The sequence below is a fragment of the Phyllopteryx taeniolatus genome, chromosome 15, assembly GCF_024500385.1.
Source record: "Phyllopteryx taeniolatus isolate TA_2022b chromosome 15, UOR_Ptae_1.2, whole genome shotgun sequence".
Lineage (NCBI taxonomy): Eukaryota > Metazoa > Chordata > Actinopteri > Syngnathiformes > Syngnathidae > Phyllopteryx > Phyllopteryx taeniolatus.
The window spans coordinates 13,892,421-14,035,239 of record NC_084516.1 but is presented as its reverse complement, the minus strand read 5'-3'; the positions used below and the strand labels follow the sequence as shown (position 1 = coordinate 14,035,239).

Genomic DNA, 142,819 nt, shown 5'->3' with positions numbered 1-142,819 from the left:
TCTTGTGGGATGGAAGACTTAACTTATATATTCGCCCTTCAAGTTCTTCCAAAGTTGTCGGTTTGGTAGAATAGACTTGCTCCTTTAATCATGGAACATACACAAAAAAAATGAGAAAAATATTACAACATGAATAAATTATAAATATTTTAAAATAGGGAGTTATTTTTCAATCACCCTGTACATTAGACGTAGTCACGTTTTGTGCTTGCGTTTGTCCTGTTTACAGGTTGTCGAGAGCAAATGTTATTGCTGTGTGTTTTTATACAGTACTGAGTGCATTTTTGTCTTATGAAAATATATTTATTTTTGGGTGGTGCTGGAACGGATTAATTGCATTTCCATTTATGCTACTTTTTATATATTTAATATTTTAAAGAAAACATACAGTACCTTAGATTTCAAAGATTTGTATTAAATACCTAAGTATTATACTAAGAACATGATTTTAATAATTAACTTTGTTGTTGTTGTCGTTCTTCATAAGAATAGAATGTGAGCAAATGGGCTCTGTGCCGCATTCTTTTCGACGCTGTGGCAAACAACCCTTTATACTTGCCAGAGCGCGGTATAAATCAAAGCTGAGCATATTTCATCTCATTGTACATTGAAACAGCGTGTCCATTTGTAATTTTCAGTCTCCCTTTCACAGTTGTGTTTGCCCTCTTCGAACGTGTTTGCCATGCACCTGCCGTGATACGGCAACGTCGTGAGCTCTTTATTACAACGTTAGTCGTCAAAGGTTCAAGTGGTTAGAAGAAAGGAGCGCGTACTTTCGCACCGGACATCAATGCGAGTTATTGTCATAGCTTCAGAAATAGCCTTCGATAATAGCGCCCCTCCCCAGGGGACATGGTCGGCTCGAGGAGGATTCTTTGACACGTTTATCCGTCCAGCTGCAGGCTAGCCGCGGTTAGCTTAGCAGCACAGCTGGGCTCATCTGGACGTCGACGGGGAAGCTAGCGGCTCTCGGCGGCGGTTTCCTCCTCCGGAGCCCATGGACGAGCTGGTGAGGAGTTTGCCCTCCCCGACTCTCCCGGGGATCCAGCTGCCGCGTCTGGACACCCACAAGGGCTGGCTGTTCAAATGGACCAACTACTTGAAGGGGTACCAGAGGCGGTGGTTCGTCCTCAGCAACGGCCTGCTGTCCTATTACAGGTACGTGGAACGACACGGGAGGGGGGCTGCGTGAAGGTCACTATTTCACCCTGGACTGATTTTGCAAGACCTCTTTCTTTTTCATGAACTATACATCGGTTTTGTTTACAAGAAATATTAATGCAACCAAACACACGCTAAAATGTATGTCATTTGGATATTGAGCCCCATTATTTATGTGCTGATTTATGTCATTAAACGTAAAATACGTATTATGTTTTTAACTCTTAAGTTTGAAACCCTTCAAATGTTCCTGTAAATCTGCTACATCTATGATAAAAAAATGTGATTTAAGTTTCAATATTCACGAATAATTTCATTCACCAACCTTAGTTTTAATACTGAAAGCCTCATATCTCGTTCAGGGTACCCTGGGGGACTGGCACCGGGTATGGTGGGGCGGGTGCTGACACATTTTGGTCTGGTCCACATCCGGTCCTGCCCTTTTCTGTCCTCTCTTATCTGGTTCTCTTGGTTAGTTATTGCATGTCCACCGGGTGTGTCCCCGCATCCCCAATCTACAAATAACTGTTACAACAGTTATTTATATATTTGAACACAAGTAACGTTACAACTTGTAATGTTACTTATGTTCAAATAGCTAGACCACAGGTGTCAAACACAAGGCCCGGGGGCAAGATCTGACCCACCACATCATTTTAAAAAGCACATTTTGTGCATCAATGTCCATGATTCTTGCTAAAATCTCTGCCAACATTTCAAATTGTCAAATGTAATAAATAATAACATTTGAAATATTGCAAATATTTTGGTACCAAACACTTTCATACAGTAAAATATATGATAATTGAACAAATTATTATCCTTGAATTCTGATTTCCAAACTAGTTATCAATCTTTTGTTTGACGAGGCAATTAAACATTTACATGGTTTCACAGTAATAACAGCCCTCTGAAGAAAACCACTACAATGTGGCCCGCAAAAAAAATTAGTTTGACACCCTTCATCTAGACTGTCTCACTATTGTTCTGCTGTGGTTTTCACCCCTACTCCCCTTGTCCACTCTGTCCCTCTTTCTGTCCTGCTGTATTTTCAATAAACAAAATCATAAAAAAATAAGCAGAGGGAGTATTTCAAAACTCCCTGTTGCACAGCAAAACGGTTCCAGCACAAAGACGTACAGATGCACCATTCTGCAAGGCCTTGTGGCTGAACAGGACAGGTTTAAAATAAATAAATAAAAGATCAATAAATTCATCCTGATCATTGAACACATCTGACCTGCAACTACAGGAAACATTTAGTTGAGGATATTGCTGCCAAAGGAGGGTCAACCAGTTTTTAAATCCAAGGGTTCACTTTTTCCTCCCTGTCCCCGTGAATGTTTACCTCTTATGCTCTATAAAAATATGAAAAGACAATTGTTTTTGTGGTATATGTTTAAGCAGACTGTTTTTCTATTTCTGCGATTTAGCTGAAGATCAGACTACATTGTATGATAAATTTATTAAGAAATTTCAGAAATTCCATACTTTTTCCTCCCACGATGTCGTAGCTGACTATGGACAAGTGGTGGGGTACACCCTGGACTGGTCGCCAGCCAATCGCAGAGCACATTGAGACAAAGAACCATTCTCAGTCAAATTCACACACATGCACAATTTTGAGTCTTCAATGAACCTAACATGCATGTTTTTGAAATGTGGGAGGAAGGAGGAGTACCCGGACAAAACCATGTCAACTGTTATTGAATGTATAATCAAGTATTTTAGATAAAGAAGCTATATACCAATTATATCATCACCATCATCATTAAAAACACGTGAAAAAAACACAATCAAGTTAACAATTATATATATCATCATAAAAAACATACGAAAGACACTCAAGTTAACTCTTATTTGTGTTGCCACTCTCCAGAACGCAGGCAGAGATGGGACACACCTGCCGAGGCACCATTCCCTTGGCGGCCGCTCAGATTGAGCAGGGCGACGCATGCAACTTGCTGATAACCAACGGAGGTCGGAGTTACCACCTGAAGGCCACTTCTGAAGGGGAGTGTCAGCATTGGTTGTCGACACTGCAGCAGGCCAAAGTCAATTCCAACGCTCTCATTCATCACTCTGGTAAGGCTTAAGGCCTTTTCACACTGCACTTGGTTTTCTTGGTGTTCGTCGCGGGGCAACGGGCAAGGATGACAGTACCCCGGTGCAAGCTTGCCCATATTTGCAAGTGCTTGCGTAGCAGCCAACCAGGAAGTAACAGGGAGGCTTTTCCGGATCACCAGGCTATTGGATCACCTTCCAACCTCACATTCTTTAATTTGCCTCGCGGCGAGCGCCCACCGGTCGCATCACACCGCAACGCCACATGGCGTTCCATCCTCGCAGCGCACTGCACGTCAACAGCGCACTGCACGTCGTTAAGTGCAATGTGAAAATGCCTTTACAGTCTACATTATGTTTACGTAAATGTGTTGACAGTCTTGTTTACTGTGTATGAATTAGAGTAGTGTATTGGCCCTCCATCATCTGGACCACCCACCTTATGCAAAATATATCGATACTATATTGCTATATTGTTTGACCATCGTCATCGCGATGTGTGCGCAGTAGTCACCCTGTGATGTTAGTGTACAGTATTAATATACAGTGAATCAACTATAATATTAGAAAGTGACCAGCAGAGGAACTTGTTTGTACAGGCTAATAAGATTAGCAGTTACAGTAAATTATAATGCTTCAAACAACACATGGAGTTGCCCAGAGTGTTGTATACTAATCTCCTTGTATGATAACAATGAATGAGGACACGGGAAACAATGTACACTGACACATTTTCAGAAGTATGCAGATAACTGAAGGTTTACTTGGTTGTTTAATTTCACACTTGATCATTGGGCAGGCACTTCAGAGACTGAATGGTTATCTATACAGTCGTTGCGATTGGATGGCAACCAGGCCAGCCTGTCTCTTTTCCAAAGTCAGTTGGGCACACCCCCAACCCTAGTGAGAATTAACAGTGTAGAAGATGGATGGATTTTAACGCCCAAGCTTTTAGATTTAACGTTATGACATTAAAAATAGATAATTACATGGATTACAAAGGTGAGTACAAGTTAAAGCAACCCACATTTTGACAGGCTCAAAGGCAGCATCATACAGAAAACAAAAAGTTAAATTCAATTTATTTAGATTTAGAAAAGTATTCAGTAAAGCGCGGATCTCCACCAAGGTTGAACTGTTAACAAATGTGGAAAAAAAAAAATCACAGGACTATTTTCTGTTTGTTTACAGACAACACTGTGGCAAGCGGCAGATTCCGCAATCATCTGCGTGCGTTCTGACAGGAATGAGGCAGTAGATGGCAATGAATGGCTCGTATTTATTGAATATTTTCCAATTTAAGTAACTCCTGGTACAGCAGCAAATATTGATGTTACAATGCAACAAGGTTATTATAGTAAACGAAAACGAACAAAATAGCTAAAACTAAAATTGAAAAAAAAGTTTGTAAACCAAATAAAATAAAAACGAGTGTTTTAAAAAAACGTTAACTAACTAAAATGATATTTTACGTTTGTAAAAATAACTAAAACTAACTATAATTATAACAAAAATGTCCTTCGTTTTCATCTTTGTCGATTAATTTCATACATGAGCTTTTGATTTTAAATACGTTGTACATTGTGATGCATCTGATCTAACCTTAGAAGCAGTATTATGCACTCCACTTGATGCACTTAAAATTTTGTGGACTGTATTTGATTTGTGGATGGTTGTTCATGTATCCGTTATAAGTTAATAATATTTTTAAAATGTACTTGTTGTGATCTTTTTTTAATTTCACACTTGACAAATAATGAATAAAAAAATAAGACTGAAAATAATAAAAATTAAACTAGAACAAAGCATTTTTGAAAAAATAAAAACTAATAAAAATGAACAAACCTGCTCACAAAACAAATTATAACTAACTGAATTTGAAAAATTAAAGTCCAAATGCAATAAACACAAACTATAATGGAAAATCCAAAACTATTATAACCCTGCAGTACAATATAGCATATCTCAACATGATGGACCATCATGTTCATTCTGGGGCGGATGGAGCGCTTTCATCATGACTCAAGTGGCAGAAAAAAATCTTCCAAAAAAACGGGGCATCTTATATTTATTTTAGTTAGCAGACTATAGAAAGATATTCTAAAAAGTTTTCGGACTGATTTTAGCCACAATGTGAACACATAACCTGACCTGCAGGCATTCTGTTTCTGTGTGTTGTTTGCTGGACACAAGAGGGTTGTGTTGTTTGCTGGACACAAGAGGGTAGTGTTGTTCAGGAGGGATCAGTCCAGGGCATTCTGAAGTGATGTGGTGGAGCAATGCAAACATCATCATGTCATCCTTCACACCACCTACACTATCATTCGTTTCCTGATGGGATGTTTGACCCTGACATGTAATGTAGTGTCATAAGATGAATTTAATGCACGTCTATACTATCGTATGAGTGCCACAATGACGTACACACTCCCGCCTCCTCTCCCCCTCCCCGGTGTGCTCCACTGACGACAGCAAGAATGAATGAATGACCTTGCTTTAGGCTCCACCTCCCCTTCTCGAAGCAGGAGAGGTAAAAAAAAAATGAGAAAGAGAGAGAGCGCAGAAAGATTTTCATTCAAAATATTATTCCGCACACATGCTGGCAATAGGGCAGGATAAGTGCAGACTTCCCAATGAATGTCACCTTGTAAGTAACCAGTTAATTGCTTACTGCTCAGAAAAGATTAAGGCTTTAAAATAGAAGTTGTGGCATCTGTGTGTGTTTACGTGCATTTGGAATTGCTGCTTTCTGTTTGCGCTCATGGAGATTTGTATACAGTAGTTAGCGAACATCAGAAATTTATTCAGAGCCAGTTTTTGTGCCTATGATTGAATTACTCATTGTTTCTTATGTTGATGAAATTTTCAATGTGAATATTTTACTTCAACGTTGCAGTATTGCTCGATTCAGGGTTATTAAATGCAACTACATAAAGAAACTGTCCCATTTGTCCTGGTTTAATGATCATTAAAAATGTTTACACCTACATTAGGTATCGTAATGCTTACACTTACTCTGGCCATGCTAGCATTTTAGCATCAATCATGTTCTGTTGGTGTCCTGAATGGCATTGCACTTCATATGTGACACGAATAGAATAGAATAAAATAAAGGTTAATTTGTCCCTTTGTATGGAATTTCAACATTTAAAGCAGCTCAGTGGATTGTAGCAGAGAATGCAGCCCTATGGGGGCACAAGTCAGTGCAAACTGTAGGCCCGTCCCAAACCCGGATAAATGCAGAGGGTTGCGTCAGGAAGGGCATCCGGTTTAAAACTTGGCCAAACAAATATGAGCGTTCATCCAAAGAATTCCATACCGGATCGGTCGTGGCCCGGGTTAACAACGTCCGCCACCGGTACCATCAACCTGCATGGTGCCGGTGGAAATTCAGCTACTCTGGGTCGAAGACGAAGAAGAAGAAGAGGTGCAAAGCGGGTTCTTTGGCAGAAAGAGAAGAGGAAAGCACAGAGCCTAGAACTGAATGTGGGGACTTTGAATGTTGGGACTATGACAGGAAAATCTCGGGAGTTGGTTGACACAATGATTAGGAGAAAGGTTGATATATTGTGTGTCCAGGAGACCAGGTGGAAATGCAGTAAGGCTAGAAGTTTAGGGCCAGGGTTTGAATTATTTTACCATGGTGTGGATGGGAAGAGAAATGGAGTTGGGGTTATTTTAAAAGAAGAGTTGGCTAAGAATGTCTTGGAGGGGAAAACAGTATCAGATCAAGTGATGAGGCTGAAACTTGAAATTTAGGGTGTTATGTATAATGTGATGAGGGGCTATGCCCCACAGGTAGGCTGTGACCTAGAGGTGAAAGCGAAATGGAAGAAGCTAGACGAAGTAGTTCTGAGCATCCCAGACAGAGAGAGAGTCGTGATTGGTGCAGATTGTAATGGACATGTTGGTGAAGGAAACAGGGGTGAAGAAGAAGTGATGGGTAAGTACGGAATCCAGGAAAGGAACTTGGAGGGACAGATGGTGGTAGACTTTGCAAAAAGGATGGAAATGGCTGTAGTGAACACTTTTTTCCAGAAGAGGCACGAACATAGGGTGACCTGCAAGAGCGGAGGTAGAAGCATGCACGTGGATTACATCTTGTGCAGATGATGTAATCTGAAGGAGGTTACCAACTGTAAGGTAGTGGTAGGGGAGAGTGTGGCTAGACAGCATAGGATGGTGGTGTGTAAGATGACTCTGGTGGTGGGGAGGAAAATTAGGAAGACAAAGGCAGAGAAGAGAACCATGTGGTGGAAGCTGAGACAGGACGAGTGTTGTGCAGCTTTTCGGGAAGAGGTGAGACAGGCTCTCGGTGGACGGGAAGAGCTTCCAGAAGACTGGACCACTGCAGCCAAGGTGATCAGAGAAGCAGGCAGGAGAGTACTTGGTGTATCTTCTGGCAGGAAAGGAGAGAAGGAGACTTGGTGGTGGAACCTCACAGTACAGGAAATCATACAAGGAAAACGGTTAGCTAAGAAGAAGTGGGACAGTGAGAGGACCGAGGAGAGGTGAAATGAATAAATTGAGATGCGACATAGGGCAGAGGTAGAGGTGGCAAAGCCAAACAAGAGGCATATGATGACATGTATGCCAGGTTGGACACTAAAGAAGGAGAAAATGGTCTATACAGGTTGGCCAGGATAGAGATGGGAAGGATGTGCAGCAGGTTAGGGTGATTAAGGATAGAGATGGAAATATGTTGACTGGTGCCAGTAGTGTCTAGATAGATGGAAAGAATACTTTGAGGAGTTGATGAATGAGGAAAATGAGAGAGAAGGGAGAGTAGAAGAGGCAAGTGTGGTGGACCAGCAAGTGGCAATGATTAGTAAGGGGGAAGTTAGAAAGGCATTAAAGAGGATGAAAAATGGAAAGGCAGTGGGTCCTGATGGCATTCCTGTGGAGGTATGGAAGCATCTAGGAGAGGTGGCTGTGGAGTTTTTGACCAGCTTGTTCAATAGAATTGTAGCGGGTGAGAAGATGCCTGAGGAATGGAGGAAAAGTGTGCTGGCGCCCATTTTTAAGAACAAGGGTGATGTGCAGAGCTGTGGGAACTATAGAGGAATAAAGTTGATGAGCCACACAATAAAGTTATGGGAAAGAGTAGTGGAGGCTAGACAGAAGTGAGTATTTGTGAGTAACAGTATGTTTTCATGCCTAGAAAGAGTACCACAGGTGCAATATTTGCCTTGAGGATGTTGATGGAAAAGTACAGAGAAGGTCAGAAGGAGCTACATTGTGTCTTTGTAGATCTAGAGAAAGCCTATGACATAGTACCCATAGAGGAACTGTGGTACTGCATGCGGAAGTCTGGAGTGGCAGAGAAGTATGTTAGAATAATACAGGACATGTACGAGGGCAGCAGAACAGTGGTGAGGTGTGCTGTAGGTGTGACACATGAATTTAAGGTGGAGGTGGGACTGGATCAGGGATCAGCCCTGAGCCCCTACTTGTTTGCAGTCGTGATGGATAGGCTGACAGATGAGGTTAGACTGGAATCCCCGTGGACCATGATGTTTGCAGATGACATTGTTATCTGCAGTGAAAGCAGGGAGCAGGTGGAGGAACAGTTAGAAAGATGGAGGCATGAACTGGAAAGCAGAGGAATGAAGATTAGCTGAAGTAAGACAATATATGTGCATGAATGAGAGGGGTGGTGGAGGAAGAGTGAGGCTACAGGGAGAATAGATAGCAAGGGTGGAGGACTTTAAATACTTGGGGTCAACAGTCCAGAGCAATTGTGAGTGTGGTCAGGAAGTCAAGAAACGGGTCCAAGCAGGATGGAACGGGTGGAGAAAGGTGTCAGGTGTGTTATGTGACAGAAGAGATGAAGGTCAAAGTTTATAAAGCAGTGGTGAGGCCAGCCATGATGTACGGATTAGAGACAGTGACCCTGAAGAGACAGCAGGAAGCAGAGCTGGAGGTGACAGAAATGAAGATGTTGAGGTTCGCTCTCAGAGTGACCAGGTTGGATGAAATTAGAAATGAGCTCATCAGAGGGACAGCCAAGGTTCGATGTTTTGGAGGCAAAGTTAGAGAGGGCAGACTTCGATGGTTTGAACACATCCAGAGGAGAAAGAGTGACTATATTGGTAGAAGGATGATGAGTATGGATCTGCCAGGCAAGAGAGCTAGAGGAATACCAAAGAGAAGGTTGATGGATGTCGTGAGGGAAGACATGAGGGCAGTTGGATTGCAGGAGGGCAGTTGGATTGCAGGAGATTACATGGAAAAGGATGACGCGTTGTGGCGACCCCTAAAGGGACAAGCCGAAAGGAAAAGAAAAATAGCAGTAGCAGAAGAATAATATAAAAAACAAAATGGTATGTAAGCATGTACATATTTACTACTAAGGGCAACAAGAATAAGCAGCGGTGTGACCACTTTATATGAACAAATGAATTTTATTCACTGTTGTGAATGGATAGAATTTGGGGGGGGGGGGGGGGGGGGGATTTGACAAACTCAATTTTGTAATTTGTAAACCCGAAATAAATCTTAATTACTACTCTGAAAAAGATTGTGCATCTTTAGTGAATAGTTATATATATCAAAGCCCTGTTCACATAAAAATATGTACAGGTGTACACAATAAATTTGAATCTTGTCAAAAAGTTAATTTCAGTTGTTCAGTTCCAAAAGTGAAACTCATTCAGTACGGTATATTATAGATACATTCACTATGCCCAGAATGACATTTTTCATGACTCTATTTTTTATAATTGATGGTTGTAGCGTACGGCTAAGGAAACCCTCAAATTCACCGTCTCAAGACTTTAGATTACATTAGAAACATTCAAAATGACATTAAAAAAATTGTCCGAATTTCATTTAACTGTCTATTATCTGTTATATTCATCAGTTTAAATATGAAATATTCAGAAAATGTAAATGAACCTTTTGACCATTTTCTAATTTATTTAGATAAACTTTTATCTAAAAATATTTTTTTAACCCTAAGGTGCATAGCTCCACAATAGCACCACACCGCTATGCACCAGAGGGTTAATAAGGTTTTGCCTTAAACCATTAAAAATTTGCTTTATTTGTGTTTTGGGGGGGAAAAAAAAAAAAAAAAAAAAATGTACGACTAAGGTTTTCATGAAAGAGTGAAGATATGGTAACTGCGCTGTGGTTATGCTCCAGCAAACTTTCAGCTTGTTACAGAGTCCAACTTTGATTCTGTCCTCCTACGCTTGTCGAAAGTGATGCTCCATCTATCAACTGTGGGTGTACTTGCACTCGTGAGTCATCAATGACGCCCAGAAGCATTTCCAACTCTCCAAAGTACTTAAAACTCCAAATCTTATGTATTTCAACTCCTGCTGTGCTGTGGTGTGTGATGGAAGTACAGTATAGCATAAGGTACTCTACAATATAAATCACAAGCAATATGAGATTATTTCCTTCCTGCTCTATATGGGTCATAAAACTATTTTTTTCAACCTCTCCCTTGTAACATTTCCAGTCCTATTTTTTTTGTTCATGTGCTTTGCCCTGATTCAAACCTTTTTAAAATAATAATAATAATAATAGTTTGTCTCAGACTGGGTCACCAATGACAGGATCCAGACTAAAAGTCCAGCCCACATGCCCTGCTTTTAAAATCCCTGTGAGTGATGGAGAGTCTCAGGGAAAGAAAAGGTGGAGGCAAATTGGACTGCGTCATCTCCCCCCACTTCTAAAAATAGCCAAGCCTTCTGACTGCACAGGCTTATGTTTCCAGGGCAACCGTGTTCATTCACAGCTTCCCTCTCTTATAAAAGGATGGAACGTCTGGGATGTGCTGTGAAGTGTTTTCGTCCACATGCCCATGTCCCATGAGCCTCATCTCAAGCAAAACGAGATAGAATAGAGGAACCGTCAAGGTTTCAATTAAATAGAAACTGTTCAGTCCAGTCAAACTGCTGCCATCATCAAACCTTTATTAACTTTGTCTTGTTAACATTTAAAAAAAATTCAGAAGTCAAAAGCTGAAAACAATGTTTCTCTTTCAGTGCTGTCTTAATAGCGGCGCGGTGGGTGACTGGTTAGAGCGTCTGCCTCACAGTTCTGAGGTCCGGGGTTCAATCGCCGGGCCCTCCTGTGTGGAGTTTGCATGTTCTCCCCGTGCCTGCGCGGGTTTTCTCCGGGCACTCCGGTTTCCTCCCACATCCCAAAAACATGCATGGTAGGTTCATTGATGACTCTAAATTGCCCGTAGGTGTGAATGTGAGTGCGAATGGTTGTTTGTTTGTATGTGCCTTGCGATAGGCTGGCAACCAGTTCAGGGTGTACCCCGCCTCCTGCCCGAAGATAGCTGGGATGGGCTCCAGCACTCCCGCGACCCTAGTGAGGAGAAGCGACTCAGAAAATGGATGGATGGATGGATGCTGTCTTAACTTGAATGCTAAATGAACATAGTGTAAATCCGTTCATCTTGGATCGTGCTTGTTGGCGTTGCATCTCAGCTCAATTTGGGCAGGATACACCTTGGACTGGTCGCCAGCCAATAGCAGGGCATATTCAGACAAACAACCTGTCACACTCACATTCACAACTAAGGATAATTACAGGTTTCAATGAAGCTAACATGCATATTTTTAGAATGTGTGAGGAAGACCCACGCAAGCAGGGGGAGAACATGCAGAGGCCTGAGCCGAGATTCGAACTTGGACGTCTCGACTGTGAGGTCGATATGCTAACCACTTCTTCACCTTGCAGCTGTTTCTGATGCGCGCATGTATTTTTTATAACATGAACTAACTGCCATACAAGTTAAAACATAAGCACTAATAAAATGTAAAATAAATAAATGTAAGTACCCTAGCTCAGTGATTCCCAACCAGCCTGCTGTAGCACACACCAAATTATTATTTAATTACAAATACCGTATTTTCACGACCATAAGGCGTATTAAAAGGTGCAGTCTCAGTTACGAGGTCTATTTCTGTATTTAACACATACATAAGGCGCACCGTATTATTGGGCGCAGGCATGGTAAAACATACACTAGCTTAAAACATACGGTAGCATGCATGCACGCTAAAACAATGTTTTTAAAAAGGCAGCGGGAGCAAAACTGAGTTCGGTTGTACTTTATTGAAGTATTTAACAATGTACTAATGTTATATTTTGATCAATCCTCATCCACAAATCCATCAAAGTCCTCATCTTCTGTATCCGAAATGAACAGCTGTTCCTCCGCGTAACTGATAGCTTGCACTTTAAACTGTGCTTCATAAGCGTGTCTCTTCTCGGTGCCATTTTCGGGGGTCCTTAGCCAAACCGATGTTTTGCACAATGCACACCCCGGCGCTATATACCTACTGGGGGCGTGGCTTTAGCGTCCTCCTTCACGCGCCCTTCCCCCTTTACGTACGCATGCTGTCCTCATTCACGTCCGCGTTTCCTCTGTATAAGCAGCGTGTCGGCAAGAAATGCTCCCAGTCAGTCAAGCGGTGAAAAAAAAAAGTTTAAAAAAAAAAAAAAAAAAAAGTCAAGCGGAGCGCTCATTACACAACAACATTTATAGATGTTGGAACTCGGCGCAGCACATTATAAGGCGCCCCGTCCATTTTGGAGAAAATGTAAGACTTGTAAGTGCGCCTTATGGTCGTGAAAATACGTTATATTTTTGTTTATGTATTTATGCCAGCAACGTATAGTGAGAGTCAGAACAATTGAATATTCTTCCATTAAATGGAAAAAAGTCCAATGAACCTTAGTATCCACCTGTTACCATTCATACAACAGAATAAGTCATGGCTTCCTGTGAGTATAACAGCTTTGTGTCCAGTTAACCAGGCCCAGATTTCACACTGAGTCAAGTTTGTGGGTAAATTGGGACAAGATCATCATCATTCCTTATTTTTCAGTCTGTGGTCTCACCTTTCAACCACTTTGCAGAAAAAGTAAAATTATTCAGAACATCCTGTATGGACTCACGAAAATAATTTTGTTTGGGTTCGAATCTCGGCTCAGGGCTTCTTGTGTGGAATTTGTTTGTCCTCCCACATCCCCAAAACATGCATGTTTGGTTCATTGAAGACTTTAAATAGTCCATAGGGGTGAGTTATGTGAGTGTGAAAGCTTGTTTGTTTATATGTTCCCTGTGACTGGCTGGTGACCTGCCTGGAGTATACGCACCTCTCTCCCTTAAATCAGTTGGGATTGGCTCCAGCTCACAGGGCAAACTAATGATGACAAGTCCTGTAGAAATGGAATGAATGAATGGATGGATGTGTTGTTTTTTGTTGTCCATGAGCAGATGACTCAGGAGATGAAGAAAGTCCGGGCCCGCATGATACTCGAGTCTTAAACCAAGGCGCGTTGAAGACATTGGCCAGCAAGCTGGATGATCTGAGCACCTGTAACGAGCTGATCGGAAAGCATGGCGCCGCCCTCCAGCGCTCCCTTAGCGAATTCGAAGATCTCCGCGGGTGCGTCAATGGCACGGATAAAGTGAAGACCATAAATGAGCGAGCTGCCCTCTTCCGCATCACCTCCAATGCTATGATCAATGTGAGCATGAGCTGTGGCTGCCCTCATTAACTGCGTCTCTGTCTCTCCGAGCTGGGGGCGTGCGTCGTCTTGAGTTCTGTGTTGTGTTCACACTTCAGGCTTGTCGTGACTTCCTGGATGTAGCACAGTCTCAAAACCGAAGGTGGCAGAAAGCCCTGCAGCATGAGCAAGAGCAGCGTAACTATCTGGAGACCACCATTGAGCAGCTAGCCAAACAGCACAACAGCCTGGAGACAGCCTGGAGGGAAAAGCCCACTTCGTACACAGGTGAGACGCACTACTGTCTACTCGTAATGCAAAATGTGAAAGGCACTGCATTTGTGCATGTGTGATGATTGTTTTTCAGACTGCTACATGATGGTTCTTCACTCTTTTGTTCATTACTATAGACTCACTGATACCAACTTCTTTACATCTGGTTAAGCAAATGAGATCCTGGAAGAGCCGTTTTGAAATGCTCACCTTTACTCACGAGAATGTAACTTCGTCGATCTTTGCCAAGCCCGAACAGTCCTCAACATTTTTACTAGGATTGGGAGGATACAGTATTAAAACCAAAAATGGCAATACTTGAAGATATTTGAAAAGACCGTGCCATGCCCCTTCCAACTCTCAGAGTTTGTGCCTCCAATCCAGATATAGCCATAGAAGCTCACAGTGTTACCAGACTTAATATAATTATTCATATTATTATGTTAAGTTGATTAAAAACAAACAAAAACAGCCTAGATTAAAGATGAATTTCTTCAGCTAGCCTCCTCCAACAGCATGTTATGTGACTACTTTTTCTGGTGATGGTCATCTGAATGGAGTGAGCAAAACTCTGACTAACGCTAATGCTAGTTCTGTTCAACTATGCAAAACCGACAGGAGGAGAGCAAGAAACATGGCATGTACGACCTATAAACCTGAAAACGCAAACCCTCCAATCTCATTTACAGTAGGTGAGCAATATGGGAGCATTTCAGCTAGCCAGTTCAAAACGGAGATGGAAATCGTGTGGTCAGACCAAGACCAAGACTATTTGCCGTACGTGCTTAAAAAAAATTCTCAAAAGTCACGTCGAACATGTTAATGCACCTTCAAAGAAACCTTTTCAAGAATAGTTTGAAGTGAAGCATGGAAGAAAGGTCTCTTCTGACACGTATTTATTATATTAATAAACTATATATATTATGGATATAACAAATATAATATTGTGATGAAAAAATATATATAAATATGATATTATTAGAAATATATACACATTATATATTCATTTATAAACCATTATTTAATGTATTAGGCTCCAGCACGCCTGCGACCCTTGTGAGGAGAAGCGGCTCAGAAAATGGATGGATGGATGGATATTTAATGTATTATTTTAAAAAGTCAAATCGTTTCTCGAAGTGTGGGTCAGAAATCAAAATATGAATTGAATCTAAATTTCAGTGTATCCTTCCCACACTACTAAACATATTCACCTGACTCGACTGATTGAAAAATTAAAAATGACCTGCCAACATTGCAATATTTTTCTACACAGGTCCTATTATTTGCAGTCCTGCCCGTTAGAAAGTGGGTGCCAACCGCCATACGCCAGGCTATTTTTCCTGTATTATAGACCTGCACTGCAGGTCACTGATGGTGTAGTGGCACACCCGCCTGACTTCAGTTCAAGCTGCGTGGGTTCAATACCCACTAAGTGACGTGTGAATGTGAGTGTGATAGCTTGTCTGTCTCTATAAATGTCCTCTGTGATTAACTGGCGACCGGTCCATAGCGTACACCGCCTCTCGTTTGAATTCAGATGGGATACACTCCAGTTCTCTGCAGCCCTCAACAGGATAAGCTGTATAAAAATGCTCCTATGCAACAGCCTGTTACCACAAAAAAAGTCAATTTGTCAAGATAAATGCACTTTAATTATTAGAAAACTGACATACACTACTCACAAAAGTTGATTGTGATTCTGATTCTAAATCAACCAATACATTTCCAAGGACATCCACTTACGGTCGTCTCCGTCTCCTGATGTCAAATTTAGCATGATGAAGAGGACTGTTTAAATACAAATTCTAGCTGAACCAGGAAACGTGTTAGTGTTTTAGTTTTTGTGAGTAGTTCTGTGTTGCGAGATGGAAAAGGCCATTATTTCTCCCCCTCTTACCGTGAAATTCCCCATTTTTTGGCAAAGTATAGCATTTTCAACGTCAGTGCTTTTTTTCAGTTTTTCCAGTGTGTTGTGGAGGTTTGCACAAGTAGAAAAATAGTCCACTTCCTACATAATCAAGTGCCTAAGGGTTCATTTGATTTCTGACTAAATTCCCTGTCGCTCCTGTTGATATGCAGTTTTTTTTAACATGAGACAAATGGCTTGTTGTTTGTGTTTGTCCTGTATTTCACTGTAGGTGTGCAGAGAGCTCGCGAGGTGGACGAGAGTGATGAGAATGATGAATTCTTCGATGCCATGGAGGACGCGCCTTCATTCATAACCGTGAATGCGGAGACCACGCACAGGTGAGACTTTGCGTCTACACTAAATTGTTCGGTCTGTCTTTCAGTCTTCCAAAATCAGACAATTCTTTTTCTCAGGCGCTCAGGGAGTAGTCAGAGTATGAGTGGTGGAGTCCCCAGTGACTGGACCCTTAACGAGAATGTAGGTCCCTTTACAGGCCTCCTCCTTTTGTGAGACAAGATCTAGACAACTAAATTACAGCCTCTCGTTACGACGTCTTTCAGGACACCTCAGAATCAAATCACATGCAGCTACGGAGAACAAGACGCAGCCGTATTCCAGACAAACCCAATTATTCCCTCAACCTGTGGAGCATCATGAAGAACTGTATTGGGAAAGACCTGTCCAAGATACCCATGCCTGTAAACACATCACATACATTTCTTAACTACAAATATAATTCAGTTCAACTCGATCACATTCCTTCTGTGTGCTCGATTGATGTCAGGTCAACTTTAACGAGCCGCTGTCGATGCTGCAGCGTCTGACCGAGGATGTGGAGTACAGCGAGCTCCTTGACCGGGCGGCTCGCTGCGACTCCTCCTTGGAGCAGATGTGCCTGGTGGCCGCCTTCTCCGTCTCCTCCTACTCCACCACCGTCCATCGCACATCCAAGCCCTTCAATCCTCTACTGGGGGAGACCTATGAGTTGGACCGCCTGCAGGAATACGGCTACCGGTCCATATGTGAGCAGGTGAGTTAAAGTCCCAAAAGTAGCCACACTCTTTAACCACACTCACAGGATTAATAAAGTGCATGGCGATTGAAAAGTGACTCCTTATTTCAAAATACTTGCAGGAGAGTGATTTTAAAGTGTTATTTCTGCAATAATACCTGGGGGATTTATATCTTGGCGATTGGTATGGCAATGATTACTTCTTCTGGATACTTGTTTTTACAGAAATTGTGTTTTTCCTCAGATTTCGTCTTTTTGCCATATATCATGGTTATGATGAGCTATAGTGACACTTTTATCACAACTGTTCTGTCATCATCTTCAGTTTCGTAGGTTGGATCTCGATAAGTATCATCTAGGTTGCCTCAAAGAGGAACGTTTAGTGCGATAGTGTAAAAATCCAAACATCAAATCTATCAATCTTTCATGAAATATGATAACTAACATTAACTTATACTAACAGGCCGATGCACTGGCACCCAAGCTAAAGCACTACTTGCTTTCCGGGTCTTCTATCAATCACCAAACCTCACTTTCTGTTTTCTGTTTTTGCGGGAGGTAAAGCCTTGTTTCATGGGTGGGGCCAACATGGAAATGGGAGTTGACCCTGTGTTGCACTAATGTATTTGCAAAAGTTACTGAGTGCAATAAGAGACTGGACTATGTCAAGTTGGAACTAAGCCTTGATATATACCAGTATTCATCTGAAAGATTCATTTTCTCTATTCATGATTTCTGTGCGTAACTTAAAAATGCTTAATATTAAATTAGCCCACTCTAATTCTCATTATCTGAGGGAAGAAAATCCAGATTAAAATCTCATATATTAAAGAACAAATGGTAAAAATATGAGAAAAAAAGTTCAATAAATAAATAATTTGAAAGTGTTTTAAAATAGGGAGTTGCTTTTCAATCACCCTGTGTATCTATGGTGTAAACTCAGGTGAGTCATCACCCACCAGCTGCTGCCCACCACGTCACCTCACAGCGAGGATGGACCCTGTGGCAACACATCACTATTGACAGCAAATTCCGTGGGAAGTACATCTCTGTCATGCCACAAGGTAAAAAGTATAAGCGGCATGTGTTTTAATTCCTTCTGCCACAAAGTTTTGATATGATGCTGCAGGTTTCTACATCAACAAAGAGAGCTAAAAACAAAATTTGGGACCATATGAAATGTTAAATGGGGAAAAAAAAAGAGAATGAAAACTGAATTTCCCTCAAAACAAATACAGTAGGAGGAAAATAATTAGAAAAAGTAAATCATAAAATAAATTGAGAAATTAAATGTACTTTTATTGCATGTTTTATTATTTATACATGTATTGCTATTATTTTAGATTGTTATTGTTATTTATTCTTATTCATTACTACTTTATCAACAATATTTGCAAAAATAATAACACTTTTAATAAATACATCAAATCTAAATACAGTACAAAGTTGTAAAAAAACAATATTTATTAGATTATAATTAAATCATTTTATTAAATTATTTCAATGTGCAACTTATTCAAATGATAATTCAATTAAACAATGAAAAGTAGTATACTACACAAATCTAAGATACATTTTCTATGTACTAAAGAGCAGTGATAGAATTGCAAATATATTCATTCCTGATAGTTACAGTTGTGTCCAGTTGTTTCCTAATCAATTATTAATTATTTTAGTTGCCTGTGCAGTTTATTGGCCAATAAATTGGAATTAGTAAAACATTTTTAAAGGGAAAGAGACTAATTTGGTTTTCCTGGTCAGTGGTTCAAGTGATTGGAGCCCCACCATTTTTATTTATTTTTATTTTTTTTAAATTTCCCCCCTGGTCAGTGGTTCAAGTGATTGGAGCCCCACCATTTTATTATTATTATTTTTTCGTTAAAAAAAACTGCAGCATTTTTTTTATGGTGATATCTGCACGTGCTTCCATTCAAAATAGGAAAGATTCACTTGCAGTTCCACTCAAGCGGGAACCATTACTTGTGGAGCAAAGTGACCTCAACGGTGCATAATATTATCGTGGGGAAACTCTGGATTGATCAGGTTGGGTTTTTGTCATTTTGTTCATTTCTAGCATATTCAAAGAATTATTCATTAAGAATAAGAGACTTGTCTGCTTTGAATATTTGAAATGTAAAGATTTCATGCCAATGTCTCATACTTTCTTGTTTCTAGTCCGGGGACATTGACATTGTAAACACCACCACCAAGGATACCTGCCATCTCAAGTTCTCACCCTACAGCTACTTCTCCAGAGATGTCCCGCGCAAAGTATGACAGCCTGTCTTCCAGTATGAGTCACAAACTTAAGCAGCGCTGTAACTGTGAGTGATTTCTTTTCCAGGTGACGGGTATGGTTGAGGACAGGGAGGGCATGGCGCATTATATCCTATCAGGAACGTGGGATGAAAAGATGGAGAGTGCCAAAATAGTGGATAGCAGTCAAGGAAGTGGAGGCTCAGAAGGCAAACAAAAGACAGTTTATCAGACTCTTCAGCCAAAACTGTTGTGGAAGAAATACCCTCTCCCGTACGCTCTTTCAAACTCATTTCCACCTCCTCTTAAATGACCGAATGTGCCATTTATCACATCATCTTTCCTTTCGCTACCCTAGGGACAATGCAGAAAACATGCATTATTTCTCTACCTTGGCTTTGACTCTGAATGAGCCAGAAGAAGGGGTAGCGCCCACCGACAGCCGCATGCGTCCAGACCAGCGGCTCATGGAGGCGGGCCTGTGGGATGAAGCAAACATCCAGAAGCAGCGTCTGGAAGAGTCTCAGAGGCTGGAGAGGAAGAGGAGGGAGGTCCAAACCATGCAGGCCCTTGAGGATGGTGAGTCCATTAAACATACTGTACAGTGGTGCCTTGAGATATGAGTTTCATTCGTTCTATGACCACGCTTGTAAGTCAAAATACTCATATCTCAAATCCTCTTTCTCCATTAACATGCATGGAAATGCCATTAATCCGTTCCAGCTCCCCCCCCCCCCCCACCCAAAAAAAGTTTTTCAATCAAAATAACACTCTACAGTATTTTACTTTATTAAACATAAAGAAATTACATACAATGAGAAGAATCGAACAGTTTGTGCATCATAACTAATTCATTGCAGCTCCTTCTGGTGTGTGCAACTTGGCCACCAGGGGGGCAGTATAATACAGTCAGGCAGGAAAAAAATAGCAGAACATAAAGAGTATATGCCTGTAAATAATTTTATATTGGCTGTCTGCATGTGTTGCTGCACCAGAGTAATATTAGTTGTTTTTTCACAGAGGATAAAGAATATTACATGCCTGTGAGTGCTTATCCTCATAATGGTCATTGGTGTGCTGGAGCCAATCCCAGCTGACTTTTGGCAAGAGGCGGGATTGACCCTTGGCTGGATGCTAGCCAATCGCAGATTATACAAGACATTGTACTGAAATTTAACAGTCTAATTAACAGTCTTTTGATATATAATGTGGACTAAAGTTTGGGGACAGAAGGCCATATGGAGTGGGTCTCTGTTTTGCTGCTGGAACAGCTTTCACTCTTCTCTGAAGACTTACTGCCATGATTTTGTTCTCACAATCTGTTCAAGTGGCAGCCTCGTGGTTAGCACGTCTGCCTCACAGTTCGGAGGTTTGGTGTCCTAGCCTTCCGGTGTGGAGTTTGGATGTTCTCCCTGTGCTTATGTGGGTTTTCTTCGGGTATTCTGGCTTCCTCCTACATTCCAATAACATGCCTGTTGTTAGGGCTGCCACACATTGAGCGATGCGGCTGAACACAATGGAAAATCAGCCATTGCAATTCATCTCACGTATGATGAATCACATTGTGCAATCTAAATTAATCAAATTGTGTATATACTCCTCCCAGAATGCACAAAATTAACTTCTTAGCAATTTTGCCCATTTGGGAGACACAATCCAGGGTGCACCCACTTAATGGATTATTTTAGCTGGATTAACAAATACAATCTATCTGCCGGTGTTATAACGCTTTAAGAAACGGATATTTGAACACAAACGGCAGCCCAACACATGTAGACAGACAATATAACAATACTTACAGGCATATATATATCCTCTGAAACAAAACGACTAACATTACTGCAGTTTACTGAGACACAGCAGTTGTGGAACTCTTATTTAGTTTCTTAATGAGTTTTCTATTGCCCCTGGTAGCAAAGTCGCCCACACTAGGAGCCACAACAAATTAATTATGATGCACAAACTGTTTAATTCTTTGCATTCTATTTAATTATGTTTTCTTAAAGTAAAATATTATAGAGTGCTATTTTCCACAGCAATTAAAATATCCATCCATCCATTTTCTGAGCCGCTTATTCTCACTAGGGTCGCGGGAGTGCTGGAGCCTATCGCAACCGTCTTCGGGCAGGAGGTGGGGTACACCCTGAACTGGTTCTCAGCCAATCGCAGGGCACACATAAACAAAGACCCATTCACACCTATGGGAAATTTAGAGTCTTCAATCAACCTACCACGCATGTTTTTGGGATGTGGGAGGAAACCGGAGTGCCCGGAAAAAACCCACGCAGGCACGGGGAGAACATGCAAACTCCACACAGGCAGGGCCCGGGATTGAACCCCGGTCCTCAGAACTGTGAGGCAGACGCTCTAACCAGTCGTCAACCGTGCCGCCAGCAATTAAAATATGATGATTATTATTTTGTTATTAAAAACAATTTTACATACACATTCTAACTATATTCTGTCTGTATTTAGTACATGTCAGCAAGTGCTAACACTGTTATTTTATCTGCTTAGCATTAGCACATTAGTAATGTTTTTTTTAACATGTTTGCACAAGAAAGAAGCACATATTTTTGTTGGAGTTCTATTCTGACAAAATAGTCTGGTTGGACATTTACCAATCTGGGTTTAAGGCCGTATAATCCAATAATATCAGTTAGCTATGAAACATGGTGTTTGTGCGTGTGTGTGTGTGTGTGTGTGTGCGCGCACAGGTCAAGATGTGGAGGTGTACCAGCCTCTTTGGTTTGAGAAGAGAATGGACGAAACAACAAGAGAAAGCAACTACATCTACAGGGTAGGCTACTGGGAGGCCAAAGAGAGGCAGGACTGGAGCATGTGCCCCGAAATCTTCTAGAACAAACTGAACCAGCGGCTGTTACTTATCCATCATGGACTCCTCTCTGCGGTCTGATCGTTTCTAAGATAAAACATACTCGTCGTTCAGTCTGCGCAGAATACGTCATTACTCTCGAACCTGGAACGACACGGTTCTTGATGCTTCTTCTGACAAAAGACACCACCTGGATCACAACACCCTGCTTCACTTACATTCTTGCATCTGGAGCTACCTGGATGGGAAGAAGCTGCTTTACAAGTTGGTAAACAATAATAGCTATTAGTAGTAGTATACTTTAATGATTTTTTTTTTTTCATTTTAAACGTGAATGAACTAGTAAAGTGAGGTCTTCACTGTTCCTGGAGAACCATCATCATCATTACATCAGATGTGTACAATTTGACTTTTAAATACAGTAGTAGATTAAGTGCAAGGGTCTGAATTATATTGAGAGTTTGTGATGGATTTTTTGCTTTAATTAAAGTTCCACTGAAGTACACAGTGGACTGAGTGTAGAAAATTGGAGTTAGATGACAAACTTGTGGGCCTTGTTGGACCTGTTACAAGTGGGAGTTATAGGAGTGGTTTCTGTGGTTTGAGATGTCTGCAATAAGTAAACTGCACTCATACCTGAAAAAAAGAAAATCTCAGGCAGATACGCAAAACGTGCACAAAAGTCATCTACTTTATTCTGAATGCCAATTTATTAAATGAAAAAAGAAATACATCTTATCTTAAGGATGAGAAAAAGATGAGGGTAAAAAAGTAGCACAAGTACTGAAAGAGTGCTGCTCCGCTCTAGTGTGTGGACAGTAATAAAAAAAATACTGTCAGTAATCTGTTTGTTACGGTGGGCTGGAAGTGCAAAACAATACAACAAATTGTGAAACACTTTTACATTTCAAAAAACAAATTAACAAAAGCCGAAACACTTTTATATTTCAGAAAACTGCGCCATAGTTGTATCGGCGGCGGTGCTCAGTGTGTGCAGGCCTTAACCACCATAATCCTAACCTTAACTCATCCTAAACTGCTTTAACCCCAACCCTAGTCCTAAACCTAACCATAATAAACTTCTTTGTTTTTTCAAAAAAATTTATTTGGAATAGACGTCTCGTTACATTTGCGTAGCCTCCCCTTCCCGCGATGCAGGAGCCAATCATGTTGAAGCGGGGCGGGTCTTGCCGAGAAAGGGTTTCCTCTTAGAGATTTCTAAGAATGTCTGTGAAATGGGATGTTCCCTTTCCAGTTTGTCTCAATTGTAATTTGTTTCGTCTTTTGTAAAAGTGTTTCTGCTTTTGTTAATGTGTTTTCTGAAATCTCAACGTGTTTCGTTTTTTTTAAATTTGTTTTCTTAAATGTAAAAGTGTTTCAAAATTTGTTATATTGTTTTGCACTTCCAGGCCACCGTAGTTTATTGTACAAATGTTTAAGTCGCTGGTTGACTTGCCTGTACAGTATATATAGAGAAAAATACAGTAGAAGTAGAATTACATCTTTCAAAATTACTGTAAAGGGTCTACATACTTACTAAGGTGACTGTATAAGTTTATGTAAACAAAATATAACTATCATGAGATGTTGGGTCGGATTATTCATTTGACTTTATAGGCTATGTGTTGTTCAGAAAAAGCACAACAGTGACGTTTACCTGCAAGTTACCTAAATACCAAGCCTCTGACACACTACATGTACAGTATTTTAGCTATGTATGGTTTTGAAGCGCCCGTTTTAAAAAGTGGTGTGGAGCTCTTTCACCTAACTGTGAGTGGACTCTTACTGGAACATGATGTGAACTCACCATTTGTGCCGGACGACCTTGAAAATGTTAACTTTTTTTTTTCTAGCTCAAATAAAAACACAAAGCTGTCGCTGTGGTGCTGTTTGCTGTCACCCCGGCATTATCTACTGTCAATGTTAAATAGTTATTAAAAGGGAACATTTGTTGACAAGCTGCATGGCCAGTCCCCAAAATGAGGATGCAGGGAACCCACTACCGACCCCCTTCCCCCAGCTAACGAATTTCTTCTGGCTCTGGTGCCTCAAACGTAAAGATGTGTAGGCATAAGAAAGATGCTATACTTGGTGCTTTTGTTTCTTGATGGGCAGCACTCTTGCAGCAGCCGCGGAAGTGTCTGAGCTGGTGGACTGCCTACAACGGGGTCCTATACAACTGGACAGTTGGTTGGGGGGAGGTGAGCTGAGCGAAGGGCGTTGGCAAAATGGCCCAGAGGAGTTGAGAAGCAATGCGGAGCTAGATGGGTTTGGATATGGAAACATTCTTTCTGTATATATGTTACGCGAAAACGGACACTAAAGTTGCTTGGTTACTTAGAACTTTGCTTGTGGCGAACAGGAGTGACGTCATGCACGCTGTGATCGCAACATCGATGATTAATTGAAGACTCCAGACCTCTTACATCCATAACCGCTTAACTATTAGATATGTATTATGTCTTTGTTTTATGGTTTGTTTTGTATTGTTTTTTGTGACAGTGGTCTTGGAAAACTAATTTCCTACATGATAGTGTCAAACTGGTGTCCCGGTGGCCAGAGTCGGCCCACCACATCATTTTACGTGGCCCGGGAAACCAAATCATGTGCATCCACTTCGTGTTTCATGCTAAAATACCAAAATTGCAAATTGTCTTCACTTTTAAAAATATTGAGATATTGCAAGCATTTTGTTTGTTCCCGATCCTCTTTGTAAAATAAATAATACTGTAGTCGAACAGTTTTTACTGGCTTCTGATTTCAAAAGTAGTTATCCATCAATTTGTGTATATGTAATAATGTGAGGTGATCATACATTGATATGGGTTCACAGCCATAATGGCCCTCCAAGAGAAACCATATCTATGATGTGCCCCGTGACAAAAATGAGTTTGACACCCATGTTCTACATATATCCGGTCTTACAATAAATGCTACCATAAGTAGTGGTGTTTGATTGACAGTTGACTGGGGACATAGGCACCGTGTTTGGGAGCTGTAATGACACCCTTGTTCCAATTTTTTTCATTATTGCACAGAGGTGGCGGAATGGGGGGGCCACTGGGGGCATGCCCCACCCTATGTTCACCCTATGTGTGTGCTGTGCCCCTTTTCAGGAATGACAAATTTAAATCCCCCCCCCAAACCTATTATTGTTTACAAACATAAAAAGTTCTCTGGAGTGAATGAATGGTTGCTTGTTCACGTTCCCTGTGATTGACTGGCGACCAGTCCAAGGTGTACCCCTCCTCTTGTCCAAAGTAAGATGGGATTTGCTCCAGCCTCGAATTTTCTTTAACTGACACTTTTCAAGTTAACGAGAAACATTAATATTCAAAAAATTGCAGTACACTGGTGCGGAGGGCTCAATACTTTGGGTTTGCCCTTGGCCTCCAATTTCGTAAACGCCACTGGCTCCAAAAGGGTGCGCTGGCCCTTTAAGAAAAAAAAAACTAAACAAAAACAAATACGCAATGCCGTTGACGTTTGTGAGTCCGCCTTGACGCGGTCAGGCTGGTGTTGTCCATGTGCCACTCACTCACTGTACCCTTGGGGCGCTCGTCGAAGGACAAAGTAACAAGCGGCGAATCTTGTCTGGTTTTGGGAAAACGCGACTGCAATGTAGCGGACGTCACGAACCCGGAAGTGAAACGCAAGACTGGCGCTGCCTGTTTTTGACAGAATGCAAGCTAGCCGCGAGCTAACGTTGGCATAAAAATACGAGCGAGGGGAGCTCGACTCTTTATAAAGGTCAAATAAGGTAAGCGTTTGGGTTTTCCTGTGAACAAACTACTGTTCTCCTTTTTATACGTATTACTGTTTTAACCCCGGCGTATGAAGCTGCGTTAATTTGAAGTGAAGCGAAACATGATGGAATGAAAAGTGTTCGGCGTTAGCTAACACATAAAAGCCAGCAAGTGTTTGCTAACAAGCTATTTTAAAAATATCATTCTGGAAGACGTCCACAAGCTGTGATGGAAATAATACGGAGCTCCCATTCATATCGATTCATATGTGATTGTTGATGTTTCTACTTTGGGAGTTTATATGTTCATTCCTTCCATTATGTCACCTCCGCTCTCTTCCTTTCCGGTGTGTCGTATGGAGACTGTCGTCAGGTCGGGAAACAATTTATAAATCTTAGTGCAACATTTCTCGCCTTCTGGTTCTCTTCTGAGCTTTTGGGGGTATTTTCCCTGTATCTTTACCCAGGGAGGGTGTTACGCATTCGGCTACGTCATCAAAATAGAAGCACGTGGGCAGAGGCAGAAGAGGCCAGTTGTAGTACGAGTCTGCTTCAATATTTGGGACAAAAGGTTCCCAGGTGTCTTAACATATCTGTGACATACTTTTATCTCCAAGAATTATAGCACACTTAAGAACTGATGGAAGGTGCCATTTTCTAGCTATGTTACTAAAATGTTCAAAATACCTGTATATTGAAATAGACAATATCATTGGATAGAGGAGTGATACACAAATAAAATGATCCCTAGTTTGTAAGAATTGGATAAGGATTATGAATTGCAAGTCGGCCCAAATTTTCTTGACCAGAAGTAAAAAATCTTTGGGAAATTTGTGACCGAAACGTGACTCTTTGGTAGAAAAATGCCCGTATGTTAGTCTTATTAGCTGAAAATTATGTTTAAACAGGCCATTTTCAGATTTTTCAATGGCGCCCGCTCGAGCCATCTAATTTTCCGGGTCATACAGAGAGCAAGCACATCGTCAGAACTTAGTTAAACTTCACAGAAAACAGTAATAATAATAATAATAGTTAGTTTAGCATGTTTAGTACAGGGCGGCACGGTGGACGTCTAGTTAGAGCGTCTGCCTGACAGGGTTCAATCCCCGGCCCGCCTATGTGGAGTTTGCATGTTCTCCCCGTGCCTGCGTGGGTTTTCTCCGGGCACTCCGGTTTCCTCCCACATCCCAAAAACATGCATGGTAGGTTAATTGATGACTCTACATTTGCCCGTAGGTGTGTATGTGAGTGCGAATGGTTGTTTATTTGTATGTGTCCTGCGATTGGCTGTCAACCAGTTCAGGGTGTACCCCGCCGCCTGCCTGATGATAGCTGGGATAGGCTCCAGAGCACGCCCGCGACCCTAGTGAGAAGCGGCTCAGAAAATGGATGGATGGATGGATGGATGTTTAGTACATACTAAAGCTCGTTAAATCCAAACTGTCTGTGCAATCATTTCTTTTTTGCTAATAATGCTAACCAAATAATTTTTGAAGTAATCATGGACCAGGGTGACAAAAACATGCAATGAAGTGATCAAAATAATAGTTTTACATTCCATTGTCCACACCGGCTATACAGCAAATTTGATCTCGAGGTTTTTTTTGCTGACATCACACCAAGACATGGCGGCATATCGATTTTGGCGATGTAAATGGGAAGTTCTGAGAGCAATTAGTTATTTATTTAATTGCTCCAAAATTGACTAATATTATTGGAAATGACTGCCAGTTTCATTTTCTTGAGCAAAAATAAAAAATAAAAAAATACATAGAGAACTTGTTAGTGATATAAGGGCCATCTGGATGCTATCGGTCCTTTAAGCCCTACGATGGTCCCCAGGCATCCTGCATCTTCTGGTCGTGAGCCCAGGTAGCACAAGAAGATCCAGACAATTCAGGAGAAGATAGAACTCTTGGATATGCTTTGAAAGTTAGTTACACGGCAGTTGGATTGCGAAGGCTTTATTTCCATTCCCTCTCAACCAGTGACCTGCGGTGAGGTTCATGATTGGTGAGGCACTGACTACGTCACATGACGTCTGAAGCGCTATGAAGCTCAACTCAACACTGTCACATGCTGGTTGTGGCACCGTACATACCAGACTCCACTGTGCACTTTTAGTGGCTTTTCTGGTTGATAAGAAAGACTAAGTGTCACACACTTTTATTAAATATTAGATATTCTGTTAAACATCAGTAAGTGCAGTACATGTGTGATAAAACGTATATTATGGGCGATGTAATGAGGAAACACCAATGTGTCTTGTGAAGCCACGGACCAATCACAGCCTGGCTTATTGGATGTGTGCGTGGTCTCTTTTTTTATTTTTTATTTTTTTTATTTTTTATTTTTTGTCCTGGTCGGCTGTTAAGTCAAGCTGAATGGAAAATCTGTATCCCTTTTATGCCGAAACAGTTTTACTGTGTCACAGTGGAGTTTTTAAGGTTCCTTTTTGGTGTTATAATTGAGATTTATTGAGACTCAGACTTGATCAGTCGAACAGAACAAAGTTTCTAAAAGGGAGAAAGAAACAAAGACACAAGACAAAGCACGAATTGTAAACAGGATGAGTGAAGTAAATCATTACATTATTTACAACAATGAAACGATAAATATGAGTGTTGCATGGGGCTGTAGTGCTACATCCTGCGTGGGAAGGAAATGACAAGATAGAACAGGACAAGATAGAACAGGACAAGGACAGGAGAAGAGAAGAAGCATGCAGGACAAGGGTCGTGAACCCGGCTGTACAACTGAAGTGTGGTGGCATTAATTATGTAAATTATAAAACTGTACAAGACGAGAGTATAATTGAGGGAATAAACAAGCGATTTGCATATTCCTGAGTTATTTGTTGCATTAAGTGCGTGACCCCACACCCAGTGAAAGATTCCTAGGGGTGTGTGCCTGCGGATACATGCAAGTGAATTGATACCGTTTTACATGCACAAAGACTGACAGAAGTGTCCTGTAATTGCTGTGGCCTCACCGCGGCGGCTGAGGACCCTACCCAATCAGCTATTTTAATGATGCATGCAATTTTTGGGTGTCTTCAAATGCATTTATATTATGTTTAAGAAGTGTTTTTTGATCATTTTGAATGTGTTTAAAGCATGTGGGAGGGTTAAAATAAAGCAGTTGTCTATTTTGTAAATATTCACCTATTGGATATTGGGTCTGGAATATATCCCCTGCGATAAACGGGGGTTCACTGTATAAGCAATTAAAAGTAAATTTTCCGTAACAGCGAGGACAATGGTCCCATCATGATCCACGCCGATGGCTTCTCCAAGTACCAGGCGAGCGTGCAACCGGGAGGCAGGAGGAGACCTCCCACAGAGATGCTCCATCTGCTCTCTGCGGTTATTGTTTGGCTAGTGACGGGGACCACCATCTCCAGCCTCAACAAATGGATCTTTGCCGTGTACAACTTCAGGTACCCCCTGCTGTTGTCCGCTCTGCACATGCTGACGGCCATCGTGGTGGACTACGGCTTGATCAAACTGCGGGTGATCCGCCACGCGGGGGTGCTGGAGCAGGACTTGACCCCCGGGGCCAAATGTAAAGTTTTCCTGCTGAGTCTTACGTTTTGTGCCAGCATCGCCTTCGGCAACATGGGTCTGAACTACGTGCAGTTGTCCTTCGCGCAAATGATCTACACCACCACCCCGCTCTTCACTCTGGCCATCTCCACGCTGATCCTGGGCAAGCAGCATCACATCCTCAAGTACACAGCCATGATGCCCATCTGCCTGGGGGCCTCCTTCAGCATCATGGGCGAGGTCCAGTATGACCAGACCGGCTGCTTGTTTGTCATCGCAGCCACCATGTTCAGGGGTGTCAAGTCCATCCAACAGAGTAAGTTACTCTTGATCTTTTTTCTGTCTCAAGCTATTCCATTCAAGAAAGCTAACTGACTTAGCCAGGGATGGATGGGCCAAGTATGGCCTGTGGGTGGCACGACCCACTCCGTTCTGTAATCTGGCCCACCAAGCATTTATAGTATCGAGAGTGCGGTAATATTTGTTGCATTAATTTAGAATTTTTTTCCCCCCCTAAAATTGGTTAGTTTTTTTCTCATTATTAAATTCATTTGCCAATATCTAATTGATTGATTTCGTGTAATAAAATGAGTAATAATAATAATACAATATTGTTATTAGAATAAATTGTATGAATAAAATATAAAAATCATACTATAATTAAGCATTTTTGTAAGTCAGTATTTCAAGACCCGGTCTAAATCAAGCAATTGTATTTTTTTTATATATAAAATACAATATTAGTCATGGAATGATGAAGTACTGAAAAGATTTTAAAATGTTTCTAGAGTTAAGTTGGGTAGGGTTTTAAACCCCAATTCCAATGAAGTTGGGACATTGTGTTAAACATAAATAAAAACAGAATACAATGATTTGCAAATCATGTTCAACCTATATTTAATTGAATACACTACAAAGACAGGATATTTAATGTTCAAACTGATGAACTTTATTGTTTTTAGCAAATAATTATTAACTTAGAATTTTATGGCTGCAACACGTTCCAAAAAATCTGGGACAGGCTCATGTTTACCACTCTGTTGCATCACCTTTTCTTTAAACAACATTCAATAGACGTCGGCGTTTCTGGGTGTTGTTGATAAATGGCTTTAGCTTTGCATAGTAGAGTTTCAAGTTGCACTTAGGGATGCAGCGCCGAACTGTATTTACTGACATTGGTTTTCTGAAGTGTTCCTGAGCCCATGTGGTGATATCCTTTACACATCCTTTACACTCTACTATGCAAAGCAAAAGCCATTTATCAACAACACCCAGGAACGCCGCCGGCTTCTCTGGGCCGGAGCTCCAGGCTCCCCTTGAGTAGGGTTCTCTTTCTTCAACAGGAGTGTAGTCTCTGAGTAGTCCTTGTAACATGGTTGGTTTTATATATGCCACAGCTAAAAAAAAGTGGACGGCGGGCCGCAAGTGGGCCTCCGGCTGTAGTATGGACACGGCCTGATTTAAAGCATACAGTAATTACACGATTGTCATAGTTTCTTGTTTATACTAGGACCAGGAGAATTGAAAACTAGAAAGACAAGCAAAGTTCAGTTTTTACTGAGCAAGATAAACCATTCTTTCCCCTCAGGCATTCTCCTTCAAGAGGAGAAGATCAACTCTGTGTTCCTGCTCTACCTGATGTCCATTCCCAGCTTCTGCATCCTGGCCGTGGCGGCCTTGGCACTGGAGAATTGGGCCCTACTGGAGTCGCCGCTGCACTACGACCAGCGCCTGTGGGTCTTCATCCTGCTCAGCTGCCTGGGCTCGGTCCTGTACAACCTGGCCAGCAGCTGCGTCATCACGCTCACGTCGGCCGTCACCCTCCACATTCTGGGCAACCTGAGCGTGGTAGGCAACCTCCTGCTGTCCCAGCTGCTCTTCGGCAGCGAGTTGTCCGCCCTGAGCTGCGCCGGTGCCGTGCTCACGCTGTCGGGCATGCTCATCTATCAGAACTCCGAATTCATCGTCAGTTACATGGACACGCGCAGAGCCAAAATGAAGGATTCACAAGGTAAGGACAAAATGGATGTCGCTGAAATGAGATGTCGTTGGCAAAGAACAGAGCGGGACAATGAGGACCCGACAGACTGAAATGCAGGTAGTTCTGCTTAATTAGTCAAGAGCAGCTGACTTTTTACGGTGATCCTCACTGATGATGACGATGTGCCAGAGTACAGGAATCCCCCACATTTCAGAGGTAATACGGACTGAGCCCTACCAAGTAATTAAGTTCGTAATACCTTATTAATAGTTTTAAACTGGCGCGGTCCCGGTCACATTTTCTTGCATCCCAGTCACAGTACATTGATTTTGAGTATTGCCTGATATTGAGTCTTATCCAATACCTCGCCATACATATATACGAGCGCATTCGCTTTCTTTAGTAAATGATACATTTACATGGTTATTTAGAAGTATGAGTTAAATGTATGACTCAGTGCAGCTGCTTGTCATGAAGTATTTGACACTTGTAGCATTTCTATTTGAAAGGAAATCGTTAAAAATGTCACATTTCTTAACCTGTAGCTCTTAAACCCCGACAATGCAAGATCTTTCGGCTTGCCCTGACTGTAGGCCGTGTAGGCAAAATATTTCTGCATCTCACTCTGTGCCTCTTCTTCTTTAACAAGCTGGAGGACGAACGTGAAAACGTGACCTTTCAAACATGAGTTTTACGGACAAAAGCAAAGCGCCGCCCACTACAGAGCACTGTGGCTGCAGGGCAGAGGCACAGCCACCTACATAAACCCAGCGCTGTAAAAAATAAATAAATAAATAAAAGGCCGCTATTTTTCATCCGATACTGATGAGCTGGAAATTACATAATCGCCCCCAATCTCCGATCACGTGATCGGCTCAGGTCAACTGTAGTTAAAACCATAATTATATCACAAATTACAATCCAAAAACTGTTCAATGTCACACATGCTGTAGATGACTTTCCTTTCCACTAACAACCCCAGGCTAAGACATATCACTTCAGCGTACTTCATTGAGACTGATTTTTATGTAGACAGGGCTTTGGTTTGGCTTGTAGCAGCTTAGAGCACAAAAACTGCAAACGATGAGTGAGTTTTACAATTACTAACTGATGATAGATTTCACACAAAAAATACAAAAATAAAAGTGAATATTTGGGGGATTACTGTGCTCATACATCTTCAATGTGCCAAGCTTACTGTGGAGTCCAGAAGAGGTGGTCTTTTTTTTTTTTTTTTTTTTTTTAAACTATATATTGATTGTCCAATGACCAATCCTCCTACCGACTCCTCTGTTTGAATATCACTCTGACAAGGCCTCCACCCGCATGTGTTGTGTTTATGCAAGTAAGCACACTTACACCGTTTGGATACCTGGTGAAGATTGCACAATGACACCACCTAAACTCTCCTGCGAACCAGACTTTGACGTTTAAAGCAGGGGGGCTTTAGCGCTGTTTAGGGTGGTACTGTTACACGACTCCCTGGTTCCTAATTTTAATTAGGGACGAGGATTTTGGCATCTTTTTTCCCCAGTTAGATTTATTATGCCGCAGAAAGTGGTGAGTGAATCCCCACTGAAAGCACCTAATTAATCATAAGAATAATACAGAGCAGCCTACATTTTCAGTCTCCATAGAATACTTCCCCTCTTTTTTCACTGCTATCATTATTAGGACCACACACTCCCTAAAGTAGTGTTTCCCAAGATGAGTGAAATTGCATCATTTCCCATGGGTTCCCATGGTTGGGAATCACTGCCCTAAAGAGTGTCGCTCAAAAAGAGAGGAGATGGAGATGGAGCTGCCCTGCAAGCTGCCATGTTCAATCCTAACCAATGTTTCTTTGACTAGGGAGGACATTTTGTTTCATTATTGTGACACATCTTCCAAACTAGACTTCTGCTGGACAGTAACATTGCCTCTTAAAATATGTTTTACTTATATTTCATTTAATGACATTTTGCCTCCTCACTCCTATTTATTTTTGAATGTCCATAGCAGTCACTGACTTTGAAATGTTGTCTTGCACAAGCGTCAGTGTTCCTGTTGTCGGACGGAATGCTAAATGCTGCTGCGTGTGTGTAATATATATATGCCAAATGTTTACTTGTGTTTAAGCATTTTTCATTGCACTGCGGCGTCAAACTGGTTCCACACCAGAACCGCCAAAGCCATCCATCCTATTTTATTTTATTTGCTCTACTAGTAATTGACAAAATGAGACTGTCTGAAAAGTTATGTTTACAGGTGCATCTCAATAAATTAGGATACGGTGAAATTTTTTTTATTTTAGTAGTTCAAAGGGTGTTGCAGGATTAAAACCTATTTTAAAAATATATTTTTATATGAGCTACTGAAAAGTAGAGTGAAGTAATTCTATTTTTGTCATTTTGCAGGAGAGTGCTTTAAAGTTTCATCAAACGTTCAAATCAAGCTTTATTTATAGAACACTTTTCATACAATGATATGCATCTCAAAGTGCTTCACATAATTAAAATCAATCCCCTCCCACCACTTATCCACACATACATGCACACACACAGTTAAAAAAGTGAGCAAATAATAATGTAATGACCTATGGCTGGGCACAGAGACATCAAGTGGGAAACGTCATCTCAGGGAGCCGTCTGAACCGAGAACAGACAGCAGATCGCGGCCACGGTACCGGCATGGAGCCCTGGTGTAGTGGTGTAGGGAAAGCCACAAATGGCGACTGATGACCCATGTGGCAGGACCATGGACATGATTAATTACAGCTCCCACTGCAGAAGGCTCCCTCTGAGGAAACACTGAAAGACACTAAAAATAATCATAAACATGCATTTAAACAAAAACAAACACACAGCTGCATAAAACTCAGCTTTCAGTAAAAGTTTAAGACTATAGAAAATAGTAATGAAACATTGAAACTAAAATAGTTAACTATTAAAATAGTTAACACTACTGGGGTAAGTTATAAAGTTAGAAGTTTCTCACTTAGGGCCTCAGGGCCGATGACTAAAACTTCAGTTTTGTCCTGGTTAAGCTGGAGAAAGTTCTCTGGCGTCCAGGATTTGATGTCTAAAATACAGTTTAAAAGAGTATCCATTGGACTGGTGTCATCAGGAGACACTGAGATGTATAGCTGTGTATCATCAGCGTAGCTGTGCAAGTTCACGCCATGCCTCCTGATGACTCTGTCAAGATTTAGACCAGTATTCATCTGAATGATATGCCATTTCTGCACTTAACTTTAAAATGACAGAAATGGAGTTCACCCACTCTAGTTCTCAGTGCTATCCATATACCAGATTTTCACTGATTGCCGGTGAGCCGCGGTTCGCTGTATAGAAATAATGTAGGAATTGGACTTCTGAGTAGTATTTTCCTTTGTGTTTATTGAATCAATACTGTGAGTTTCACTTTTTGAAAAGAACTACTGAAATGAACTTTTTGACCATATTCTAATTTATTGAGAGGCATGTGTATATTTAAGATGCCTCATACATCCCCAGACTGTTTAACTACATTTATTTTCCTCGATGGTTTGAACTTTTAAAAAAAAAAAAAAAAAAAGAGGTTTCGGGATTCTTTTTTTTTTTTTTTTATCAATCCACTGGTTCAACACTTGAATACCTCAAGTAGCTTTTCAACTCTGGCGTGAAAACGTCTTCAAGGAAACAAAAGACAACGTTACAAGCATGTGTTTTCAACTTTGTGGTTAACAATATAGTGCACTGATGAGGTTCCGAGCTGCTGGTTGTATGTACTCTGTATTTTATTATTATTTACATTATGTATTTTTATTGTCCCGAACAGCACAGTCGACTGGTTCAAGAATGCATCAGGCCTTATTGAGACATTCTGTAGAAGAGTGGTTTGCCATTTAGTTTGGATGCCTCCATAAATGTTTTTGTTTGGGGGCAAATGTGTTGGGAGAACTCATGCAAACACAATCTGCTGTTTGTTCATTAGGAATAAAGGACTGCTACAATAACCGACATTATACAGCTTCTTGTCACACTTGTTTCTTTCAAAATTCCCCCCCCTGTCTTCATTTGTGTGGGTAAGCCCTTAAACAATGTTCACCATTGTTTAAGACTTCCCGGATAAATACATTTTAGTTAGCCCTGTAACAAGTCTAATCCAGATTATTTTGTTTTAACTGATTTTAAAACTGCAATGACATAATTTTAAACAGACTTAAAAAAAAAAGATTGGACCAGTAACATTGTAATGTTCCCAAAGTGGAACACATTGGACTTTTAAACCAAAACATCCTAGAATAATATGCATCAAAAGTCAAAACAAAACTGCACATGCATGTAATGTCAGCGCTGTGTTCTGCATTTTATTTTTCCTGATGTCACCTTAAAAGGTTTGAGTGATGGCAAATAAGTCTCATGATAACCAAAGAGCCAGACTTTTTGGTGACATGAGAAAGTGCTAAATATGAGTAATGTATTGAATGAATAAGACGCTAACTTAATTGCTCATAGATCATTCCTTCTCCAATGGGTGTCGCCAAAGGGTGAGTAATTTTATTTTATTTTACTCTGGCTTTGTTCTGTTTTTATGACCATGTTGAGCACTAACAGATCTCAGTTTAATCTATTTTTAGGCCAGTAACAAGTTTCATCCAGATTTTATTTTAGCCAATTGTAAATCTGTTCAATACGCCAGGATAATATAGACTTAAGTTATTTCCCCAAAATACTGTACATAAAAGCAAAACAACACAGTGTGTGGTAAAATGTGGTGTTCAACCAAAATCGTGTGTGTGCTTTTTTCTTTTTTCTGATTTCACCACTAAAGGTCAGAAGAAAGTTTGATAATAACCAGAAATTGAATTTAACTGTGACAAAAGTGTCTGGCTGCTTCACTATGCGCAATGTAACACAACGCCATCTTGGGGTGAGTAGTTTTACTTTGAGTTTGAGTTGGTGTTTATTGCAGTGGTTATACTTGTATGACAGTTAAGAATATTAACGTTACCTACATTACCTGTTCAGTTAAAAAAAAATGTTTATCATGTCGACAGTTTAAGCCTGGAACACTTCAGTTTACATTACATTGATTAGAGTGTGTACACCCTCTTATACAGTAACTGGGGGTGTGGCTGTGTTCCGAATTAACCAATCACATTCAAGCACACACCTGCCACCATTTAAAGTGCATCTGATTAACCCCAAGTAAAGTTCAGCTGTTCTTGGAACTGTTCAGAGTGAAATAAAGTTGTCACAGTAGTAATAGTCACAAGTGTACACTCATTATATAGAAACAACCAACAAACACAAGAGTGACAGTGAGGTGAAATTAAGAAATGTAATCTAATCCATCCATCCATTTTCTGAGCCACTTCTCCTCACTAGGGTCGCGGGCGTGCTGGAGCCTCCAGCTGTCATCGGGCAGGAGGCGGGGTACACCCTGAACTGGTTGCCAGCCAATCGCAGGGCACATAGAAACAAACAACCATTCGCACTCACAGTCATGCCTACGGGCAATTTAGAGTCTCCAATTAATGCATGTTTTTGGGATGTGGGAGGAAACCGGAGTGCCCGGAGAAAACCCACGCAGTCACGGGGAGAACATGCAAACTCCACACAGGCGGGGACGGGGATTGAACCCCACACCTCAGAACTGTGAGGCTGACGCTCTAACCTCTAATTTAAGCAAAACCCCCAAAAATATATGTTCCATGTTGGTATGTGGTAAGTAATAAATATAATCAAATTCTGCTAAGTGGCAGGTATATTATTGACAGTGATATAATTATACAATGATGAATTACAGTACACCCAATATGCATAATATTGTAGATTAAGTAATATTTGAAAAATGATTACAAATTGAGTATAAATACTGATACAAAAATAAACAGTACACAGTACGTACATATATTAGCTGGTTGTTCCCCTAAAGTTGGTTAATTAAAATGGATTCATGTTTTAATTAATTAATTTCGCTTTAAATAACTGGTGAATGAATTTATTGCGGTGGCGACTGATTAGAGCGTCTGCCTCACAGTTCTGAGGACCGGGGTTCAATCCCCGGCCCCGCCTGTGTGAAGTTTGCATGTTCTCGCCGTACCTGCGTGGGTTTTCTCCGGGCACTCCGGTTTCCTCCCACATCCCCAAAAACATGCATGGTAGGTTGATTGAAGACTCTAAATTGCCCGTAGGTGTGAATGCGAGTGCGAATGGTTGTTTGTTTATGTGTGCCCTGCGATTGGCTGGCAACCAGTTCGGGGTGTACCCCGCCTCCTGCCCGATGATAGCTGGGATAGGCTCCAGCACGCCCGCGACCCTAGTGAGGAGAAGCGGTTCAGAAAATGGATGGATGGATGAATTTATTGCCCATTCCTATTCTATCTGTCCTCCCTCCTAGAAAGACTTTCTTATTCTGTCACCATTTGTGATTGACAAAGTTTGAACTGTTTTCACAGGCAGCCTTCAGAGGAAGATGACAGACAGATGCCACTGATGTGCTTCTCTTTCCTTCTTCCCTCCTTGGGTGGTCCACATAAGCAGAAGCCTTGCAGGAATCAGAAGGAAGCAGCGAATGAAAGCCCTCCAAAGACGACCTCAAGAGAACAGGTTAGAGCCTCCCGCATGGAGCTTACATGCTCGAATGTCATTATTCTCGCACTCATTACTTTATTAGGGCTTTCCCCGGACTCCCTTATCAGATTCCTGCACTCGCTCTGCTCCATTACTATATTTGTACGTGTTTTCCAAACACTGGGCCAGTCGCTGCAGTGACGCCGAGAGCCACTTCGGCATGTTTCCTCTCAGTTTACATTCTTCGCACTAACACAAGCTGAAGGCACGCAGGATGCCGGGAATGTCCCACTTGTATCCCCATGCCACGTCTTTTGTCCATTGAAACACTCTAATCTGGCCTCAAGTGATGGAGCAGACACCTCAACATGAACGCGGACCGACTGCGAGCATGACCAGCGAGCAACTTTCTGCTATCGACGATGAGGACGTTCTCAACAAAATGGTGAGAGAACGCGTGTATTTTTTAGCACAGGCCATAACATTAGGCACACCTGCACGTACTAATCGCGTCCAAATGCAAGAGCTCTACCAAAAATTCTGCCTTTACAAAATAATAATTCTTACATCCTAGTTTGAAATTGTGTACAACTGTACTCCATCATACTTGTGATGTTTTTAATATCTTGCCCCTCATATGTAACTTAGCCATGAAAATATTAGTAACACCTATCAGAATGATGCAGTAGTTATACATCACTGTGACCACAATAAACATAATTGTTAAATTAATACCGCTCACATCAAAATTGTAGTTTGAAAAAAAATAATTATTATACAAGAGTTGCACATAATGAAGTGTCATTAACTGCTAGGCGATTGTATACAGCTCATTTCATATACAAACGAAATATATGTATAAACTATATGTACACACATATACTGTACATACATAGTATATACATATATTTACCTGTATTTTGTTTTATACAACCCAATTTATATCCAAAGAAAATTTGAATTAACAGATGACAAGTGTGATAAAATGAAGGAATATATTTTTTTGTACTAAGATAAAAAGATTAAAAGAAAATGTGTTATAACGAGTGCATTGAGTTACGAGCATGGTCACGGAATGAATTAGTCATAAGTCAAGGCATCACTGTGTCCACATACACTATATATAATGTGTGCGCTATGTTCCTGCACCCCATACAAAAGTAACATCTCTTTTTTTTTTTTAAAAAAGCCAATTATTAAAATGTATATGCAAAAATATGGAACTCACATTTTGAAAATTTGAAACCAAATTTACGACAGCCCAACTTAATGTAATAGAAATTGTGTTTTTAGCTGGACAATGCTGTAGACTTTGAAGAGCGGCGTCTCATCCGCGCCGCGTTGAGGGACCTACTGAAGAAAAAGCGAGGTGAGCTCAACTCTGGGAGATGGATACATAATAATAAACATGTCGCAATGTCTAATACGGCTCATCTTCCTCATCAGACAAGCGGGAGCAGGAGCGAGGGTCTCGGCAGCAGGACTTGAGGCAGCAGGGCCTCAGCAAAGGAGGCGCACCAGGCGGGGGATTTGTGGGCACAGCGAGGGCACCCATGAACCAGCAGCTGACAACCAACAGTGAGTCATCTCTACGAAGATGATCTCTTAGTATTATTCGTTGCATAAGTTTTCTAATATTCATTTGATTCTCTGATGTTTTGGTTAGGTCGACCAGCCTCCTCCGTGACAGCAGGCGGGTGAGTCACATGTTGCAAAGGCAATATCAATTCTCACATATAAAAAAAACTTTTAACAAAGAAAAAGACCATTTTAAGCTACGCTATTGTTAGGGGGTGGCATTTGTATCAACTTTACAAATTATTTTTCCCTCCAACTTATACAGTACATATGCCAACTTATTTTTCTGAAGCAATATAAAAGGTGTATCATCAGGTGGGAATTTATTTATTCCAATTTGAATAAATACAGTAGTGCCAGTTTTTTTCACAAGATGTCTTGGTGATGACTAATAGAAAATATGTTGGTCCCATTTTTTTTTCCATACAAAAACAAGGGGATCATTTGGGGAACGGTATCTATTACAGCAGAGGCGACTATTTGAGGAAATACTGGAGTCAAATTTAATCGAAAGTGATTAATTGTGGAACAATCTGAGAGTTAAGTCTATTAGAGAGGCCACTGTTTGAGGAACTAAATCATTTATTTCATATAAAAAAAACAATATTCCATTCATGTAAAATACTGTATGTTAACCACATTGAGAAAATGTTACTGTCCACAAGTGATACTTTAAACTCCACCTTTGTGTGTCCAGGAGTCCTCGGTTTACGATTACATTCATGCGGTGGCAACATAATTTAAGATTTGTACGTCTAAGACTGAACGTGCAGTAATCTACTACTACATTAGCGTAGGTTAGTGATAGTTTCATGAAGTACAGTAAATATTTGTATGAAAAACACTTGTGGGGCATAAATATAACAGTCCAATGAAAAACGTACTCCCGTAACGGAGCATGCGCGTGACCATATATTCTTTCACCATGGTAAAGCGAGGAGCCTCTATATTAGCGTAGTTATTAGATGCGGACTCTGCTGTCTGTACTTCTCCTCCTCAGTAAGACGGGTACTGCTCAAGCCGCCCAGAAGTGTCCCCCCTCTGCAGCACCCAATGCTAAAAACGTCAAACAGATGCTTCTGGATTGGTGCAAGGCAAAAACGGAGCCATATGAGGTCATAATCTCCCCATTCTCCTCTGTTGTGACTTACTGCTCTGCTCGGCTCTGTCTTTTCTCATCAAAACTGTCTCTGCTATTTTAGGGGGTGGATGTCCGCAACTTCTCCTCCAGTTGGAAGGACGGCATAGCCTTCTGTGCCTTGGTACACCGCTTCTTCCCTGACGCCTTCGAATATTCCATCCTGAACCCTCACAAGCCCCGGGACAACTTCCGGCTGGCTTTCAGCACGGCAGAGTAAGTAAGCTCTCCTTCCTCGTGTCACCTTGTTGTCCCTTGCTGAGACTGACTTTAGGACTCTGGCCTCTATGCTTCTCCGTTTGCAGGAGGCTGGCCGGCTGCCCCCCTCTGCTGGACCCTGAAGACTTGGTCCGGATGAAAGAGCCCGACTGGAAGTGCGTTTACACGTACATCCAGGAGTTCTACCGCTGTCTGGTGGAAAAGGGCCTGGTCAAAACAAAAAAGCGTGTTTAGGGTCTGTCTATCATGGGACAGCATTAAGTATAGTGAAGTAGACACACTAAGTGCTTTTTTCATTTCAACACAACATATTCATACTGCTTGGTTATTGTTTGCCATCAAGAAACGGAAGGCATAGCTTTTGAACATCGTCATTACTGGACACTTCATTAGGTACAACCACACAGTCTAAATGTGAGATGAGAATTGCAAAGTTTACCTATACACAGATAATAAAGTACACTTTAGAGTGACATTGTCAGTCAAGTTCCGTGACGATGACACGTTGTAGCCAGATTTTCTAGGTAAAGCGGGGTATGCGTATACCGATAATCCGGCCTCATTTGTGCAGTTCCCCCTTTCCCAATAGAAGTCAGCAAAGACCCAATTATCGGATGTCTCTAAAATATTATCTTGAGCAATTATCCTGTGGTGTAGGGTCTGTTAAGTGTGGAGTTTTGAAGCTGCCACTGTGGTTCTTTGTATTGTGATGGATTTTTATTGAAAATTTCAGTCGGACAGAACAAAGTTTATTACCGGTAATAAAGACGAGGAAAGTAGATCATTATATGCCTAGTACAATGACACAGGTTCGAGTGTTGTATGAGGCAGTAGTGCTACACCCTGCGAAGGAAGGACAACGTCGCATAGTTAGGAGTTATTTATCGCAACGAGTGAGTGGCCCCACATCAAGCGAATAAGTCCCAGGGGTGCGTGTCTGCGGACACATGCAAGTGAATTGACACCGTCTCGCATGCACAATAACCTTCAAAAGTGACCTGTAATTGCTACGCCTGCACCGCCGCCTAGAGCCTCATGCTGTAGACATGCTTATTTTCCTTGCCAAAAAAAAAAAGAAAAATGTTGAATAAAACTAGGTAACCTAGCGAGTGCAATAAACTATGTATGATTTTGTTTACATTTTTAGGGACAAAGGTTACTATACTTTTGTCTGTTAATTTTTTTCAGTGACAGTTTTGTTGTTACATATCAAATTCAAATGGGAATAGTTTCGTTAATTTATTCATGTTTTACTGTTGAGCATTTAAAATATTTTATTAATATGCATTAAGGGTTGTGTTTTTAGAGGAGGTTGATAGATGTAGTGAGGGAAGACATGAGGGCAGCTGGTGTTAGAGAGGAGGATGCAGGAGATAGGCTTAACGTATTTTCACGACCATAAGGCGCACTTAAAAGTCTTAAAATGTTCTACAAAATGGACGCGACGCCTGATAATGCGCTGCTAGTATGTGCTAGTAGGTATATAGCGCCGGTATGTGCATTTTGCAAAACAACATCGGTTTGGCTAAGGACCCCCCCCAAAATTGCACCTACGAAGAGACAAGCTTACAAAGCACAGTTTAAACTACAAGCTATCAGTTACACGGAGGAACATTGGAATCGAGCAGCCGCGAGAGAATTCAAGATCAACGAATCAATGTTTTGCAAGTGGAGGAAGCAGGAAAACGAGCTTCGCCAAATAAAGAGGACAAAGCGGCGGGCGAGTTACGCCAGCATATGTGAATGGATTGGGGATGCCTGGGCTAAGGTATCTGCTTTGACTGTTGTCCGAGCTTTCGCATTTTTTAGCAGCCCCCCGGCAACGAGACTGACTCCGACAATGACGAGAGGTAACCCGGCATGTTTGATGGAGAACTTGCCTAGCTGTTCATTTCGGATACAGAAGATGAGGACTTTTGATGAATTTGTGGATGAGAATTGATCAAAAAATAATGTGCGTACAAATTGTTAAATACTTCAATAAAGTACAATCGAACTCAGTTTTGCTCCCGCTGCCTTTCTACCGTATGTTTTACCATGCCTGCGCCCAATAATACGGTGCGCCTAATGTATGTGTTAAATACAGAAATCGATCCCGTAGCGGTGACTGCGCCTTTTAATACGCTGCACCTTATGGTCGTGAAAATACGGTTACATGGAAAAGGATGACACGCTGTGGCGACCCCTAATGGGACAAAGAATTAGAAGGGTTGTGTTTTTAGTCACTTACTCCAAGTTTCGAATAATGTCATTATCATTTGCTTTTTCTTTTTATTGAAGAGGGGGGGGGGGGGGGGGGGGAATCATTGGTTGAAATCAGAAAACGGATTTTGGGGGGGAAATATCTGGGATTTTATTGTATTCCCCAGCCCAGCTTTTGCGGTTTCTTGAAGAGGAAACTCGCAATTGACAGTGGAGATATAATTATGTAGAAAGCTCAAAATAATTTTTATTTGAGGAGCAGTTTTGCTCATCATTTCTTCATTTGAGGAGCAACTTTCTAATTTTGAGGAGCATTTTTTTTTTTTAAGGTTAATCACACAGGGACCCGAAGTAAGGGTTTTATTAAACAATAAAAATGCAACATTATAACATGAGAAATTAATGTAGGACTGCAGCTATTGCATATTTCTCTTCATTTCTGTTTGGGTACAACCCCCATTTTACCCATTGTTTCTCTCTGACCACAGTTGCCACGTTGCCAATGTTGCCACTTGCAAATCAGATGGTAGTATCCTGGCCATACGCCATACAGTGACTACACAGAGCAAAACTTTTTATCACCCTGTATGTAAGTAACGTCAGTGTTGGGAAAGGTCATTTTCTACGCCAACTAGTTCAAAGTTCAGTTCACCGTTCCAAAAATAGGCCATTTCATAATTCTGAACTAAATTCACCGTTCCAAAAATGAACTAGTTTATAGTTATTTTTTTCCTCAATATGTAGCTGATGGGCTATTATCCTCAAAATACTGCCATTTCATTTGCCCCCATGTTGCAACCCATTCAGTCCACACTAGTAGCCAGTTGCAGCTTCCACCCTAAAATCTGAAAAACATGAGGAAAGACTTGTTGCTTCAATTCTTTTAAATGAGGAATTAAAACAGAAACAGGGCTTTTGTCCTTTATGAGCAAAGAAAAACACATAATGCAGTATGATAGGAATGATTGTGAAAGGACTGATAACTTTGCATTCCTTGCAGCTCTGGCTCACTATAATAAAATATTCTTGTATTACAAAACTAAATTCAATTTTATGGTTCAATGTGTTTTATGAGGCACAAAATGCTAATTTAGATTTGCAAATAGCGATGCGAGACCGCTTAATTCGAGCCTTGATGTGCGTGGTGTGCTCTGTCGAGTACACAATTCCTTACCTTTCCTCCTGTGATAGGCTTGTGTTGTGAGTATGAGAGAGGTGAGAGGCGAGGAGGATGCTGGAGAGGTCAAAGGTGGTCGAGAAGATGCTGGGGGAAGTGAATGAAGCAGATGAGGTAGAGAATACAGGATCCGTTTCAGGCCTCTCTACTTTTTCAAAGGAGACGAAGTGGCCGCAGGTGGTAACGGAGCAGTCGACGTCGAGGGCCCAGGATCCGGTACGGGATCCGGTATCGGCCTCTCGACCATCTTGAAGAACCGTTCGAGGTTCGACTGAAAGGAGACCCTCTTTTCCTCCTCCCAAATCTCCTTGTAACACCGCAGGTGGTCCGTGACCCCCTTGAAGATCCTGGCGTACCTGGCCGCGTCGGGGTCCTCGGCCTCAAACTTCGCCAAGCCTTCCTCGATCAGCAAGAAACCAGCCGCTAAGCTCTTGCATGTGAACCTCTTGGGCTCTGGGGTTGTTGCGTCCTGCTCCACAGCCTGTCTCGCTTCCTCCTCCTCCTCCTCCTCCTCCACCTTGGTGTTTACCGGCGGCTTCCAGAACAAACTCTCACCCAACACTTGTTGGGCACAGCACTTGTTCACCCCCTCCTTGATGATCTCCGCCAAGGCAGTGGGGAAATCTTTCCCTGCTTCATTCGCGCTACTGACGGCTTCACCTTCCACTCTAAGGTTATGCAAATTAGCGCGAGCTTTAAATCGCATAAACCAACCTCTGCTGGCCACAAACGACTTCCCCTCACTGCCTTCTCCTTTTTCACTTTTCAACGTCTCGAAGAGGCGCTTCGCCTCCTGTTGGATCAACACGAGGCTGACGGGGAGACGCCGCCGGTGCTGCTCCTCCAGCCAAAGCACCAGAAGTCTCTCCATCTCCATCATTAGCCCGCTGTTCTGCTTGCTTATTATGGTGGATTTCATATGCGGAGATGCCTTCACATGCTCCAGGATGCGATCTTGATCCTTAATGATAGTCGCCACAGTGGAGCGGCTTAAGTCGAGCACGCGGCCGATGTTCGTCGGCGTTTCTCCCCGTTTCGATCGCTTCACGATGTCTAACTTCACCTCCATGGTAATGGATTTCCTTTTTTTCGAAGCTCGGCCGTTGGAAGAGTCCGCTTTGCCCTTGGGCGCCATAACGAAGGCTAGAAAGTCACTAAAGCAAAAGAAAACAAGTATGTGTAAGCACGGCAAACCAAAATGGCGTACGGCGGAAAGCGAGTATGCCGTAAGTTGTTCCTGGGTCACGACGCGACGTCGTATTCCGAGTCCGCTCTTACGACACCGGCGTAACTTGTACGAACACGCCGTAACCTGCGCAAAGTCATGATTACAGTAAATATATGTATGAAAAGTTGACGCTTTAGTAAAGTCTTACTTAAATACTTCTCGTCGTAACTATAAGGGTTGGGTCGAGTGTCACGAACCATGTATGTATTTGTGCACTACGCAAAGTTAGTTGGAACTTTCCTACGACGCCGACGAAACCTTTCTACGTATCCATGGTAGTCTCGAACCCCAACCTACGCTAACACAGTCGTAACGTTATAATTACACTAAATAACTGTGTGAATAATACGATAAAACAATAAAATGAAAAACTCTCAAAAGAAAATAATTCCTTACCTTTAATCATTTCTGTGATTGGTTCGGACGGCGTACTGTATTCTTGCGTCGAGTTCTGTTACTGCAGCACGATGCAACTTTTTGTACGTAGCGCAATGTAGTAGTAGTGTATAGTAAAGTCATAATTGCAGTAAATATTTGTAGGAGAAACACGTCTAGGCCACAAATATAAAGTAACAGTACGAAATACAGCGACAAAAGAAATGAAAAACAATTGCTTGTCCTTACTCCTGCGGTTGGCGTGTATGGCACACTGGAAAGCGGATCGTGCGCAACGCAAACTTATTCGGTGTTACGAGCACACGACACCGACGTAACTTTTTGTACGTAAAACATCGTAGTCTTTATCACTAACCTACGCTGACGCCGTATTAAAGTCAAGTGGTAAATATCCATCCATCCATTTTCTGAGCAGCTTCTCCTCACTAGGGTCGCGGGCGTGCTGGAGCCTATCCCAGCTGTCATCGGGCAGGAGGCGGGGTACACCCTGAACTGGTTGCCAGCCAATCGCAGGGCACATAGAAACAAACAACCATTCGCACTCACAGTCATGCCTACGGGCAATTTAGAGTCTCCAATGAATGCATGTTTTTGGGATGTGGGAGGAAACCGAAGTGCCCGGAGAAACCCCACGCAGGCACGGGGAGAACATGCAAACTCCACACAGGCGGGGCCGGGGATTGAACCCCCCCAATGGAAAACAGTTACAAAAAAATAAAAATTAATAAATCAATAAGTAAGAAAGAAAACCTTAATTCCTTACGTGGTTGTTTTTCACAGTGCTGTGACGATTAACGTATTGTTATTACGCCGCGACGCAAAGTAGTTCACTGGGCGACGTTCGTATTTAGGACGCTGACGTCACTCGTTGGATTTAGTGTAGATTAGAACTGGAACCTGGAAAGCGTCCCACCGTACTGAGCGCTCTTTCTCACATTTTGACTCTTACAGTCACCTCAGACGATGCTATATGACCATTGTTGAAATAATAATACATAGATTGTGTATGTAGCGAATGAAGTGTCCAGCTGTGTCGCTAAGGTACAAGTAACTGCATCTGTTTTACAATGTGAATACAAAGATGTATTTTATTACAAGCATATTATATATTTCAATTCATTGCAACAACATATTTCCATTGGTGCCACATGAATATTAATAGCTATTTGCACACAATGATAATTATAAAAAAAATAATAATTCTAACGCTTTCCCTGAAAATACCCTTAAAATTGTCTATGATTATGGCAGACGTCATTGTGAAACCTAATTACAAGCTGCAGTTGTGTCAGTGAGCTCAAAGTTGCAGCAGGCCACAATTGCGTCATTGAAATCCAGTACTTGAGCTCAATTACAGTACAAAGACTACTATTAAAGGAGACATAAGGCATTTTCCCCAACCATTTAAAAGTCATCAGGGGTCCTTATTAAAGCACTCTGACTTTGTTTCACCAAAATTCAAAAAGGATAAAGAATTACACCACATGTAATACCTACTTGTCAACCTCAGGTTGAAATCAGTCCATTTCGGTGGGTGGTTCTGTCTCATGCAAGTCCTGTGCAGTGTTGGCAACGAAGTGACTTTTCCATCCCCTCTAAAGAGGACAGAAAAGTGGCTAGTAGCAACTTCTTGTGGTGTTATTAGAGACTTTTGCAGATTCCCTCCAGAGCAGGAGATGTTCACACTCCGCATGCAGACTGCAAAGGAGTTGAGCCTGTGTAGAGCCGCCTCGGGCTAATTTAACCCTTTCATTGTGACGTAACTGGCAACATTCCGAACGGCTCTCTCACGGCAACATTTTGGGAAATAGACACACGGACCCGACTAATGTATTTACATACAAGTTTCTTTTAAAAGTAAAATTCAAGTCCCCTCCAACATATTATTTTGATTCTAGTTTGCAGTGGTGTACATTGTACGATATCGAAATGTTTTATAGTCGACCCTTCCTATGAAGCATAGCATGGTAACCAAAACATAATAAACACACTATGTTGAATCAAAACTGGGCTGACTACTTTTGCAATGTAATCCAAATATATATATATATATATATATATATATATATATATATATATAATCGTCACTCCACTTAAATGTCTAATAGCAGCATGTTGCAGTGAGTTAAAACTATTAAATGGCAACCCTGCTGGGTGATTATAATTACTCATGTTACACTGTGTGTAGCCATTAAATGATGAATTAATTGACTTGATGCTGGTTGTTGTTTTTTTTTTTTTTTTTAGAATATTTCTTTTTAAGACTTTTACTTATGCACTGAACAAAAACAGAGCTATTTAATTGTTTTTATTGTTTTTAGAACTTAATATAATGATGACAACCTTGACTGTTGCTGCATGGGCTAACCATAACAAGCATAAAGTGGCATTCTAATATATGTACAGTATATATTTTTTGTTTTACATGAATTTGTTTTTAATCAGGGTGGCACAGTGACCATCTGGTTAGAGCGTCTGCCTCACAGTTCTGCGGACCGGGGTTCAATCCCGGCCCCGCCTGTGTGGAGTTTGCATGTTCTGCCCGTGCCTGCGTGGGTTTTCTCCGGGCACTCCGGTTTCCTCCCACATCCCGAAAACATGCATGGTAGGTTAATTGAAGACTCTAAATTGCCCCTAGGTGTGAATGTGAGTGTGATTGGCTGGCAACCAGTTCAGGGTCTACCCCGCCTCTCGCCCGAAGATAGCTGGGATAGGCTCCAGCACGCCCGCGACCCTTGTGAGGATAAGCGGCTCAGATAATGGCTGGATGGATGTTTTTAAATCAGTATTGTTATTATCATAATCATTTATTACTTATAGTATTTCTTTTTATGATTTAACCTTTTCTGCTATAAGGGCTAATCATAACAAGCACAAAGAGCTGTTCAAATATTTTATTTTATTTCATTTTATTTTACTCAGTTTTTTTTCTTTACTTCAGTTCATTTTTAGATCTCACCTTTTGTTAATATGGGCCAACCATAACAAGCACAAAGTAGCATTCAAATATTTCATGTATTTTTTGTTATTACATTGATGAAATTATGTTTTTGTGATGATACATTTTTGTACAATGTGTCTTTTATGATATTATTTTCCCCCTCCTGTGGTCTAATAACAAGCACAGAGAGCTGTCATTTTGTTATTATTTTTTTGTTAATTTCATTAAATATTTTTTGAAGACATGGGTATTACTAATTAGTATTCTGAATTAATCTGTTTTTAGGATTTTTTCTTTTGTCAATGGATGATGATGATGATTACTACTAGTGAGGATAAGCGTTACGGAAAATGAAATGAAATAAATATATCCTTTCTTTTACACAAAGGATAAAGGTCCTCTGAAAATAATACCACTTCCACTTTTGTGTTACAAGTTCAAACTCAGTGATGATGTGGAATACATTTTGCTCCCATAATTGTTTTACATGCAGCAACACTATAAATAAAAGTTGCGAATTTGCGAGATTATAAATGAAATGATTTCGTGTGGGATATGTTTCATCAAGCCGAGGCTCCCTCTAGTGGTCATATATGTCTATGGCGCTGATGACAACTCTTCTTCGGTGGTTTGACCCCTTGCGTTTCTTCGCCACCTTTGTGATGGAGTCAAAGTGCGCCACCTGTTGACTGCAGTAATAATTGGGGGATGACTATTTTGCAAAGTACATGATGCATGTATGTATGCTTCTGTCTTTAGCTAAGTTGTTGGTTAGTTTTGATGACATTTTTAAGATTCAGAGACTCTTTGAGGTACAGTACATACATATTTATTTTTGTAACAGCTGCTACCAAACCGTCTTGTATGAGTTGGTAATGGGTAAGCGTCCAAAAAAAGCTTTTTTCCCCACTGTCTACTACTCCTTTTGGGCATAGTTGAAGTTGTAAATTGCAGTCGGGGAGAAGTTGGGGGCATGGGTAGAGCAAACCATTTTGGAGAGAAGAGAGGGGTGGCTTGTCTTGTTATTTTTTAAAGATGGCGTTTCATCCAAATAGTGCATGGTTTTACACTTTTCTAGCTTGTTTGAAAATGTAGTACAGTTTTAAAAAAGTAAGAAAAAAAACAATTCAAATGTCAGGGTTGCTGGGATTCAATTTCGGGGTGCTGGATTTCCCCCCCCAAATGGGCCTTAACTTGTGTGCACTGGATTTCGTGTATCTTTCGCTAGTGAGCTAGTTCTGTTTGTGTAATGAGAGGTTTTCTCCCGTTTGGTGAGTTGTTTCTGTTTTTTAATTTTAATTTTAATTTTATTTGACCTGCACATCGAGTGGGAAGTATTAAGGGGAAACTGCCATTTCCTTTCAACCGTTTTCTTATTTTAGGAAGTTAGGATTCGTGAATGTATTTTGCTTATGTTTTTTTTTTTTCCAAATGGGCATAGTCGCAAACGTTTAACGCCAAAAAAAAAAAGCTTAACGTCGCTTAATGTCCGAAAACTGCGTTCAACCGTCACCAAAAATGCGTGTGGAAATCTCTATTTATACAAACTCCAACCTCTGAAAATAAATATTAGGGATTAGAAAGAAAGAAAAAAAGATTGATGTTGCTTAATCCTAGATATGAAGATTAGATATACCAGTGCGCTGCAGGTCGATTTTGCCATTACAGGCAATGCATAGACATTGAAATTAAATTGTAATTTGCATTTCATGAGTTTTTTTTTTTTTTTAAGCTTTTCGTCTTCTGCAAAGCGTGTTGGTCCAAAATCCCAAAACATATTTTTACCAGTGTAAGGTTACTCCCAATTCCCTTGTCCTCATTGTAGGCGTTACAAAAAAAATCAAAATACATGTATATTAAAATAGATAGAGGGTTGATACATGAAAACAATGAGCCCAAGTTTGTATGAATCAGATATGGACTAAGGCACAGGTGTCAAATTGGTGGCCCGGGGGCCTGATTCGGCCCGCCACATCATTTTATATGGCCTGCGAAATTAAATCATGTGCATCCACTTCGTGTTTCATGCTAAAATATCTAAATTGCAAATTGTCTTCACTTTTAAAAATATTGAGCTATTGCAAGCATTTTGTTTCTTACCGATCCTCTTTGTAAAATAAATAATATTGTAGTCGAACAATACAGTTTTTACTGGCTTCTGATTTCACAAGTAGTTATCAATCAATTTGTGTATATGTAATAATATGAGGCGATCATACATTCATTTGGGTTCACAGCCATAACGGCCCAAAAAGAAAAACCATAACTACGATGTGGCCCGTGACAAAAATTAGTTTGACACACCTGGATTAAGGATTTTATGTCACAAATTGGCCCAAATATTCTTGGCCAGAAATCAATGTGAATCATTAGAAAAAGTATGACTGAAACCTTGACACTTTAGTAGAATAATGCCTGGATGTTTCTTATTAGTTGAGATGAAAATGTGATCTTTAAAGGTCCCATATTTTGTCTATTTAGACCTCGAGAGTGAAAAGTATCAATTTAATAAATAAAAAAAAACACCATGGTTTTGTCATGCGAGTGTCCAGAAAAGGCCCCTCTGACAGCTACTTCTGTTTGACCCAGTTTTGTATCCGCTTTGTCCATATTTGACTAAGACCGCCCCCTTTCCTCTGATTGGTTGCCTTCTTATAGAAGACCCATTTGTGAGAGCACACGTGTTTATGTTGACAGCTCTGGCTCGGGAGCGGAGATCTTTGTTAGTCACATAGATAAGCTTGAGAAATTTGAATGACCTGATTTCAGGCCTTTTGGCAGAAAAAACATATGAAGCTCAGGAATATGTGGATGATTTAATTCATATTTCACATGTTTACTGAGGCACCATATAGCCAATATTACATCCCAGATACTTGGAAAAAGTTGGTTTGGTACAATACAGGACCTTGAAACAGACTGGCTTGAATCAAGGGACGTATAAAAATGGGCGTGCACCACCTGGATCATAAAGACAGCAGAACTTCAATTTAAATAGTTAATCTTTTGTTTTCGACATTCCTTGACGAGGGAAAGCCTCGTCAAGGAATGTCGAATGTTGAATTTTTAACACAAGATGTCACCACAGAGCCACCAAAAATAACAATCGCTGATGTCTACGCTTTGTTCTGTTTGCATATATGTTATTTGTATAAATAAATGATATACTGCACATGTATTTAAATTTTGCCCGAAGACATCAGCCATAAAGAAAAAATCTTGGCAGGCTCGACTTCAAATAATCGTCTTCAAACCTAGTTATGCTAATTAACATAGCATACACAGGAAGTCAGCTATCCCGTGTTCCACGTTGGTCACATGACGTTCTGCAAAAAGTGGATTGCTCTGATAATTATAATTAAATAAATTACTAATACAATTTGAAACGGGAATTAATCATTTTCTTGGTTAAAATTTGTTTTTATTTTGTTTGTATTCATTTTCTAATTAGATAATTGGTTAAATGATTTATTGAAAATACAATAAATCAATTTTATAATTAAATATTTAATTATCAAACCATTTTTTTAATACACATTAACTATTTCTTTTTACCTCATCTACAAATGACCTTTTGTCCATTTTAAAAATCCACTGTACTGTAGCCCTTGAGCACAAAAGGTTTTCTCACCCCCAGTCTATTTGGATGTCATTTAGCTTCCAACTGTGACATGGATGGGACACATGCATAGCCTATCACTGAGCCTTCAGAAAATACCTTTCTGTTTGCGGAGTGAAAATCAAATGTAAATTTGATATATACCGGTATATAGTTTATATTCATATAGACTGTTATATTTAAATAAAATTGTATTAAATAAAGATGAATTGCATATTAAAGGAATATTTACTTTTTAAATACATGTCAATTAGTATGAATAAAATCTTAGTGAGGTCCAGTCACGGCTGCACAAAATATGCCTTGAATGCCTGAATGCTGTTTTGATATTTAAGTAAACTGCTTCCTGGTACGCTTTTGGATGCCAAATTGCATATAAATGAAAATCAGATGTTATTCAAAATATATTCATATTTGCTGCAATTTAAAGTGTGATTAAATGTGAAGGCAGTGCATCAAGTAGTTGTAACACATTGAAACTAGTGCATTTCAGGTGCTTCTCTTTCAATATTGTATTCTGATTCTGACATATTTTCATATAAGCACTCACGTTAGCGCCTCCAATTCCAAGGAGGAAGTAAATAACATGTCATGTTTCTATCCGTTTTCATGGTGAATCGACATATTGATGATGTCTTTCTGTTGTGGCCATGCACGATCTTAGCTCAAGTTGAGCATATTCAGACTTGCTTGAACTAATTAAGAGCAGCTGTGCTGGCCCTAAGTGATCCCAGTTTTCGAGTTCAGGGGAAGTCAGAACAAAGATTTAGATTAAGCGCACGTTGAACCTGCCGGCTGGAATACAGGGACGCTTTGTTTTACCTGTGTGAATAATTGTTGTATTGCATTGTTTGTATCTGTATTTACCCCTCCCCCCCTTGTGTGCAAGTGGTAATAAACCGTTTTTTATGTTATCACAGATAACTGCATGGACCCATTTTATGGTGCGCCTACCAGACCCAAGGCTGAGGTGTAACAGTCATCGACTGAAGTCTGAAAACAAAAGCACAGCTCCAGCAAGCAGGAAGTGCACTTTTGGATTTTTGGGACGTCCAACAATTCCTCCACTCGTGACTGAGGCAGACAGACTGGGACTTTACTGGGCACAGTCTAAAACGCTTAACATAAAAAAAGCTCACTTAATGTCCGAACACTGTGATCGTTCATCACACAAACCTGTGTGTACCTCTCTACTCATGCCCACTTCAGCCAGTGAAAATATCCAAACAAAGTTGTTCTCATTTTTATTTTTGAAAGTTACAGTTTCATTTCAGTCATCTGCACGAGAACATTCATGGCTTTCATGCAAAAAGATTCTGAGTTCACGCGGGCCGAAGTAGAAGCTATTCTGCTTGATGTGGAGAAGTATAAAGACTGCATATCACATGAACCACCCGTGGAGCCTACGGGGGGTGATGTGTTCCTGTATCAGAGTTTGCAGGGAGGCAGATGCACTATGGACTTAAAATTTGATCAAAAGATGTGGAAACAGAAAGGGTCAAATCTTCACAACATTAAAAAATATGGCGGTAGGGTGCTGAAGCGATACTACCACATTAGGACAACTCAGTGTGACAAGGGATCAGCAGAGTTTAGAAAGAATGTATACTGTCTTGTGCCACAAGTTGATTGTAAATCGGCGACAGCTTTGTATCTGATTCACTACCTGGGAAATGAGAGTGTGGATGTGCTAAAGAAACATGGCAGTTCAAAACCTGAGAGAGTCTTCATTTCTTCCAAAAAAGAGGTATTTGCAAAGATCCTTCACGAGGACGATAGGCAGGCTCCAACTAAGGAGGAGCACATGCCTGTGAATTTCCCACATCATCTCAAACAGGTTCAAAATGCCACGTATGCTACCAGAAGTGCACAAGGAATATCTCATGATGAAATGTACAGTATCCATGAACTGGCATACCAGCTTCCGGGCTTTGTCTGGTATATTTCTACTTTTCCAGACCTTCTGGTTTTTGCAGGGATGCCAGAAATGATGGATTTAGCTCAGGACAACTTAGAGGAAGCAGTTGAATTCAAATACCCTCAAATGTTGGGCTATGAAACAACATTTCAGATGGGTGACTTCTATGTTTCAGTGCTTACTGTGAGAAACACATCCCTTGTGGATGATCCTGTGTTTCCTGTTGGTTTTATGCTGCATGAACGTGAATTGATGCAACATCATGAAATGTTTCTTCATGACATTCTGGGGAAACTTCGAATGGGTGAAGAAAAATTCCACAGTGTGCCCATCGCTGTTGGCCGAGAAAAGGGAATTGTCGAGGCCTTGAAGACGAGGTTCCCTAACATTAGCCTTGTTTTGTGCAGGAACCGTGTCTTGCATGACATTGAATACTGGGTGAAAAAGAACGGCTGCACAAGGGATGACATAGAGGTACTAAAAGATCAAATTGAGGAACTAATTAATTTGCGTAACAGAGATGAGTTTGAAGCACATTACAGCAAATTTGCAGCCATGTGGCCAAAGGAATTTATCAAATATTTCAACCAGCACTTGAGGGAAGACCTATCCAACATAGCTTTCTTTGGCACGGAACAATTTGATGCATTCAAACATAACGGTCCAACCAACAACATCAGTGAAAGTATGCATAAAATGCTTAAATCACAAGATGAATGGAAGGAACTTCCGGTTGATGCCATGGTTCTGTCTTTCTACTACATGCAGTCATTCTTTTTATCTGAGTTTCAAAGGGCTAGATATGGGTTGGGCAGTTACAACCTGAAGCGGGGGGTCCCTGTGCCTTTGACGGATATCGACATACCCTCATTTGTTCCTTTGGAGGACATTGTTGGGAAAGTCAAGGACCATCTGAGAGATGAACAGAGCAGAGAACACAAAAACACAAAGCTATCGATGTTTCAGACCTCATTAGCGAACACAGTAGTCAAGATGGGGTTGGTGAGCCTGACTTCGTCTGCGGGCGTGTTTGTGGTTAAAAGCCCTTGGAATGAGACTGTCCACGTAGTTCAGAACAACCCCGACGGGGCCGAATGCTGCTGCCCCAGCACAGGCAAGTGTTGCCATATCCTGGCTGTTGAAATGGCAACCGGGATGAGTCTTCATATAAAAAGGCCATACAATCTGTCACAAATGCGCAAAAGGGATCGAGGCAGAGCAAAAACACAGACGAAAGGTCAAGCGGAGCTGGACCTGTAAAATTAACTTTCTTGCCATGCAAACATTCTGTCTGGGTCCTCCAGTCATTCGGGGTTCCGTTCTTGAATGTTGATTGTTGGCTGATATCAAATTGCAAACAAAGATCATGAGAAATGAGTGCTGTTCCCTTTCACCAAGAAGTGGTTTGTCGTATAGTTATCATTACGGTATTTATTGTTGCACTTCTTGCTTTCAAATTGCTAATGTACATTCTCCATTGCGTTGACAAATAAAATATCTCTTTCTACCAGTTTGATTTGATGGCTGTTTTGATCTTGTGCCTAAGGCATAGACCAAAAGGACCACAAGAATGTCTGCCCTCTGCCCCCACATTATCCTGTTGTAATAGGCCCACACCCTGGGTTCAAAATCTTAACTTTTTAAAATGTGAACATCTATTGGCCATTAATGGCTGACTTAGTGAACCATTGAACCACCATCCGTTCAATCGTAAATGAGTATTTTCCATCTAAAATCTACTCACCTTTGCAGTCGGATGGTGCCAACTTTCACTGCTTCAGCTGGCCAGAGCTTAAAACATGATGACTTCACTCACGGGTATCACTTGACAATGTCAAGGGGATAATTACTTCTTGACCATGACCAAGGCAAGTAGGCTTGCCAAAAAAATTCACGTTGAAATGACCCCTACAGGGCTAACATGACATTTGGCTAAACACCTTGGTTCCAAAATTATAGCTACAAGGTGAAATTCAAAACCTCAATCCCATAAACTACTTAAGTATAACCGTGATTATTTACCTTCCAAGTCTTCCTTTCCAGCAGATAGCCAACGACCTTCCTCTGACCTTGTTAACAGCGACAAGCCGTCTTTTCCGCCAGCCATCTTAGCAGTGCCTGTGGTGAAGCTGATGCGGTTCAAAATAATAAAAGTGGAGATATTGTATAGCACCACTAATTTCCACCATTTCCAGACATCCCTCCCCATAAAAACTCAATTCAGGATGGTAGGCCACCCCTGTGCCCGCAAAAACGGAATTGTAAGATTCAAATATGTTCATGTTTGTCTCTCATGTGCCGCACCATACCATGTTGTCACCTTCCTCTGATCTTAAATTGACAGCTAACAACTGTCTTTCCACCTGCCAATTTAGCAGGATGTTGGGCAACGCTGACCTGCTTCCAATTCATATAACTAGTGGTGGGGAACAATGTCCACCAGTGGGGAAAAAAAAAAACAAAAAAAAAACTAATATGTGCCTATTGAAAGCAAAAACCTTAATTCAATGAGCATCTTTAATTAAGTGACACTAAACTTTTTTACGACGTGTTTTACGTGTCCCCTCTCCTTGGAGTGAACATTCAAAGCTTTTGTCGTCTCGAAAGATCCTTTTATGCTGCCGTGTAGTCACGGCATCTGTCGCGAGAGTGTGCAGCAGTGGTGGGAGGAGAAAGGAGACCAGTCATGTCGGGTCTGTAGGCTTGTCACAAGCCTCAGTGGAGACAGAGGCCATCTGCAGATTGAACAAGAAGAACGTGAACCTCTCCTTTTCGGACCACCAGGAGCTTGTGTGTCTCATCTGCAGAGATACAAAATCCACGGCGGCAACAAATTCCGTCCCCTCGATGAAGCTGCTTGAGATTGCAGAGAGAAACTCTAAGAAGGGCTCCAGGACTTGGCGGAACACCTGGAAGGTTATAAATGTACTAGAGATGAAAGCAATTTTGAGGAGTTTCGTCACTTTCTGCAGGTTGAGGAGGAGGCCACCTTGTCTGCTGGGAGGAAGGAAGAGCAGAAGAAGGGTTGGATGAAGAAGAAGAGGATTGAGGCTCTCAACATGGACATTGCTGCTCTCTCAGACTTGATCACACGCACAGAGGAGCAGCTGACATCTGACCATGTTTCCCACCTGGTTGCAATGACCAGAATCCAAATGTCAAACCCAAGGCGGCCCCGGGAGCTGCTAGATGAAGCCAAACATGGGCAACCTCACCGTGTGGAAATGTAATGAAGGAGAAGGTCTCGTACTGTCCTGTGATTCTTGACCCAGTGATTCAGTATCTCTGAAGATCTGACCAGTTTAAGTTCAAAAGTACAGTAAGTCACCTACATCCAGCGAATCCAGAGAGGTTTCAATCCAGGATCGCTGTGCTTGCTTCTGCTTTGGCCTCAGGAAGTACATTTTAGTAGCACTTTATATTATGATGGTTTACCTTTACTGGGCGCTGTACTTATTACAGCCTCCAGACATACATGACATACATAGGTGGACGGGTAAAGCTACGCAGCTAGAAGAGGCGCGAGAGGCGTGGTACACCCTGAACTGGGCGCCAGCCAATCGCAGGGCACATATAGACAAACAACTATTGGCACTCACATTTACACCTACGGGCAATTTAGAGTCTTCAATCAACCTACCACGCATGTTTCTGGGATGTGGGAGGAAACCGCAGTACCCGGAGAAAACTCACGCAGGCACGGGGAGAACATGCAGACTCCACACAGGCGAGGGCGGGATTTGAACCCGGGTCCTCAAAACTGTGAGGCAGATGTGCTAACCAGTTGTAGTCTGCCATTCAATAAAGAAAATGCATGTGTTGCAAAATGTGATCAGACAATAATATCTTTAGATTTGGTGAAGCGGTTATTTTTAATTTCCTGATTTGAACCCGGGCCCTCAGAACTGTGAGGCAGACATCCTAACCAGTCACGCACCGTGCGGCCACAGATATAAATAATCGGTAAAACATTTCATAACCAGCATTTTTAGTGATTATTATTATTATTATTATTGTTGCGGTGATGTTTTTTTTTTTAAATGTGTTCTTATGTATTTATTTATTTAAATATTTTATTTGGAGAATACTGACATCTATTTATTTTTTTGAAGTAGATGATCTCAACTATGCATGTCATGCATGCGTCACTGATGGGAGAGCGAGAGAGAGAGAGAGAGAGAGAGAGAGAGAGGGACATAGCGGGGTTGACGTGCAGGATGCTGTGTCCAACTGCATGTTGCAACATTAGGTCGGATCAGCTCCAATCCTCCTCCTCCTCCCCCTCCCCCTCCTCCTCCTCCTCATCAGTCAACATGTACGAAGTCACGTGACCACCTCCTGTCCCGACAGCCCGGTGGCCCGCGTACCACCAACACCGCCTCTCTCTCCGATCCGGTTCTCCATCCACCCTTAAGGAATTTATGAGCTGCACTCAGCGCTTCACCTTGCGGCAGAACGCATGAAAGGTAGGACAAATATCAACATCACGGTCTCGTGAGAGCCAATTCGGAGCTGTATTTAATATTCTGCCTTTGTAGGAATAACAATACTGTGGTGGTGGTGAATTCAAGGCTATTTGGATGCCAATTTGCATATCATGAATAATTTAAACGATGCTCGGGTAAACAAGTGGTGGTTGGTGGTGATGGTTGTAGGGTGGTGGTGGGTACCTTTTAACCTGTCTGAGCTCAACTTCATTGCAATTCTGCACGTGTCCTCCGTTGCCATTCAAAAGGAGGTCAGGCGCTAATTAATATTGCTCAGGAACAGGACAGAGGTCCAAACTTAGTTCCTCAGACCCCATTTGCAGACTCGTGATGGCATCATCAGTGGATGTCTGGGGATCGGTCGGTCAGTGGCGTCTCACGGAAAATTTAAAGAAGAATTGGACACGACATGACAGTACGAGGCGGCACCGTAGATGACTGGTTCGCCAAATCTGCCTCACAGTTCTGCAGACCGGGGTTCAATCCCCGGCTCCGCCTGTGTGGAGTTTGCATGTTCTCCCCGTGCCTTCGTGGGTTTTCTCCGGGTACTCCTGTTTCCTCCCACATCCCAAAAACATGCACGGTAGGTCGATTGAATACTCTAAATTGCCCGTAGGTGCGAATGGCTGTTGGATAGATAGCTGGGATAGACTCCAGCACGTACGCGACCCCAGTGATTATAAACTGTACAGAAAATGGATGGCTGGATGGATGACACTACGTTAGGCCTATTGGTTAGCACGTGTGCCTCACAATGGTGAGGTTCTTGGTTTGAATCTCGGCTCTGGCCTTTCTCTGTAGACTTTGCATGTTCTCCCCGTGCTTGCATGGGTTTTGTCCGGGTACTCTGGATTCCTACCACATTCCCCAAAAATGTCCATAGGGAATGTGAGTTCAAAAAAAATGGATATGGTGAAAAAGTTTGATATTTTTTGTCAGTTGTTTCAGAAAGTGAAACGGTTGTTTTATATAGATTCATTACACATAGAGTGCAATAGAGACATGCTTATGGCTTACATTCATTCATTTTCCGTACTGCTTCTCCTCACTAGGGTCATGGGCGTGCTGGAGCCTAGCCCAGCTATCTTCGGTTAAGAGGCGGGGTACACTCTAAACTGGTCGCCAGCCAATCACAGGGCACGTATAAATAAACAACCATTTGCACTCACATTCACAACTACGGGCAATTTAGAGTCCTCAATTAACCTACCTTACATGTTTTTGAGCTGTGGGAGGAAACCGGAGTACCCGGAAAAACCCCACGCAGGCACGGGGAGAACATGCCGACTCCACACAGGCGAGGGCGGGATTTGAACCTTGTCGAACTTGTCCTCAATACTATTTCTCCTCTTTTGCACAATTAAAACGAAAAAGACCCATCTTGATGTTTCCCAGTGTTTATTGTATGCTATTTTTTGCAGGCTAATGGATCACACACAGCAGAAACCACCCATTGCACTTCCTCGTGGTCCCAACGTGCAACCTGGACGCTGTGCACTAACCACAGCAGGTCCATGTCCACTTCAAGGACCCCCTGTCATTGGATCATGTGGGACTGCGCAGGACAACCAGCCTGCACTCAAACCTCCCGCAGCGAGAGACCAAATGCAAATCAAGTCCGGGTCGGCCCCTGTATCGTTGGCCGGCATAAGCCGACCGAGACCCAGCGCCCTCGGGACGAAACCTGCTCCTCGACCCACCAGGGTCCCGACCAAGGATATAGATTTGATCCCGGTTTGCATCCCAGGACCTCAGAGTGCCCACATCCTGCCTCGTTCCCCATTAGAGTCCTCGGTGTCTCCTCACAGTCCTCAGGCCTCCCTGAGCCCAAATTGTAGTGTCAGTCCTCAACCACCTGTCAATACAACACAAGCGCAGTGTCACAAGACCAGTGGCGATAACAATGACTTCAGGTGAGGCAATCGCTATTGATTCCTCGATTGACGCTCGTGTCTGTTAATTGCTGTCTGTCTAGCCATTGTGTACAAGGCTCCATATGTTGTATTCGAATACAGCAGACGCAGTAAGCAAGCTAATACGCGCCCGAAGGCGTCATATGAATCAAAGCGGCTCTTTTCTCTAAAAGCTTCTTCCTGAGAGAGTGACGCAGCTGCATTAAATCCACTTGGCAGGCTTCGCATCGGCTCGCTTGCAGCGCCTTTTGATCCACTACAATACAACTTGCTATAGAGGGAGGATGACGTAGGGGCTTGAAGGTCTGAAAATAGCTACTAAAAGTCTTATAAAAAGTCTACACACCCTTGTTCAAATGTGATGTATAAAAACTAGACCAAGATAAATCTTTTTAAAACGTTTTTCCACCATTAATGTGACCAATAACTTCTACAACTCAATTTAGAGAGGGAAAATAAAAATCAACTGAGGTCATGTATGTATGATAATGTATGTATAACTGGGGATGTGCTGTGTACAGAATGAACCAAACATTCAAACTCGTGTGAAACGGGAGTCAGCACACATTTTACACACACATCACCATTTAACGTTCCTCTGATTAACACCAAATAAAGTTCAGATGTTCTAGAAGGCTTTTCCTGACATTTTCTTTCTTTCTTTTTTCTTTTTTTTTTTTTTTTTTTTTTTTTTGCTTTCCAACAGAAGCCTGAAGATTTTGGTCTAACACTGACTGCTATTTGGAACTGTTTTATAATCTCTCCACTTTGACTAAGATCCCAGTTCCAGCTGAAAAAAAACAACAACAACCCCAAAACGTAATGCTGCCACTGCCATGCCTTAATGTACAGTATTACAGTCTTATTTATAATAAAAAGGCTCAGGTTCTATTCAAACTGTCAGATGAGTAGAAATACAGCGTATTTATTATTTTATTTATTTCTACCATAAAGAAAAAAAACAAACACAATAGCATTAAAATAAGAGCAAGTTAAACATTTTGACCCGAGAAAGTTGTTGTAGACTTTTTACTGGAGTTTCTCAAACTGTGTTATCATTATCACAATATGTATAGTTTTAATCATGACATAAATGTAGATCACTATAATACACCTGTCCTTTACTGTGTTTAAACATATGTAACTTGTTCACGGTTCACTTCCGGTCTGTCATCTACCTCGCCGCTTACCCAAAGGCCATCCATTTTATGTAGTTGCACGTCACATGACTTGCGTGTGAGTGGGAGCCTATCCTATCTGACTTTGGACAAGAGGCGGGGTACTTCCTAGACTTGTCGTCAGCCAATCGCAGGGCAGATACAGACAAACCACCATTCACACCTATGGACAATTCAGAGTCTTTACTGAAGCTAACATGAAGGTTTTTGGAAAGTGGCAGGAAGACAGAGCCTGAGATTCGAACCCTGAACCAGAGAACGTCAAGGCAGCTGTTCTAACCACTATCACTCCACGAACACTTTTAACATCACTGGGGTAAAACGAGAGATTAATTTTTTTTTTGTTCTCCCCGTCTATGCAGCCACACTTAGAGCAAGAGATTACATGTTCACTATCACTGAAAGCTAATGCGGCGTGTGCACTGTCACAGGGTCCTCATCGCCACATGGAACGTGGGCTCGGCCGTCCCGCCGGATGATGTCAGCGATCTGTTTGGACCCAGTGTGTCAGATGGGAGTGTTGACATGTTGGTCATTGGGTAAGCAGAATGGCTATGCCAGGATGCCCACATGCTCATCTGTCCCTCTTCTGTTGCGTTTTTGTTGTTGTTGTTGTCAATTCTTCACACTGTGCAGGCTCCAGGAGGTGAACTCCATGATCAACAAGCGGCTGAAGGATGCGCTTTTCTCAGACCAGTGGAGTGAGCTCTGCATGGACACGCTCAGTCCCTTTGGATATGTCCTGGTTGGTCAAGACACATCAGCTTTATTTCTTATAAACATAATCACTAAGAAAAACAAATCTTACGAGAACATTCAATTATTTTTTTAAAGCAGCGGTTCTCAAACTTTTTGGGTCCCGGAACCCCTTTTCAGATTTTTTTTTTTCTAATGACCCCTCATATTCCTAACACCAATTAAACACAACTACAGTGGTGCCTTGAGATAGGAATTTAATTCATTCCGGGACCACACTCGTAACGCAAAACATTTGTCTCTCAAATCACCCTTCCCAATTGAAATGCTGTAATCTGTTCTTGCCTCCCCACAAAAAAAAGAATGTTTAAATCTATTTTTTTTCAAGAAAAAATAACACGCTATACTCTCTACAGCATGAAAAAATACAGTGATGACATAATTAAATAGAATGTGAAGAATGAAACCGTTTTTGCCACATTTTTGGGTTCAATTCAATGGACATTGTGCTGCTCCTGCTGGTGTATGCTCCTTGGCCACCTGGGGGCAGTATAATACATTCATTCATTCATCTTCTGTCCCGCTTATCCTCACTAGGGTTGCGGGCGTGCTGGAGCCTATCTCATCTATCTTCGGGCGAGAGGTGGGGTCCACCCTGAACTGGTCGCCAGCCAATCGCAGGGCACATATAAACAAACAACCATTCGCACACATATTCACACCTATGGGCAATTTAGAGTCTTCAATTACCTACCTTGCATGTTTTTGGGATGTGGGAGGAAACCAGAGTACCCGGAGAAAACCCACACAGGCACGGGGAGAACATGCAAACTCCACACAGGTGGGGCTGGGATTTGAACCCTGTTCCTCAGAACTGCGAGGCAGATGTGCTAACCAGCTGCCAAGTATAATACAGACATACAGATATACATGAAGGAGCTGGTCAAAACTCGTTCGCAGAGGATGATTTCCTGTGATTATTGTTATATTATCTGTCTATATGTCTTGCCCCACTATATGTGTTCAAGTGTCCGTCGCTTAAAGGGTGACACCACAACGGTGAAGCTATTCACTAGCCCATTTATGGCATTGTTAGCATTAAGCTAAATAGACTTGTTAGCTGAAGCTATGTGGTTGTTTACACATACACATTATGCATTTCTCTTTGTTTTATATTTAGTCTGACAGTAAACTTTAACTGGAAGTATCGATAAACAGCTTGAAGCCTCTTTTTTGCAAGATTGTTCACTATCTGCTGCGTTCACTGCCACCATACAGCGCTGAAATCGGCAATTTTTTTTCGCAAGTCAAATTAAAAACTCAGACAAACGACTGCTCATATCTCGAAAAACACGTAAGTCGGGTCAGTCGAATCTCACAGTACCACTGTATCATATGTACCTCTAAACAGGAGCGTAGCACCAGATTCTGGGCCCCAATACAGCACCTTCATGGAGGGGAGGGAGGTTGGGTTATTTCGTCGAGGGGGTTTGGGTTTGTGGACAGAATTTTCTCATCCAGATATTGTTTTGTTGATGGAGGTGGGGGAGCAGCAGCCAGGGCCCCCCAAATGCTCAGGGCCCTGGGACATTTGCCCCTCCTCCCTCCAGTTCGACAACCCTGCCCCTAAATGTCATTTAAGTTTTGAAGTCAAATTTGACTAGTTTCAGGAAAAAGGTCATAATATTATGAAAACAAATTCATATTTTATTGTAACATTACGAAAAAAGTTGTATTGTTATGAGAATAAAGTTGTTTTTTTTGTTTTCCGAAAACAGTCAAATATGACGTGCCAAACAATGCAATGAGACTAAAGTTTTTTTTAAATGCCACATAATTATTTTGTGGCCCCCTAACCTATGTTTTGCCGAGCCTCATGGTCACTGGTTCCCGATTTGAGGACCCTTTTTTAAAATACAGTTTCCAATTGTCTGCTATGTACTGGTCAAAATACTCCAAGGGTCAGGAATCATAGCACACCTTTCACGCTCCTTTTTTTATTGTATCGCTGAAATTACCAAATTACAAACCAGGTGTTTGGTTTTTCGATACCATAACGAGTAGACTAGACTAGTTGTTGAGTCCTGAGTCAAGCGAGTGTGGAGCACCCAGGAAGACAGAAAAAGCATGGATTGTATTTCCACCCATGGAAGCAGCAATTCATCATCAAGCTGCTGAATTACACTTGTTCATTAGTGTAGCTGATCTGTACCTGTGGTGCATGCAGCGCCAAAGATAAATACTGTACACAATATATGATTTCATATACTGAAATAATGAAGATATTGTATGCAATTTACAATTGTGTTTAAAGATTTTTTTTAATTAATATTGAAGAAAGATATATGCAAAATATTTAATTATATTATTTAATTAAATGTCATGAATAAATTAAAAAGAAATAAATACAATAAATTCAATTGCTAACTCCAGTATGGTATCTGTCCTATTGTTTAATGGTAAAATTGAAATTATATTTATACATTATGGATTAGACTAAATCTGGAATAATAACTTTGTGGTTTCATTTTGTAACGTTAGAAAACGCTGCTATTTAAAATAAATCAATTTAATTACTTTTATTCATTCATTTGAATTGAATTAATACATTACAAATTAGTATTAATTCCATTGTTATGTTAAAATGATTTTTTTTTTAAATCAATCTATTAATTCTAACAGCAAATCTAAGTGATGACTGCCCTAATACTTTTTGCCGATATTGTCAATTGTGTGCTTATTTATTCAGCTGTTTTTGTCTTTGTAGGTGGCATCCCAGCGGATGCAGGGCGTTCTTCTGCTGGTCTTCTCCAAATTTGTCCATCTCCCGTTCCTCCGAGGCGTGCAGACACAGAGCACTCGTACAGGACTCGGCGGATGTTGGGTACGTGTGCCGCTGCTCTTGAATTCATGACCTTGCACAATTTGCTATTTCGGGTTACCGTTAGAATGGTGGAATGAGCAGGCTTTGAAAAGTGGAGCACGCCAGCAGGTGTTTACGTGTGTGTGTGTGTGTGTGAGTGTGACCTTCGTCGCAGTGTTGATGTCGGCGGCGTCACACCAGTGTGATGCTGCAGTCTCCTTCTCTTTGAGGTCAGAGCAGCAGCAGGCGTCTGGCTTGCTGCTTTGAAAACAAGCACATAAAGAGCACAGACCTCCGCCAAGGCTTTCGTATTCATCAAGCCATTTTACATTTAGTTGCTTTGAATTTGGAATTAATTCTTAACATGGCTTCCTTTTAGATATGATTCTGCACAAGCACAAAACAATACAAGCTGATCAGGTGACATTTAACATAATAATGTATATACGAATTTTGTGTGCAAGGGCCTTTTAAAACAGACAGATGAGCCAGGTCACTTTTAGTTGTGTAAAATATTTAAAAAGTTTATTTTTATAATATAATAATTCATTCCAATTTGCATTTTGTATGATTCATAATTATTTTAATCATCATCAATTATCAAATGATTACAATTTTTAAAAAATGACAAATCATTTTGCTTTTTTAAAAACAATTTTATAATCATAATAAATCAATCAAACAATTATAGAAAAAGGGGAAAAAAAAGAAATATTGATAAATGCATCTTAACAAACCATCTTGGGAAACAATGGGTAATTGACAGGAACAAATAGGCTATTGCACAACTCCTGTAAATGCTCAGTGGACCGAATGGTGTTATGACGCAGGCATGCATCCTACAGCATACGCCGTCGCGCCTCACTGTAGCGCAAGCATAAACACACACAAAAAACATAAACCCTAAAAAAAATACAATGAATTTATGAGTATGGGTTTGTGCTTTTCATTGTTATTGCAAATGTTGCTGTTTTGTGCTCTCCCTGTAGGGTAACAAAGGTGGCGTGAGTGCAAGGATGACCGTGTTCGGACACCCCGTGTGCTTCCTCAACTGTCACCTGCCCGCTCACATGAGGAACCTGGAGCAGAGGATGGAGGACTTTGAGAGCATCCTGCAGCAGCAGCAGTTTGAAGGAGGGGCTGCGACCGGGATGCTGGATCATGAGTGGGTGACCTTTGCTCATGACATGTTTAAAAATACGCACCAGAAATAACAGAAACAAATGCTTGAATATATCCCCTAATATTTTCTGTTTCCCTAGTGTCGTGTTTTGGTTTGGAGATTTAAATTTCCGAATTGAAGATTATGACATTCATGTGGTGAAATGTGCAATTGACAGCAATAAGCTCCCCCTACTATGGGAGAGAGATCAGGTGAGGCTCATCATCATCATCATCGTCGTCATCATCATCATCATCATATGGGGATTAGTGTCATAATTTTACACGAATAAAATTTTAATATTATGAGGATGGGGTTGTCATTTTACAATAACTAAGGCATTAATTATAAGGAAACAAGTCCTAATTTTACAAGAATAAAGTTGTAGTGTTATGAGAGTAGATGTATAATTTTATGAGAATAAAGTTGCAACCTAATTAGGCAAAAGATGTAATTTTACAAGAATAAAGTTGTTGTATTTTAAGCGGATAAGGTTATTTTTATGAGGAAAAAATATTTGAGAATAATGTTGTAATTACAAGTCAATTAAATAATAATATTATGAGGAAAAATTATGAGGTCACTTAAAGTGTTGAAATAATAACGTACCATATATGTATATGGTGCCTTGAGAACGGTGACCCTGTAGTGACGGTAATATTAGTCGTTCTTCGCAGAGGACAAAGAATATATGCATTTGAGTAATGTTATTTTGTTTGTCTACGTCTGTTGCTGCGCCGTTTGTGTTTAAATATTAGTTCCTTAAAGCGTTATAACACCCCCACATAGATGCTATTCGTTAGCTATGGCATGTGTTAGCATTAAGCTTGCGGACTTAAGTTACGTGGTTGTGTTAAATACAAAACGTGTAATTCTATTTGTTTGAAGTTCAGTTTAACAGGCAACTTTAACTGGGAGTGGCATTAAACAGCATGAAGCCTCTTTTTTGAAGGTTAGTTTACTAGACCTAACTGTTGCTTGTTGTGAAGTGTGCTGAGTTGAGTCCATCGCCACCACACAGCGCTTGTCTGACAATGTTTTGCTCGAGAGTCAAAGCAAAACTCACCCATACGACAATTCGTATCTTGAAATACTTGTGTGTCGGCTTGCTCGTATCTCAAGGCACCTCTCTCTGTACATGATTGTCTAACATACAATATAATGTGGCGAACATTCCTGTCTGTCTTGACAAGACTGAGGCAGCAGATGACAGTAAAGAAGCCTTTATTGGAGTCCTCAATGTGTGGCAATATTGTGAGCTGGTGTGATCTTTGTCTTTTGTTCAGCTCAATATGGCTAAAAGCACTGAATCCATCCTGGAAGGCTTCTTGGAGGGTCCACTCAAATTCCCACCCACGTATAAGTTTGATGTGGGCACACATACATATGACACAAGGTCTGCCCTTCATTATTTGTATGAGTCATAACCTCATCCTTTCATTTCGTGTTATTTGTCCAGAGAGGCTAACCATCATTTTTTCTTTTTCCTGTTGTGGTTCAGTGCTAAAAAGAGGAAGCCCGCATGGACCGATCGCATCCTCTGGCGCCTCCGCCGCACAGGCTCCCCTGTTCCTACCCACAATGCAGCACTCCAGAGGGGTCTGACCTCATGGCTGGGTGGCGCAACCAAAGTGACACAGCACGCATACAAGAGCCACATGGGCTTCACCATCAGTGATCATAAGCCCGTGTCGGCCCTGTTTTCCCTGCATGTGAGCGAATACGTCACATATTGAAATGCCACAGCCAGATGTTGCAGTGCATTTTCTTTTATTAGGTTGCGTCATTACATTTTACCAAGGAGTATTAGGACCAGTAAAAGGTAAAAAAAAATATATAAATTATGAAGCTATGAGAATAAAGTTGTAGGTTTATGAGAATGAAGGTGTAATGACAGCCTGTGATTGTCAAAGTGTGGTACATACTGTAGCTCCCTTAAGTGGTGTGCCAAACAGTACAGTTCAGTTGTATTTAACTTTTTAGTATAATACATTTGCATTTAATCTTGATAAACTGTTCATTTTTAAACTTATATTTAGGTACAATTTTATTAAATTGATGTTCAGTAAATTTGAATTGAATTATTATTTAAGTAGGTTTTTGTTATTTTCCTACAGTGTATTTTACAGTGTAATTTTACGAAAATAACAACATTACGAGCAACAACAAGTAATTTAATTAGATTAAAGTTGTAATTTTACATGAATAAAGTTTTAATGTCGTGAAGAAAAAGAAGAAAAATAATGTTGGACTTAATATGAGGAAAAAAATCGTAACTGATCAGAATATATTTGGAAATAAGCAGTAAAAAGCTGTGGGGAAAAATGTCATTTCACATGAATAATGTTGTAATATTCTAAGAAAGAGTATTAATTTTATAAGAATGAATAGTAATATTACAAGGGGGAGAAAAAAATCACAATGTTAATAATAAGGAAAAAAAATAGTAAATTACGACAGGGGAAAAAAATAATCACAATTTTAAGAATAAAGTAGTGCTATTATGATGAGCATATTGCCCGTCTCTTCTACAGAGAGACAGCAGCTGCTGGTCTCAGGACTGTTGCCCATTCTCAAAATATGATTTTTTTTTCATATATATATATATATATATATATATATATATATATATACACACCCCTCCTTGAGCCGTCACCTTATCGTGGTGGAGGGGTTTGTGTGTCCCAATGATCCTAGGAGCTAAGTTGTCTGGGGCTTTATGCCCCTGGCAGTGTCACCCATGGCAAACAGGTTCAAGGTTAGGGACTAGACAAAGCACGGCTCAAAGACGCCTTATGATGACGACAAACAATGGACTCAGCTTTCCCTTCCCCGGACGCGGGCCCCCCCCTCTGGAGCCAGGCCTGGAGGTGGGGCTCGAGCGCCTGGTGGCCGGGCCTGCACCCATGGGGTCCGGCCGGGCACAGCCCGAAAGGGTAACGTGGGTCCCCCTTCCCATGGGCTCACAACCTGTGGGAGGGGCCATAGGGGTCGGGAGCTGGGCGTTGTCACCTCTCTGGCAGGGAAGGAGCCCGAGCTGGTGTGTGAGGTCGAGAAGTTCTGACTAGAAATAGTCATTGCTATTATTGCTACCCGACCCGGCGCCTGTACGTTGGGGTTCACCCCAGTGGCCTCCCTCGGCCTTTGGGTGGGGGGACGGGTCCTGACTGTTGTTTGTGCCTATGCACCAAACAGCAGTTCAAAGTACCCACCCTTTTTGGAGTCCTTGGAGGGGGTGCTGGAGAGCGCTCTCGCTGGGGACTCCATCGTTCTGCTGGGGGACTTCAATGCTCACGTGGGCAATGACAGTGAGACCTGGAAGGGCGTGACTGGGAGGAACAGGCCCCACCGATCAGAACCCGAGCGGTGTTCTGCTATTGGACTTCTGTGCTCATCACGGATTGTCCATAACGAACACCATGTTCAAGCATAAGGGTGTCCACACGTGCACTTGGCACCAGGACACCCTAGGTCGCAGTTCGATGATCGACTTTGTGGTTGTGTCATCGGACTTGCGGCCGCATGTCTTGGACACTCGGGTGAAGAGAGGGGCGGAGATGTCAACTAATCACCACCTGGTGGTGAGTTCGCGCCGATGGTGGGGGAAGATGCCAGTCCAACGTGGCAGGCCCAAATGTATTGTGAGGGTCTGCTGGGAACGTCTGGCAGAATCCCCTGTCAGAAGGAGTTTCAACTCCCACCTCCGACAGAACTTTGCTCATTTTCCGGGGGAGGCGGGGGACATCGAGTCTGAGTGGACCATGTTCCGCGCCTCCATTGCTGAGGCGCCCGACCGGAGCTGTGGGCGTAAGGTGGTTGGTGCCTGTTGTGGCGGTAATCCACGAACCCGTTGGTGGACACCAGCGGTGAGGGATGCCGACAAGCTGAAGAGAGAGTCCTATCGGGGATTTTTGGCCTGTGGGACTCCTGAGGCAGCTGATGGGTACCGGCTGGCCAAGCGGAATGCAGCTTTGGTGGTCGCTGAAGCAAAAACTCGGGCATGGGAGGAGTTCGGTGAGGCCATGTTGAAAGACTTCCGGACAGCTTCGAGGAAATTCTGGTCCGCCATCCGGCGTCTCAGGAGGGGGAAGGAGTGCACCAGCAACACTGTGTATAGTGGGGATGGGGCGCTGCTGACCTCGTCTCGGGACGTTGTGAGTCGGTGGGGAGAATACTTCGAAGACCTCCTCAATTCCACCGACACGCCTTCCCATGAGGGAGCAGAGTTTGGGTTCTCTGAGGCGGTCTTTCCTATCTCTGGGGTTGAGGTCACTGAGGTGGTTAAAAAGCTCCTTGCTGGCAAGGCCCCGGGAGTGGATGAGATGCCCGGAGTTCCTCAAGGCTCTGGATGTTGTAGGGCTGTCCTGGTTGACACGCCTCTGCAACATCGCTTGGACATCAGGGACAGTGCCTCTGGATTAGGAGACTGTGGTGGTGGTCCCCCTTTTTAAGAACCGGGGACCGGAAGGTGTGTTCCAACTACAGGGGGATCACACTCCTCAGCCTCCCTAGTAAGGTCTATTCAGGGGTGCTGGAGAGGAGGGTCCGTCGGGAAGTCGAATCTCAGATTCAGGAGGAGCAGTGTGGTTTTCATCCTGGCTGTGGAACAGTGGACCAGCTCTACACCCTCAGCAGGGTCCTCGAGAGTGCATGGGAGTTTGCCCAACCAGTCTACATGTGTTTTTTGGACTTGGAGAAGGCGTTCGACTGTGTCCCTCGGGGGGTACTGTGGGGGGTGCTTCGGGAGTATGGAGTACCGAACCCCCTGATACGGGCTGTTGGGTCCCTTTACGACCGGAGTCAGAGTTTGGTCCGCATATCCGGCAGTAAATCGGACTCGTTTCCGGTGAGGGTTGGACTCCGCCAAGGCTGCCCTTTGTCACCAATTCTGTTCATAACTTTTATGGACAGAATTTCCAGGCGCAGCCGAGGCGTAGAGGGGGTCCGGTTTGGTGGCCTCCGTATTGCATCTCTGCTTTTTGCAGATGATGTGGTTCTGTTGGCTTCATCAAGCTGTGACCTCCAACTCTCAATGGAGCAGTTCGCAGCTGAGTATGAAGCGGCTGGGATGAGAATCAACACCTCCAAATCTGAGACCATGGTCCTCAGTCGGAAAAGGGTGGCGTGCCCTCTGCAGGTCGGGGATGAGACCCTGCCCCAAGTGGAGGAGTTCAAGTATCTTGGGGTCTTGTTCACGAGTGAGGGAAGAATGGAACGGGAAATCGACAGGCGGATCGGTGCAGCGTCTGCAGTAATGCAGACTTTGTATCGATCCGTTGTGGTAAAGAAGGACCTAAGCCGAAAGGCGACGCTCTCGATTTACTTGTCGACCTACGGTCCTACCCTCACCTATGGTCACGAGCTGTGGGAAAGAACAAGATCCCGGATACAAGCGGCCGAAATGAGTTTCCTCCGCAGGGTGTCCGGGCTCTCCCTTAGAGATAGGGTGAGAAGCTCGGTCATCCGGGAGGATCTCAGAGTAGAGCCATTGCTCCTTCACATCGAGAGGAGCCAGATGAGGTGGCTGGGACATCTGATTCGAATGCCTCCTGGATGCCTCTCTGGTGAGGTGTTCCGGGCAGGTCCCACCGGGAGGAGACCCCGGGGACGACCCAGGACACGCTGGAGAGACTACATCCTTCGGCTGGCCTGGGAACGCCTCGGGATCCCCCCGGAAGAGATGGATGAAGTGGCTGGGGAGAGGGAAGTCTGGGCGTCCCTGCTAAAGCTACTTCCCCCGCGACCCGACCTCAGATAAGCGGTAGAAAATGAATGTGTGTGTGTCTATATATATATATATATATATATATATATATATATATATATATATATATATATATATAGTTCAGGTAATTCATATATATGTAACTTGGTTCTCGAAACGTTGCCACTTCATTAATTGATGACAGTACTTGTTGTGAAGTGCTATCGTCTTTCAGTGCATGCTTTTTCGTCGTAGTTCCCCTTCAGGGTGGACATGCCTCTGGTGGAGCTGCAGGCCAACAAGGAATGGTTCAAAGTTTCCGACGCCACAGTCAAGTTCACCTTTTCGTCCAATTATCATCGCAGCTCATGGGACTGGGTAGCCATATACAAGGTACAAAACTTTGTTCTGTATTTTGATTGAATTGCCCTTGTTGTTACTTACATTTCCAGTATGTCTGTACACAGGTTGGATTCAGACACCACAAAGATTACCAAGCATATGTGTGGGCCAAAGGGGAGCACGCAGGACAGGTGGGCCACAGATTGATATTCATAACGCGGGGATCTATGATCAATTGTGTTTTCTGTATGTCCTTTCCAGGTGTCTTTTTCGGAGGAGGACTTGCCAAGAGATGATTGTGAATACATCCTGGGCTTCTACAGTAATAATATGAACAGCATTGTTGGATTGTCAACAAACATCCAGGTATGGTTTCTACAGTATGCAACATTTCTCGAAATGTCCACTTTACCTATAAATCTTTGAATATATTTAAAGCTGGACACTTTGGGTGGGAAATCGCATAATGATGGATGACCATATTATTGCGCTAGGCATCCTCCAATTGTTTCTGATTCTGTTTTTCCACCTATTCAATATCAATAATGCTTGACCTCATTAGGGTCACTGGTGAGCTGGAGTCTATCCCATCTGATTTTGTGTGAGGTGCAGGTACACTCTGGTCGCCAATCAATTCCAGACCAATAAGCATTCACACTCGCATTGACACAAGTATAGACAATTTAGAGTCTTCAATGAACCAAACGTGTATGTTTTGGAATGTGGGAGGAAGCCGGAGTACCTGGAGAAAAGCCACAAAACCACGTGAGAGAAAAACCTCCACACATGTTCAAACCCCGGAGGCTACCGTGCCGCCTGTGATTCTGTGTATTTGCCGTATTTTAAATATAAACCATAAAACAGGCCTTTTCAAACTTTTGGAGCTCAAGAACCAAAGTAGACATTTGGTTCCCTTTATATAAAGAATTGCTATTACACCAATATTCATTGATACGAGTGACTCGACTTGCGAGTTTTTAGAGATACATACGAGACGTCGTTTGGCGGATTTTTTGCTTGTGACGTCTCCCCTGTCTCCACATACACTCGTTCTTGTTATAGTGCGGGTCACTTGCTCAGTGCATTGCAAATTCTTTTGACTGTAGGTACTTCTATCGTGTTTTTGCTGTGGTTATTTTTACGCACAGAGAATGTCCAAAATTTGGGATCATTTCACACTGAATGCAAAGCACAACTAAATTAAGTTACACAACTGCATGTCAACACTAAACATTGTTAGCCAATTGAATTCAGCCTACCAATGCTGATTCCATTTATTGAACGCCAGGAGAAGTGTAAACAACATCAATACAATGAGCACACATAGGCAGGAGCTGCTGTTGGTCACAGTTCTCGGCCAGACCCTCACACGCAGACTACCCGACATCCCATGCCATCCTACCAAGCCCCGCCTCTTAAAGGCACATGCATGGACAAGACACAACAGTATGTACAGTATTGTTAATACATTCTATGCTGTCAATGTTTTTTTTGTGTTAAAATACATTTACAATGTGTTTAGAAATGTTTTAATAAATTAAGTTAATAAGGAGGAAAACTAAAAAATGGTTTCCTATCGTGTCTATGTCGCTGATTTTCACCTATCGTGGGTGGGGCTGTAAAGAATCCCCCGTCATAAACAGGTTCACCATAGACTGGTACTCCCTCTAGTGGTTTGCAAAAAAAAATAAAAAATCACTGACATAAAGTAACTGTGCATAATGTTACAGTAGTTTCAAAGACTTATTTAGATGCCCTTCTGATTTAACTTTTGATGTGCAATACATTTTAATTTAATCATTATTTTAGTAACGGGAGATGGACAAATAATATCAGTAGTTTATTTTCTGATATTGAAGTGGAGCGGTTTACAACAATGTTAAATATATTTTTTGGGGAAAGTTTTTTTTTGAGCACTTAGGCCCGCTACACTACTGCATTTTAATGTTGGTCATTATCGAAGAGGTACTCGGTGTAAAAAGTTTGCGAACGACTGATTTAGACTATTTGATTAAAAGGCGTAGTATGGAAGTGCATATAAGGATGGAATTTTCAATTTGATTGAACATTTTACATTTTAAAGCTATAGAAACCAAATAGCTGTTAACTAGTATGGAAGTTGGGAAAGTAGGCCTCTTTCGTAATGTGTTGTTTGGGCATCTGTATCTTGTTAAAGGTCATCTACTGTATGTATTAAAGTCCGTTCTCATCCTGGACAGATTAAGCTTCCAATCCACAGTCCGTCAGCACACCGCTCCGACAGCTCTGAGGTAAGTTCGGAAGACGACAGCACCCTGGTCCTGCTGGCTGCGAACTCCCGCAGTCCGAGCCCTAAACCCATTAAGCATCATCACTGCCGCCACCGTCGTAGCCGCAGCCCCGCCGTCCCGGCTCTCTCGTCCAACCCCCTCCCCTCCCTGCAGGGCCTCAGCCTGTGTCCCCTGCCCAAAGAGACAGGCAGCCGCTCACCTGGCTCCCGCTCTAAAAAGGAACGACTGTTTTCCACCGGCTCTCTGTCGTCTCCGGCCGTCAGCCCGCTCAGTCCCCGGAGCCCTGTGTCTCCGGGCGGAGGGGTCACGGCACCGGAGGCCCTGATTGCCGCCATGTTAGGGGAGCACAGGCCTGCTCAGGTTAGCCCCACGGGGCTCAAACAGCTTGGACATGCAGGGGGAAACAACACTTCATAGAGGAGATGGACCCTGAACTATGTCATGACTCGTGTGTGTGCAACCCTGCAATTCTCTATTTCCGAAGCATCTTACACTGTGTTTATCCGGGAGTCACATCCCAATGACAAGTGCTTTTATAGACTCACAAACTCCAATGTGTAGAAACACACATATTGAATGTGAAGCCAAACATGCAGACAGTCAAAATATGGATTGACTTTATTGATGTGCGTGTTGGAGATGATGCGTGTGTTGGCCTTTGTCATGAAACAAATGCTAAAAACTTGCAATCGGGATTAAGTGATAGTTTCAAATTGAACTGGAGTTCCTGGTCATTATTCATAGCATTACCAAATTTAACATTTAATGAATTGCGACTTGAGTCACTGACCGTATATATAGTGGTTTACTCACCTGATTTCCATGCAGGTAGCGTGGGTTCAATTCCCACTCAGCGACGAGGTGAATGTGAGTGTTGTCTACCTCTATATGTGCTCTGTGATTAAGAGGCCACCACTCCGAGGTGTACACCGCCTTTCACATCAAATGTATTTATTCATTTAAATTTTTTATTTTATTTATGTCATTAAATATTTGGTTAATTGATTTATTGTGAATAATAAAAGACAAAATATTTGTTAAATAAACAATATTACATATACATTAAGACGTTTTTGTTTAATTCAATATTTGGTTATTAAAATTAAATTAATTGTAAATTTAAAAATATTATTACAATATATATATATATTTTTTTTTTTACACATTTTACATACAAATTCAACCGTTTTTTTTGTTATTTTTTTAACCTCATGTACTAATGATCTGGCCCATCTGTCCATTTTAGAAATGTGGCCCCTTGAGCACGAAAGTTTGCCCATTCGACCAAATATTGGAACCCTGTCCTATAGAACTCAATGATTGGATGTCAAATCAAATGTTTTTTTCGTGTGGTTTGCTTCAAAAATCTACATTTGTTTGCATTCTTCTTGGCTGTGTGTGTGTGTGCTAATAAAGAGTAACAAACGTGAGAGTTCCTTACATAATCAGCACTCCACTTGATAACATGAAGCCATTTGTACAGCACGGTCAGCTAGTGGTTAGCACGTCTTCCTTGATCTCGACTGCGGATTTTCTTCATCCATCTTCATAATCCGTATTCTTTCCACATTGAAAAAAACATGCATGTTAGGTTCATTAAACACTCTAAATTGTTATAGGTGTTAATGTGATTATGGTTGTTCATCTATACAGTATGTGCCCTCTGATTGACTGGCCTATACAAGTTGTGCATATGAGATGCAAACAACACACGTTGAAAAAAGATGAGTCTATAATTTGGACCTTTGTTATCAGCAGTAGACGTAAAACAAACTGCGGACACCATGGATCTAAGTATAGAGGTCTAGTAGAGGTTTACAGAGGCACATGAGCCTTATCCTGATGTTATTCTTTTTAATCAAGAGAAGGAGAGCCTAGTTGGATTAGTGAGCCTTTGTAATTGCAAAGGCAGACAGGCAGAAAGCCACAAGACAGGCAAAATAAACCCCACAGGATCAATAAAAAGGAACGTGACAACAAAATTCAAAAGGCTTAATTTGTAAGCGCTGAATGTTGGAGTTCAATTTGGTTTTGCTCACCAATGAGGTGTCCATAAAGTGTTTTTACATTGTAGTGTCCAGTATCTTTGTTCGATACACAATAGCTTTAAAAGCCATCAGATTTATAAATCTATTTTTAATAATCTTTGATGTCCTTTAATTGGGTTTGCAAGATAATTTGGGTTCAAAATGCCCAGAAAGTCCTTTTTGAAGCTATTCTAGTTGATTTTTGTTTATTTTGTTTTAATCTGACAGTTGAGATGGCTGGATTCTCATTGATATACACTATGTAAATAAGCTTTGCTCTGATTGTATCGCTCATGGTGGCATGAGACATTTAACATGACCCGAGAGAAAGAAATTGAGAAAATGATACATGAAATGAAATAGAAAAAAAGTGTATATAGATTCTTGGGACACCCTTTCTTGATACTGATGAGCTTGTCTCCATTTACTCACAAATTGACTTAGGGCGGAATCTGTTTAGTTGAATAGTAAGTTATTATTCTGTTGCATGAATGGCAACAATTGGATACTGATAGCTCAATAGCATATTGTCAATTAAGTCATTTTTAATTGTTTAGGAAAACGAGGGAAAAAACAATTCGAACAAACAAGCAAAGTCCAGTTGCCTCGATTCAATCTTTGCCTGTTGCCATGACCTGGATAACTGTGAATCTACACAGACATAAAGAAAAAAGACGATTTCGAGCAATGTTTTTGTTTTATTTTTAAATTATTATTGTAACAGTACCGTAAGTTAAAAAATGCTTTCTGCTACTAAAAAAATGCAACGTGATTAAAAACTGATAAACACTGAGTGCATAGAGCAAATCTGATAAGCATGTGTCATCAATAGCTTTTTAAATTTTTCTTATATATTTTTTAAAATCGCAAAGACACTTTGTGGACAGCCTGTGTATATATCATCATTGGTCCAAAAGTCCTGTGTTTACATGCGCGCATCCATCTGGGCCACGTGGTGGCATTGCACTCCACACAGGGCAGGCCCCTCCTCCCTCCTCACGTCAAACAACCCGAGCAGTCCGACCAGTTAGCATTTTGCAGCTCACTACCAGCGGCCGGGTCGCCTGAACCACAACGCAGGGTGGCCCTTTGGATTTGTGTGAGTCGGAACAGCATACACGGGCGGATAAAGGCTGCGTGGTTAACCCCCAACCCCCTTGTTGATCGTATAGCGAGGAGGAGATCCGAACGCCTAGCTCGTTAGCTAACAGTGGTCAAGATGAACGGCCAGCTGAACGGTTTCCATAACAACTCGCCCGTCGACGACGACTGCTTCCTCTTCACGTCGGAATCCGTGGGAGAAGGGCATCCCGGTGACTTTCATTTTTATTCTTTTTTTTTTTTTTTTTTTTACCCCCTCAAAACAAAAAAACAAAAAAAGCGCATCATTGTAGCTTGCCAGCATCTTGTTTTAAATGGACGAGACACGCGACATGACCTTTCATGTGGCTTTGTCTTTATGATGCATGGCACTTTTGTGCATTTGCAACGTTTAGATGGACCTATATTGACTTTCTTGTCTTTTTTTAAAATGTACTTTTATCCAACAATCATAGCGGCCGAAACAAAACAGCTGTTAGCTAGCTAGTTAGATACGGACGGTGCCTGTCAATCACAAACACGTCGTTTAATTGAAGACATTTTTAACTTTAGTTGGGCTAATATGTCCAAATAGCTTAGCATTCGCAGTCTATGTAAAATAAATACATATTGAATTTAGTTTAAGGGCAATTCTGAGGGTTAGAAAGGCGCTGCGACGTCATAATAACGCATCAGCCCCGTGGGTCGCACGCACTTCCGATTTGGCGAGCGGTCAGAATCCGGTTAGCATCCCGCTCGATTGACAGTAGCAGGAGAATGGGCGAGCATTAAAATACCAGCGCTTCAATTGCCACGAAAAGGGGTAAATGTATTGGAAGGGATACTTTCAAAGTTCCTGGGTAGTGAAAATTAATAATAATAATCTCTCTCTCTCTCTCTCTCTCTCTCTCTCTCTCTCTCTCTCTCTCTCTCTCGCTCTCTCTCTATATATATATATGAATTGTCTTTTTGTCCATGTTTCTGTGTTCTGTATTTGTCTTTGTCTGCTAATAATTTCTTTATTGTTTACGTTTATTTAGTTATTATTTTACTATTATTGTTGTTGTTATAATTGTAATTAGTTGACAGTTTTGATGTATTTCCTCTTTAAGGGTGATGAAAAACAAATTGCAAGAAAAGTAGTCCTTAATTATTTATTATTGTCTTCAATGTTTAAACACTCTGTTCTAGGCCATATTTAAACAATCAACTGAAAAACATTAAGTACGGTAACTGACAAGCTTTCCTGTGTTGGCATATTTTTACACCGCTGCGCAAACCAGTTCTTTGTCCGCTGTTTCTAACCTTAAACTGTCGTATTTTCTACAACCCCAATTCCAATGAAATTGGGACGTAGTATTAAACAAATAAAAACAGAATACAATGATTTGCAAATCATGTTCGACCTATATTTAATTGAATACACTACAAAGACAAAATATTTAATGTTCAAAATGATAAACTTTATTGTTTTTAGCAAATAATCATTAACTTAGAATTTTATGGCTGCAACACGTTCCAAAAAATCTGGGACAGGGTCATGTTTACCACTGTGTTGCATCACCTTTTCTTTTAACAACATTCAATAAACGTTTGGGAACTGAGGACACTAATTGTTGAAGCTTTGTAGGTGGAATTCTTTCCCATTCTTGCTTGATGTACAGCTTCAGCTGTTCAACAGTCTGGGGTCTCAGTTGTCGTATTTTACGCTTCATAATCCGCCACACATTTTCAATGGGAGACAGGTCTGGACTGCAGGCAGGCCAGTCTAGTACCCGCACTCTTTTACTATGAAGCCACGCTGTTGTAACACGTGCAGAATGTGGTTTGGCATTCTCTTGCTGAAATAAGCAGGGGTGTCCATGAAAAAGACGTTGCTTGGATGGCACCATATGTTTCTCCAAAACTTGTATGTACCTTTCAGCATTAAAGGTGCCTTCACAGATGTGTAAGTTACGCATACCATTGGCCCGAACACAGCCCCATACCATCACAGATGCTGGCTTTTGAACTTTGCGTCCATAACAGTCCGGATGGTTCTTTTCCTCTTTGGCCCGGAGGATACGACATCCACAGTTTCCAAAAACAATTTGAAATGTGGACTCGTCGGACCACAGAACACTTTTCCACTTTACATCAGTCCATCTTAGATGAGCTCGGGCCCAGAGAAGCCGGCGGGGTTTCTGGGTGTTGTTGATAAATGGCTTTTGCTTTCAAGTTGCACTTACGGTTGTAGCGCCGAACTGTATTTACTGACGTTGGTTTTCTGAAGTGTTCCTGACCCATGTGGTGATATCCTTTACACATTGATGTCGGTTTTTGATGCAATGCCGCTTGAGGTATTGAGGGTCACGGGCATTCAATGTTGGTTTTTGGCCTTGCCGCTTACATGCAGTGATTTCTCCAGATTCTTTTAACCTTTTGATGATTTTATGGATATTATGTTTTTTTTTTTTTTTTTTTTATGTTTAACACAATGTCCCAAGGCGCCACGGTGACCGACTGGTTAGCACCTCACAGTTCTGAGGACCGGGGTTCAATCCCCGGCCCCGCCTGTGTGGAGTTTGCATGTTCTCCCCGTGCCTGCGTGGGTTTTCACCGGGTATTCCGTGTTCCTCCCACATCCAAAAAACATGCATGGTAGGCTCATTGAAGACTCTAAATTGCCCATATGTGTGAATGTGAGTGCGAATGTTTGTTTGTTTATGTGCACTGCGATTGGCTGGTGACCAGTTCAGGGTGTACTCCGCGGAACAGGAGATGAATGAATGAATATCTTATATGTATGTTTGTTTGTCATTCTACAGATAAGATTTGTGACCAAATTAGCGATGCTGTTTTGGATGCGCATCTTACCCAAGACCCAGATGCCAAGGTAGCGTGTGGTAAGTTTTTTTTTTTTTCCTTTTAATATCACAATGTTATTGTAATAAAATTGCTACTTTATTCTTGTATTATGCAATTTTTTTTAATCATATTCAAATGTTATTGTCATCAAAATTGCAATTTAATTCTTGTCGTATTCATGACTTTTTTCTTGTAGTAGCACCAATATTCTGATAAAATTCTGATTTTTTTTTTTTTTTTTTTTTTTCACATATCACTTTTTTTCTTGTAATTTTCCAGGTTTATGATTAAAGTTGCAACTTTATTGTCACAATAATACGGCATTTTCGTCATAATACAAGTCATTCCTAAGGATGTGCATTGCAGATAGTTTAACATTCCACATGTTCTACATTTGTTAAAAAAAAACACTGTTAATGTGTTTTACTTCAGGATCTGTCACACTTAAGATTTAGGCTAATCTCTTTCACATTTACAGAGACGGTCGCTAAGACAGGGATGATCCTGCTGGCTGGTGAGATCACCTCTAGGGCTGTGGTAGACTACCAGAAGATTGTGCGAGAGACAATCAAGCGCATCGGCTATGACGACTCCTCCAAAGGTGGTACAAACCCTTAAAAAACAAACCTTTTACAATGTGAGGGTCGCTTTCGGTCTGGGGGTATTTTAAAATGGCAAATACTCGTTAAAAACATGGCGTTATGAATGACGTTTTCATTGTTGGGTTGCACACTTTTAACAGGAGATGCAGAACATGTAGAATCCAATCTCAATATTTCTGCAAATACTGGCCCGATTGGGGTGTTTATTACATAACTGCAGGTGTCTATTACAGGAGGGGCTTTTTTGTATGCAGTTTTGGAATATTATGTAACAAAATTTCTGCTCTTTTGCCATCTATGTCAAGTGAAAGTGGAGTTTAATACTAAATAAAATGCACAAACCAAGATAGAATGGGTGAAACTAATAAGCTTCCTGAAACTTAAACATATGCAAACAACATTGCAGAGTCATCAAATATCAGAGTCCACTGGTCATTAATTATGTTGTCCCCTCATAACATGAAATGATCATTAATTCAGCGCAGGAAACTACTTTACAACATACAAACTCTACACTCCATAGCAACACTCCATACTTTAATGTCTTTTTATGCATCTGTAGGTGCTGCTGTTTTGGTTAGCAACAATGTAATGCCTGTGAACAATTCTCTATGAACTGAGGTAATTATGTTACATAATGGTAATTACTACTATTTATTTTCCTGGTGGTTAAAGGAAGGCGTCTGTTGCAAAGAAGACATTGTGCTTTTTTTGTTTTTTAAACAGTTTCCATGTGTCTCAATAACATGCCTGTAAAATGCTTTCCTCATATTACCCCAAGAATCAAGAATTTTAGCTCACAGGCACCCTATTCCTTGCTGGATGTAGCCCATCTGAGTGAGTGGCCCTGTCACTGGACACCTGTTACCATGACAACCATGGGTTGAGCTACAGTATTGAACTGGCAAGCAAGCAGCTTATGAGCCCATAAAGACAATAAAAGTATTTTTGCTCGTGGAGGCAGCAGTTAATACTTTACACTCTCTGTATGTGGCGCATGGACACTTCACCAATAAAAAATAGCCACTGCCTCGACAACTTCACAGAGGACGTCATGAATTGGACTTCCAATGTTGTTTGAGACAGTAACGATAGTTAAAACATTTGTTTGCAATTTACTGACGAAGCAGCGTTTGGTTTGACATTTTAGACTCTCTGTGGTAAGTTTCAGAACCTCCCTAGTAACATACTGTATCTTCACGGTTGGGCGTAAACCTCCTATGTCCAAATTTGGTCAATTTCCAATTAATCAATACTTTGTCAGTCCACACGTTGGTCTGTTATTTTTTCCAAGCTGTAGACCAATATAAAGTGTTGAAAATGGCTTGTTATCTTTGACGAAGCAGCGTTAATGGCTCAACAAACATGCATTTTCTTTGGTTTCTTGAAAAGTCATGGTTTTGGAGATGCGAGGATTCCGCCCGACGTCAGCGATATCAGAATCAGAATCATCTTTATTTTGCCAAGTATGTCCAAAAAAACACACAAGGAATTTGTCTCCAGTAGTTGGAGCCGCTCTAGTACGACAACAGACAGTCAACTGATAGAACACTTTTGAGACATAAAGACATTGAGAAAAACAGTCACTGAGCAATAAAGGGTTGCTAGTTATCTGGTAATGCCAGTACAATTTTTATTTTATCTTGGAAATAGTTAAAGACATTGAAAGACCGGGTTACTAGAATCTAGCCGCTACCCAAAGCTAATTTAGATCTGCTGTTTGTAATTCTTGTAATTAGGCTACCTCATGTTTTTTTTTTTCCCCAATCCCGTCTGTGATCGACTTGGGGGGGCGAAATCTATGGGCATCGCACATGGCGCCATTCAAGCCAGCTCCGCTACTGACCCAGCCCTACTTGTAATTGAGCGCTTTGAAGTTACAACAAGTAATTCAACTGTTGACTATTGCTCAATATGATGTAGACTTGATTGTCCACTGCAGGCTTTGACTACAAGACCTGCAATGTGCTGGTGGCTTTGGAGCAGCAGTCCTCAGACATCGCTCAAGGCGTTCACCTGGACCGAAAAGAGGAGGACGTGGGTGCCGGTGACCAGGTCTGAAGAAGGCACACTGGTGTGGACTTCCACTGTTCATGCTCTCATGTGTAACTGATCCTAAGATGACTTCCGCAGGGTCTAATGTTTGGATATGCCACTGATGAGACGGAGGAATGCATGCCTCTCACCATCATTCTGGCCCACAAGCTCAACGCCAAGATGGCTGAGTTACGCCGCGATGGAGCGTTGCCGTGGCTCCGACCAGATTCCAAAACTCAGGTCACACACGAACAATGGGCCTTATTTGCTATAAATGCGTAGAAAATTTCTCACTCTCTCCCCATGTTGAGCGTATACGCAAAAACACCGTCAGATTCATGACGTGCGTATCGGCCAATTGTCTCTGCATCACTCTGCGTAAGTTACTGAATCAGAATTCATTCTGAATGAGAAGCTTGTGTCTGAAAAACTGTCCATCCATCCATTTTCTACCACTTATCCGAGGTCGGGTCGTGGGGCCAGTAGCTTTAGCAGGGATGCCCAGACTTTCCTCTCCCCAGCCACTTCATCCATCTCTTCCGGGGGGATCCCGAGGCGTTCCCAGGCCAGCCGAAAGACGTAGGCTCTCCAGCGTGTACTGGGTCATCCCCGGGGTCTCCTCCCGGTGGGACGTGCCCGGAACACCTCACCGGGGAGGCGTCCGGGAGGCATCCGAATCAGATGCCCCAGCCACCTCATCTGGCTCCTCTCGATGTGGAGGAGCAGCTGCTCTACTCTGAGATCCTCCCGGATTACCGAGCTTCTCACTCTATCTTTAAGGGAGAGCCCGGACACCCTGCGGAGGAAACTCATTTCGGCCGCTTGTATCCGGGATCTTGTTCTTTCGGTCACGACCCAAACGTCTCTGAAAATAAATACATATTGAATTTCTTTCGAAGAATGGAACGATCTCCCGTTCCATTCTTCCCTCACTCGTGAACAAGACCCCAAGATAGTTGAACTCCCCCACCTTGGGCAGGATCTCCTCCCCAGACCTGAAGAGGGCATGGCACCCTTTTCCGACTGAGGACCATGGTCTCAGATTTGGAGGTGCTGCTTTTCATCCCAGCCGCTTCACCCTCGGCTGCGAACCGCTCCAGTGACAGTTGGAGATCACGGCTTGATGAAGCCAACAGAACCACATCATCTGCAAAAAGCAGAGATGCAATACTGAGGCCACCAAATTTGAATTTGCCATGACGTTTGTGTTTACTAACTCCCACCATGTGTTCCCGACAGGTGACAGTCCAGTATAGACAGGACCGCGGCGCCGTGGTGCCGCTGCGCGTCCACACCATTGTGATCTCTGTGCAGCACGACGAGCTCGTCAGTCTGGAAGAGATGCGTCACAGTCTGAAGGAGCAGGTGGTCAAAATGGTGGTCCCTCCTGGCTACCTGGACGACAACACCGTCTATCACCTGCAGCCCAGTGGTCGCTTCGTCATCGGGGGGCCGCAGGCGAGACATGAAATGCTATTCGTTTAAGTTCCTTGATCCCAAAAATACTGTATTTCCTCAAATAGTGGCTAGTAGACACCGTGCCTCAATTCATCAGCAGATGCGTCCGCTACTTCAACAAATATACGCCTCATCTCAAACACTAAGAAAATAAGGTGGTGCAACTTGCTAAGTAAAATTGTGGCTTTCACTCTAATAAATGCCATTCCTCAATTAATTAACAGATCAGTTTTAATATAGTAAAATGGTGACTTCCACTCTTATTGATGCTGTGCCTCAATTCATCTGCAGATGTGCCGTCTAATTCAACCAATAAATGTTTCACCTTAATTAAGAAAAAAAAAAAAAACAAGCTGCGACTAGTGGGGCGATCTTCATTTGTGAAAAAAATGGTAGAAAATATATAATATTAACAAATATTGCTATAAAAGGCAATTGACTAAAAAAAGACCAACTCTAATAAATGCATTGCATTACCTCTTAGAAATGCAGAGCACTCTCTGCAGTTGAGGAAATAGTCATTAGCCAATGTCGCTGTTATGGCAATACAGTGGTTGCCTCCCTCAGGGTGACGCCGGTCTGACTGGGCGCAAGATCATCGTTGATACTTACGGGGGCTGGGGGGCCCACGGAGGCGGCGCTTTTTCCGGCAAGGACTACACCAAGGTGGACCGCTCCGCTGCCTATGCCGCTCGCTGGGTGGCCAAGTCGCTGGTGAAAGCGGGACTGTGTAGGCGTGTTTTGGTCCAGGTGAGAGAGAAGCACAGCGCCGATCACAGCCAACCCCCATAGGAATTGTGGCTTAACCAAAATTGCTGTAGGTGTCCTACGCCATCGGGGTGGCTCATCCACTGTCCATCTCCATCTTCCACTACGGGACATCCCAGAAGAATGAGAATGAGCTGCTGGACATCGTGAGGAAGAATTTCGACCTACGTCCAGGAGTGATTGTGAGGTATCCTTGCGGATTTCTTGTCTTTCTATTGGCACATTTTCATTTTGATGACTTACTCACATTTGTATTTATTCCTTTGGCAGGGAGTTGGACTTAAAGAAGCCAATCTACCAGCAAACTGCATCGTACGGTCACTTTGGTCGTGTCCTCTTTTCATGGGAGGTTCCCAAGGAGCTCAAATACTAACCCCCTCCTCCTGTTTGCTTGTCGCCCCCAGACACTCTGTGTGTTCACCTCTTTCTGCCCTCCTCTTCCTCTGCACAAATAGCCCCATCACTGCCACCTCCACTGCACTTTGTTTTCAGTCTTCAGCCATTTTGTCTGCCTGCTCAACCCTATTTAACATACACGTATGTGTCGAGATTACACTCCACTCAAGCCAATCAAGCACATAGCTGTAGTTGGTTTCCTTCTCTGTGCTGTCCCTTCACGCCATTTTCTTTCTGACGTTTTACAGAGAAGTCAGAAGCTGCTAATGACCATTTTGGCTGTGTTGGGCTCCACGAAAATATCACTCTTATTTTTTATTTTATTTTTATTCTACCGCTCCAAATGTCATGGGATCATTCTAAATGAGGTTAATTGTTGTAGGTGTCATTACAGAGTAGCCCAGCTTGTTTACTGGAGGGGGGCTTGCCTTTGTCATGAGGTACTGCCCCCACACTTGATGCATAGAATGTCTTTTGACTGTCGAGCAACAGAAATCGACAGAACAAAAAATGTTGATTTCCCACTTGTTGTTACATCACACGTAATAGACACCTTCTCTGTTGAATAAGTTTCGCACTGCTGATAAAACAGCATCAGGTTGAACTCATTGAATGCTGCATGCTTCTCATACTTGACTTCCAATTGGATGTGGCCTGTACTGCTATCTTCAACCAGGCGGCGTCCAAAGCATTTCTATGATTTGTGAATGAATGATTCCTGTTTATTTTTAACGGTCAAGAAAGTGCATTCCACTAAAGCAAGGATCATTTATCACTCGTCACCTTGTTCGCTCCAAAGACTTGTTTCAGCACAACTTTGTCATTAATTTTTCCGCCCAAATGCGATTGTTTGCATTTTAAAATGCTACTGATCCCTCACCAAAGACTATGACTTGCATATTCCTTTTACGCAACTTTGCAAAGTGAGATATTGCTGAAACTGTGTGCAGTTTCACACAGCATCCCCCAATCAGATCATTGGACGTGGTGACATTAGCCACAGTGTCTCGTGTGAAATTTAAAGTACTTGTCAGACAGCAACCTTAGTCTCTTCCACACTGCATGTCAATGCGAGCTTTTTCTTGTATCACGCTTCTGTGTGAAAGGTAACAACGCGGAATGGGGCGGACGAAAGCGTCCTGGTAATTTGGCTGGGATGTTGTGAAGAACAATATTTGTTTAGGGGGGTTGAAGCCTAAAATAGGTCTACCGACGCCACTGGGTCCAGGCTTTAACAGGCAGTGTGAAAGGATTTTGGCAAGCCCTGTCTTTATCCTCTCTTTGTGTCGGACACTATCCTGTGGTTCCTGGAGTGTACTACAGAGAAACTTCATTAGAGCCAAAGATGGGTGGTGCAAAGAGGATGTATGCTGAATCATCAAGTAAAAGGACTTCCCAATGACTGTTGACATTACGTTTACATCCACAAAATGGGAGTGACCTTAATTGGCTGGTGTTGTACAGAGAAACCAGCCTGTTTACATGGGATCTCCCACATTTACCCTTGTTAAATTATTCTGTAAAGAAAAAGATGTCAGTCTGCGTGTTGATTGTGTAAGTGCCTTTTCTCATATTCTGCATTGCCTTTCACCCTCCCCCATCGTTCCCTTTGTTGTTTTACTGTTTCATCCTCAGGAGTCTAACCTGCTGTTGAGCTGCTCCCTCAAAATAAACCACACGCTTTGCTTGTGCAATGTGTATTATGTGTCACATCTTTTTCCAAAGAATAGTACCTCAGGGTTGCCTAAAAATCTGTCCATCCATTTTCTATCGCGCTTGTCCTCATTAGGGTCGCTGGAGCCTTATCTATCACAGCCGACTTTGAGCGAGAGGCGGGGTACACCCTGGACTGGGTGCCAGTCAGTCACGGCACATTCACAGGGCACATACTGTACAATCATTCACATTCTTAGTCACACCTATGTAGTCTTCAGTGAACCTAATATGCATGTTTTTGGAATGTGAGAGGAAGCCGGAGTAGGTTACCCGGAGAAAACCCACACAAGCATGTGGAGAATAAATAAATTTGACACAGGAAGGCCAGAGCTGAGATTTGAACCAGAACCTCTCAAATGTGAGGCGGATGTGCCAAATGTCGTGATACCTGCCAAAAGCTTTAACTTAACATAAATGTTCTAGAATAGGATCTGAAATCATATTGCAGCCATGAGATCATTTGATGATTGTTATTCAACAATTGATGCAAATAATCACTGATTTGTGTAAAAGATTTTAAAATGTAGGTTAGTACAAAACTCAAATACATTGACGTATTTTACCCAAGATCGCTCTCTCTCTCTCTCTCTCTCTCCCCCTCTCTCTCTCTCTCTCTCTCCCTCTCTCTCTCTCTCTCTCTCGCTCTCTCTCTCTCTCTCTCGCTCGCTCGCTGTCTCTCTCTGTCTTTTTGTCCTGGTAATCTTAATGACAAAATGTCACACTTCCTTCTAGGTAAACAAATCCACAGAAAGAAAGAAAAAAATAATGCCTTGCGATATCAAATCAGAACCTGAAAAAAGGCAGTGTAAGAACATCATAAATAATATAGGAGTTGAGAAACAGTTGTGGTTTTAAAAGCTGCAACACCTGGCTCAGAATCAGGAGTGTTGATTTATGCTCACTTCCACCCTGACAAAAAAAAAAAAAAAGAGGGCATTATGTTTTCCATGTCATTATTAAAGATTCTTAAGTCTTTGGTCACATCTACCTGATCTCTTAAGACTGTATTGTAGCTGAGGTTTCCAGGCAAATATTTGACATTAGAACAGAGTCTACATGGAGTGGAAATAACATTACAATTAATTAATTAATTTATATATACATTATTAATAACTTAAACTGTGTGTATGTATATATTGTATACACACACACATGAGATGTTGATGATTTACCCCACATTTCAGAGACGTTTGCAGGTCTCTGCACCTGTATGTTACAAGAGTCTGGTCTGGGGGTGGGTGGGGTGTATACCGTAATTGCTAGGGTACAGTTTGGTCCCAAACGTATGTAATATATTTTGTATTCTGTCAATTATGTTTTGTTTCCTTGGTTGTCAATTTTATGCCATAGCCTAGAACGTGGGAGTTGGATTAACCCACCAGGTTTTAAGGTAAGCATTTTTATGTTAGCATAAATGGCTAGTTGGGTTGTTGACAGGTATAGCATATTCATTCATTTATTACTTGCATACATAGGCTAATTGAAATATTCCAAGTTTCTCTACTTTATTACTGTGAATGTATTAGGATAAAGTCAAAGCCAAAACGGGAAATTATTCTCCATCACGGTTCCTCTTCCTAATTTATTCTAATGCTAGGCTAGGTAGGACATTCTTTACCACGACGAAGCTCAAGCTGGAAAAATGTGTACGTTCTTTTAACATGAGATTTTTATTTTATTTTATTTTTTTAACTCAACTATGCATGATATCTCAATTGTGTGAAACAAGTGAAAATTACGACAACATACAGTCAATAATCTAGGCTATAGTAAATCTTTGTTGTTGTGGAGAAACGATAGCCATTTTTGTGACGTTAGTAGTGTACAAACACCAAATGTATGGGATGTGTACCTGATTAAGGTGGTGTACTAGTGAGTTTTAAGCGCGGTGGTTCTTAAGTAAATTGTGTTTTTAATTTTTCTTTATGTATTTTGCACTGTTAACACTGATTCAAAAATATCGTTTACACTGTTGACACCCTGTGCTGTAGGGGGCGTTATTGCTGCGTGGTTCTGGAGATTACTGACTGCTTTAGATTGGATTTACACTGCAGGCAAAATTCTGATTTAATGCCAACATCAGATTTTTTGACCATCTTCTGTTTTTTGGATGTACTGTACATGACATATATGTCACATTCAGACTAGAACGTTTGGAGACAAAGCTAGAGAGGACATTCAGATGGTTTGGACATGTGCAGAGGAGTCCATATAGCTGTAGAATGAAGTCAGAAATGGTCCCACCATGTAGGATCCAAAGAGGAAGACCAAAGAGGAGATTTATGGATGCGGTTGGGAAAGCCTTGTAGAGAGCAGGAGTTAGACTAAAAGATGCAGATGAGAAAGAGTGGTGGAAGAGGATGCTTTGCTGTAGCAACCCCTGAATAGAGTCAAGCCGAAAGGGAAAGAAGAAGATTTACATGTGTGGATATGGAACACATGGATGTGCAGATCCAAATCACCCTGCATTAGCACTAGAGTTGCAACAGTTTTATCCAAGTAACAGTGGAGCGATCAGAGGAACCAGAACTGATTCATGTTTCATTGTACAAGTCTGTGTGTACTTAGATTTACATGGCTTCATCTTTGAGACAGGCATATGCCACTGGCGGAACAACTACCACGCCCGGGGGAGTCAATTCAGGGCTCTTTTTCTATTTACATTGCCGTGACACATATTTGTATTGTGCCACTTGAGAGCAAAAAATCTAAATTGTGCCACAGTATAAATCCAGCCTCATTGTCCTCTAGACAAAAAGTCCCTAAATGGCATTGTCAGAGTATGCTTCAAGATAATTGGGGTCTAGCAGAGACTGCGGCTGTAAAGGGCAAAAAACAGCCATAAAAATGATCAAACAAAAAGAACAAAGAACAGAATTTAACCTGATGCCCTCCAGCCAGCGTTGTGTGTGCCCCTAATGAGGACAAACAGACACTGAATGTCTTTCATTTCTTCTGCCGTTAGCCCGTTAGTCAACACTAGTACCAACTGGTCAGCAGCCAATCGCAGGGCACCTAGAAACAAACATCCATTCGCACTCACATTCACACCTATGGGAAATTTAGAGTCTTCAATTAACCTACCATGCATGTTTTTGGGATGTGGGAGGAAACCATATTACCTGGAGAAAACCCACGCAGGCACAGGGAGAACATGCAAACTCCACACAGGTGAGGTCGTATTTGAACCTGGGTCTTCAGAACTGTGAGGCAGATGTGCTAACCAGTCGTTCACCGTGCCGCCAACACGAGTACCACTCTTTTGAAATTAATCACTTTTCTTATAATCTTCCATGTGGTTTTATTTTGTTGTATTGCCTTTATTTTATTGTTCTTATTTATTAATTTATCGCAGCTGGTCCTGTAAGCTATTTGCCATATCGTTTACGACATTGTGTTTGTCTGTTGAGGCTGAATGTGTGCTTGTAAACTGTAAACAAATTGCCCGCAACGGGATCAATAAAGTTGTCTGAATCTGAATAGGAATTTGAGGTCATGTCTTTCTTTGGCACTTTATTATTAGTCTAGAGGAAAAAGCTTTACATTACACAAACATTTACATTTACAGAAAACAGTAATGCCAAGCAAGTGTATGACAAAACATTGAGGAATAGAAACCTGTATTCCTCAAATGCTCTTTCTGGACTTTACTGTAAGTGTTTCATCTTGTTTTCCTTCCAGATTACACAAGAATGGGTACAGCTTTAGTGCATGTCAGCATGACTGACCAACGGGAGGACCCTCCTGGCTTTGGCAAAGGCGGATTAGGGAGCAGATGGCATTCGGGGTGGCGTAGCTGAGGAGGGCGTCCAGCAGCGTCTTGCTGAACGTCCCGATGACCACCTCGCATTGATCACGGTAGGAGATGGGCAGGATGTGACAGACATCCTCCATCAGCTTCACCACGGCCTCCTGGAACACAGTTGAGGAGGTGATTGGGTACAATGGAATAAGATCCAATACCAGAGCTGTGTCAAAGAAATTCTGCCTTCACTCAGTTTTGATTAACACTATTAGGGTAGGACTTTAACAATGCTGTTTATTATTAGCAGTAATTTGCAGTGGTGTAGAGGTGCATGGTGAAAGCTATTTCTAAAATTATAATTGCCTGTATTAGTAGTTAAAACTAGCGGTTCTCAAAGTGTGGTACTAGTACTACTAGTGGCGCACAGGCTCCCTCTAGTGGTATGGAAAAGAATCACTGAATTAAAAGCAAAATTTACCACATGAAATACAATCGGACGTATTAGACATATAGGTTGTGCGTATACATAGCAGCCTGTTTAAAAAAAAAATTAAAAATCCATTTCATTACAGTGAACAGTAAATTTTTTAACTACAGTTGTAAAAGATATATTGGAAGTATAATTTTCATTTAACTTTAATGTGCAATACATTTTTAATTTAATAATTTAAGTAGGTTATTTATTTTACTTTATTTAAGCGCACTGTTAATGTTCAAATGTGCATAATGTTACAGTGGCTTACAACCGCTTTCTCATTTTCGATGAACAATTATCGATAGACTTAATATGTTATTTTGAATGTCGGTCATTATGGTGGGAGAGCAAAGCATTTTTTTAAGGTGGTACTTGGTGTAAAATGTTAGAGAACTACTGATTTAAACTATAAATATACCATAAACTGTGATCCCACAACATTAATTCATTCTCTGTACCTCTTATTCTCACGAGGGTAGCGGGTGTGCTTGAGCCAGCTGACTTTTGGGTGAGATACACTTGAACTGGTCGCCAGCCAATCACAGTGCACATACAGTATAGACAAAACAGCCTTTCACACTCACATTTATACCTCTGGATAATTTTTTTTTGGGTCTTCAATTAATCTACCATGCATTTCTTTGGAATGTGGGAGGAGGAAACTCACACAGGCAAACTACAAACAGGAAGGCCAGAGCCCAGATTTGAACCCATGACCTCTGAACTGTGAGGCGGATAACCACTTGTACACTGTGCTACCACGATCCCAAAACAGTTTAATATAATTTCAAAGTCATATAACAAAATTACCCTTGAAAATGAATGAATAGATTATTTTATTTAGAAAAAAAGTGACAAAGACTCTCAGTAACTTCTATTAACAACCCAAGCTAAACTTAGCTCCTCCCTTACATACAAAGCTTGTCTGTCAGTAGAGATATATCCCTTCATCACACTTCTTTACTAATACTGTACTATTTTCCTATTTAGACTGGGCTTTTGGCGCAATCTTGTGGCATTTTACGGCATTGCCGAAAGGGCACAAAAACTGGATAGAATTAGAATCTACATTTTGAGTTTTTCAGGAAAATAGCTGGAGAGGTTCTCCAGAAAAAAAACCCTGCAAAATAGATGAGTTTGTGAATGGTGACAGTGACCCATGACGATGCGGAGATTACTGTAAATATTTTGTGTTGGTAAGGTGTACCTAATTAAATGTCCATTTGGTTTGTAATTACTGCCCTACCTCAGTCCTCTCTTTGAGCAGCAAGTCGTCCAGTGTCTTGATGAAAAAGATGCAGAATGAGCATGGTGATATGGGTTTCCCCTGACAAAACAACAGCTTTGAATGTTAATTACTGTAATCCATTTTTTAAAAAGTGCTCCTTCTTATTCGCTTGCATTTTTTTGCGTCGTAGCAACCTGGAGGGCTTTGTTGACCAAATTGCTGAGCGTTTTCTGCTGCTCGTTTGAGCCGCACAGCCCCATGATTTTACAAACATCCCGTGGCTTCTGCAGACAGATAGAGTGGAACTTACTGTATATTAACATACAAAAGAGAGTGTATTAAAATAGTATGATGGCCCTGCAACACACCGCTACAACAGTAATGACGCTGATGGCCACTGGAAGGATCTTGTCCACCTCCTCCTTGCAGAATGCAGCCATGCTGGCTTTCCCAGGCAGGTGGTCACACAGGTTGCCAATGCCCTGTGTGATCTTTTTCTGTAAGAAACATGTGGTTTATGTCCCTGACCATTCATTTGATAATTGATCCTATAACAACATAAACAACAATGGTACTTAGCGGAGCACAGACCAAGGCTGAACAATCCTAGACATGTCCATTTGATTTATTTGACTGACAGATCATGACGTCGGAGGCATTACTGTTCCAGTCCAGTCCTGTAGGCGGTAGTGATGCACGTTACAAAGACGTTGGTGACTTAACGGCGAATAAAAAGAATATCAGTTCACACCTCTTTCTGTATCTGCTCTAAAATTGAAAGTGTTCTTCCTCTGTTCATGTGTCACCCTTCTGCAAAATTCAGTGAAAATTGGTTGTGTTGTTTTTACATAATGCTGCCAACCACATCAATGTTATCAATGGCATTTTTACATTGGGGTCCCAGAACTACCAGCAATTTGATTTATATTTAAAAAAAAAATCATTACAATGCATATGATGACAATCGTCATGTAGTCTTTGATTTTTTTGTGAGTCTGTTTGTTCTTAACAGTCTCCTTGTCCTTTCTCTGCTGTTTGTGCCCCAAGTTGCCAAGGAAACCAAACCGTAACCATAACTGGCACACATTTGGGGCTCAATCCAAATTCTGAACTGAAATTAAACTCTGTTGTAAAGCAACTAATTTTGTCGATATACATTGCTGAGTCTTTTTTTACTTCTGTTGTTGTGATTTGTCCCGATTGTTGTTGCTACCATTATAGGTTTGGTCAATTGGTTCTTGAAAATAGTTCTAAACATTTGTCCTAAAATAACCCCTCAGACAGCAAGTGAGATTGCTGTAATTTTGCTGGTAGCTTGTCTCAACTGGTTGGTGACCCACTGATATTTTGTCACACAAAAAATGCCCTTGGTTGCAGTTCTTACACTGTACTGAAGTGAAGTCACATTAGAAAATGAAACGAAATTCACTTCAGCTTTCAGATGCACACTTCATGAGGCCAACGGAATCATTGCCCAGTGTGTACTTGTGTCTGAGGCATGTCTAGTTTAAGATAAACTGCATACGCTGTGAAATTCCAAACTATTTGCATCCCACAGCTCCCAACGACGTAAATGTGTGCCAACAAACATTCCAGGGATTTCCTGTAGATAGCAGTGTGTACAGCGGGCAGATAAGAACGGACTGATCAGGAATGTGTTCACCTGGAGTTCTGTGTTGGAAAGCAGGTCAATGAGGAGGTTGATTATTTTAGTGCAGTCCTCACAGGGGCTCCCAGCCTGGGCACAAAGTCACAGTGGAAATGAATACACACCAACATGTATATAAAGGCACACCGTATACCATCATCACACACCGTACACAACATTAGATACAAATCTGCGGAGATCCTATGCATTATACACAATATATATTTGGTAACGTAAATCCAAATGGGTGACATATGACCCCGATAAGGTCATAGAACCCTGTAATCTCTCCCAGATAATCACTGAAGAAAAGTAATGAAAGCAATGAAATTACTTTGGGAGAAAATAATCAAAGAAATATTATCAATGAAATACTATATATACAGTCCCTGTATCATTATGATAAATATAAAGGTTAAAAATTAAGACATTCCAAATACTGTAATATACTACAATAATTAAGCAGATAAATGTATGATTTAATCAAAATAATGAATAGAGGGAATGGTAATAATGAAGGTTGCACCTAAATATAATCAAATGAAACTATATTACAGTGGCATATCATTATTATAAATATGGTGATGACACATTTTTTACTTTCTAAAGTAAAAAAGGGGGTTACATTTAGAATTATTATGTTCAGTATTTCAACGAGAGCCTCCCAAAGGGTTGAACATGATCTTATTTGTCTACGGCTGCTCCTGTACAGAAAGTAAAGGTGAATAGATTTAACACCGTAATATGTGTGTGTGTGTGTGTGTGTATATATATGCATATATATATATATATATATATATATATATATATATATATATATATGTATGTATATATATATATATATATGTATGTATATATATATATATATATATATATATGTATGTATATATATATATATATATATATATATATGTATATATATATATATATATATATGCATATATATATATATATATATATGTATATGTGTGTATACATATATATATATATACATGCATCATAATATATGAAGGTATTCTCGCACATTTCTTTAAACTATATTAAATTCATCCATCCATTCATCTTCTGTGGTCTATCCCAGCCAGCCAATCGCTGGCACATATGAACAACCATTCACCCTCACATTTACAGTTAACAATAATTTAAAGTCTTCAATTAACCTAGTATGCATGTTTTTGGAATCTGGTAGGAAACCGGAGTACCCGGAGTGAACATACGCAGGGGCACAGGGAGAGCATGCAAACTCCACACAGGAAGGCCAGAGCCTGGATTAGAACTCACAACCTCAAAACTGTGAGGCATATGTGCTAACCAGTCACCCACCTTTCCAGCATATCAAATTTTGTATTAAATATTATATTAATATCAAATTCCTGCACTATTAAAATGCCAATACATTAATCATTAGTATATGTTTATGATTTTTAATGAAAATAGAATAAGGAACTCACTGTCATCAGTGCAGCTGGGCTGTTGTTCAAGCCATCACTAGTCAAAGTCAGAGCTGCAAAGAAAATGGCTCATCTAATCATTTGAAGTTACTCTGTATTATGAATATCTTATATTTATGAATATATTTATGTTAACATATTAAATATAAGATGTTAAAACTGTCTCACCGCAACCTTTGAGACCAGCGAAGAGAAACAATGCAAACGTGATGGCGTTCATCCTCTCTTGAATTTGGCTATTTGTGTGTCAATAGTGTCCCTACTCAGATATGTGTGAGGAGTGCCAAAATGCAGCTTTTATTTGAAAGGAACCACCTGACACCTCCAGCCCCAACACTACTGAGTTTCAGAGAGAGAAAAAAAAAAACTCTGGCTTTTTTGCGATAACATTTTTATTTGTACAGTCGGGAACAGTTCCCTATCAGTCCTTCACAGGTGTGAATGAGTCAACAGATATCCTCAAGAGTAGTTACATTTATTATAATGCTGCAGTGTAACCCAAAAGCGATCCATAGGGATGCATATTTTGCTTTTTACTTGTATCCAAATCAATCTAAGCTCGAAATGATAACAAAAAAGCATATATTTTCATCCAGTCAACAAAAACAACACACTATTGCTTTGTAACTTTTATCTCCCGTAAACCTCCAAGAAAGTAAACTGTCATCTATAGAGTGCATTTATAGAGTCATTGTACAATTTGATTGAACCTCTGATTCACGGTTTAGCAATGTGACATACAACCCCAATTCCAATGAAGTTGGGACGTTGTCCATCCATCCATCCATTTTCTGAGCCGCTTCTCCTCACTAGGGTCGCGGGTGTGCTGGAGCCTATCCCAGCTGTCATCGGGCAGGAGGCGGGGTACACCCTGAACTGGTTGCCAGCCAATAGCAGGGCACATAGGAACAAACAACCATTCGCACTCACAGTCATGCCTACGGGCAATTTAGAGTCTCCAATTCATGCATGTTTTTGGGATGTGGGAGGAAACCGGAGTGCCCGGAGAAAACCCACGCAGGCACGGGGAGAACATGCAAACTCCACACAGGCGGGGCCAGGGATTGAACCCGGGTCCTCAGAACTGTGAGGCTGACGCTCTAACCAGTCGGCCACTGAGCCGCCTTGGGACGTTGTATTAAACATAAATAAAAACAGAATACAATGATTTGCAAATCATGTTTGACCTATATTTAATTGAATACACTACAAAGACAAGATATTTAATGTTCAAACTGATAGACTTTATTTTTTTTTAGGAAATAATCATTAACTTAGAATTTTATGGCTGCAACACATTCCAAAAAAGCTGGGACAGGGTCATGTTTACCACTGTGTTAGAGCACCTTTTCTTTTAACAACATTCAATAAACATTTGGGAACTGAGGACACTAATTGTTGAAGCTTTGTAGGTGGAATTCTTTCCCATTCTTGCTTGATGTACAGCTTCAGTTGTTCAACAGTCCGGGGTCTCCGTTGTCGTATTTTACGCTTCATAATGCGCCACACATTTTCAATGGGAGACAGGTCTGGACTGCAGGCAGGCCAGTCTAGTACCCACACTCTTTTACTACGAAGCCACGCTGTTGTAACACGCGCAGAATGTGGTTTGGCATTCTCTTGCTGAAATAAGCAGGGGCGTCCATGAAAAAGACGTTGCTTGGATGGCAGCATATGTGTCAGGTTCAAGACACCTAAAACACTTGTAAAAATCAAGACAGACACAGAGGTAGTTCAGTTTTCAGACTTGCAAGGAGAAACGGCCAAGAGTGTACTTAGTTTCAATCTCCAACCATTTCTGAGTTCACTCTGCCGGATCATCTCTTTTTATTACTTTAGGGCAGTTCCCTTGTTACATATGAGTTACAACGTCAAAAAGGTGGGGGCATACATGCTTGTTGCAACTCATGTGATCAGCACATAACACTCTTTGTTGGGGTTGAGACAGTAGAAGAATTATATACTTCTTATCAAGACACAGGAAAACTCCTCGGCTCAAGTTTGTCCTTGCACCTGCAAGCACATGACTCATCCTGTGGGAGAAAGCTTTGCACGCAGTGATAAAACATTTCTTTAACTAGAAGTAAGCAGAAAAGCACAACACATGATAACTTATTTACATTTTTCCATCATTTCCCTCCTGTTTATCATGTTTTTTGCTCATGTTTCACATCACTTATTTAGCAGCCACTTCTTCTGATTTTTGGCTGTAAGATCATTATCATGAACACAAGACATGAAATGCTTTATTTGATCTCCTCAGCTGAATCAAACAATGTCCCGATCTCCATTTCTTTATCATCATCGTCATCAGAACTATCCTGGTTCTGTTTTGTTAGAAGGGGGTACATTTGTTCTGAACGATTGCTCATAGGTTGGATTGCGGTGATGATTAATCTATTCAGAAGTGCTCGTAAACATGGAATACAGCAACATCCACACAATGTCAGTATTGCAGAAAATACTGCTATTGATATTAAAATTGATGAGACCAACATCTTATACTTGCCAAACACTTTCATCAATTCGTCCCACATGGATGTGTCCACGCCAGAATGCTCTTTCATCTTGCGGTTGAGGGTGCGCAGGCCATCAATGGCCCTGGTCAGGCTGCCATCTGCTCATAGGTTATTTGGAATAAACGTACAGCACTGTTCTGCACACACTCCTCCTCTCTCCGCAAGCAACATATCTAGTGCAATTCTGTTCTGAAATGACATTAAAGATGTGGCTGCCAATTGCTCATGTACGGCCTCAAAACCATCTTGTGTCCAATTTCCTAACCGCTGTACATTGTAGTGGATGTAGTTTATTCGGTCTATGTTTTTATTGGTTGTACACCACCAACAGATTGTAGATTCAAACCCTGATGCTACTTGATCTACTAATTTGTATTCATCAGGTACCCCTCTTGGAATTCCAATTGCATCTATGGAAGTTGGATCTGCCTGGGAGAAGGTTTTGATATATGTTTAGCAGAAGGTACCTCTGGCCTTGGGTGTTATCAGAAAAGGGAGTCATCCTAAGAACATTATTCTTCAGTAATCTACCTTGGGTGCTATAAAGAAGAAAAGGGAGTCATCCTAAGATGTGGGCACCCCTCTCTCTGGCCTTGGATGTTTTGGAAATGGAACTTATTTGTTAAAGAAAGGAGTACAAATAGAACAATCCAACAATTCCCCTGTTTACATAGTGGAACTATGTAACATATCCTAAGCAGTACTACTCTATGTGGAAGGCTTATAAGAGGATATATAAACAATGTAGTCATGAGCTAAGCATTCTTCATAGGACAGTACTACTCTTGAGACAGGCCAAAAACCTCCCCATATATTGATTTGAGGAGGGAAAAAGACAGGTCCCGTAACATGCTAAGAGAAAGGACACTGTATATTCTTCATCAATACATGGAATAATACAGCATCCGAAAAGCAATAACAAAGTAACAGCAGTAACAACAGCAATTATAAATGTAATTACAAGGTGTTTTCATTTTCCAAACCACATTGTAGCCCAATCTTCCAGGGGGTTGGAAACGCCTGTTGAATCTGCCATTTCAGCAGCCAAAGTTTGTAACCCATATAGGGCTCGTTACTTTTCCATCCGGGGCTGTGTTGTTGGGAATAAAAGTACATTGTGGACCAAACATTGCACAAACACCATTCTTTTCGGCAAGGATCATGTCAAGGGCCATGCGGTATAATGTCTTTACATAACACCTTCACTACTGTTAGTGCGTCGGGATGTTTTGTGGGGAACAGCTCTATCCATTTAGAGAATGCATCAACGATGACCAAACAATACTTTTTCCCTTCACTTTGGTTTAATTCAATAAAGTCCATGTGAATTATTTGAAAAGGGTATTGAGGTGCAGGAAATTTACCTCTCCTGGGCCTCAAATTGCCTTGTGGATTATGCCTAGCACAAATCATACATGCTCTAAAAAATCTTTTGAATAAGAATTAAAACCATAAGTTGTATAATATTGATTTATCTGTCTTACATATTGATTTATCTGTCTTACCATCCCTCCTGTTGAGACATGTGTTGAACCATGGCTCAATATTGATGCCCATTTATATAAGTTTTTTTTTTGTAAGACAGGTTTACCTTCAGGTCCGATATACATGTTGTTTTCAATTCTTACATTATTTTTAAGCCACTGTTCTTTTTCTTTCAGTGGGCTTTGTTCTTGCATATCTTTCTAGTTACTTATTATTTTTATAAACACTTTTTCTGCTTCCTCATTCCACTGTAATGGTGATATCATCTTTAGGTATTCACTGTACATGAGTTTGTTTAAAGGTGCAGGTATTTCTGCATAATTGGGCACCCATGTCCTACAGTAATTTGTTTTCCCAAAAATGACATCATCTGTTTTTTGTTAGTGGTTTGGGAGCTTGTAAGATAGCTGTCTTTATAGCTTCTATTGTTGTTCTTCCTCCTTTACTCAAATTATGGCCTAAATATTTAACTTGTTCTTTGCAGAATTGGAGCTTATTTTTGCTCACTTTATGTCCTTCGTCTGCCAAGTGTTTTAGGAGAGCCAAAGTATCACTTTCACGGGTACGTTTGTCTGGGGAGGCCAGTAATATGTCATCTACGTAGAGTAGGATTTGACTTTCCCCAGGGGTTTGGAATTTTGCCATACTGGCACTCATAACCTGTGAATAGATAGTTGGGCTTTCACAATACCCATGTGGTAACCTTGTGTAAGTATATCTTTTTCCTTCAAATGTAAATGCAATCCAAAATTGGCTATCTTTGTGTATTGGTACCGAAAAGAAAGCGTTACTAAGGTCTATGACTGAAAATACCTTTGCATCTGATCTTAATGAATATTGTCTTACACAAGGTCTATATTCTGTTTTTGGTAGTATTTGTACCGGTAATGTTCCTTTCACTCGCCCTACATCAGTGGGGCCTTATGACCACAATGTTATAGGCAAATCTTTTAAGTATTATCTCTTCCTCCTCGGTCAGGAGAATATGTCATTCTGTAGGTAGGTGTACTCTAATTTTGATTCTTACGCACCAGAAGAGTGCTTTTCTGGTGAGACCTGTGTTTGCACTGGTCCACGTATTTACTGATGTAGCTACCAGATCTGTAGCTTTTTCGCCCTCTTCCACCATTTTTGAAAGATCTTTCCACTCACTGTGGTAGTCTTTGTAAAGTGATACATGTGGTGGTGTCCATTCTTCAGAATCAGAATCAGAATCATCTTTATTTGCCAAGTATGTCCAAAACACACAAGGAATTTGTCTCCGGTAGTTGGAGCCGCTCTAGTACAACAGACAGTCAATTTACAGAAGACTTTGGAGACATAAAGACATTGACAAAAAACAATTGTCCAAAAAGATGCAGAGTCCTCTAGCACTTAGAGCAGTTCGAATGACTAATATTGCAATAGTCCAGTGCAATGACCATTGTGCAAAGGGTGCTGAGACTTCCATGCCTTCAAGGAGTGTATGTAGTTTAAAGTGACTCGGGACACTGGCGAATTTGCAAAGCAATTACAGGGCAGAATAGCACGTTTCGTTTTCCCAATATGTTCCCACATGTTTTTTAGTTGGATGGTGAAAGGCCAGGTTCATCCGTAGTGCCACCATAGTCCAACCCTGAAGAAGGGTGCTAGTTACGGTAATTTTTGTGTTTCGTTTACTGGAGTCTATGCCAGCTGACTTTGGGGGAGAGGCAGGGTACACCCTGGACAGGTTACCAGCCCATTGCAGCAATACCAATATATTTTTCACGAATCTTTTTCCCACATTTGCTATTACAAGTTGTAACCAAAGTAATGACATAGCTAATAATATTGTCACTGTCCAATGAAAACCGTGTACAGTAGCTCCATATTTTACCATACTAAATAGTAGTACCATCTCAGACCAGCAGGGGGCAAAAATGGTTGCAGTACTGGAGGATCATTGCAATGGGGTGTGACTAAACTCACTGTCAACATACATTTTCATGCTATTGAATATATACATATATATCTAGATAGATAGATCGATAGATTAAAGTCCTAGCCCTAATATAAAGGGCTAGGCCATTAAAGTCCTAGCCCTAATATATAGGGTTGGCAAGTAAATTTACATTGTAATACAAGCTGTCCGCTGAGTACTTTATATTGTAGCAAAGTTTCGTGTTCTTCAGTGTGGTCCATGAAAAGATACAATAAAATATTTACAAAAATGTGAGGGGTGTACTCAATATTGTTAAACGCTGTATATTGGCAGCAGGCTGTATCTGGCTTGGTACCCACAAATGTAATTTGTGTTGTGAAAAATCATGTGACCTTTTGTGTTGTCGTGATGCCGTTCACTTGCGATTTGACATTTGGAATCGCTGATGGTCGGCAACTAATTACAGATCGTTCATTGGCCATCGGTCACGTCGCTTGGTGTGTGGTGGGCTTTAACTACAACTACAGTGTATGGAGTTTCCACATCTAAACATATACAGTACTGTATGTTAACTTTCATACTTCAGAACCTCTTACTGCATCTTTATTGAAATCATGTAACAGGGGGAAACTAAAACTAGCAAGGTGACAATATTTCCCAAAAATGAATCAAAATCTGGTTGAAATGGCCACTTCAATCTGAGTACAACACACTTAGAATTTTTAAAATCGGATAATGGGTTCTAGAGAAAATTAGTTTTCTATGTCGGGAATAAAACTGACTTTTTGGGGAATGTTTTTGTGTGATGTCAACTATAGAAACTGCTCAAAAACATCTTCAAATTAGAGTAATACCTTAACTGTAACTTCATTATTTCTCCACAAATCTCCTAGACCCTTTTGTGTCGTCGGCTACTTCGGGAACCCCTTCTCCGATTGGCTGAAAAGTTTCAGTTAAAAATATCCAACAATAAGCTTGTACGGTTTGAAATACCAAGGGGTTTTCCATGTCGACCCATCAAAATTACCGTGATATTTTAAACGGAGTCACTTGCCCTAAAATATTGACTTAAATAGCAAAAATTGAACATTATTCTTGAGAAGAGCAGTCTGGGCAGTAGAATAGGTCATGAACTTTAGTAATCAGAGACGTTTGAAGTGCTCATTCCATGTTTTTTTTAGAAAATGCCACAAAGATGGCAGCCACTTGTCATATTGCTACTCAAACTTAATGTTTTGATTAGGTTTGAATTCTTGTTGAGGGAGGTTGAGGAATGGCAGCAAAAATCTCAAGTTGAAAGCACAACACTTCTCATGAGAATGAAAACAAAGCATTAGCACAAGATAGGTGATTGTTTTTTTTGTTTGTTTTCACTGAGAAGACGTGTCACGCCTCGACAGTGCTTAGGTTGAGTGGGAATGATAACCAACTGGATTCCATTGAACTGCCAACTGCTGGCACATTGTCTCTCACTAAGTAGGAGGTGACATGTAGAAGGTGAACAGTTGGGGAATTTATGTACGGAAGTTAAGTATTGTAAGTCTATCAGTTTGTTTGTTTTTTTCTTCAACATTTTTGCCATTTGTGTCAGAGTAGAATCTTACATGGACCAGGAATTGACCTTCAAATGCACAAATAGGCGCCCTATGCACATACTGTAATTTTACTGAGCATCCTTTATACGCTGGGTATTTCTCCATTTTATTCCTCCTCCTTATTTATTAACATTGTGTGTCTGGTCACTGATGGTGTAGTGGTACATTCGCCTGACTTCGGTGCAGGCAGTGTGGGTTCAGTTCCCACTCAAGTGACGGTGTGAATGTGAGTGCGAGTGGTTTTCCGTGCATATATGTGCCCTGTGACTGACTGGCGACCAGTTCAGGGTGTAGTCCGCCTTTCGCCCGAAGTCGGCAGGGACAGGCTCCAACAGCCCGCATCCCTGAACAGGATTAGTGGTATTGAGAATAGATTGCATTGGTTGTGTGTCTGGGTGGGTGCACACACCGGACACTGAATTAGGTACAGTGGACAATTTAAAGGGATCCAATATAAAAGCTGTATGAAAGAATTCCGCCTTTACAAAGATAATAATGTTCAGTATTGATTGAAAATGATTCAGAGCCATTACTGAACAATATGTTTCTTATGGTACTTTTAAGTTTAGTGGTATAGAAAAATAAAAAGTGTCAATTAAAACCAAGCAATGTTATTAAGGTGTTTGCTTCATTTAAAGAGTTTGTGCCAATTCTGAATCAATGAATGTGGGTACGGAAAGTTTTTAGACCCCCTCATTTTTTATATTGCAGCCATTTTTGAAAATCATTTAAGTTCATTTTTTTCCTCATTAATGTACACACAGCACCCCATATTGACAGAAATTTTTTGGGGAAATTTTTGCTAATTTATTAAAAAAAGAAAAACTGAAATATCACGCGGCATGGTGTCCGACTGGTTAGAGCGTCAACCTCACAGTTCTGAGGACCCAGGTTCAATCCCCGGCCCCGCCTGTGTGGAGTTTGCATGTTCTCCCCGTGCCTGCGTGGGTTTTCTCCGGGCACTCCGGTTTCCTCCCACATCCCAAAAACATGCATTAATTGAAGTCTCTAAATTGCCCGTAGGCATGACTGTGAGTGCAAATGGTTGTTTGTTTCTATGTGCCCTGCGATTGGCTGGCAACCAGTTCAGGGTGTACCCCGCCTCCTGCCCGACGACAGCTGGGATAGGCTCCAGCACGCCCGCGACCCTAGTGAGGAGAAGCGGCTCAGAAAATGGATGGACGGATGAAATATCACACAGCCGTAAGTATTCAGACCCTTTGCTGTGACACTCATATATTTAACTCGGTGCTGTCCATTTCTTCTGATCATCCTTAAGATGGTTCTACACCTTCGTTGGAGTCCAGCTATGTTTGATTATACTGATTGGACTTGATTAGGAAAGCCACACCCCTGTCTATATAAGACCTTACAGCTCATAGTACATGTCAGAGCAAATGAATGTCTGCTGCACTTAAGGTTCCTAAGAGCACAGTGGCCTCCATAATCCTGAAATGGAAGACGTTTGGGACGATCAGAACCCTTCCTAGAGCTGGCCGTCCGGCCAAACTGAGCAATTGGGGGAGAAGAGCCTTGGTGAGAGAGGTAAAGAAGAACCCAAAGATCACTGTGTCTGAGCTCCAGAGATGCAGTCGGAAGATGGGAGAAAGTTCAAGAAAGTCAACCATCACTGCAGCCCTCCACCAGTCGGGGCTTCATGGCAGAGTGCCCCGACGGAAGCCTCTCCTCAATGCAAGACAGATGAAAGCCCGCATGGAGTTTGCTAAAAAAAAAAAAAAAAACACCTGAAAGACTCCAATATGATGAGAAATAAGATTCTCTGGTCTGATGAGACCAAGATAGAAATTGTTGGCCTTAATTCTAAGTGGCATGTGTGGAGAAAACCAAACACTGTCCAATACAGTCCCAACAGTGAAGCATGGTGGCAGCATCATGCTGTGGGTGTGTTTTTCAGCTGCAGGGACAGGGAGACTGGTTGCAATCGAAGAAAAGATTAATGCGGCCAAGTACAGGGATATCCTGGACAAAAACCTTCTCCAGAGTGCTCAGAACCTCAGAGTGGGCCGAAGAGTCACCTTCAAAAAACACAATGACTCTAAGCACACAGCTAAAATAACGAAGCAGTGGCTTCAGAACAACTCTGTGACTGTTTTTGAATGGCCCAGCCAGAGCCCTGACTTAAACCCAATTGAGCATCTCTGGAAAGACCTGAAAATGGCTGCCCACCAACGTTCACCATCCATCCTGACAGAACTGAAGAGGATATGCAAGGAGGAATGGCAGATGATCCCCAAATCCAGGTGTGAAAAACTGGTTGCATCATTCCCAAAAAGACTCATGGCTGTATTAGCTCAAAAGGGTGCTTCTACTAAATACTGAGCAAAGGGTCTGAATACTTATGGCTGTGATATTTCAGTTTTTCTTTTTTTAATAAATCTGCAAAAATGTCAACAATTCTTTTTTCCCCCCTGTTAACGTGGTGTTCTGTGTACATTAATGTGGAAAAAAATGATTTTAGCAAATGGTTGCAATATAGAAAAGAGTAAGGGGGTCTGAATACTTTCCGTACCCACTGTACAACTGGGTAAAAAGCTAAAGAAAAGTAGCGGCACCAATTTCTATATAAGTGGAATACCTGTACTCTGTGAAGATCTTTTATTGCTGTCCCTCATGGATGGGGGAGCTATTACCCTCCTGATTTTCTGCCAAGTCTTCCTTTGCTGTTTTACCAGCTGTGATGTTGAGACTTAATGGGTTTATTGTGCTGCTTCCTTATTATGTACAGGAAAATGAGTGATTAAGTACAGTACGAGAAACAATTTTGCTGAGCAATGTCCAAAGCCACTGTATTCTCCGGTACATATAATTGAACTTTGAGTCGCTGATGCTCAGTGGGTCACTTATTATTTTCTTTTACGCTTTTGAATAGACTTTACACCGATTTTATCGGCCTTATCGGTATCGGCGAATAATTAGCATTTTATGCTTATCGTCTGATCGGCTTTAATGTGATAATTCGCCGGTCCGATCGCTCCGCAAAAGACATTTATTCCGCGTCGCCATCCTGCACAGTATATTTAAATCCAAAACCTAGTTTATTTTTAGCCTTGTCGCATGTCTTTTGGCGTAGTCCTGTAAATGTCTGACGGCCAATAAAGTTATTTAAAAAAAAAAAATAAACATGTCGGCGGTGTGGAACAGACAACACGTCTGAGACAGACAACACATAATGCCCGGATCAGACTACAAGACAAATTTGCTCTTTCACGATTGCACTATGTCAGACTACTGCAATAAAATCTTGTATTCCGATCCCATTTTTTCCGATCACTGGGCTTCATCGTGTCAACGCAAACGCGACCGGATACACTCGTTACCATGGCGACGACAACAATAATGGCTCGCACAGTGTGTTTGTAAGAACAAAATGGGGAAAACCGTGTGTTTGTGGTCACCGGTGCTCAGGAGAGGACGTTCATTTAAGGCTTGCTTCAGGTATGTTCACGTACATTTAATACGATACGGCTCGCAAGCAGGCAACAAAAACATTATGTAGCCTTGCAAACTAGTGCTAACACAAACGGTTGTACGCAAACATGCCGCCATTCTGTCGACTCATGCTCTAAAGTTTCGGTGTGGGTGAAGTAATTAAATTAAAAATAAAGTAATTTAATTACAGTAAGTTCGCACCCATTATTTCTATCATGTTGTAATGTTGGTTTGACCTGGCTGATTAGAATACATGACCTGACGAGAGCAGTGATTTCCAACCTTTATGGTGCCAAGGAACATATTTTACAATTGAAAAATCTCACGGCACACCAACAAACAAAAATGTCACAAAAAGTGGATACATTAATTACTGTATTTACTTCCTGCAATCTAATAGAAGACCATTCATTTGTTCTGTCTGTCACTATGCCTCACTTGCATAAATAGATTATTTATTGTAAATATAATGTTTTGAGCAATTAAGTACACAAGTATATACAGTAAATGAATAGGTCATTTAAATAGACACATTCCTCCATCATGTGATCGGATCGGTGTTCGGTTATCGTTTTTTTAAACTCGCTGATTGGTGATCGGCCCCAAAAATCCTGATCGTGGAAAGCCTACTTTTGACAGTAAATGCTGTAAAACATTGCTTGTCTTTCCCAACAATGACCAATGAGGTGTCTTGCTAACAGAGGCACTGGTGAAATGAGAACGCTTGCTACATCCCTAAGGGTTGATCAACAACATTTCAACCAATGCAGCACATTTCTGCTTTTTGAGGTCCCCTAAACGGGAACTCAACTGCCTTCATACAACTCTCTGGGATGTTGCAAACAATGATGTGCACAATACTACAATGTACTTATTTTAGTGAGTGTTTTAGAGAGATCTGTCTTTTGGTAAGGAAGCCATTAATAGTGGATCTATGGAGAAGGTAGATTTGCACACATCCAGCCTGTTCATGACACGAGTCACTATATTGTAGATACAGGTGCATCTCAATGAATGTAATGATTTGGTAAACTCAATTTATTTCTGTAGCTCAAAAATTGAAACTCATACAGTACATACAAGTAACAAACAAGGCACACTGTCGGACAAGGACACTGTGGATGAGGTGGGAATTAAAAATACAGTAGTAGGTATGTTAAACAGCAGTGGCGGTCCCCTCCAAGTGGTCCACATAAAGAGATAAAAGTCTCCTTTTTCCCATCAGGAAAAGTATGCCTAATTATTTTACAACCCCAATTGCAATGAAGTTGGGACGTTGTGTTAAACATAAATAAAAACAGAATACAATGATTTGCAAATCATGTTCAACCTATATTTAATTGAATACACTACAAAGACAAGATATTTAATGTTCAAACTGATAAACTTTATTGTTTTTGGCAAATAATCATTAACTTAGAATTTTATGGCTGCAACACGTTCCAAAAAAGCTGGGACAGGTGGCAAAGAAGACTGAGAAAGTTGAGGAATGCTCATCAAACACGTGTTTGGAACATCCCACAGGTGCACAGGCTAATTGGGAACAGGTGGGTGCCATGATTGGGTATAAAAGGAGCTTCCCTGAATTGCTCAGTGATTCACAAGCAAAGATGGGGTGAAGATCACCTGTTTTTCAACAAGGGCGTGAGAAAATAGTCGAACAGTTTAAGGACAATGTTCCTCAACGTACAATTGCAAAGAATTTAGGGATTTCATCATCTACGGTCCATAATATCTTCAAAAGGTTCAGAGAATCTGGAGAAATCACTGCATGTAAGCGGCAAGACCGAAAACCAACATTGAATGCCCGTGACCGTCGATACCTCAAGCGGCGCTGCATCAACAACCGACATCAATGTGTAAAGGATATCACCACCTGGGCTCAGGAACACTTCAGAAAACCAATGTCAGTAAACACAGTTCAGCGCTACATCCATAAGTGCAACTTGACACTCTAAAAAGCAAAAGCCATTTATCAACAACACCCAGAAACGCCGCCGGCTTCTCTGGGCCCGAGCTCATCTAAGATGGACTGATGAAAAGTGTTCTGTGGTCCGACGAGTCCGCATTTCAAATGTTTCCACTTTCTGAGCCGCTTATCCTCACAAGGGTCGCGGGAGTGCTGGGGCCTATCCCAGCTATCTTCGGACAGGAGGTGGGGCACACCCTGAACTGGTTGCCAGCCAATCGCAGGGCACATGTAAACAAACAACCATTCGCACTCAAATTCACACCTACGGGCAATTTAGAGTCTTCAATGAACCTACCATGCATGTTTTTGTGATGTGGGAGGAAACCGGAGTGCCCGGAGAAAACACACGCAGGCACGGGGAGAACATGCAAACTCCACACAGGCGGGGACGGGATTTGAACCCTGGTCCTCAGAACTGTGAGGCAGACGGTCTAACCAGTCGATCACCGTGCCGCCTCGCATTTCAAATTGTTTTTGGTAATTGTGGATGTCGTGTCCTCCGGGCACAAGAGGAAAAGAACCATCCGGACTGTTATGGACACAAAGTTCAAAAGCCAGCATCTGTGATGGTATGCAGCTGTATTAGTGCCAATGGCATGGGTAACTTACACATCTGTGAAGGCACCATTAATGCTGAAAGGTACATACAGGTTTTGGAGAAACATATCCTGCCATCCAAGCAACATCTTTTTCATGGACGCCCCTGCTTATTGTGCTTCGTACAAAAAGAGTGCGGGTACGAGACTGGCTTGCCTTCAGTCCAGACCTGGCTCCCATTGAAAATGTATGGCGAATTATGAAACGTAAAATATGACAACAGAGACCCCGGACTGTTGAACAGCTGAAGCTGTACATCAAGCAAGAATGGGAAAGAATTCCACCTACAAAGCTTCAACAATTAGTGTCCTCAGTTCCCAAACGTTTATTGAATGTTGTTAAAAGAAAAGCTGATGTAACACAGTGGTAAACATGACGCTCTCCCAGATTTTTTGGAACGCGTTGCAGCCATAAAATTCTAAGTTAATGATTATTTGCTAAAAACAATCAAGTTTATCAGTTTGAACATTAAATATCTTGTCTTTGTAGTGTATTCAATTAAATATAGGTTGAACATGATTTGCAAATCATTGTATTCTGTTTTCATGTATGTTTAACACAACATCCCAACTTCATTGGAATTGGGGTTGTAAATAGACTGATACATTATTAAATATTAGGTATTTTAGCATTGCTGTAACAAGTCAAATGCTTGTTCCAAAATATCAGCAACAGGTACTTTTTACTGTCTGCATTTGATTTGCACCGGTGACGATACAACTGTAGAAAGAATGTAATTACACACCCAGTCACACTTACACACCCACTGGGGGGGTGGTCCCCCTTTTTAAGAAGGGGGACCGGAGGGTATGTTCCAACTACAGGGGGATCACACTCCTCAGCCTCCCTGGTAAGGTCTATTCAGGGATGCTGGAGAGGAGGGTCCGTCGGGAAGTTGAATCTCAGATTCAGGAGGAGCAGTGTGGTTTTTGTCCTAGCCGTGGAACAGTGGACCACCTCTACACCCTTGGCAGGGTCCTCGAGGGTGCATGGGAGTTGGGAGTAGCCCAACCAGTCTACATGTGTTTTGTGGACTTGGAGAAGGCGTTCGACCGTGTCCTGTGGGGGGTGCTTCGGGAGTATGGGGTACCGAACCCCTTGATACGGGCTGTTCGGTCCCTGTACGACCGGAGTCAGAGTTTGGTCCGCATATCCGGCAGTAAATCGGACTCGTTTCTGGTGAGGGTTGGACTCCGCCAAGGCTGCCCTTTGTCTCCGATTCTGTTCATAACTTTTATGGACTGATGTCCGGTTTGCTGGCGTCAGTATTGCATCTCTGCTTTTTGCAGATGATGTGGTTCTGTTGGCTTCATCAAGCTGTGACCTCCAACTCTCACTAGAGCAGTTCGGAGCAGAGTGTGTAGCGGCTGGGATGAGAATCAGCACCTCCAAATCTGAGACCATGTTCCTTAGTCGGAAAAAGGTGGCATGCCCTCTCCAGGTAGGGGATGAAATCCTGCCCCAAGTGGAGGAGTTCAAGTACCTTGGGGTCTTGTTCACAAGTGACGGAAGAATGGAACGGGAGATCGACAGGCGGATCGGTGCAGCGTCTGCAGTGATGCGGACTTTGTATCGATCCGTTGTGATAAAGAAGGAGCTAAGCCGATAGGCGAAGCTCTCAATTTACCGGTCGATCTACGTTCTTACCCTCACCTATGGTCACGAGCTGTGGGTCGTGACCGAAAGAACAAGATCCCGGATACAAGCGGCCGAAATGAGTTTCCTCCGCAGGGTGTCCAGGCTCTCCCTTAGAGATAGGTTGAAAAGCTCAGTCATCCGGGAGGATCTCAGAGTGGAGCCGTTGCTCCTCCACATCGAGAGGAGCCAGATGAGGTGGTTGGGGCATACGATTCGGATGCCTCCCGGACGCCTCCGGCACGGGGAAAACATGCAAACTCCACACAGGCGGGGTCGGCGATTGAACCCCGTACCTCAGAACTGTGAGGCAGACGCTCTAACCAGTCACCCACCGTGCCGCCCGTGATGAACTAAAATTATTAAAATTGAATAAATGAAGCAAACTAATTTTATAGGGTTGCCAAATGTGGTCAGAAAATAAAATCAGATCAAGGCATAGTTAACATATTTAGTAACTTGAACTTGAGTCCAAATGGCAACACAATAAGGCAGTACAACCATGTTATTAATATCATCATTATGATAGTATGAATAAATTTAAATAAATAAAACTACATTATGCTTATGAATTAGACAATATTTAAACAAATAAAACTAAAGTTAATCCATCCATCCATTTTCTGAGCCGCTTCTCCTCACTAGGGTCGTGGGCGTGGTGGAGCCAATCCCAGCTGTCATCGGGCAGGAGGCAGAGTACACCTTGAACTGGTTGCCAGCCAATCGCAGGGCACATTGAAACAAACAACCATTCGCACTCACAATCACACCTACGGGCAATTTAGAGTCTTCAATTATCATCATCATTATGATAGTATGAATAAAATTAATTAAATAAAGCTACATTATACTTATGAATTAGACAATATTTAAACAAATAAAACTGAAGTTAATGTTCAACAATATTTCGTTCATAAATATATTTCCACTATTCAATTAAAATCCATGTATTTCTTTTTTCTTTTCATCTGAAACACCAGTAAAATTATTTTATTGGTGTTTTTTTAAACACCAATAAAATTATTTCCTGTTGTTATTAAGATCCAATGTTGGTAAGACAACTACAACAAGGAACAAGGAAATCATGTCTGTTTCCTGACAATCATCGAGCAATTAAATGGGCGACGCCTCCACATGCCACAAAATAAAAATAGATGGCCCACATCACTGCAGTGACACCATCCATGCTCTTCTGACAGGTAATGGAGTAAATATTGTCTGTGACTGTCTCTCCTTTTTCTTTCTAGAATTGTTACAATTTCAGTAACTGCTGGTTACCTGTTGACAAATTGCGTATATTGCTAATAGCTGTTTTGAATTGCTTTCAGAGATGCTTTTTCCTGTCTTCCTCGTGCTGGGCGTCTGCCTCGTGCCTGCACACTTGGAACACACCGGTAAATGCCATATTATTTACATTTACACAGAAATGCTTCCCCAATAAATCCTAGTAGTTTGGTGAAATGAAGAATATTTCTGCCCTTCCATTTGAACTTTTTGTTTTTTCTTACTCTTCATAGAACATCTTGGTAGTTCTTTCCTTCAACAATGCTTTGAAGAAGCCAAACAGATTGTTGACAATGCCTACACATACTCCAGAGCAGAGTAAGTTTTTGTAATTTTTCTTTTAATCTAGCGGTGGTATAAACAGAAATTCTGCATGTTTCACTCGAATGGAGCTTGCCAGAGCACAGACGTCTGCAAAGGCTCAACAATTTGGATCAGAAACTAATTTGACACTTAGTAGATAGTCACCCACAGATACAGTATGAATAGGAGACTTGACACGCCAGCACGCTGAAGCAGCCCACCTAACCAACATGCCTACATGACGGCCACCTTTATATTGAATATAAATCAATTGCTAATTTCTCAACCAATTTTCATGGTTTACTTTTTTTGTCAACATCAAAGCACATTTGAAAATAATATATTCTTACCTATGAAAGGTTATTCCCAGTTCCCTTCTTGTGAAGGCAGCACAATGTGCAGGTATCGTGATTATTTTAGTTTTCATGCCTTTCACAAGCGTGGAATGTGCTGACACTTTGCCTCCACTAACAGCGTCGCTATATATATATATATATATATATACACCCTGAACTGGTTGCTAGCCACATAGAAACAAACAAACATTCACACCTACGGGCAATTTAGAGTCTTCAATTAACCTACCACGCATGTTTTTGGAATGTGGGAGGAAACCGGAGTACCGGGAGAAAATCTGCTACAATAAATGACAAATGAATTTAAATAATTGATGTAATATTGGCAAGTAATAATTTACATTAATCTAAATTAAAGGATTTTGTGTAATAATCTTGACTAACCAACTAACATTGGCTGAGTGTTTATTTGGCAACATGTTAACTAACTAATTAACTAACATTTTGCAAACATGTGGCTGTGTTGTCTAAACAAATTAACTAACTAAAAAAATAAATATCCAACCCACAATATTTTGTCTAACATACTAACAAAACTCACGTAGTAACTAACGTTAGCCAACTCCTTTGTCCACTCAGGATTACTAATTACCAACTAACTAACATAAAGGCTTTTTGTGTAGTTATGGTAAATAACTAACCGACTGACTGACAGAAAAATTACACTTGGTTGTGTGTTTTATGTGGACATGTTATCTAACTAGGCAAGTAACGTGCTTTGGCCAATCAAGTAACTAAATAACCAAACAACACTGTTTAAAGGCTGATCGTGTAATTATGCTAACTAACTAACTAACTTACTTACATACTGACTGACTAAGTAATATTGTTTTAGTGTTGTTATGTAAAAGTCTTAACCAACTAACCAAGTAACACTAGTTCAATGCTTTGTCCAATCAGGTCAACTCAATAATGAACAGGTTTTTGTTTTATTCTGCTAACTAACTTACATTAGTTAATTTTTTTTTTATTATTCATCATTATTTCTTCATGTTGTCGAACTAACATTGGCTAATCAAGATACCGAACTAAATATTTTGTTCAATCAGATTAACCAACTAACATTGGTTAATGGATTTATGTGTAATCAAGTTAACTAACATTGGTTTAATGTTTTGTGCAATCAGACTAATTCACATATTAAATAACACTGGATAATGTTTAGTTCTAAAACTTTTAACGGACCAGCCAAGAGTAGTTAACCAACCAGGATATACAGTATCAGTATACTGCATATGTATTTTCTAGAAAATCCAACAAACAGCAATCAAAACATGAGCTCCTTGCGGGAGGTTGGCAACAGTGACATTCGGACAATTTAAGTTTAATCAACTTGGGGACCTTCTTGTCACCTCCAGGAGTCTTAGGCGAGTCCGCAACGATGTGGTGAGTCCTCACGATGCTCTGCGTCTGCTGAAGCAGCCTCGTGGGGACACTCGCTCCGCTGTGAGGGCTGCAGACTACATGGCACAGACCCTGTACCTCGTGCAGGAGACAGTGCACCGCATCCACAAACGCTCCCTCAATGCAACAGGTCAGATGAAGAGAGCTCCTCGGTTTTGTGGATGGTGTGAGAGTTTTCCTATACAGTAATTGAATGTTGCTAACGTGTCATCATCACAGATTTGCTCTCTGCGGAGGATCTGGAGAGACTGAGCATGATAACGGGTTGTGCCGCTCAAATCAGACCCCCGCCCTGTAGCAGCACGCAAAACCTCGACAAGTATCGCACTGCTACAAGCGTTTGCAACAACCGGTGAGCTTCTTATTTTTTTATTCGTGTCTCTTCAATTTTCCTTCATTGACAATGCAAATATGAAATATTTTTCAAATGCAAAGAAGGAAAACTGCACTTTGCTGAAACTATTCATATTTAACTATTTTACAGTGGTAGTCGGACACTTAATTTTTGTTAGAAAGACAATGGTATGCCACTCCACTAAAACAAAATCATAAAAACACAAAAGTGTTGAAACGACACGGTTGTTTTTGTATTTTTTTGGGCCTTATGTAACCGAATGTGCACACTTCCTTTGGGGTTTCTCAAGCAGGGTTTCTACACACAATTGTTTGCATTGTAGACAAAACCCCCGCCGAGGAGCCTCGAACACTCCCTTCACCCGCTGGCTTCCTGCTGAGTACGATGATGGCATCTCGCAACCTAAAGGGTGGCAGCCCAACCGAACATTCAACAACTTCATACTTCCACTGGTACTTGTTTGGAAACTGAAATCTTGCTTGTATTTTATAAACTGAATAAAAAGTCAGTCGTCTGTTCTGCACCCCTTAGGTTCGCGAGGTGTCCAATAATATCCTGAGCACGACGGATGCGGGCGTGGTCAGTGATGGGGAGTTCTCACACATGGTGACCTTATTTGGCCAGTGGAACGATCACGACATCACTTTCACACCCTTCTCGCCCAGCATCCGCTCCTTCAGCAACGGGATCAACTGCGACGAAAGCTGTGAGCGCACTGAGCCGTGCATCCCCATCGCGGTCAGTCTCAGAAACTCAAATAATTGGCCAGAAATGAAACATACATTAGGCATCTGTTTCCCTTACAGATTCCTCCCAACGACCCACGCTTGCAAAGCGGTCATGACAGCTGCATCCCCTCGTTCAGATCCGCCCCCGTTTGCGGGACGGGAAATTCGGCCTTCAACTTCGGAGGAGAAGCCAACAAGCGGGAGCAGATAAATGCACTGACCGCATTCCTTGACTTGGGCCAAGTGTACGGCTCTGAGACTAAACTCGCTCTCAGCCTCCGCGACCTCAACAGTGATGGCCTTATGCGTGTCAATTCCGAGTTTACTGACAACGGACAGGAGCTGCTGCCCTTTCACCCTCTGCCGGTCAACATGTGTGCCACCCGCAGGCGGGTCACCAATAACACCAACGCCAGAGAGGTTCCTTGTTTCATTGCGGGTCAGTCATCTTGAAAACCTTTTTAGCCTTTAGGCATAGCAAAACCTAGCAGCGCGGTGCAGGCTAGCTCAATAAAGTTGCTGGGTGGCAATGGCAGCATAGCATAGCTACACTGCATATGGTATATAGCAGTGTTTCCTAACTGTTATTGAGCCAAGGCACATATTTTACATTTAAAAAATCTCAGCAAACAGAAATGTCACAAAAAGTAGATACACTATATTGAAATAATGGTGATCTTATCTCAATTTACTCACAAATGTATGTATTCAGTGTGAAATCCAGGCCTTTTTGGTTGACCATAAAATTATTACTGTATTCTGTTGTATAAATGACAACAGGTGGATACCAGGTTAATTGTATCTTCTGCCATCGACTAGAAGAAACTTCACTAAATAGAATGAATGAAGCACTGCTTATGTCGCACTCATCTGATCAAATTAATGATTTAATGTCTTCCAGGTGACGTCCGTGTAGATGAGAACGTTGCCCTGACTTCAATTCACACTTTGTTCTTGCGTGAACACAACCGTCTAGCCCGTGGTCTGAAAAGACTGAACCCCCAATGGGACAGTGAGACACTCTACCAAGAGGCCCGCAAGATCATGGGAGCTTATTCACAGGTCAGATTCATTTAGTATGCCCCCCTTCGTGGTTGTATCTTCAAAACGCGAAAACTTAACTCGTTCACATTTCTTAGGTATTTGTATTCCGTGACTATCTGCCGCACATTGTGGGGGACGATGCCATGCGCAGGCTGCTGGGACCTTACCCCGGCTACAACCCCAACGTGGACCCCAGGATCTCCAATGTCTTCTCCACAGCAGCCTACCGCTTCGCTCACTTGGCCATCCAGCCTGTATTGTTCCGCCTGGGCCCGAACTACAGAGAGGATAGTCAGTTCCCCAGCATCCCCTTGTTCAAAGCCTTCTTCACCCCCTGGAGAATCATCTTTGAGGGTGAGCTCCACCAAAATGAGAATGCCACAACACAACCAAGCCACATATTAATGGTCAATGGATATATGGATAAATTGCCCATACTGTGGTGTGAATGTGAGTGTGAATGGTTGATTGTCTATATCAGCCCTGCAACTGGCTGGCATCCAGATGGGATAGGATCCAGCTCAGTTGCAACCCTAATACCTCATTAGGGTTGCCTATCCGCATTGACAAGGACTACAGAAAATAGATTGATGGATGTTTTTTGTAGGTTTTCTTTTGTCATATCGCTTACTAACTACAACCCCAATTCCAATGAAGTCGGGACGTTGTATTAAACATAAATAAAAACAGAATACAATGATTTACAAATCATGTTCAACCTATATTTAATTGAATACACCACAAAGACAGGATATTTAATGTTCAAACTGATTAACTTTATTATTTTGAGCAAATAATCAATAACTTAGAATTTTATGGCTGCAACACGTTCCAAAAAAGCTGGGACAGGTGGCAAAAAAGACTGAGAAAGTTGAGGAATGCTCATCAAACACCTGTTTGGAACATCCCACAGGTGGACAGACTAATTGGGAACAGGTGGGTGCCGTGATTGGGTATAAAAGGAGCTTCCCTGAAATGCTCCGTCATTCACAAGCAAAGATGGGGCGAGGATCACCTCTTTGTGAACAAGTGCGTGAGAAAATAGTCGAACAGTTTAAGGATAATGTTCCTCAACGTACAATGCAAGGAATTTAGGGATTTCATCATCTATGGTTCATAATATAATCAAAAGGTTCAGAGAATCTGGCGAAATCACTGCAAGTAAGCGGCAAGGCCGAAAACCAACATTGAATGCCCGTGACCTTCGATCCCTCAGGCGGCACTGCATCAAAAACCGACATCAATGTGTAAAGGATATCACCACATGGGCTCAGAAACACTTCAGAAAACCAATGTCAATAAATACAGTTCTGCCCTAAATCCGTAAGTGCAACTTGAAACTCTACTATGCCAAGCAAAAGCCATTTATCAACAACACCCAGAAACGCCGCCGGCTTCTCTGGGCCCGAGTTCATCTAAGATGAACTGATGCAAAGTGGAAAAGTGTTCTGTGGTCTGATGAGTCCACATTTCAAATTGTTTTTGTAAATTGTGGACGTCGTGTCCTCCGGCCCAAAGAGGAAAAGAACCATCCGGACTGTTATGGACGCAAAGTTCAAAAGCCAGCATCTGTGATGGTATGCAGCTGTGTTAGTGCCAATGGCATGGGTAACTTACACATCTGTGAAGGCACCATTAATGCTGAAAGGTACTTACAGGTTTTGGAGAAACATATGCTGCCATCCAAGCAACGTCTTTTTCACCCCACCTCTTGAGAATTCCCATTGTTGCGTCCCTCCAGGTGGCATTGACTCGCTGCTGCGTGGTTTAGTAGGGCGACCTGCTAAATTGAATACTCAGGACCACATGCTGGTGGACGCTCTGAGGGAGAGGCTTTTCCAGTTTGTGCTGGACCTGGCTCTAGACCTGGGATCCCTGAACATGCAGAGAGGGCGCGACCATGGCTTGCCCGGTAGGTCACACACTGACCCCTGGAGTTGGAATTTCCTTTTTGCTGCTTTCTTATCCATCATTCGTTCATCATCATCATTCATTCATCGTCATCACAGATGACTACTTCCTCATACCCTCTCTTTCTATCTTTACCTCGCTAGGCTACAACGCATGGCGCAAATTCTGTAACCTGTCTGAGCCCAGGAACCAGGCCGAGCTTGCTCAGGTCCTGAACAACAGCGACCTTGCCCAGAGGCTGCTGCAACTCTACGGGACGCCCGCCAACATTGACGTCTGGCTGGGAGGCGTGGCCGAGCCCTTTGTCCGGGGCGGCCGTGTGGGGCCTCTGTTCGCCTGCATCATCGCCACCCAGTTCCAGAGGGTCCGCCAGGGTGACAGGTCAGCCTCATACCTCCATAGATAGATAGATAGATAGACAGACAGACAGACAGACAGACAGACAGGCAGGCAGGCAGGCAGGCAGGCAGGCAGGCAGGCAGACAGACACACACACAATCACACACAATCACACTTCCTGTCAGCTAATGAAGGTCTTGCCCAAATCTAAAGGCTGTGGTACGAGAACCCTGGTGTCTTCACTGCGAGGCAGAGAGCTGCCTTGTCCACTGCCACCATGTCCAGGATCATCTGTGACAACACAGGCATCACGTCCATCCCCAGAGACGCTTTCCGCGTCATAACGAGTAGGAACCGGCTTGTACGTTGCAACAGAGTGCGACGCCTCAACCTGGCAGCGTGGAGAGAAAGGAGCTGTACAGATTTCTTGGGTGAGAACATTCATATTGCACGTTTTTTCTTTCGTATTTCATGATTTTGTCATTACATTTAGATCCTCCCCAAAAATGGTTTGATGAAGTTGTTACCAACAAAGAACACATAACATTTTAATATGGATCTGGAAATTTGTGTCACTTTTGAAATTTTCAAATTCTCAATGAATACTGCATGGATCTTCATGTTATGTGACATTTGATTTTGCAGAAACTGGTCACTGCCCTGATCTCCCACCAGAACCCGAAGATGAAGAAGTCAGTGCCCCCCCGAAACCATCTGGCCTCTAATACTATTGATACAAACACGTCTTTTGATTATGAGTCCACTGTAAAAAGGCTAAACTTGATTGTTTTTCTTGACACCCCCAGTTTCCAAATGAGGAGGTACCTAACGATGCGCTGGATAACGAGGTAGTTATCACACCAACGAATACAGAATCTCAACCACTTTATTAATTCATTATAAAAACTAAAATTTGCAATGTTGGCTAGCATAGCAGCATAGCATTTCAATATGGCATAGCGGCATACAGTATTAGTGAAGAAGAACAGTGTAGTATATATACTGGCTCAATGGCTGAGTGGAAATCCATCAAATTTTGGTAAGTGTATGACATTAAGTATTAAGATTTGATACCAGTATGTTTTGGGAAACATACAATTGTGGGTCTAAAAACTCAACCTTATTATGTCTTTCTTGACATGCACTCCACAAGCCTCCAATGGATGATCTGGATAACGAGGTACTTATAACGCCCACTCTACATGATCTCAAACACCTTTAGAGTATTTTTTATTTTTTACTTTTACGGTTCTTATTTTTATGCTGTGATTTGCAAATATATCAAATACCCTGTTCATTTATGATAAAAATGAAGTTTAAGAGATTGAACATCCTATTATAAGTAGCAGAATAGTTCTCTGGTCACGTTTACTGTAATTTCTCATGTATAGTATGCATTTTATTTGCTAAAAATTTGATGTAAAATGAAGGGTTGCATACTATACATAGGTAGAAGGAAAATGACCAAATTAGTCATCCTTAAGACGGCGAAAATCAATGAAACAAACTTCCCACCTACTTGCTCTTAGCGATAATACTGTACAATGTATGGACAAATACAGGTACCTGTGATTGTTTGACATAACATAGCATCGAATTTAACATCTTAGTTCACTAGATGGCAGAAACGCTCACCCGGGATTTTGTAATATGTGATGCGCAACCGTGTAGTTATAATTTCTCAGACTAGGTAACTGCTTTCGTCGGCGGAAGTCTCACTGTTGTCAGGGCATGCGCACAGAGCAAGGCAAGCATTTTCCACTTTCGTCTGTGTTTGATGGTTTACTTCAGAGAGCTTTAACATTTTTTTGAAAAACCTAATGAAATACAGATTACTATATGGATAATAACTGAGTTTCTTAACATAGATACCAGAGATTCTGGGGTGTATAGAAGCTGCGAAATGCGATTTTTTTCATATTATACTTGAGAGCGTATTATACATGAGAAATTACGGTACATGTTTATCTGGCCACTCATAACCTGGCAAAATTCATGAGGCTGGATTTACACTGCCCAATTTCTGATTTATTGCCTATATCTTGTATTTTTGACTCTCTATTTACGTGTACATTTCAAGTGACAAATAGACTATGTGGCAGTGAAAACAGAGATGTAAACAATAATATATAAAATATACAAACATGAATAATAAATTAAATGTTACTTACTGTTTAGTTGGATTGGGCTAAATCTTTCCTTTGTTGATTCAAATGATGGCATTAGATGCCACAAGATGGCACCAAAGCACTACTTTTCTGTGAGACTGTCTAAATGAAGCTCCTCCCCCACTTAACCACAGTTCCTTGACACCATGATGCAGAAAGATGAAATCAGTAATTTTATATTAGACAGGTCTTTGGCCTGTGCACAAAACAGCATTATGTGAGTTTTTCAGTGAATAACAGAGGATAGGTTTACCCCAAAAATGTGAATAGGTGAATTTTAGTGTCAATTAGTGAATCGCAAATATGCCAGGGATCACTGTACTCGGAATTTCAGATATCAAATTTGAATTGTATTTTAATCCACATCTTCCGTCTGAATACATGCAAGCATTTTTTACATTTTTTTTCTATTAACACTGCCGTGGGCGGCACGGTGGCCGACTGGTTAGAGCGTCAGCCTCGCAGTTCTGAGGTGCGGGGTTCAATCCCCGTCCCCGCCTGTGTGGAGTTTGCATGTTCTCCCCGTGCCTGCGTGGGTTTTCTCCGGGCACTCCGGTTTCCTCCCACATCCCAAAAACATGCATTAATTGGAGACTCTAAATTGCCCGTAGGCATGACTGTGAGTGCGAATGGTTGTTAGTTTCTATGTGCCCTGCGATTGGCTGGCAACCAGTTCAGGGTGTACCCCGCCTCCTGCCCGATGACAGCTGGTATAGGCTCCAGCACGCCCGCGACCCTAGTGAGGAGAAGCGGCTCAGAAAATGGATGGATGGATGGAACACTGCCGTGATGCATATCCCAACTGTACCACTTGAGAGCAAACAATTGGAATTCTGCCACTTGAACCATGTAGTGTACATTCAGTTACACACTAATTACCCTATCCTATGAGTTTGTTTATACATGCAGTATTACATTTACTTTTTAACCCTCGGGCCATGTTCCATTTTACCACACTTTCAATTTGTCTGTGGCCATATTTTCAACTACATGAATTTAGCATGCGCAATGTGAATGATATAACATGAGACAACTTGTGCTGGCTGATTTTGCGTCTTTAAATAGCACGTGTGGTGGCACGGTGACCGACTGGTTAGCGCAACTGCCTCACAGTTCTGAGGCCCGGGGTTCAAATCTGGCCTCGCCTGTGTGGAGTTTGCAGTTCTCATGCCCGCATGGGTTTTCTCCGGGTACTCCAGTTTCCTCCCACATCCCAAAAACATGCATGGTAGGTTAATTGAAAATTCTAAATTCCTCGTAGGTGTGAATGTGAGTGCGAATGGTTGTTTGTTTATATGTGCCCTGTGATCTGATGGCGACCAGTTCAGGGTGTATCCCGCCTCTTGCCCAGAGACATCTGGGATAGGTTCCAGCACCCCCTAGTGAGGATAAACGATACAGAAAATGGATGGATGGATAATAATAATCACTAATAATAATCACTCCACCACTCCTATTGACCTGTAGGTGTCAGGGCAGGGGAGCACATAGAGTGAGAAGGGAAAGCGTTCTATTGGAAAGGTGAGTCAAAAGGATTTCAAAGAATAGAGCCATTTGTGATGCAGGTGCAGTCTTTTATGGAACTCTATGTGGATATGAAGCATTTCAGTTAAGGTGTATTACATGAGCGTTCTTTAACTTGTAAGCTTTTATTAAAGAGAGTAGTGAAAGTGAAGAGCGCCAAGAGATACAGGTATATGAGCCAAAATAGGCTGACCCAAATATTTTCGAGAGTACCTTCATATTACTTTAATAGGTTAAAAATTAATTAATAGGCTCAAAATTGTGTCCTGTATATATAGCCAGGATATGAAATCCTGATCCTAGTAAAATGGGCATTTGGATTTGGAAATTCAATCCTGCCCAGAATCCTGCACTGAATTCAGCGCTGTGCTAATGTTCAAATGACATAATGTTTCAGTGGTTTACAATAATATTAAATACAAGTTGCTTTTAGGAATAACCTATGTCTCATTATTCTTAAACACTTTGGCCTCCGTCGCTACTATATTTAGACATTGGTCATTACGGTGGTATTTGAAAAGATAAGTAATTTTTAAGTGGTACATAGTATAAATGTTGCCCTGCGATTGGCTGGTGACCAGTTCAGGGTGTACACCGCCTCTCGCCCGAAAATAGCTGGGATAGGCTCCAGCACACCTGCGACCCTTGTGAGGATAAAGCGGTACAGAAAATGGATGGATGGATGGTATAAATGTTTGACAACCACTGGGCAACGTAAATCATTATTTTGGTCAATAATTGTACAAGCCTAAGTAAGATTAGCATCTTCACTTGCCATCACTAGAGACTTTAATCCAAGATACTGTGAATTGCTTTGACAGCAAATTCACAAGTGCATTTTGTCTAAAAGAAGTGGTTCTAGCTCTTCCAGGGGTATACCAGGCCAGCTGGGAGACATAGTCTCTCTAACGTGTCCTGGGTCATCCCCGGGGCGTCCTCCCGGTGGGACGTGCCCGGAACACCTCACTAGGGAGGTGTCCCGGGTGCATCCTAACCAGATGCCCGAACCACCTCATCTGGCTCCTCTCAATGTGGAGGAGCAGCGGCTTGACTCTAACCCCCTCCTGGATGACCGAGCTTCTCTAAGGGAGAGCCCGGACACCCTGCGGAGGAAGCTCATTTTGCCCGCTTGTATCCGCGATCTTGTTCTTTCGGTCACGACCCACAGCTCGTGACCATAGGTGAGGGTAGGAACGTAAATCAACGGGTAAATCGGGAGCTTTTCCTTTCGGCTCAGCTCCTTCTTCATCACGACAGACCGATACAGAGTCCGCATCACTCCAGATGCTGCACCGATTCACCTGTCGATCTCCCACTCCATTCTTCCCTCACTGGTGAACAAGACCCAGAGATACTTGAATTCCATGAAATTGCTTTCTTGTCCATATATTGATAAATTATGTAACCTGGTAGTATACCTTCAAAAAAATTCAAGTGTTGAGTCTAGACTGAAACCCATCCAACCATCCATCCATTTTCTTCCGCTTATTCGAGGTCGGGTCACGGGGGCAGTAGCTTTAGCAGGGAACCCCAGACTTCCTCCAGCTCTTCCGAGGGGATCCCGAGGCGTTCTCAGGCAAGCCGAGAGATGTAGTCTCTCCAGCGTATCCTGGGTCGTCCCCGGGGTCTCCGGGGTGGGACGTGCCCGGAACACCTCACCAGGGAGGTATCCTGGAGGCATCCTAAACAGACGCCCGAGCCACCACATCAGACGCCCTAACCAGTCGCTCACCATGCCCAGTAAATAACAAAGAATTTTTTTTTCAAAAAAACATTGTTTTCTTGGGTTAAAATTGGACAAAAGTAGCCATGGTATAATAGAGCCTAAACTCACTATGTATTGAATACAAAACGGCACAAGTACAACCGAAAGTTAAGACAAACACCACCATCTTGCTGGAACTAGTAGGGGTCCATGTGTGGCATCATTTTGTCTGATTTTGTTTCCCTACAGCTTCCAGACCTGGTCTAAGGGAGCCCCAGCCACTCGGCATCATCATTACCCAGTGCCTGTCTGCCCTCATCGTCCACTTGCGCCAATTCAGTCAAGTCTCCGCTTCAGGTTATCTCCAAAGAGCAGAACCATCGTCGCCATCTTTCTCCACACGCGAATACTGCCGGCGTGGAGTCAACGTTCTGTTCCACGTACATCACTGTACCACGGTGTTCCACAGACACCAGCACTTTTTTTGCTGTCCTCCTTCAAACGTGCACACAGGCGGCTGACAATGATCATGCAGCGACATTTGTTAAACATGTTCTTCTTTCTGTTACAGCATACAATTTGTCTTACATGTTGTTTGTATTGTGATGATTGTTTATGTAATGAAGAAGTTTAGCCATGTGCAAAGGTTTTTTATGATTCTCATGTTTCTGTTCTGCACTCAATAAAAACTGGATAAAAAAACAGAGCTGCGGCCAAATGTTTTATGCTTGTGTTCCTAATGTGAGGACGTCACGACAGATTTTCCGAACTCTTAAAATTAAATGCATGAGACTACAAGAAATGGAATCAAGGCAATGTTGGAGGCGGGGGGGATATTACAGGGAACATGTTGTAATACTTCTATTTTTGATTTCAGATACACAAAAAGGTGGTGTAAATGCAGATGGCAACTCTCTAAAAAGGTAAAACTGAAATCTTGGATTGCGCAATAATGTAGCATGTCCCGTAGATGACGCTATGTTTTTTACTCCCCCACCCTTCCTACTTTGATGGAATGCAGTCACATCTGGTTTAATTTCCATTTCAATCTCATATTTACGGTCTTTGTGGAACTGCTCATACTTGTTCATGCATATTTTGAATGTAACTGAATTTTGTTGTTTGCTTGAAAAAATATGTAATATTTTTGACAACTCTGGCGGCAGCTTTAAGTAAATTTTGCGGGGCAGGCAATGTTTTAACAGAAAATGTTCTTTACATTCAATATTTGGACGGTGTCAGGAATGAGATTAAAATATATTTACTATTGCATTATGGGAAATGTAGGATCCCAGTATTCGGCAAACTGATGAATGAATCTCAAACCAGAATAGACATGATGTCCATTTGGACCTCAAGGAGAGCCTATGATGCATTCAAGAACATTCTCCAACTGGGAATTATCAGTACATTATAAATGACAGATGTGCAAGCATGCGACTTTATCACTGTGCAGAACTGGCGCAACTGAGATCTCCCACCAGATTCCTCCACTCGTGAGAGGAACAGAGACATTGGAATTTTCTTTTGTGAATTTATGACAGTCCAAGTCCAAGTACTGTATATGTAAAGTGTGCCGGGTTGCACTTTCACTCCTCCTTCCCCCATGATTCCAAAAGAGTGCCACGTAGTCCACCAGACTGTGTACGTGCGTGTGTGTGTGTGTGTGTGTGTGTGTGTGTGCATGCGACGCAGGCCCTCTACACAGTGCTCCCAGAGTAATGGAAACCCAGTATTTATGAAACAGGAGGAAATATTTGAATTATCTTTGTCTGTTACAGAACTTGGAGCTTGGTCTGAATGTATTTGAATAGGCTCAGTTTTTGTAAAACTAAAGAAAAATATAGGTGAAAACTTTTTAACAAAAATGTAAATGTAAAAATGTTGTCCATTGGACCTGCTAAAAGACAGCATGGTGATCTAGTGGTTAGTACGTCAGTCTCACTGTTTAGAGGTTTGGGTTTCAAATCTAATCTTTCTTCATGTGTGGAGTTTTGCATGTTCTCCCGTGCTTGTGTGGGTTTTCTCCATAGTCCAGCTTCCTCCCACAAATCAAAACATGCATGTTAGGTTATGTGAAGACTCTAAATTGCCCATAGGTGTGTGAACGGTTGTTTTTCTATATCGTCAGCCCAGCCAGCCAATCGCAGGGCACATACAAAAAATAAACCAGTCACACTCACGGGCAATTTTGAGATGTTTTTGAGATGTGGTATGACACCGGAATACCCGTAGGCCAGGGAGAACATGCAAACTCCACACAGGTGAGGCCGGATTTGAACCTGGGTCCTCAGAACTGCGAGGCAGACGTGCTAATCAGTCACCCATTGTGCTGCCCAATGACAAAACCCAGGATAATTAATCAGTTAACATATTTTTGAAAGGGAACGCTAACTGCATATTTGCTGCGAAATCTTGTTTTAAAGGCCAAGGTTTTAAAAAGTACACTCAATAAAATTCCTCTGTCTGCACACTGCACTCAAACAAAATGTCTGCCAGATGTTGACCAAGTGAGGGCACTTTCCATTGATGTTAAATTCAGTATCATGAGAAAATGGAGACCCCTTTCCCACTTAAATAACGTGTCCAAAGCAGGAGGCCCCTTTTCTCCTTTTGCATTGTTCCTTGTTATTTTTCTTCGAAAAGCCGCAATGACCATAACAGAATTTGGAAGTAGCATTAAATATTTCCCTAAAATAGTAATACCCCTGCAATATGAAAAATCTTTTTAGCAGCCTTTTGACCAAACATTTGGCAGATCATTCATAAAACATAAGAAGGAACGTGGCCCTACACAACGGCCCTGTGGAACACCAGAGGATATTTTCACTGTTTTTAAAAAAAAACATACTCCCTTTGTTCTGCCAGCTATAATTCATCGGAGGCATGTATTGATTCAAATTCCTGCAGCTCAATCGAACGGCCAAAAATGTGGACCTGGTGGATTCCAGCAACTAAAGAACTTGGCTAATTCCTTACAGATGTGTGAGGGAATGAGAGGAGACGAGACAGTTCGGTGAATTACCGGCAAAAAAACATCAGTGACCCGCTGCAGCTGGATCAGGCTCCGTATGTTTCACTCAGCCATGTTTTTTAACTTTCTCGGGATGCGCTATCAAAGAAATTAAACACAATAAAGTCCTTGGTAATAGAGTACCGCAATAAAGCATCACGGCAGTCAGTCATTCAAATGTTTACTTTAGGTAGGATTATTTTTTCCGGCTGAGTATTGCTCCATCTCTTCTCTCAATCTGCAAAGACGTATATAATTATGAGGCATAGACTTATATTTATCTTGTGTGTGCTCAGTCCAATGGGTTCTACAGGGAGGAAAGCTTTTTGGCTGCTTCTCTGACTCCATTTGGCTTCCATTCAGGCCCACAGCTTACACAAGATGAACTAGCAGCCTCACGTGATCCTGAATGATGATGATGTCTGGCCGTCTGTTATCTGAGAAGTGTAAGACTGCCTCCGAGTAATTTACCGTTCACTCCTACTTACCATTAACCCTATATAGGGAACAAACTAATACTCTGATTATCTGAGTATGAAGCTTTTTATGTTGTTGACTTTTTACATTAGAAAAATACAATTATGTTAAATTATATTTTGATATTATAATTATGGAAGGGAATCAAAAAACGGCTCTTTTGAGAACCAGTTCCCAGTTATTTGATTCCTAGGAATCATTCGTTCGCTTGCCAGATGATTCCGCTTATTGATTCCTCTTACGTGGCAAATGTGTTATGACGTCACACCCAAGAAATGTACTTTGGTTCTGAACTTTTCCAACATGACGCTACCGTGTGATGTAACCCTCTGACAATTACAGTATATAGTTATTTTGATGTGTGGGGTATTGTCTTAGCTCTCTGGCTATACTATTGTAGCATCCGAGACCGTAACACAACAACAGTCGCCTTTCTATTACGTCTTGTACCTCACTCTCCAGGCATGGCCAGTCAACCCATGCATAAACGTCTTGTACCTCACTCTCCAGGCATGACCAGTCAACCCATGCATAAACTAACTGTTACGTTAGTGTGATAGTTGGATTGAGCGTAAATTGATTTGTCATGCTTGGAGAGTAGGGCGCGGAGAGGACGCGCTAAAGAGGCGACTGTTACGGTCACGCTGGTCAGTTGTGTGCATGTGTGATGTGATATATCATACAGTATATCCTTTGTATTATTTCATTCCGTCACCCAATGAGAATCAATAAGAGGATTGATAAACAGTTTTGATAAGGGAATCGGAATTGCTAAATTCTTATCAATTCCCATTCCTTATTCTTATACAGTTGAATTGATCTAAAGTTGAACACTCATGTAGTAGTTATAACATTTCCTGGAGAAATATGCCTCTAAAGTCATATAAAGCTTCAAAAGTCGATGTGAGATGTCAGCTCAATGAGCAACTCGATGATTCTGTTCAATATTTACCGTCTAAATATTGAACAGGTTTAACATTTATGATTCTCGGCCTGACCGTTTTCCAAGCAAACAGGAGGGAAAAAAAATCACACTTGACACACCCCACACCACAGGATAATTACTCAGAATAATCTTTTGGAGACATACGTATGTGTGCTCCCCACTTTAGTGCCAATGTTCCATTTCAGTGTCATAGGGTTTACCAATGGCTACCTGATAAAATCAGAAGAGAACAACTGGTTACTGCATGTGTGACTTTTCTCCGGCAAAGGCAAAAATAAAAAAGGAAAACACCATGAACTTTGAAAAGTTAGCAGAAAGAATACCTTTCTCAGTGGTCTGTGAATCTAGTTTCTAAGATTGCATCGGGACACCACAGTTGACGCAAGCTTGGCGGCCAATAGGAGAGCAGTGACCGAATATGTTAATAGCTTACAGGTGTCTTCGCGGTCTCAAATCTGCAATTAGCCGTCAGTGCTCGCTTGTGGCTCATATCTGCCGCTGCACCCAGTGAGCACGACTAACTGGCCACTCTTTCAAAGCCTTTGCATCCATGTATTCACTACATGCCGAAAAAAGCAAAATTTCCTGTGAATGAATGCAGTAGAAGAAAAGCCTCTGAGACATTTTGACTGCAATGGGATCACATAGCAGGCGGAGGGAGTTCCACATCCTGTTCTGGCATCTGATGAGCAATTAAGTTAAAAACTACTGACCGTTGGCAGGCATGAAGGCAGGCTGGTGGCCACACCGTCACTAGTACATTTGAGGACATGAAGGGTGCAAGTGGGGTCAAAATGTCATTACTGCAGCAGTAGTCTGTCGCGAATCCAATTGCTGTTGATTTGTGTGGGGCTGCATGAAACCAAAGTCACGGCGGTGGCCTGTATAGATTCTTTTTTTCTACACTAAGGAAAATTAAAGGCTTTAACGTTTCCCAAACTGAGCATTATAACTCTGGCGTTAACAGCCGAGGCTGTGATTTTAAAGGACTGTAGCAAAGTCGTTTTAGGTTTAATGTGGCAATTCTGCCAGCACAACGCTGTAATGCAGACTTATTTTTCAGTATAACAACTAGTGCAGGTTGTCCTCAATGTAAAGTTGAAGAAGTCCAGTTTAAAAAAATTTCTTCAATCCTTCAAACATCATAATTTATAGCAACCATTTTATTGTAATTCACTGGCAGATATTTAGAACGAACTGTCAAATGAAATAATATAAATCTAGCTCAATAGTAATCCAGCATTATTGATTGTTGATTTTCACACTGAACTAGAAGGAATAATATGTTAAATAACAATTGTTTGAATTGGTATTTATTCGTTTGTTTGGGAAAAAGTGGCGTGAACAAGGTTAAAGTACCCTAAGATGGAAAATGCACATAATACAGTAAAAAAAACAAAAAAAACACAAAGACAAGCAAAGCTTCAACCAGCGCTGAACGAGCCCTCGCACCCCCTTTCTATGGTAAATCCTCAAAATAATCATTAAACTTTGATCCTATGCTAAGCCCACATTACATGGCATTGGCAAAATGCTTGTCACTTCCGTATTAAACTACTGTCTTGGATAGCTGCTTCCAATTGGGACTCATTTGGTTGAATTTCCTTGTAGAAGTTCGTCAAAGTCAAGGAATTCACCTAAAATGGCTGCTTCAAAAAAAAAAAAAAAAAAAAAAGACTGACTTCCTGTTCAATTCCGGGCATCAGGGAAAAAAGCAGTGTGTCCTCTTATGATAGACATCGGTCGAACTGTGAGTCGGTGAATCTATGAAACTGGTGTTGGGGACTCTTTCTTTCCAACTTTCTTTTCATAAGAAAGTTCAATTCTAAGCTTCAGCTGTTGAGGACCTCTGTACTAATGCCTCCATGTACATGCGACTTGTATCGCATTTTAGAGAAGAGGTTTAGGGACTGTGGTGCAAATGTAATAAAGGGCCATTAGGTGTCATAAAGTAGGGCTAAAGACAAAGTTCCTCCAATTAAAATGTGGCAGGGTGTACAGACTTCTGGCAGGATGTGTTGCAGTCTGGTTACAGTCTGAGTTCATCCAAAAGTCAGGAAAATAAACTTCTTTCCATGAGAAATAATGCATTTAAGAACTCGAACGGTATTCAGTAGCACAGAACGCCACTGTGCATGATTCAACTGTCAACGGAAGAGTTTTGTGTTTGGTAGTAGGCCACTGCCTGGACGTTACCATTGTGGATTCTGGAGCGGGACGGGCAGTTCAATTGTGACACAGATGACAAAATTAAGAAAAATGTATCTCTCCAAACAGTATCTTAGTTAGCATGTTACTTTGTTGTTCATGGAGAACGACTTATGATGTTCGAAGGAGAGGAATGGGGTAGGACGGCACGTGTACAGATAGACCCCAAGTGGTTCTCAAACACCAGCCCTTTCGCCCTGGACGAAAGGAGTGCCCAATTTGCCGCGCCACCTGCCCTTTTAGCCAGGGCAAATAAATTGCCCTTTTTTGCTGCAGCTCATTTACTCCGCCGAGCCGATGGGATAATCCATCAGCTCAACACCCCTGGCCCCAATGCTTCCCCCAACCCAGTGGTGTCTTTAGCCCTTTTTAAATCTATGAGTTTCCCTTCACTTCATAGTGTAAGGTAATGAGCACTTGGAGTGTGTCATTATCCAAACCATGAAACTTTCTCATATATATATTTATAACTGATATGCCTGACTTGGCTGACATTGTCACAACACAATGACATTTTTTTACAATCAGTTTTGCATGCACTATACCAATGTGTACAAATGTTTTCTTTTTTTTTTTTGTGGTTAATGGTGTAAACTTGCTTCTTGTGTTTGTGTACTGTATTTAAAAAACAGACTGAAATAACACTACAAATCTAACGGTGACTGAACTTTTACCCAGTTAAAAATGTTAAACAGCGATTTCTCAGTCTATGTTCGCTGTTTATGAAATGTTGTGCTTGCGCGCTACTTTCGCTCCCATCCTGTGTATCTCTTGGGGATTAAGTCCCCCATATCCATAAAACCTAGTGATGCCCCTGCCCATGGGAAAGATGGTGAGCAACCCCCCCAAACACACACGACCACCACGCCAGCCGAGCCTTGATTTTCCGTACAAATACATTGAGTTACAAGTTTGCTTGAATTAAAGTTACAGGTCAAGATAGGGGGAGAGGTTTTTCTGAAAAGTAAATACTCAATCAAAGTACATGCAGATACTTGAAAATGAACTTAAGTACGGTAATGAAGTATTTGTTGTTTGTTACTTCCCGGCACTATTCGCACCACATTTGAGAAGAAATAGTAGTAGTGTGGTCATTTTTTGAATGCATTAGTCTGCTTTGTGGTGCAAAACTAACGACGAAACGACTAGTTATACAGACACTTGACAGACGTCACGTATTCAGTTGTTATATGACTGGTAACAGCCTTGTGTAACCGTCCCATAGTGCCAAGTCACAACTCCGCCTCCTCCTCTTCATCACTAAGTGCATGTGCAAGGCTGCAGGAGTGGAGAGATGTGACTTTCACACGTTCCCTTGCCTAGTGTGTGCTCTCTGCGTTAGCTTTCCAATTGACATGGTGGATTTGTAAATTAAAAGGAAGACAAGTGCCAGGGTCGCGAGTGAGTCCAACATGGGATTACGCATTGGCACGCCGCTTTACGCATTCGCCTGCGTCTATTTATTTGTCTTCACCCTTCGAGGTGCGCGTTGTCAGAGGCACCCCGCGCCCCCCCAAGGGAATAACCCAGGAGCTCTACGGCAGACACTGCAGTGGTCTCACAATGGCAACATTTTCAGCATTTTAAGCCAGGGCGCCGAGTACCAGCCGGCCAGGCGTCGCGGTGCGCCGCAGGAGCAAGTGCAGCAGCACGGGCCAATCACCATCATCAGCGACGCCAAGCAGCGGGCGCCGGACACCCCGCAGCAGGAGCAGCAGGAGCCCCCCGTTCCCCGGCCTGGCTCCGAGGCGCTCCCGCCCGCGCTCCAGCGGCTGCTCAGGGGCCGAGAGCACCGCCGGGTCCAGGTCCAGGACCACCCGAGCCAGCGGAGCAACGGCACCCAGGCCAAGGTGACCGTCAGTCCGCCTCAGCCCCGGAGGGAGGACGTGATGGTCGCCGATGATCCCTACGACCCGTCCAAGTCCTACGATATGGACCACGACAACCCCTATTACAACCACTACGACGTGTACGAGAGGCCCAGGTCCAGATCGTCCAGACCCGGATATGGCACAAGGTACCATCAGTACGGTAAGTGTGAGGGCTCGGTTCTGTGGACACCGTCGAGACAGTCTATGAACACATGTTCACTCAGCGGACACTTTTATTCGGTACACTTGCACAATCCAGTCACACACACACACACACACACAAGGTTTATTATTGTGTGTACGCGCGTGCGTGCGTCTGTGTCTGTGCTTCTAATATTTGTATCTTTTTCTATACTGTGCACTAGTGAGACAGGCAATATTTCAAAGTACCTTACCCTTGCTAGATATATGTAAATATATGTAACAAATACGTAATAACATAAGCAGCAGGGAAAAGGAATGAATTTGAAATCATAATCAATACAAACTAACTACGGCGGCACGGTGGAGGACTGGTTAGACCCTCTGCCTCACAGTTCTGAGGTTCAATCCCCGGCCCCGCCTGTGTGGAGTTTGCATGTTCTCCCCGTGCGTGCGTGGGTTTTCTCCGGGCACTCCGGTTTCCTCCCACATCCCCAAAACATGCATGGTAGGTTGATCGAAGACTCTAAATTGCCCGTAGGTGTGAATGTGAGTGCGAATGGTTGTTTGTTGTATGTGCCCTGCGATTGGCTGTACCCCGCCTCCTGCCCGTTGATAGCTGGGATCGGCTCCAGCGCTCCCGCGACCCTTGTGAGGATAAGCGGTTCGGAAAATGGATGGATGGATGGAATTATATATATGATAATAAATGTGAAATAAAAATAAAATAATAAAAAATAAAGCAATAATAAATAGAAATGGTATTGTTATTTAAACAAAATATAAACATGAAATAATACTTGTATTATATATTGTTAAATAATGATTTAAAAATGAAATTACAATCAAATGAATGGATGGATGGATAGACAATAATAATAATAATAATAATGTATTAAATACAAAATCCTAGTAATGAATAAGATTTTTTAAATATAATTAAATATACTGTATTATAATAAAAATGAAATCAAGTATGAATCCTAAAAATAAAATGAAATTAAATGTCATTTTATTTTCTGGATTCATAGTTGATTTAATTTATAATAATTTTATGATAAATATGAAACTATTCAATAAATAAGTCTTTAAATCAATAAAATGCATACTTTTGGAAAAACAACAATAAAATAACTAAATTTAATATGTAATAATAAATACAAAATTAAGAAATACAAACACGTATCAAAAATTCCATTACAAAGATAACAAGATCATTGAGTAGAACGCAGACCTGTGCCAAGGCTCAACACCTGTGTCCAGTAGGTGCCTGTAATGTTCTATGTGTGCTATGGACTGAAATTTCACAGTGATAAATCCTTTCATAATCATGAGGCAGATAAAATGTTAGAAACAACTCTCACTTCAACAACGATGATGTACATATCATAACATTGTATTGCATTATAATCTTTGTAAATGCAGCCCTTGTATTGGTTGACATTAATGTTGTGGTTGGTAAGTTACATATTTTCCCCGTATATTTAAGCATGAATTTCAATTTAAATCACAATGCCTTTGTTGCAGGTCTTCCAGATTTGGTGCTTGACCCATACTACATTCAGACTGCCGCTTACGTGCAGAGCACCCCGATGTACAACCTCAGATGCGCAGCTGAGGAGAACTGTTTGTCAAGGTAGGCTGCTGTCTTTTTTAGTCATGGATGGTTTTGAAATAAAACAAAGCAACATAGCAGTTAGTGTGATTCAGAGTCAGAGCCATGACTATAAAGTGCTTGTGGCTAAGCTCTGCCCCTGTGCAACTTTGAGAGGAGGTCAAATGAGCCAAATCCTGCCACTGACGAGCCTGCAGGAGCAGACTGGAGTAAATGGAATCACAGTTTGCCTGAGGAAAAGAAGCCGGTATGGTAAACACATCATCGAACCCAAACAACCACGTGCCTGCGTGCTATTTTCCACCCGCCATTTAAGCTCAGGCTGTTTTCCCTCAGAGGCTACACCTCTGGTCAGGACACCATTGTTGGAAAAAAACAAACATTCTCGCTTCTCTGCAGCTCAGCCTACTTGGCCCGAGACTACGACACACGAATGCTGCTGCGCTTCCCCCAGAGAGTCAAGAACCAGGGTACAGCCGACTTCCGGCCCAGCAGACCGCGCTACGCCTGGGAATGGCACAGCTGTCACCAGTGGGTATAAAGACACTATAAGAGTGGCTTATTATCAAAATGACTCTCAGCTTGTTTGGGTCCAGCGATGGTTAGGGGCAGGGTGGTGTAGTTTGTTCATTTGTTACGATACACTACCGTGCAAAGGTTTGGGCTCACTTGGAAATGCGCACTTATTTTTCAATGAAGATATTGTTCAATTAGATAGATCAGTGGTTCTCAAACGTATTACACCAAGTAACACCTACAAAAATACTGAGTTCTCCAATTACCACCATCATGACCTACATTCAAATATAGTGGCGTTGCCGCGTAGTAGGCCTAAGTGTTCATCCAAAACAAGACACAGGTTAGTCCTAAAAAGTACGTTTAATATTATAACTGTAACATTATGCAATTTGATAATTAACCCTGTGCTTGAATATAGGAAAATAAAAAATAAACCTGTAATGATTCAATTACAATGTATTACACATAAAAGTCAAATAAAAAATTGTACGTGAATATAAATACATTTATGTGTGTGTCTGTGTGTGTGTGTGTGTGCATGCGTATGAAAAGCCAAGAACAAGCGCAACGAAATTGTAACGTTGATCCTTTAGCAGCTTACTTAGCTGAAGTCTCACAAGGCTTGCTATAGCCTCGCTAATAGGATCCACGATGAAGGTTTCTGTATGACTTTTGAGGCCTATGTTTCCCAAAATCTTTTCCAAATCCTCCTACCTTAAGACTGTTTGAATTTGGAGGTTCCTCTGTATATGAGTAACATTGTCTCAGAAGGTTTACAACACAATCAGACGATAGTTAGAACAGACGAGGCATGACTGGCAGTTAGGTTTGAGCCATCTGAACTCTGCATAGCAACAAGTGGCAAGCGTCTGAAAAACATATTAAAATTCTATTTCAGATGTGAAGCTTTCTCTGCAATCACAAATGATTTGTGTTTGTTCAACGTACGTCCGGGAAAGTATAAATACATACGCTAGCGGAATAAAAAATAGGTCATATTGAAAATAGCTTAATTAGAGGCTGCGCTACAATGGGTTAAAACTGGCCATCCAGCACAATATACAGCCCATTGGAGTGTGAGACAAAGCACACATCAGACAGTAAGGTCAGAGTTTCGTAATGTATCACAACTGGCATGAAGATTTTTTTTTTACATTTACTTTTTACTGCTTTTCTAGTGTGTAGTGTACTCCATGACAACACAGAAAACAACACACATCACGATATCTCCGACATTTGTGATATCTTCCTCCCCAAAACCAGATGTCTGTCATAGTCCCTAGACTGACCTGTGAGAGGCAGCATGGTGCTACAGGGCATCTAAACTGTTGAAAAATACAAAGAAGAAGAAGAAAGAGTAGTTGTAGTAGTAGTAGTAGTAGTCGTTAATGGTCATTACTAATGGTCCCCTGGTAAAATCAGCAGTGCTGATTTTTACAATCGTAAATAGTGAACCGTTTTAATATTTATGATTGTTGGCCACGATGGTTTTCCGAGCAGAGTGGGGAGGAAAAGTAACTCTGAACATACCTGGCACCACAGGATAATCGCTCAGGGCAATCTTTTAGAGACATTTCACAATCGGGCCTTTGTTGACTTTGATTGGAAGGGAGTGAAATACTCAAATTCAGCCCGATTATCGGTATATGCGTACTTAGGACAACAAGTCAGGTAGGTATGTCTTCCTGCTAGCTCTCGTAACATTGATAGCACAAGATAATGTGAGAGAACTTCACACCATCTCTCAGTTGTGTTCATTTACAACGCAGACATTGTAAAGCAAACAGCAATAATGAGCCCCTTTCCCTAATGGAAAAATGACTGGCTTCTTGATTCTGCAGAAAATGACCTCATTCCATAGTTATGTGTGGAGGAGGGAAAAAAACAACTGTCTTTGCAAATCCTTCTATAAATGGAGAGCATGTGGCCGAGCTCCAAAACACTGCTGATGGATGCTGTGTAGATTTTATTTTTTTTGTCACAAAGTCAGCTGATCTCTTCATTCACCTATTTCAAAGGTGCTTTATGCTCACCAGATTTGAGTGATGTTCACAGCATTGTCTATAGCTGCACAATTCAATTCAATTATTGTAGCCATGCATATATACTGTTTAAACTTGTTTTAAATTTAGTACAATACATTTTGTACTTTTCAAGTACAGTGCATTTTTAAGTACGGTTCAGTTGTATTTAACTTTTAAGTTCTGTACAATACATTTGTATTTAATCTTTAAAAGCTGTTCATTTTTAAACATGTATTTGAATAAAAATGTTTCAACTAATGTGCGATATTAATTGAACCATTTACAAGTTTACATTTTTCTTTTGTTTTTGATGAACACTTAGGCTTACTACTGTATGTTACTGTATCTTGATGTTGGTAATTAAGATGGCAATAGGAGCGTTAAGTATTATTTGAGGTGGTACTTGGTATGAAGTTTGAGAATGACTGCATTAGAAGGAATGTAGTGTACTGAGAACAAGTGTGTAACAAAATGGCGGTGTGGACCCACAGGCACTATCACAGCATGGACGAGTTTAGTCGCTACGAGCTGCTGGACTCCACCACGCAGCGGTCAGTCGCAGAAGGCCACAAAGTCAGCTTCTGCCTGGAGGACACATCCTGCGACTATGGCTACTACAGGCGCTATGCTTGTACCTCACACACTCAGGTGCTACACACGTCAATTATCAACAGTCCTGTAATATTTGTTGCCAAAATTTTGCTGTTTTTTTTCCTCCTAAATCTGGCTCATTAAAATGTATTCTTTCTTTATGTTTTATTCATTTATCTAATTTAATATTGGTTAATTGATTTTGTGTAACTATAAAAATATTAGTAAAATAAACAATTTTACATATACTGTACATTAAAAAAAAAATAATTAAAAATGTAGACAGTTTATTTATTTTAAATATTGAAAAAAATATATTTTACATAAAGACGGGACGGTACCCAACTGGTTAGCAAATCTGCCTCACAGTTCTGAGGAGCAGGGTTCAAATCCCGGCCTCGCATGTATGGAGTTTGCATGTTCTCCCAGTGCCTGTGTGGTTTTTTTTGTCCTGTTCGGCTGTTAGGTCAAGCAGAATGGAAAATCCATTTTATGCCGGAACAGTTTTACTGCGTCACAGTGGAGTTTTTAACCTTCCGCTGTGGTATTATAATGGAGGTTTATTGAGAATCAGACTTGATCGCTCAAACAGAACAAAGTTTCTAGAAGGGAGAGAGAAACAAAGACAAAAGACAAAGCACTAATTGTAAACAGGATAAGAGAAGTAAATCATTACACAATGAAACATGAAATATGAGTGTTGCATGGGGCTGTCGTGCTACATCCTGTGAGGGAAGGACAGGACAAGATAGAACAGGACAAAGACAGGAGAAGAAGCATGCAGGACAAGGGTCGTGAACCCGGCTGTACAACTGAAGTGTGGTGGCATTAATTATCCATCCATCCATCCATCCATTTTCTGAGCCGCTTCTCCTCACTAGGGTCGCGGGCATGCTGGAGCCTATCCCAGCTATCATCGGGCAGGAGGTGGAGTACACCCTGAACTGGTTGCCAGCCAATCGCCTGGCACATACAAACAAACAACCATTCGTACTCACAGTCACACCTACGGGCAATTTAGAGTCTCCAATTAATGCATGTTTTTGGGATGTGGGAGGAAACCGGAGTGCCCGGAGAAAACCCACGCAGGCACGGGGAGAACATGCAAACTCCACACAGGCAAGGCCGGGGATTGAACCCGGGTCCTCAGAACTGTGAGGCTGACGCTCTAACCAGTCGGCCACCGTCCCACCTGGCATTAATTATGTAAATTATAAAAGACTACAGGACAAGAGTATAAGTGAGGGGATACACAAGCAATTTGCATATTCATGAGTTATTTGTTGCAATAAGTGCGTGACCCCACATCCAGTGAAAGAGTCCTCGGGGTGTGTGCCAGCGGATACATGCAAGTAAATTGATACCGTTTTACATTCACAAAGACTGACAGAAGTGTCCTGTAATTGCTGTGGCCGCACCGCGGCGGCTGAGGACCCGACACAATCAATAGAGGGGTGCGATCAGGCCCAGGGGTCCACCCGAGAGCAGCCCGGCGGACGAGACATGTCCCACACCGAGGGACCCAGGGCGGTCCGCCGGCCCCACCGAGGTGCCCCACAACCAGCCACCCAGCAGGGGCCGCATGGACCCCATTCCACCCCCCCAACCAACCACCCCACCCCACCCACCGCCCCACACAACCCGACAGGGGGGCCCTAGGGTGTACCCTTCCTCTCACCCAAAAATAGCACACCCGCGGCCCTAGTGAGGATAAGCGGTACGGAAAATGGCTGGTGGATGGATTTAACATAAACATTAAAAATTATTTCTTTGATTCCTATCAAATAATTTGTTATTTAAATGTAAAATACAAAAACACATTTTACATAACGTTTTACATGAAATTATTAAATAATTGGTTCATTAATTTCTGCTAAATAAATTAGGAATAATAAAACAAATTATTATTATTTAAATTATTTCTTATACACTTATTTATCTGTCCATTTTAAAAAAATCAAATGTGGTCTTTGAGCACAAATTTACCCACGGAAAATATTAGAAACATCTCTCACTCTTAGTGTAAACTGAAGCCACAATAATAAACATATTGTTAAATGACATTCATTGGGGCACAGACCTCCCCTTAAGATGAACTTTATATATATATATATATATATATATATACATATATATAATTCATTTTGATTATCAGCACCAAATTGAACATCATAAAACAGTGATTCTTAAACTGTGTTACGAGTGCCATTAACGAAAGAGCTCTGACTAATGTACACACAGGCCCCCTCTAGTGGTGCGTAAAAGAATCACTGCCAGAGGACTATTCAGTTTTGCATTTTAAGAACTATCTACCCATTCTTTTTCTATACCGCTACTCCTCACAAGGGTCGCGGGCTACTGGAGCCTATCTCAACTACCTTCGGGCGGGGTACACCCCGAACAAGTCACTAGCCAATCGCAGGGCACATAGAAACAAACAACCATTCGCACTCACGTTCACACCGACGGGCAATTTAGAGTCTTCGATCAACCTACCACGCATGTTTTTGGGATGTGGGAGGAAACCGGAGTGCCCGGAGAAAACCCACGCAGGCACGGGGAGAACATGCAAACTCCACACAGGCGGGGCCAGGATTTGAACCCCGGTCCTCAGAACTGTGAGGCAGGTGTGCTAACCAGTCGGTGACCGTGCCGCCTACCCACATCATGTTAACCAAAATTGAATGCCTTGTTGGATCCAATTAACACCCCTAAACAAAGTTATGGAGAAATTGATTATGCTGTTTTTTTTTGTCGCGTTAAACTTCCAAACAACAAATGAACTACTTGCTTAACTAAATGAACGTCTCACTTAATTAAATAGACACTTTCATTTATCCCCTCAGGTAAAATAGGGTAGCTTCAGTTCAAACAGATTAATCAAAGCATGGTGTCTTGTCACGTGTTGTAAAGAAGTTCCCTGGCATGTTAAATACTGATTAGCATTCCAATAGCCTTTGACGTGATCCCAGTTAGTGTACCGGGGAGTTTCGTGCTTTATTAGTTCCAACCAGACGTGTTGTTTCTCTGCATCCTGCAGTTCTTTAGATGCTTTTAAACTCCACTTTGGTCACAATTGCTTCAAGGCACGATTAATCATCCATCCATTTTCCATGGCGCTTGTCCTCATTGAACTGGAGCCTATCCCAGCTGACTTTGGGCGAAAGGCGGGGTACACCCTTGACTGGTCGCCAGCCAATCACAGTGCATATACAGACAAACAACCGTTGAAACCTATGGACAATGTAAATTCTTCAGGGAACCTCAGTGTGTTTTTGGAAGACGGAGTACCCGCCGAAAACCCACGCAATCATAGGGAGAACATGCAAACGCAACCTGGAGTCGAACCCAGAACCTCAGAACTGTGAGGCAGATGTGCTAACCTGAAGTCACTGTACTGTCCACAAGTAATCAATTCTACACAACAGACAGAATTCCTAAGAATGAATTATGCCCATTTCTAGGACAAAATGTGTACAGCTCTGTATTAAAAGTGATTGTTTATACAGATAATTCATATGGGTGCCGTCCGTTTTCCAGGGTCTGAGTCCAGGATGTTACGACACCTACAACGCAGACATTGACTGCCAGTGGATAGACATCACGGACGTGAAACCAGGGAATTACATCCTCAAGGTGGGCCGCATGGAAACGTCACCAGACGTATTTACTGCATTCTTGTCATCATTGCCATCTTGTTCACTTTTTTGTCCACAGGTCAGCGTGAATCCTTTCTATCAGGTGCCAGAAGAAGACTACACCAACAACATCGTGCGCTGTGACGTCCGCTACACGGGCAACTACGCCTACTTGTCTGGTTGTCACATGGCAACGTAAGAACCGGCTCGCCATACCTTACCCATGAGCCTTTAAATATTCTCCTAATTACGATTCAATGTTACTTTTCAGGTATTGATGGAGGGTAATGGTTCACAGCATCTCAACTGTGTGGCTGACATTGAGGAGGACTGCATCTGAACGTATTTACAGCACAAGCGAGCCATTGTTTAACACAATTTGAAATGTTGGAATACTCATAGTTTATATGGACATAAATAGAAATTATTTTCAGTGCATGCCCTGTCCCTTGAATAATTGTTTTCTTAAGATTTGGACGTTATTTTTCATTCCTTTCTTCCTGTTTTTTCTCCTTAACTTCTCACAGTCTCTTTTTTTTTTATATTTTACGTTTTACTTTTGATTGTTCTCTTCTTCCCCATGAAGCATCGTAAATAATAAAAACCATTAAAATCTTCAAAATGAGAATTGATTACAACATAATACAATAACATGCCTTATTTTTTAAATCACAATGAAAGTATGCCAGTTATTTTTTAATTGCGAAATGTGTTCAGTTACTAATCTTATTTGAATAAAAGTTTGTGATAATGTATCATTTGCAAGAAACATCAATTTGAAAAGGCGCACCTGTTTGTGTGTGTGTGTGTGTGTGTGTGTGCACGCGTGCGTTTGTGTGCGCGAGCATGTGTGGGGCAATGTTTTCTACGCCTCCATGTCTTTATTATGTAAACTATAGGAACCTATATGTATGACATTTTTGTCTGATAAATGTATAGCATATTCTATTCTAATCTGGTACAATATCGTACTGTAAACTTTGTATCATTATTAGAATAGAAATCCATCCATCCATCCATTCATACATCTATTGTCTATCTAATGTTAATGCAAAGGCAACATTACACATTGTAAAGCTTACTTCATCCATTCGCCATCAGAGCGCTAATGAAACTCATTTGTGAAAAATATGCAGCGAAAGTTCAGCGTTTACTTCGATGCTTTTTGAAAATCTTATCTTTTCGTT

The 142,819-nt window shown here is 41.6% G+C and overlaps 10 protein-coding genes across 22 annotated transcripts in view; 8 read left to right on the top strand and 2 right to left on the bottom strand.

The window, feature by feature from the left end:
• osbp2a (oxysterol binding protein 2a) overlaps positions 1-23,578 on the top strand; it is a 23,814-nt gene extending 236 nt beyond the window's left edge. Inside the window, exons 2-15 of one of the 4 annotated variants that reach the window (XM_061747962.1) lie at positions 897-1,158; positions 3,041-3,246; positions 13,475-13,728; positions 13,827-13,995; positions 16,119-16,227; positions 16,303-16,366; positions 16,450-16,587; positions 16,674-16,919; positions 17,845-17,965; positions 18,841-18,944; positions 19,077-19,172; positions 19,246-19,430; positions 19,516-19,736; positions 21,875-23,578. In XM_061747962.1, the coding sequence (XP_061603946.1) occupies positions 998-1,158; positions 3,041-3,246; positions 13,475-13,728; positions 13,827-13,995; positions 16,119-16,227; positions 16,303-16,366; positions 16,450-16,587; positions 16,674-16,919; positions 17,845-17,965; positions 18,841-18,944; positions 19,077-19,172; positions 19,246-19,430; positions 19,516-19,736; positions 21,875-22,017 (2,217 nt within the window). In that variant the 5' untranslated portion in view covers positions 897-997 and the 3' untranslated portion in view covers positions 22,018-23,578. The other 3 variants (XM_061747964.1, XM_061747961.1, XM_061747965.1) reach the window with 3 other exon arrangements.
• A 1,894-nt stretch (positions 23,579-25,472) lies between these two features.
• On the top strand, positions 25,473-35,251 carry slc35e4 (solute carrier family 35 member E4). 2 transcript variants are annotated; one of them, XM_061799354.1, is made up of 4 exons: positions 25,473-25,753; positions 28,989-29,177; positions 29,340-29,599; positions 30,872-35,251. In XM_061799354.1, the coding sequence occupies exons 2-4, from the start codon at positions 29,008-29,010 to the stop codon at positions 31,372-31,374; spliced, it is 933 nt and encodes a 310-aa protein (XP_061655338.1). In that variant the 5' UTR covers positions 25,473-25,753; positions 28,989-29,007; the 3' UTR covers positions 31,375-35,251. The 2 variants fall into 2 exon arrangements, with proteins under 2 accessions (XP_061655338.1, XP_061655337.1); XM_061799353.1 differs by having other exon boundaries at positions 28,989-29,599.
• A 2,627-nt stretch (positions 35,252-37,878) lies between these two features.
• Positions 37,879-42,738, top strand: smtna (smoothelin a). The gene is made up of 7 exons (XM_061799358.1): positions 37,879-38,248; positions 39,097-39,172; positions 39,250-39,381; positions 39,470-39,500; positions 40,382-40,496; positions 40,584-40,735; positions 40,825-42,738. Exons 1-7 carry the CDS (start codon positions 38,153-38,155, stop codon positions 40,970-40,972), a joined length of 750 nt encoding a protein of 249 aa, XP_061655342.1. The 5' UTR covers positions 37,879-38,152; the 3' UTR covers positions 40,973-42,738.
• On the bottom strand, positions 40,807-46,364 carry LOC133489968 (tigger transposable element-derived protein 1-like). Of its 3 annotated transcripts, none has more exons than XM_061799355.1 (3): positions 45,742-46,364; positions 44,115-45,429; positions 40,807-40,945 (listed from the first exon to the last, which is right to left on the bottom strand). In XM_061799355.1, exon 2 carries the CDS (start codon positions 45,250-45,252, stop codon positions 44,263-44,265), a length of 990 nt encoding a protein of 329 aa, XP_061655339.1. In that variant the 5' UTR covers positions 45,253-45,429; positions 45,742-46,364; the 3' UTR covers positions 40,807-40,945; positions 44,115-44,262. The 3 variants fall into 3 exon arrangements, with proteins under 3 accessions (XP_061655339.1, XP_061655340.1, XP_061655341.1); XM_061799356.1 differs by having other exon boundaries at positions 44,115-45,271; XM_061799357.1 differs by lacking the exons at positions 40,807-40,945; positions 45,742-46,364 and adding an exon at positions 43,354-43,785 and having other exon boundaries at positions 44,115-45,520.
• On the top strand, positions 45,037-55,729 carry LOC133489966 (uncharacterized). 4 transcript variants are annotated; one of them, XM_061799350.1, is made up of 2 exons: positions 45,037-45,187; positions 53,222-55,729. In XM_061799350.1, exon 2 carries the CDS (start codon positions 53,596-53,598, stop codon positions 55,477-55,479), a length of 1,884 nt encoding a protein of 627 aa, XP_061655334.1. In that variant the 5' UTR covers positions 45,037-45,187; positions 53,222-53,595; the 3' UTR covers positions 55,480-55,729. The 4 variants fall into 4 exon arrangements, with proteins under 4 accessions (XP_061655334.1, XP_061655336.1, XP_061655335.1 ...); XM_061799352.1 differs by lacking the exon at positions 45,037-45,187 and adding an exon at positions 49,328-49,419; XM_061799351.1 differs by lacking the exon at positions 45,037-45,187 and adding an exon at positions 49,395-49,494.
• Positions 55,730-58,359: 2,630 nt separating this feature from the next.
• LOC133489965 (inositol polyphosphate 5-phosphatase K) lies at positions 58,360-76,264 on the top strand. Its single transcript, XM_061799348.1, has 13 exons — positions 58,360-58,685; positions 60,128-60,619; positions 62,229-62,336; positions 62,434-62,542; positions 65,261-65,377; positions 66,346-66,521; positions 66,619-66,730; positions 67,805-67,914; positions 68,020-68,230; positions 72,478-72,615; positions 72,690-72,755; positions 72,826-72,930; positions 74,784-76,264. Exons 2-13 carry the CDS (start codon positions 60,132-60,134, stop codon positions 75,249-75,251), a joined length of 2,208 nt encoding a protein of 735 aa, XP_061655332.1. The 5' UTR covers positions 58,360-58,685; positions 60,128-60,131; the 3' UTR covers positions 75,252-76,264.
• A 1,575-nt stretch (positions 76,265-77,839) lies between these two features.
• On the top strand, positions 77,840-87,743 carry mat2aa (methionine adenosyltransferase 2Aa). 4 transcript variants are annotated; one of them, XM_061799547.1, is made up of 10 exons: positions 77,840-77,958; positions 78,034-78,174; positions 80,749-80,826; positions 81,267-81,389; positions 83,333-83,445; positions 83,524-83,667; positions 84,667-84,885; positions 85,453-85,635; positions 85,707-85,840; positions 85,924-87,743. In XM_061799547.1, exons 2-10 carry the CDS (start codon positions 78,081-78,083, stop codon positions 86,024-86,026), a joined length of 1,191 nt encoding a protein of 396 aa, XP_061655531.1. In that variant the 5' UTR covers positions 77,840-77,958; positions 78,034-78,080; the 3' UTR covers positions 86,027-87,743. The 4 variants fall into 4 exon arrangements, with proteins under 4 accessions (XP_061655531.1, XP_061655535.1, XP_061655532.1 ...); XM_061799548.1 differs by lacking the exon at positions 78,034-78,174 and having other exon boundaries at positions 77,850-77,960; XM_061799550.1 differs by lacking the exons at positions 77,840-77,958; positions 78,034-78,174 and adding an exon at positions 78,635-78,764.
• A 3,558-nt stretch (positions 87,744-91,301) lies between these two features.
• LOC133490040 (prosaposin-like) lies at positions 91,302-96,604 on the bottom strand. Its single transcript, XM_061799552.1, has 7 exons — positions 96,481-96,604; positions 96,313-96,365; positions 94,877-94,951; positions 93,582-93,710; positions 93,408-93,497; positions 93,232-93,312; positions 91,302-91,677 (listed from the first exon to the last, which is right to left on the bottom strand). The coding sequence occupies exons 1-7, from the start codon at positions 96,530-96,532 to the stop codon at positions 91,480-91,482; spliced, it is 678 nt and encodes a 225-aa protein (XP_061655536.1). The 5' UTR covers positions 96,533-96,604; the 3' UTR covers positions 91,302-91,479.
• Positions 96,605-112,570: 15,966 nt separating this feature from the next.
• Positions 112,571-125,293, top strand: mpx (myeloid-specific peroxidase). The gene is made up of 17 exons (XM_061799546.1): positions 112,571-112,667; positions 112,797-112,862; positions 112,986-113,070; positions 114,770-114,945; positions 115,035-115,167; positions 115,493-115,622; positions 115,702-115,908; positions 115,977-116,337; positions 116,800-116,960; positions 117,038-117,296; positions 118,684-118,854; positions 118,997-119,234; positions 119,406-119,623; positions 119,838-119,884; positions 119,999-120,040; positions 120,346-120,372; positions 124,839-125,293. Exons 1-17 carry the CDS (start codon positions 112,586-112,588, stop codon positions 124,854-124,856), a joined length of 2,421 nt encoding a protein of 806 aa, XP_061655530.1. The 5' UTR covers positions 112,571-112,585; the 3' UTR covers positions 124,857-125,293.
• Positions 125,294-132,490: 7,197 nt separating this feature from the next.
• On the top strand, positions 132,491-142,387 carry loxa (lysyl oxidase a). The gene is made up of 7 exons (XM_061747276.1): positions 132,491-133,264; positions 134,773-134,881; positions 135,260-135,391; positions 137,895-138,051; positions 141,535-141,630; positions 141,712-141,827; positions 141,904-142,387. The coding sequence occupies exons 1-7, from the start codon at positions 132,646-132,648 to the stop codon at positions 141,908-141,910; spliced, it is 1,236 nt and encodes a 411-aa protein (XP_061603260.1). The 5' UTR covers positions 132,491-132,645; the 3' UTR covers positions 141,911-142,387.
• Positions 142,388-142,819: the final 432 nt, after the last annotated feature.

Coding starts and splice junctions, on each gene's coding strand:
- LOC133489966 (XM_061799350.1), top strand. CDS start 53,596: ATGGCTTTCATGCAAAAAGATTCTGAGTTCACGCGGGCCGAAGTAGAA.
- LOC133490040 (XM_061799552.1), bottom strand. CDS start 96,532: ATGAACGCCATCACGTTTGCATTGTTTCTCTTCGCTGGTCTCAAAGGT. Junction 96,366..96,480: donor CGCTGGTCTCAAAGGTTGCG/GTGAGACAGTTT, acceptor TTTTCTTTGCAG/CTCTGACTTTGACTAGTGAT. Junction 93,711..94,876: donor TTTCCAACACAGAACTCCAG/GTGAACACATTC, acceptor TGTTTCTTACAG/AAAAAGATCACACAGGGCAT.
- smtna (XM_061799358.1), top strand. CDS start 38,153: ATGGAGCAGACACCTCAACATGAACGCGGACCGACTGCGAGCATGACC. Junction 40,497..40,583: donor CAAAAACGGAGCCATATGAG/GTCATAATCTCC, acceptor CTGCTATTTTAG/GGGGTGGATGTCCGCAACTT. Junction 40,736..40,824: donor CTGGCTTTCAGCACGGCAGA/GTAAGTAAGCTC, acceptor CTCCGTTTGCAG/GAGGCTGGCCGGCTGCCCCC.
- mat2aa (XM_061799547.1), top strand. CDS start 78,081: ATGAACGGCCAGCTGAACGGTTTCCATAACAACTCGCCCGTCGACGAC. Junction 85,636..85,706: donor GTAGGCGTGTTTTGGTCCAG/GTGAGAGAGAAG, acceptor AAATTGCTGTAG/GTGTCCTACGCCATCGGGGT. Junction 85,841..85,923: donor CGTCCAGGAGTGATTGTGAG/GTATCCTTGCGG, acceptor TTCCTTTGGCAG/GGAGTTGGACTTAAAGAAGC.
- loxa (XM_061747276.1), top strand. CDS start 132,646: ATGGGATTACGCATTGGCACGCCGCTTTACGCATTCGCCTGCGTCTAT. Junction 134,882..135,259: donor GAGGAGAACTGTTTGTCAAG/GTAGGCTGCTGT, acceptor GCTTCTCTGCAG/CTCAGCCTACTTGGCCCGAG. Junction 141,631..141,711: donor CAGGGAATTACATCCTCAAG/GTGGGCCGCATG, acceptor TTTTGTCCACAG/GTCAGCGTGAATCCTTTCTA.
- slc35e4 (XM_061799353.1), top strand. CDS start 29,008: ATGATCCACGCCGATGGCTTCTCCAAGTACCAGGCGAGCGTGCAACCG. Junction 29,600..30,871: donor TGTCAAGTCCATCCAACAGA/GTAAGTTACTCT, acceptor CTTTCCCCTCAG/GCATTCTCCTTCAAGAGGAG.
- mpx (XM_061799546.1), top strand. CDS start 112,586: ATGGGCGACGCCTCCACATGCCACAAAATAAAAATAGATGGCCCACAT. Junction 112,863..112,985: donor TGCACACTTGGAACACACCG/GTAAATGCCATA, acceptor TACTCTTCATAG/AACATCTTGGTAGTTCTTTC. Junction 115,623..115,701: donor ACAACTTCATACTTCCACTG/GTACTTGTTTGG, acceptor TGCACCCCTTAG/GTTCGCGAGGTGTCCAATAA.
- LOC133489968 (XM_061799355.1), bottom strand. CDS start 45,252: ATGGCGCCCAAGGGCAAAGCGGACTCTTCCAACGGCCGAGCTTCGAAA.
- LOC133489965 (XM_061799348.1), top strand. CDS start 60,132: ATGGATCACACACAGCAGAAACCACCCATTGCACTTCCTCGTGGTCCC. Junction 60,620..62,228: donor GGCGATAACAATGACTTCAG/GTGAGGCAATCG, acceptor GCACTGTCACAG/GGTCCTCATCGCCACATGGA. Junction 72,931..74,783: donor GATTGTCAACAAACATCCAG/GTATGGTTTCTA, acceptor CATCCTGGACAG/ATTAAGCTTCCAATCCACAG.